Source organism: Typha angustifolia, chromosome 6 (assembly GCF_048772165.1).
Source record: "Typha angustifolia cultivar Huaian chromosome 6, ASM4877216v1, whole genome shotgun sequence".
In the NCBI taxonomy this organism is placed as follows: Eukaryota; Viridiplantae; Streptophyta; class Magnoliopsida; order Poales; family Typhaceae; genus Typha; species Typha angustifolia.
Window position 1 is genome coordinate 751,970 of NC_133244.1, and position 144,179 is coordinate 896,148.

The 144,179-nt window shown below is 34.8% G+C and overlaps 8 protein-coding genes across 29 annotated transcripts in view; 5 read left to right on the forward strand and 3 right to left on the reverse strand.

The window, feature by feature from the left end:
• Positions 1-4,798: 4,798 nt before the first annotated feature.
• On the forward strand, positions 4,799-45,037 carry LOC140760946 (protein MICRORCHIDIA 2-like). Of its 3 annotated transcripts, none has more exons than XM_073098061.1 (19): positions 4,799-5,245; positions 5,334-5,423; positions 6,164-6,198; positions 6,279-6,357; positions 6,444-6,533; positions 8,516-8,591; positions 17,842-17,920; positions 18,003-18,131; positions 20,123-20,221; positions 25,836-25,937; positions 26,020-26,169; positions 26,958-27,050; positions 31,549-31,600; positions 31,676-31,787; positions 37,364-37,569; positions 39,662-39,732; positions 42,575-42,660; positions 44,741-44,783; positions 44,897-45,037. In XM_073098061.1, exons 1-19 carry the CDS (start codon positions 5,044-5,046, stop codon positions 44,984-44,986), a joined length of 1,884 nt encoding a protein of 627 aa, XP_072954162.1. In that variant the 5' UTR covers positions 4,799-5,043; the 3' UTR covers positions 44,987-45,037. The 3 variants fall into 3 exon arrangements, with proteins under 3 accessions (XP_072954162.1, XP_072954161.1, XP_072954163.1); XM_073098060.1 differs by having other exon boundaries at positions 4,800-5,245; positions 39,650-39,732; XM_073098062.1 differs by having other exon boundaries at positions 4,800-5,214; positions 39,650-39,732.
• On the reverse strand, positions 32,615-57,506 carry LOC140760945 (putative pentatricopeptide repeat-containing protein At3g25970). Of its 16 annotated transcripts, none has more exons than XR_012104516.1 (7): positions 57,016-57,191; positions 54,363-56,686; positions 51,673-51,771; positions 50,618-50,968; positions 50,433-50,550; positions 46,755-46,958; positions 32,615-32,858 (listed from the first exon to the last, which is right to left on the reverse strand). XR_012104516.1 is itself a non-coding variant. In XM_073098059.1 (2 exons), the coding sequence occupies exon 2, from the start codon at positions 56,566-56,568 to the stop codon at positions 54,475-54,477; it is 2,094 nt and encodes a 697-aa protein (XP_072954160.1). In that variant the 5' UTR covers positions 56,569-56,686; positions 57,016-57,191; the 3' UTR covers positions 54,097-54,474. The 16 variants fall into 16 exon arrangements, 1 of the variants encoding a protein (XP_072954160.1); XR_012104523.1 differs by lacking the exon at positions 32,615-32,858 and adding an exon at positions 45,243-45,381 and having other exon boundaries at positions 50,433-50,525; XR_012104514.1 differs by lacking the exon at positions 32,615-32,858 and adding an exon at positions 45,243-45,381.
• Positions 57,507-62,091: 4,585 nt separating this feature from the next.
• LOC140760944 (pentatricopeptide repeat-containing protein MRL1, chloroplastic) lies at positions 62,092-79,976 on the reverse strand. 4 transcript variants are annotated; one of them, XM_073098055.1, is made up of 18 exons: positions 79,736-79,975; positions 79,401-79,629; positions 78,752-78,815; positions 78,500-78,644; positions 78,293-78,408; positions 72,006-72,134; positions 71,685-71,858; positions 71,415-71,579; positions 70,915-71,055; positions 70,610-70,709; positions 69,121-69,229; positions 68,960-69,051; positions 68,622-68,712; positions 67,538-67,769; positions 67,354-67,446; positions 66,409-66,457; positions 65,961-66,054; positions 62,092-62,760 (listed from the first exon to the last, which is right to left on the reverse strand). In XM_073098055.1, exons 1-18 carry the CDS (start codon positions 79,923-79,925, stop codon positions 62,520-62,522), a joined length of 2,454 nt encoding a protein of 817 aa, XP_072954156.1. In that variant the 5' UTR covers positions 79,926-79,975; the 3' UTR covers positions 62,092-62,519. The 4 variants fall into 4 exon arrangements, 3 of the variants coding, with proteins under 3 accessions (XP_072954156.1, XP_072954157.1, XP_072954158.1); XM_073098056.1 differs by lacking the exon at positions 62,092-62,760 and adding an exon at positions 63,028-63,475 and having other exon boundaries at positions 79,736-79,976; XR_012104510.1 differs by lacking the exon at positions 62,092-62,760 and having other exon boundaries at positions 65,964-66,054; positions 67,354-67,439; positions 79,736-79,976.
• Positions 79,977-88,128: 8,152 nt separating this feature from the next.
• LOC140761529 (cytosolic sulfotransferase 12-like) lies at positions 88,129-89,625 on the forward strand. The gene has a single exon (XM_073098890.1). The coding sequence runs from the start codon at positions 88,346-88,348 to the stop codon at positions 89,381-89,383; it is 1,038 nt and encodes a 345-aa protein (XP_072954991.1). The 5' UTR covers positions 88,129-88,345; the 3' UTR covers positions 89,384-89,625.
• A 941-nt stretch (positions 89,626-90,566) lies between these two features.
• LOC140761709 (uncharacterized) lies at positions 90,567-94,639 on the reverse strand. 2 transcript variants are annotated; one of them, XM_073099144.1, is made up of 3 exons: positions 94,497-94,639; positions 92,444-93,456; positions 90,567-90,967 (listed from the first exon to the last, which is right to left on the reverse strand). In XM_073099144.1, exons 2-3 carry the CDS (start codon positions 93,352-93,354, stop codon positions 90,793-90,795), a joined length of 1,086 nt encoding a protein of 361 aa, XP_072955245.1. In that variant the 5' UTR covers positions 93,355-93,456; positions 94,497-94,639; the 3' UTR covers positions 90,567-90,792. The 2 variants fall into 2 exon arrangements, with proteins under 2 accessions (XP_072955245.1, XP_072955246.1); XM_073099145.1 differs by lacking the exon at positions 94,497-94,639 and adding an exon at positions 94,189-94,490.
• A 4,641-nt stretch (positions 94,640-99,280) lies between these two features.
• Positions 99,281-106,678, forward strand: LOC140761188 (agglutinin alpha chain-like). The gene is made up of 3 exons (XM_073098409.1): positions 99,281-99,448; positions 106,162-106,356; positions 106,442-106,678. The coding sequence occupies exons 1-3, from the start codon at positions 99,281-99,283 to the stop codon at positions 106,676-106,678; spliced, it is 600 nt and encodes a 199-aa protein (XP_072954510.1).
• A 24,660-nt stretch (positions 106,679-131,338) lies between these two features.
• On the forward strand, positions 131,339-132,167 carry LOC140761464 (kunitz trypsin inhibitor 5-like). The gene has a single exon (XM_073098794.1). The coding sequence runs from the start codon at positions 131,360-131,362 to the stop codon at positions 131,969-131,971; it is 612 nt and encodes a 203-aa protein (XP_072954895.1). The 5' UTR covers positions 131,339-131,359; the 3' UTR covers positions 131,972-132,167.
• Positions 132,168-143,800: 11,633 nt separating this feature from the next.
• The window catches only part of LOC140760799 (uncharacterized), a 5,262-nt gene continuing 4,883 nt past the window's right edge, over positions 143,801-144,179 (forward strand). Inside the window, exon 1 of the mRNA XM_073097814.1 lies at positions 143,801-144,007. The gene's annotated coding sequence lies outside the window, so the exon portion shown is untranslated. The remainder of the gene's footprint in view (positions 144,008-144,179) is intronic.

Below are 144,179 nucleotides of genomic sequence, written 5' to 3' on the forward strand. Positions count from 1 at the left end.
GAAAATAAGAATTAAGTTATTGCAAATAATTACGCAAGAATATACGTACATAACCCTAATAATTACTATTACCTATCTAGGATTAAAATAGTAATTTATGTTGCAGGTATTTTGCTAAACATGATATAATTAGATTTATTTACTAACTATGATGTAATTAGATTTAATTCATATAAATTAAATACATTAGATTAACTAAACTAATTAAATAATTAATAACATAATCAAATATAATTTGAATAGTATCAATAATATGCACATATATATATATATAACTATGAATAGTGCTGGGCTCAGCCCAGCACCTTAACCTAGTAGGTGTTGGGCCGAGCCCAGCACCATGCGCAACAAGGGTGCTAGGTCGAGCCTAGCACCTTGCGCTGCAAGGGTGTTGGGCCAAGCCCAGCACCTCGTAGCAGTGCTACTCGAGAGAAGGAAAGAAGAAGAAGAAGAAAGAGAAAATGGGAAGAGGGTTGGGCCATAGGGGAGGGGTACGGTCGTTGGTGGCCACTCAGCTACCGGCCTCTCATCGGCGGCTCAAACCTCTGGCGGTCTTGAGAGGAGAGAGAGAGAGAGAGGCTCATCGGTGGATTAAAGGGCCGACGGCGGCTCTTCCCGGCAGTTGGTGACTGCTGGTGAACTAGAGGGAGAGAGAGCTAGAGAGAGAGAGATCAAGAGAATATGGGGAAGAAAGAGAGAAAAAAATATTAGAGAGAGAGAGAGAGAAGGTCATGCGGCAGCGGCGGAGTGGTCGGTGGGCCTGGTCCCACCTCCACGCATCGTCGCGACGTGTAGAAGCGTGGCTCGGTGAGGGGTGCCACAAACCACTGCCACGGCATGCAGGGCATGCTGGGAACGAGGTCGGCCACGCAGTGGCCGGTCGCATCGTGCCTAGCAAGTTTTAGTTTTTCTTTTAAATTTTGTTTAACCCTACTTGAGTTATTACACATAATTTTGTTTTATTTTATTTATCCTTCCCTTTTTTCCTTTTGACAAACCTCTCCCACATTTAATAACTTATTTTGATCTCAAATTTTTTTTCTTATTTTATTTATCTCTTTCTCCTTATAACAAACCTATTCTATTCTCCTTCCCAATTTCGTCGAATTTTTTCTCAGCACTCACCATGGCTGCATCGTCGCTCACCTTCTCGATGCTGACGGCCACCGTGACCCTCCTCTTATCATTATTCCATAAGTAACTCCCTCTTTGTCTCCTTTTCTCTCTTAATGTCTTACTCTCTCATTTCTCTTTATTCTTTCACTTCTTTTCTCCTCTCATATGTCCTTATTCTCCACCTATCTTCAACCTTCTCTAGATTAGGACGATGCCGATGAGAGCAAGCGACGGTAACCTCGCTCCTCTCCTTCCTCTTTTACTCCTATTTTCTTGGCTCATTTTTGGCTTGTGTAACACCCAAATATATATATATAAATCCCTGACTGACGCACGCGTCGAGCACGTCGTCAGACCCCGCCACCCTTCCCCCTTCCTCTCTTCTTCTTCTTCCTTTTCCCTTGCTGTGCACGCCACCTTCCCCACCTCCTTCACTATCTCCTTCTTCCTCTCATTGCAACCATCCCAACCCCCCCCCCCCCCCCCCCCCCCATTTTCTCCTCCACCTCACTACCTCTCTCCCTTTGTCGCGGGTTGACGATGTTGGAGCCGACGAAGTGCCGGAGCCGACGAAGCCCCAGAGCCGAGCGCGCGGATCACGATAAGCCTCAACCTCGTCGTTAAATCTTGATAGCTAGCTCCCCTCCCTCTCACGATCGTCCTCGGCGACCGACGACCCCACGTCCGGCCGCTGGTCCGAGGGCTCCGGTGGGAGAAGAGAAACCCTCCCTAGATGGGCTTCGGGCCCTTGATGAAGGGAGGAAGGACCCCCCATGGCCATAGGCCATGGAGCGCGGCCCGCTGCCGTCGGGCCCTCTTCCCCTCTTTCTTTTTCTTCCCCTCTTTCTTTTCTTTCCCCTTACCTACCCGTCGATCTCGTGGCCATGCCGCCGGCCTCGTGCTGCGCCGCCGGCCTCGTCGTTGCACCGCTGGCCTCGGGGCTACATCGCTGGCCCTGTGGGCCTTCCCTCCCCTCCCTCTGTCTCCTTCCCTTGGAAGGGAAGGGCGTGCGAGGGTGGGGGTGGTTTAAGCCCCCACCCACACCCTTGCTGGGCTGCGGCTTAGACTGCAGCCCACGAGACTTGTGGGCTATGGTCTGGACCGCGACCTATAAGGCTAAATGGGCTGTAGTCTAGACCGCAGCCCATGAGCCCATAAGGTAAATGGGCTGCGGTTCAGACTGTAGCCCATGAACCCGCAAGGCCTGTTGGCTGCAGTTCAGACCCCAGCCCATGGAGCCCGTGGGCTGTAGTCCAAATTGCAGCCCACGAACTATTTCCACCATACCTACTGAGTTGGGCTTGGGCCCAATCCAATACCTCTAGCCTAGCCCATTTGGAGCCATTTAGACCCTATAACCCCGTTTATCTATTTCCACTTGATTTAATTAACCTAACCCCCGTAATGACAATTTATTTTCTTGTGAATTTTAGGATAACATAGGACTCACCCTAGGAGACCCTTGATGTCTAAACATAAATTCTCTAATAAGATAATTAATTATATTAGTTTGCTAATCTTACGTATGGCTTTACTTGCGTGAATTAATAGGATTTACATCGCGTGAGGAGGATTTTGGGATTTCGGTGACGAGATTTAGTATACTGTGGAGACTCCCAGGCGACTAGAGTTTATACAAGTCTAGAATAATGTAGTTACAGTCAGTATACCTGTCATGACACTATAATCGGTATTAATACATGCATTTAGTGTACCATGTTATATATTTACATATGCAGTTATTGATAATTTGCTTATCATGATATTATGAGAATGTTAATGTAGCATAAGCATTAGTCTGATGATGCTCTACATATATCCTGTATATAGAATGTAACGATCATGACATGCTTTATACACTCATAGACACCGCACCACTTTCACCTATCATTAGTAGTCGGGTTTCGACTAGGTAGTACTCTTACTCATTTAGCCCAAGGTTAAAGATAGAGTGTATCTTATATGACTATACTATTAGCGGCCTACACCTGAAGTCGGGAGTCTGTGTGGCATTCAGGTAGTTATACTACATAGTCAGGACTAAATTATGATGATAGAAGAACATGATTGTGAGGCGGGGATATAACTCTAGCGGTACCCGACGACGTAGGGTTAGGGCGTCTGTTGATGAGCTGAGGGCTCCCGATTCTCTCGCTGAGGGCGGTGATGATTTAGAGAGAGTGAGATATGGGTTTATGACCGGGGTCCTTAGTTTGATGGCCACAAACAACCGGTCACATATAGTGTCGCCGTACATGTGTAGGTGGCATTACCATTAGATGTGTATATATCTCCCCTCGATGTATGAGATGATGGATGGTTACCCTGTGTGGTGAATAGCTTAGTCAGCTATGATAAACGTGATTAATGCCTTGGTAGGCACAAAATGACTAAATTACTCTTTTATTGCTATGCATAACATGAAAAAACGAAAGGCGTTTTCCCCCCTTCAGCGGCCCTTTACTTGGGTCTGTTGTTCGTTTTTTTGTTGGTTGGAATTTTCCAATTTAAGATATTTTTTTTATTTATGTTGATGTTTTTACAAAATTTAGCTTTAGACAATGATCCTATGAGAGGATCACTATGATTGAGATTTGTTTGAATAAGAGATTGTATCAAGCTTTATATCTGTGTGGACTTATCTTAATACGTTAGGAACTAGCATGTTCCAGGATAATGACCGGTAATCTTTATCGATTGCATTAATGTAGTAACTCATGGTAAGTCATTTCAACAAGCATATTGTTATTGCTATCAAATATAGGCATATAATGGATATATACATGTGATTTCATTATTTTAGATTGTATGGATCATACTCGCTAGACTGTAAGCTCACCACTTTTTGGTGGCATTATTTCAGAGCTAAGGGACGCAGGTGTGGGTAGCGAGGAGTAGATGTCTTTCTTTTTTTTTCAGTATGTATATTAGTTGTATTAAGCCCCTGCGAGGGCGTTATGATTGATGATGTATTTTGGACTTTAACATTGTATTTTGGATGTATATTTAGAAGGCTTGTGGTTTGTAAAACTTGTATCCGGACTCTTATGATTGAGTTTACTTATGGTGAAATTGTGTTGTTATGTGCCGGGTGAAATCCTTGTACTGACAGGTCATGCACCGCGTGGAGGATTTACCCACGCGGTTTACACGTGTATTTGGAGGTTTGGGTGCGTGTATTTGGAGGTTTGGGTGTTTCAGCTTGCTCGTTTAAGGCTCGAATTTATATGACTCAAGCTCGGCTTAAGATCAAGTGAACTGAACCTAAATAGACGATTTTGGCTCGAAATTAATTTTAAGCCGATCCTGGTGTAACTCCAAGCTCGCTCAAGCTCGGCTCTTCACACTCCCTACATATGTAATGATTTAGCCTAGTATTGCATATGTAACTCTGTCAAGCATTACATATATAAAATATACTAATTTATTTACCATCTATCCCATCAATATATTTTAAATCAAATTAAAAAGTGTTTTAATAATTTTTTATTATTTATCTCTATTTTATACATTAAATATAATTATTAAACTCTTAGTCCAATTCTTTTTATCTGCACTTTATATACTGGAATAACGATTTCGATTTGTTTTTGTTATTTCACCTCTCTTCAAGCTTCCAAAGTTATTTAATTTTAGTTAAAAAAGTTTGAATTGAGACGTAGTTTAATCAAAATTTAGCCTCTCTCGTCGTCTTCTGTTCGTTTTTCGCCGTAACCTCTTCCCTCTCCCTCTTCTTTTTCTTCTTTTCCTGCCATTAGAAGTTCACGCCCGTTGTTCTTCAAAACCCCCGACCTACTCAAAACCCCACGAAAACCCTAGCAATCGTCCCATATAGTCCTTTCTTCCCTTCCATTCAATATGGTTTCCTGCATTGCTTCTTGATCGAAGACTACAGTCGCTTCTCGACGCTTCCCGCTCCATGCCGTCATGCCGAGGTGCGATTCCCCCGGCAGCGAATGGGTTATCCTCGAAGCGGACGAGATAACCCGTCTATCGCCTGGTCGAGCCGAACCGCCGGCCATCTCCATGGGCGTAGAAGGGCAGCGGGAGCGCCACACCCTCGAGTGCCGCAGCTTCTGGAAAGCGGGATCGTACAAGGTTCCGACGTCTTCATCTTTCATCCTCCAAGGTTATTTTCCTCTCTTGTGCGAGGAAGAAGGTCAATTTCTTGGTTATTTTGATGAACTGAGATGTAGATTTTGTTTCTTTTTGTGCAGATGGGTTGGAGTCCTCTGATTTTGACCGAGCGCGCGTGCACCCCAAGTTCTTGCACACCAACGCTACCTCGCATAAGTGGGCTTTCGGAGGTTGGTCTCACTTCTGCCCTGGATTTTTCTCCTTCATAAATATAAATTTATGGGTATTTTCCATCGAACTGCGGTGCGTAAGATTGAAAGGGTGCAAATTTACTCATTTCTCCCAATCATATTGAGCTTTTATAATTGAGATACCATTATTCCAAGTGAAGTAACTCTGAATTGGAAACATAGAAAGATAAGCATGAGGGGAAAAAGTTGAAAAGAAATAATCTGCCACCAAGTTAAATGGCTTCTTTTGTGCTTGCCTTTACTTGAAGATTTGTATATCTAACTTTAAGTTTCCTTAAGTGATCTTGTGCCGGTGTTCGCACGCCCTTAATCTCATCCGGGCGGAGTTTTGAAACTACCATGCTGTATTTGAATTTTTCTCACTTTAAATTGATTTCTTTGCATGATCTGGTCTTCTATATGCTATGTGATTTGACCATACATTTGGATCTAATTTGTACAGCCCTAATACATTTGAGGTCCACAAATTTTAATTGCACTAACATTTCTTTTGAGAGTCATTGCACAAGATTGATTTAATTTCATAGGCTTAATTGCTCAGATCTAATTTATTTAATTTTTAATGAAAATGTAAGGCCTTGGAGTTACTAAATTTGTTATTTTCCCCTTTTTTTCTCTCATTTTTTAGATAATAAGCATATAGTCTAATGTGTTATGTATCTTTAAGACCATTTTGAGCATTACCAAAGCCTACTAAATTTGTTGTGTTCTTTATGCAGCTATAGCTGAGCTTCTTGACAATGCTGTTGATGAGGTTTGCTATCTTTAGGATCTGCATGCAGTACATACTGTTGTAAGCCATAATAATTTATATGTTGCTGTGTGGCCTTTCAGATTTGCAATGGTGCAACATTTGTTAAGGTGGATAAAACTATCAATATGAAAGATAATAGCCCTATGTTGCTTTTTCAAGGTACTTGCTTAATAGAATATGTTGCACATATATTTACCTGAATGAGTCACAGGTGGATTTAGTTTCTTAATCAAGGCACCTTGCAGATGATGGAGGAGGAATGGACCCTCTAGGTATTCGGCAATGCATGAGCCTAGGTTTCTCATCGAAGAAGTCAAAGACTACTATAGGACAATGTAAGCTATGAGTGCCAAGAAATTATCTTTTCCTTTTCTGATCTTGTTAGGACTTATAAAGATTTGGTCATAGTATGCATTTGATCTACATGGTTATTTTGATTTTATATGTGGAATAAACAGCTGTATTAACATCACAATTGTTTCCATCCTTAGAATTATGGAACCTTAATATGGACTGTCATGATGGTACCACCTTGACAAGCTATAGATATCCAATTGTCATTTTACTGGTGCTTTTCATATTTTCTGTGCACCAGATAATATGTTCAGATTAACTTACTTTTTTACCAAATTACTTTGGTTTGCTGTGAGTTGATGTGAACGGTTGCATGAAGACAATCTCAGTATATGTAATCCAAAGAGCAGAATGTTGCATTGTATTCTGCAAATGGGACCCAAAGGGTGGAGTGTCTCATTTTATTCGTGCAATTAAACCATTTTTGGTTACCAATTCTGCGTAAAATATTCTCAGGTAGAGGTATTTCATTAGGGGCAAGAGAACGGTGACAGGGAGATCATTAGAACTGTGGAGGGAAAGAAGAAACAAAGAAATATAGGAGGGGGCATAAGATGCTGGATTTACAGGGGGCGGTGGGAGGAGTAGATAGTATGCTGACATCCAAAATGACTGATTGTGGTGACAATGTGTCAGTGAGATATCGATGGATAGTGAAGGGCCTCAAGAATATGCACATGGAAATGTGGCTGCCCAGGGGAAGAACTTCTTTGAGGCACGTGAGATAGCTAAATTCAGGAAAAGATGGACTCGACGATCAAAACTTCTTCGTACAATGATATATATTATACAAGAGCCCAATTTTAAAAAAACATTTTTACTATCCACATGATCATGCTTGTTTATATATTTCTTGATCTCAAACATGCAGTTTATGCTGAGCGTGCTGGCAACAGTTTGTTGCTAGTAATGTTAGAACTTAAGAAGCTGTAAATTATGCTGTGTCACAAACACCAATTACCCTACCAATTACAAAACCACAAAAGCACTCTCTGTTTGAGAAATATTGGTTTGCGCAGTCATTAGAGGGATTATCATTATTTGTTAACTAGTGAAGTAGCGATTGTGCTTCCTAAAAACTTCAACACTTCAATTACTTCTATTTTTCAAGTGCTGTTGTCACTGCAGCCTGCAGATCTTTGTCTTTCATATATTTCTGCATAATACTTTCTTTACTATAAGCATATACACCTTGATGACAATCCAGTGAAGGAGTGATTTTTCTGTAAGTCACAGCTTGGTATACTATCTAGATATTAGACTGAGAAAGGTAGCTTTGCAATGTCGCACATTATTTTAAGAATCTAAGGAATATTTCACCTGAAAGCTTGAAATTTATGTTCATTACTATGCAGCGTCTAGGTTGAGTTTACAAAGGAGAAAAGGTTATTGTTGTCTCATGTCCTAATTCCATCTAAGACCCACTCCAGAAAAATCTCTTTGGTTGAAATTTTTAGTCCTTACTAATCAGGGTGGGCCATCAACTCTTCTTGCCTCCTAAAAGGCTATATGGTAGGATATGTGGACACGCCATAATTTGCTGTCAAATTTTGAACCATTTGGTTCTAATACCTACTGCGAAAAAGCCTGTTTGGTTGCATTTTGCAATCACTTGTTAAAAGCCATTACTTCCTCCTAAGGTGGATGGTAGGTTATAACTTATAAAGGCTTGATCCTTGGAATACCTAATCTTGAGAAGTTTTTCATTCTCTTTTCTTTCATCAATGCTGTTTTACTGCCATGAGTTATGATAATCCAGAGTCTTAATTGAAGGAACCTGCATATATGCTAAATTGAATTTGTATGGTTTATATGTATGCATGTTACGTTCATTTTGTAAAATACTGTATAACTTATTCTCTTACTCCCTAAAATATTTTCAACTGGATCATAAGCGCTTGATTTTATTTAATCTTCTCTTTATTCTTTTATGATTTATTTCTTATGTATGGTTGTTTTATAGATGGCAATGGGTTCAAGACAAGTACGATGAGATTAGGTGCTGATGCAATTGTTTTTAGTTGTGCAACTCGTGGAAGGTAAATTTATGTGTGAGAGTTTGTTTTGTCTATTCTGTTAAAATTATCATGGTTCTGGTATCACTTTATTATGAATGATGAAGGGTATCTTCAACTTAACAATGAAGATTTCCTAATGAAATTTTATTGAAATTTTATATAGCTTTTCCAGGGAAAGTATTAAATATATTGGTTTGTATTCTACCCATGTACAATGATTTGTTCTGCTTAGTTTAATACATATATATTATGATGGGCCAGAATGTGATAGGAACATGACCATAGTTTGTTTTGTCTATTCTGTCAAGTTCGTCGGTATTTAGACTGTTTTAATTTTACTCTGTTATGATCATGTTGTCCACTCTGCATAGTTGGCGTAGTGATAGTTAGCTAAAGGTAATTTTCCTCATTTTTGGCTAAAGGAGTTTTACCTATTCTATTTTGAAAATTTCCCCATTTTTCTAGTAACAACCCTTAGGGCTAGTTTGGTTGTGTGATAAGAAAAAATTAGGACAGGAATAAAACATGGCCTTATCACAGGATAAGGGATGGTGCTATCCTATTCTTTTTCTTTTGGTGTTTGTCGGAAAAGAAGGATAATCATAATGATGTATTGGATGAAAAGAAGGATAATCATAATGATGTATTGGATAAAAATAAGGGATAAAAATGATATTTGATTATAATAGTTAGGTAAATAATCAAATTAATTTTATTACCCTTTCTTTGGTTTAATGTAAATAGTTATTCGTAATTTCATTTTACAACTATTATACTGTCTCGTCATAGTTAATTTTGGAATTCCTACCCAAAAAATAATTTGACTGAATTCACCATAATTTACTTAATAGAAATACCATTACATCTGACATAACAGATGGAGCCCATATCAAAATATTTTTAGTACATATGTATTATAAAATATTACTATGTATATTATAGTTTATATCATTACAATATTCAGTATGGACCAACCCTCCAAAATGTAGCACAATACATCACCATAATAATACATAAATAAAATCCGAGGGGCAAAGTTGTCATTTGCCAACATGGGATAACTCACCTCTTTATCTCATTTTTCTTATTTCTAGTTGAGAGCTGAAAAGGAAATGTGATAAACCCTCTTTATCACAATTTTTGTATATCTCATCCATTTAACACCTGTTTAGCTTCAATTTTCTAGGTCCCCCAAACCATCCTTTATCGCAAGCAACCAAATGTAGAATATCACACACCCATTGGACATCATAATTGAATTTTGGGATCCTCGTCTACTTTCACTTTTATTTAAACTGCTTGTCCATGTTTTTCTTTCACTATTCTAGGTAAGTTTACTATTTGTGTCCTGTGAGCTATATTTGGGGAAGTCAGAGAAAGTCATACCACCTATATAATATATGGCTTGGCTTGGCTTGGCTTGCCTAGTTGTTAGGTACATAGGCTATGATGATATATTAATATTTAATGGATATAAAAATACTAGTGAAGTTTTCAAACTACTTTTCTACATTTATCCTTGGAATATGAGTCACTCTTTTACCCTCAGTTTTCAAACTAGTTCCGAAGAAAATTGCAACCATATGTCTTCCTCGTCAAATTTTAATTTTTATTTATTTTTACGATGGTTTTTAATTATAAGTGTTGATGTCCACTCCCAATGTTTGAGCACATTTATCAAAGCAAAGATTTGAGATTTGCTGAATTGCTTGTGTTTTGATAGAGATGAAACCAAAAAGAATGTGAAGAAGTAGAGAGAGAGGTGAACACCACTTACTGTGAGTTGAGGTGTGATATACAGTTCAGGGAGGACAAGGTTTCCCCTTGAACCGTGAAACTCCTAGTTCACCGAACAGATTAGGAAGCTTTTTGTGGCTTGCTTAATCCACTGACAGTGAGGAGTTGCGGCCAGTATTTGGTCTTCCCTTTTTGTCTTGTTGCCTTTCTATTGTTGTCTCCTCTACTACAACATGAAGCCCCAAGTCTAGTCCGATAGAAGGATTAGGATATTGTTACTTCTTCCTTTGTCCGACAACTGTGATTGGGTGCCATTGGTAGGTACAGGGAACCAGCCTTTCCCCTACCTCTTCCTAGCACTCTCTTTCCTTTTCTCTCTCTTCCTTTCATGGAACAACTATCGCATCGACAAGCTCTCGGATGAGAAGTTTGTTGGATCCAACTTAAATCCTCATTTCAAAGAGAAAATTTGTCTATAAGAGGGGAAATAATAATTTTGTATTCAATAAGCTAAGATGATTACTTTTCTCTCCCTTAAATGATAGGAATTGGCCATGCATGTACGTTAGTCTTGATTTCATAAATTAATATGCACCATGGATTGTCGTGTTAGTGTACACAGTTAGCACGGGTATTGATACATATGGAGAGTATTATACTCCTTCATGGCCACTCATTGATGTGTGGCACTAGAATTGAACATGTCTTACTCTAAACAAGCCTAATTTGGGGTTTCATACCTTTTAAAACCTCTTTACATTTTTGTGTTTAATCTATACAAGTAGTATTTTGAATTTTAGAAATTAAAAGAAATTTTTTATTTTTCCCTAGTTATTTGCCCTAATAAGAAGGATTCTAGAAAAATTTGGAAAAATGATGAGATTAGAATCTAATTGTATATGTTATACTAATATACATTGTTGAAGGACTATAATTTAGCCCTTCAAACCTAATTTAAGATCCTAGAAAGGTTTGGAGAATTTTTTCGACATGTCTTGACTATTAAATGTATCAACAACACTAGCTAGGCATGTAATGTGCTAGCATTATATACTATGCCGAGTCTAGGTCGGCACTTCCCATGCCCCTTTGGCATGTCAATCCTTATTGTGTACATTAGTCAGGAATAGGCCTTACATATAAGGTCTTGGTTCGATATGAGCTTACATGACCCACATAAGTTTATTTGATCTAGGTAAGTAATAATGTAATATACTTTTCTAGTCTTGGCACACTTGCTCTATGACTTTGGTTAAGGTCAAAGAAAGTTACTTCAGAGGTCAATTATACTTACTATCGGTTTATAAGAACTTTTTAATAATTGGATTACTGTAGTAACCTAACTGGCTAACTGTTTTTCAAAATTGTAATTTAGCTGTATAACTATTGGTTTTATATAGGGATAAACTTTTGAATTTTTAATGATGACTATGTTGGCTTATTGATTCTATAGTTGCATTAGAAAATACAAGGTTCCTACTATCGGGATCGGGATTGGTATCGGCCGTTCATATTGGATTGAACTATTTTTAAATTACATAAAATTCTAAATATTATTTAAAAATGCACAAAAATACATAAAAATTTAGAAAAAAATGACAAATATAAGAAAACAAAAGTTACTCATATATGAGGTCTAAAAACTTAAAAAATATATCAACTTACTCAAAATTTAAAACTTTGATAAATATCGAGTTAGTTCTTGTAAATTTCTATGGTTTTCATCATAAGTTTGTAAATAATGATGTCTGAGACCTAATGCTCTAAAAAGTGATTCTATCATATTAGTCATATTATATGGATCTTGTTGTGTGACTTGCGTCTGAGGAGTATAATAACTAATATTTAAATCTTGTGTTTGAGAATACTGAGGATACTGAGGATAATAACTAGTATATGGATTTGTGATGACTTCAAATAATAAATACTCGATGTATCATAATCATACGAAGCAATATTCTCATCACGACGTCGCTGATATGTATATACATCCTTAGTTTCTTTATGCCTATTTAACTTTTCTTAACAAACGTAGATGAGACGATTTCACCACTAGGAGTATCATCAGGATTATGACTAGTACTGGTGGTATACTATCTCTCGTAATTGAACGACTCGTACCAGCCTCTACCTTTGTCATGGTCTTCCCCAATATTTTATTTAACCATGGGTTATCTCTGCCATCTAATAACCTGTCATCTATTTCTCTAATTCATGGAGTCAAAAAATCTTTTTAATCAAAAACATGATTTAAATTAATCAGTTGTTCATTTTCTGTCTTTCTTCTGAAATTTCTCTCCCTCAATCTTATATTATAATGACAAAAAATTGATTTTTTCAATCTTTTCATTGTCAATCGATTGCGTATTTTTGTGTGGATTAAGAAGAAAGTAGTATAATTTCTTTCACACTGTGATGAAGACAGTTTGACTTAAAATCTTATTTGCTATTAACGTCAAATTTAGTGTCTCCTTCTATCCATAGATAGACAACTATTCAGCTGGAGTGTTATGTGTCACGACCCAAAATAGGAATCATGACTGGCCATGCATCTCAATATGCTTGAGATGCACGAAGCCTTATTAATACTCTCTACGTGTACGATGGCAAAATAAATAAATAAAATGAGAATGTGCTTTATTAAATTTTTAAAACTAATTGCAATAAAGATAAAACAATGTTAATGTTTTTGAGTCTCTAAACTAAATGAATAAAACTTCTAATCTAAAGCATAAAATCTAAAAAAGCGGAAAGGTAAATAGGTGAATCCTAAGTGGAGGTGGAGTCCGGGTACATCTCGCTCAGTCGCCCCGCTAACTATTACCTGAAATAAATAAACAAATATAAAAACAATAGAACCCATGAGCCAACAACTATAGTTCAGTGAGTGAAATCCACTCGAAAACCAAATAAATTTTAATTCATATTAATGCTGAATAAATTAAACTAAAAGCAACAATATCCATAACAATATGCAATAGACATGCTCTCTAAATAATAACAATGATAACAATAAAGAGATGTCACAACTTGTAACCTTGTACATTTTCAACATATTAACATCTTTTGATATTTATACTGTCATGTGTCTCAATGGGTCTAAACTCTGTGGATCCACATCAACTACAAGTCACCTCGAGATGACGCTCGGGACTTTTCTTCATAGCTGATCCGGTTAGGGTCATCAGAGGGTATCATTCTGTGATCAACACACTCTGTCTTTTCCTCTAACCGTTGAGAGAAGTTAGAGTCACCTAGGAAATTTTCTCATTCTTCCTAGGACTGTTCCCTAACCCCGCCAGAGTCACCTAAGAAAGTCACCGCAGTGATCTAATTTAGGACTTTCCCCTGGACTTCCAGATAGACTTGAGTCACCACGAAAAATCGCAAATGATTTATACCGGGATTGTTCTCTAAGTCGTACCAATACTAGTCTCATTTTTCTTTTCACAAATTTCACTATTTGCACGAAGTATGGTGATGCACTGAATATAATAATTAAATGCACACAGAAAATATAACAATTAAAATTTCGCACGTACGGATGAAATAAATAAATTTACACAGAAATTGCAACAATTAAATTTTTACACGTAAGGGTGAAATAAATAATTTGCACACAGAGAATTTACATGGTCTGACAAAGATACGAAATATAATAAAATAAATATGTGAGTGAACCCATTCACCTGAGTCTAGGCAAGACAACCGAAATCTCAAATCTCTAACTCACGTACTAGAAATCACCACCTTAAATAATAAATAATATTCAAAATTTTAATTTGAATAATATCAATATTTCTAAAATTTTAAAAAAACTAAAAGAAAAACTAAAATGGGTTTAACCCACCTATTGGATTGGGCTGGGCTGCTGCTGGCCTGGCCCAATCCAAAAAGAAATCAATTAAATCAGGTTGGGCCGAGGCCTAGCCAAATTAATTGAATTAGGCTCGAGCTAACCCGCAGCCCACCAAATAAGTGGTTCGGGTCGGGTCGGGTCGGGTCTTTGGATCCGGAATCCAATCCGAACCCGAACCCGAACCCGAACCCAAACTTTTAAAGAAAAGGGTTGGCTCGGGTTAAACCCGAGCCCCACCCAAACCTTTTTTCTTCTCACGACCAACGTGAGGAAGAGAAGGGTTTAGGGAGGGACTGACCGCCGGCGACCCTGCCGACGGCCCTGCCGGCGGTGATTCACGACCACCCTCAACCTCTCAGCTCTCTCTCTCTCTCTCTTCTCTCTCTCTCTCTCTCTCTCTCTCTTCATCGTCCTCACGAGGTGGAGGAAAACTCACCATCGACGGTTGACGCCGAGGTCGGCGTCGATTGGAGCCACGAGGGCTCCCTAGAAAACATCACCGACACTGGCTTGGAGCACGAAGCCTCCGGTGACGATGCGATTGCGACCCGAAGCCGCCGGCCGGCTTGATTTGCCGACGAGGCCGAATTCCACGAATTAGGTATTTCTAATCTATCTCTTTAAATTTAAATTAAACTAGAGGGACGAGAGAGGGCTCACCGGGGAGGAGTGTGGTGGTTCCAATTTCCTTCGGCGATGCTCCGACGATCCGATCCCACAACGACTACTCCGATGGTGAGAAAAGAAAGAAAACTATGGAGAAGGCTGGGAAGGGGGGGGGGGGGGTTTAGGAGAGAGAAGATTAGGGTTAAATTTATAGATTAGAAGAGGATCAAATCTAATCTTATTCGGATTAGATGAAATCCCCTCTTTTTCGCGCCCCGTCGCGTGCCGGAGAGGGAGAGGGGAGGGGCTGCACGTGCAGAGCATGTGCACCCTCCTCTCTCAACCCCCAAATAATTCTTTTTTCTGGTTCTGACATTATGAGATATAGTTGTAGTAATTTTAGCAGTTTTGAATTGCCCAGTCCTCAATTTATATCTCTCCATCTGAAATCAGAAATATATTATTGCATATTGATTGTATTGAAAGTTAAAACTTAAAACAAATAATAATAAAATTATTTACTTAAATCATAACTCACTTCTTTATCGGAAAGGATTTGTTTATAAATATCGGGTTCAAGCCTGATAATTACTTTTCTAACTCCTAATAAGACTTCACTATCATTATTGACATTTATAGAGAATTGAAATATTTGATTAAGAAAATACCCTATAGAAATTTAAAATTTATAAGCATTTAAATTTTTAAATATTCATAAATAAAAGTAAATTAAAATTTAAAACTTAAAAATATGCCTACCGGTAGCGTATATATCTCTATGTAGTTGTCTGTTCCATTTAGAATCAATCATCTTCCACCACTTCCTATAACTTTGGTCCACATATTTTTTGATCGATTTTTTTGCTATGTCAATTATCTCATATAAGAAACCCATCTCAAACTTGCCATCACTGTCTATAAGTCTTAATACTTTAACAAGAGGCTCAAATACTGCGGTCGCAATTATAATATCATCCTAAAATGCATTTTCAAAAATCATGTTTTTCAAAGTTTCACCTAAAGATTTATCTTTAGGTTTCATATTCTTAATTTTTATAGATCACTTCTGTGATGTGAACATCCATATAATATCATCATTGTAGCGCATGATGCTTTCTAAAGCTAAAAAATGAGTGATAAATCTAGTGACGTCGAGTCTGATGATCTCTCCATCACTAATCATCTACCTAAGTAAATTAAGAATCTAACCATGATTATATATAAAATTTGTCAACATTTGACCTTCATGTATATGATTATATCAATTTCAAGTTTTTTGGCAATATCCTCTAATATTAAACTAATACAATATGCAGCACATGACGTCCAATATAAATGAGGTTCTTTTATCATAAGTAAATTTTTAGCAGTTTTATAATTGACCTCATTATCAGTAATCACTTGGATTACTTGTTTTTCACCGATTTCTTATATCACCTCATCCATCAATTGATAAATATAATTTGCAGTTTTAAAATGAGCAGTAGCATTTACAGGCTTTAGAAATATTATCCCCATACTAGAGTACACTAAGAAATTAATTATACTTTTTTTGTTTTGTGTGCTCCACCCATCACATATCAGTGTACAATCAAATTCATCCCAGTACCATGTAAATATCTCGATGTAAGTACAAAGCTCATCTATCTCTGAGTCAAGATATTTAGTAGTAATATCATTTGAACCAGGAGGTGGAACACAAGGCTTTATTGATTGTATAGCATTCATCATAGTGTGATAATAATGACTATCAGTTTCATTGAAAGGAATATAGTTGTAATAGAAAATTTTTGAGATAGCCCTATCCATATGTTTCTTTGCATTTTTAATTTCTTAAAAAGCTATCTTGATGGAAGTCTATGTACAATCCCTTTTTTTCTGAAGATATGCATCCATTGGTCCAATATTTTCAGTCTTTGCTTTAACACCAGAAATCCTAAGGGTAAAACTACTGCCCTCATATTGTCTCTCTTCCTGATCTAGATCTTTGAAAGTTACCATCAGTGCTTCTTTTTATCTCTTCTCTTCTATGCATATTTTTGCTCTCTCTCATTGCTCCTCTCATCTGTCTTTTCTCCTCATTCTCCCCACTTTATTCACTGCTATTATCATCAATGTGTATAGGATTATGCATCAATTTTTCACGAACCATTGACTCTCTCTGTTGTGTAGATTGTTTATCCTCCGTTTTGCTAATTAGATGAGCCAACATCTGCTTTCTAATTTTCAAGGACACTTAAGTGCAAGCTGCTATATTTCTTTGCCTTCCAGCTAAATATTCTTTCAAACGGTTAACACCACCACTCATTTCTTTAACACACCAGTTGTACTTAGCACGTTTTTTATCTTGCTTAATAGTGCTGCAATATTGCCACCTAATATCAGTATCATATGACTTCTTTTTTTTGATATTTTAACTTTGTAACTAAAAGCCATAAACAAAAATTAAACTAAAATATAAAATAATTTAAAATTTACGAAAATAAAAGTATAAAACCCTAATTTTTTTTTCTTTACTTTCTTTTAGTTTTCACCCCTCTCAGCCTCTCGAGTTCTCAGCAATAGCAGGTGCTGTTGCTGCAAGTGCACAATAGCAGCAGTTGCTGCTACTAAGCAGCAGCAGCAGGTGCGCAATTAAAAAAAATGAGAAAGAAAGAAATTAGAAACTAAAAAAAAAACTCACCTGAGGTCGCTAGAGGTCGAGATTATCGGATCTTCATCGGAGAATGTTGTCGGAGGTCGAGATCACTGGAGATCTACTTAGTTGCCGGTGAGGAAAAGACTGGTGAGAAGAGAAGAAAGAAAAGAGAGAGAAAGAGAGAGAAAAGGGAGAAAGAGAGGCACGTGGGTCCCTTGGGCCCACCCGTTTCGGTTGATCCCATTCGGCATCGGCTGAAACTGGGAACCTTGAGAAAATATTTTTATTGTCTCTTTCTTTTGTTCTATTGGTCACATAATATATTTGTACTGAGTCTATATAATTAAAGTATGCTAGAATTTGCGGTCTACCTAATGCAATTTCAGCTTTTAATTATTATTAATTTGATGTTTTCTTTTTGTTCCTCCTAGCCATATGACGATGAGTGTAGGCCTGCTATCGTATACATTTCTGAGAAGAATGATGAAAGATGATATAATCGTTCCTATGGTAATATATCTTGTTCTAATGCCCATCTTTTATGCTATAGCTGTATTTGCCCTGTTGAAAGTATTCTGGGTCTCTATTGCAGCTGGATTTCCAAATTCAGGAAGGCCAAGTTGTACCTTTAGTCTACACTTCACTGGATGATTGGGATAATAGCTTGAAAATAATTCTTGATTGGTCTCCCTTCTCTTCCAAGAAGGAACTTCTGCAACAGGTTCTCAATTTTCTGTTCCAAGCTATTGTATCTTCAAGAGCTTTCCTGTAATCTTCTACCTGTGTGTCTGTAATCAGTCTCCTTCCTGTTTGTCCTTCTAGGTTTCTTAAGTTTAATCTGTTTATTTTCTTACTAATTTGGGGCATCTTGTCTGTTTCCAATATCTTTTGGTTAATAAATAAGATATTACTTTGAAGAATTGTGCTAACCTCTCCACTCGTCTGTCACCATTAGGTAGGAAGAAAAATGCAATAGTGAGTTCTTTTCAGATCTTTTACGGCTTGTTTGATTTAAGGCTAAGTTCCGAACTTAATTAGTTGATCTCATTTTTTAGTCTTGATTTTTTGTAGAGTGAACTTGGTTATGTATAAAAAAGATAAAATATATTTGGTTACTGAACCAAGTTAGGAGTCTTTGAACCAGTTTAGGGACCCTCCTTGAACTCAAACCAAATGGGCCATTAGGTGCTCAAGTAAATCTTAAAGAATAGAATCATAATGGTAATATTTTTCAAGGAACTTTCTAATTGTACTCTCTTGTGAATGAGTATTACTAGTCTACTAGACACTAAGAATATAATTTGTCTGTAGTAGAGAATATGTTTGAGAATATGAACCCTGGATACTGAGGCTGGCCAGCATGCTGATTGCCCCCACCGAGCGAGTGTCACTTGAAACTTGAAAGAGACCATATTTGGGCTCCGTTTCATCTCTTTTGCTGCCCCTTTGTTCTTTGGTCATATTTCTATGTAAAAAATGGTTTAAATTTTAGAAATTGAGGGGAAATTTGGAGATTTACATCTCGATAAGAAAGTCTACTAATTTTGTCTACTCATTTGATTGAAGTATTGAACTACTACATGGTTTGATGTAATTAGGGAATATCCATCTTGACAAGAAATTATCTATATGTTAAGACGTCTATGACAAGGGCTATATCTCAGTTGGTAGATAATCTTGTTTGCACGTGTGCTAATGCTTTTCAAGAGAGTGTCCAAATTTTCTTTTGGCCTGAATTAGGGAAATATGAAGATTTGGGGAAAATTCGACTTGGAGCAAAATTGTAGTTGGATCCAACTTCTCTCTATTGGTTGATCACTTGATCTTGAACCATACTTTGCAATTATTGATTGGCTTTTCAACTTTAAGAACAAAATTTGGGCTCTAATTTTAGATCAGGAAAAGGGGGATTATCTAGTTGTGTTCTAGTTTGTGCAGAATTCGAAAGGACCTACTTATGAGTTGTTCTCAGCTCAAAATTTGCTATTATTGGGTGAAACTCAAAGATGCAAAATGTCTTTTCCCCAAATATTTTTGCACATTAAAAATAAGTCCAAAACATTGGAGAAAGGGGTTAAATTCAGTTTAACTAGTGTAGGATCCTAGTAGATTTCCTATTTTTATTAAGAAATTGCATGTGTTGCACCAACATCTACTGCCGAAAGGCTTTACTTAAGAGACTGTTTCCTGGGTGTGCTGAGGCCACCCAATTGTGCCAGTGGCATGCCATATCATGCGAACATGTGCGTCTAGCACGACAATTCTTGCTACAAACCTTTTTTGTTCTTAGTCCTTGAAATTTAGTAAGCTGGACGTGGGGTACGGGGTACAGATGTCTAGGGCTAATAGTAGCACAACAAATGTGGGGATTTTCCTTATCATGATGATTAAGTGGGACAAAATGAGTAGAAATTTGCATCACCTGAAGTGTTTCATTGGACATTGGAGACTCTGTATTCAAATGTTTCAATTTATATTCAGCCATTTGGGAGTTGCTTTTTAACTTGTCATATATCTGTCGCTGGTTTTTAAGTTCCAGTGGATGTAATTGTGATCTTATTACTAGATAAGTAATTAATATCTGACAGATCATTTTTCTACTTCATTTCTAACTTCCCATGACTTTTGAAATTCTTTTCAGAAGGAATTTTTTGTAAGTTTCAGTTACATGCTGTTATACTATTCATTACTTTTTCCTTTGTGAGTTTTCAGTTTGAGGATGTTGGTTCTCATGGAACTAAAGTTTTCATATACAATTTGTGGATGAACGATGATGGCCTTCTTGAACTGGACCTTGATGATGATGATGAGGTAATTATAATTTACTGCTGATATGTCTTGCATTACATAGTTGTCTTTTTTCTTTTGATTTTTCAAAATTCCTCTTTGCTTTTAAGATATGCATACTATGCTACAATTTCACATGGTTTCCTTTTTTTGGGTAATTCACTTGGTTTGCTTGCTGAGTGAAAACACTCAGTAATTGACAAATATCAGTACTAATTATACACTTAAAGGTCCAAACATATGTCCTAGTGAAGGTCGATCTGATAGGGATCTAAGATAGCATGGAGCCTAGGTTTTCTCAACAAGTACCAGAACATAAGACACAATAATAAGTGAAATATATAGGTGCAAAGTTTTTGCCAGCAGTAGGGCTGACGGAGAATAAGAATTTTTGTCATCAATGTTTTAAAAAGCATGCCAGCTCGTGGGCACCATCGTGGGTGACATGTGTTCAAGGTGAGATTTAAAAAATATGATATAAAATTACTTTTGCTAGGCTATCCAACTTCTCCGTAGTCTTATGAAAAAGGCATAAAATTATGTAATGAAGTGAGTCTGTCACAATTTCAACCTAAAATGCAACATCGCTATAAAAGGATCAATATAAACTTCATGCAAATATGTCTATCATAACATAAAGGCATCAAACATCTTTTTCTCTGGGTAAATCCAAGGTTTGAAAAATCGGGATCGGAATCGGGATCGGCCTTCCGAAAAAACAATACGTATTGGCCGAATCGGCCATATCGGTTGTATCGGTTGTCTGGATTGGATTTGATCGGACTTTTTAATTATATAAAATTCTAAATATAATTTAAAAATGCAGGAAAACTTCTAAAAATTTAGAAATTTTTTTTAAAAAATTTAGAAAAAAGCTTACCAAAAATAAGAAAAGAAAAAAGAAAAACTATGGTGCAATAAAAATTGAAAAAAAAAAGAGATTAGAGAGAGCGTGAGTGAAAGAAAATCAAACAAAAAAAAAACCATGATGTAGTAAAGAAGAAGAAGAAAAAGAAGAAGAAAAAGAGAAGAAAAAGGGAGAAAGTAGAAGAAATTAAAAAAAATGAGAGAAATAAAAAAATTAATTAAAAAATTATATACTAGAGTTTGTCGGAGTTCACCGGAGTTCGTCGGAGTTCACCAGAATTCGTCGAAGTTCGCTAGAACTAGATTTCTCCGTAAGAGAAATAATGATTATATGTAAGAAGAGAAAAAAAAAGAAAGAAAGAGTAAAAGAAAGAAAGAGTAGAGAGAGTGAAAAGAAAGAGAGAGAGAGAAAGAGTTCGGATCAGGCCTGGATTGAGATCGGGTTCGACCGATCCCGATCCGGATCGGCCTATCCGTATCGAGATTGGCCGAAACGGTGAATTATGGCTAAATCCATTGCTTTTGCTTCTCCATCATGGCTAGAATGGGAATCATTTATCACCATATATGCATCCATGCTCTCATCATCTCAAACTCCACCTCCTCACTATCAACCAACCTTTCTCTTTTGGATTGCGTAGCGGATGATGATTCGTTATTGGCCTAGGCCTCCTTTTGTATCTCCTTGCTTGCTCATTAATCCTGGATGCATTCTCAACTTGAGACTATGTTAACCCTTCTCCAAGAAGGACTTCATCATCTTTATTTGTTATTGAATCACTTACTAACAATTCATTAGTTTTTCCTTTGTTCTTGTCCTTTGCAACAATAGGATCTCTAATTTTGTTCTCTTGCTTCTCTTTAAGCCTTACATTGATTTTCACAAGGACTAGATTATTCAATCTTCTTTGCCTCAATCTATTCCTTTTCTTTTTGTCTATCTATAGCAAAATGACAAGATATCAATTCTAATTAGCATATTGCATTCTTGGCTACTAAATGCTAAACATGGAGAATATAATTTATATTTTACCATTTTAAAAGTACTTTAGTTTCTTTCCCATCTAGAAGAGCTACAAGTCAAACTTAAAATCCTCATTGCCAAAATTCTAAGAGTTGGCGCATCAGTGCCATGCACACTCCACCAATCAGCTACATTTAGGAAAAAAAGAATATGATTGTAAAAGAGAGAAAGGGAGAGAGAGTTGAGATCAGACCTTGATTGGGATCGGGCCAGCGAACCATGGATTATTCATTCTTGCATAAATTTTATATAAACTAGATCACTCAACCTCTTCTTTGAATGAATTTAAAGTTAAAGACTAAATCAATTTGACATAAAATTCAAATATTAGAATTGACAACTCAATATATTATCCATTTAAATGGGCTCCAACATATCCTGAGGAGCTACATGTCAAATTAAGAATTTTCATCACCTATGTCTTTCTAGTAGGGGCATCGTCTATAGATACACTTAGTAACATATATAAGAGTAAAAACATATGCTTTGCTACATATATTAATTAATACCTTGATTGAATTTGTTATCATTAACAGTTTTTGACTATTTGCATATTGAAAATTCATCAGAAGCAAACATGATTCTTAACTTTTCTTTTTTCTCCAAAAGACTTGCAATGTATGAAAATAAGTATCAAATCTTGTAACTTCGGGTCGTGACTTCCCTCCGACATTCAGTTGAATACTTTATTCTTTCTTTCCTTAGATATTCTCTCTACCATTAAATCGATACAGCAGGAGACATAAGATGCCTAATATATGCAGAGATATTTTTTTCATTTAGTAACCTTGCAAGTGCAAAATTTTCATCATATCTTGGAAAATATTTTCCTATGATACCATCAACAACAATGTCATGAATATATTCATCTATAGGTGCTTTTTTAGAGGAATCAACTTAACCTAGAAAACTAATCCCAACTCACAACTGACACATACATTCATAATGCATATTTCTTTTCGATCTGTCCAAGAATCAATCAACATTGACAACCAATTTTCTTCCACATGACCCTATGGTTCTTTAAATTATCATTTATTTTAGTTACTCAGTTTTTTTCAAACCGAAAGATCAAAAGTAAGACAATCTATAAGCCTATAATTGTATGGGATAAAGGAGCAGACAATTAAAGGGTTCATTGACTCATGCAACTTATGCATAGATGCTGGCTTGTACCCCGAGTTGTATTGACCAACTGCTTCCAACAATATATGTAATACTTTATTAGTAATGACATTAAAGAGGATGCCACATTTGTAAATCTAATGAGTTAAGTAGTTGCTCACTTTATCTCTTTCTTCTTCTACTAAGGTATCATTTATGTTGGTCTACACCATCTTTCCTTACTCTTTAATTGCAATATCTAGATTAATAAAGGTGAATTTGTCTAAAGGACCTATAGTCCTTGGTTTTTTTTTTTACTTCCAACATTTAAATTTTTAAATCTACCCTCTCTCGAAATATGTTTAGTTCTCCCCTCAAGTATGATGCTTTTCTTGATTTCTCCTCTAATTGATAATCTTTTTTTGCCTCATTTGTAACTTTTGGATAAGACACAACATCGCTTCTAATATAAGCAATATGCTTCTTGAATCTACTAAATTCCTTTTTTGGTTACCTTCCCACAAAATCTACATTTCCACTTTGGATCAATCAATTAAGTAGACACAATAATTAAATGATAATGACCCAACTACATATGTTGTTTGAGAGGAATTAGTGACCATATCTGTATGTGAAATTAGGCAAAGCACAAAAAGTAATTTACATTTCAAATTCAAAATAGTTTACAAAACAATAATTACTTCCTCAAGAATTAATTCCTCTAGCGTAATCACAGGTTGACGTCACACAAAATCCAATAAATATGCAAGCTTTGCTATTCCAAGCATATGATGATTGAAGTCATCTATTGTTTCTCGTGTACACTCACAACAAGTATGACAGAGATTGGTAACTTAATTTAATGAAATGTAAGGAAAGTAGTTGCTGGGGTTCCTTCTCTAACACAATATCTCTATCCATATGCCACTAGTATTCTCAATTAGTGCTCGTGGTCCAAGCTTGAAAACCGTGGCTGACCACCCTTTGTGGCGAGTCGTATCTAAGGATTTCTATGTCAATTGGTATGGGGCATTGCAAGTGCAGTATCAACATGTGGCATGAGAAGTGCCGCATGGCACCCAATGGAAGGATCAACGCGAGATGAGGAATAGGGAAAGCGGGTCAAGAAAGAAATTAAAGGATCTACAAAGTAGATCTAACTTTAAGTAGCGGATATGAGAAAGAGGAGGGTGATGACAAAGAGGAGAGGGTTGTCTGCAAGGGCGGCATAATAAGTAGTCTCCCTCTCCTCTCTTCTCCTTTTCTTTCTCTCTCTCTCTCTCTCTCTCTTACATTGGGCCAGTAGTTGAGCCTCTATTATTGCGGTATGGTTGGCAAGTGCTGTAGCATAGTCGTGCGATGCCACAAGCGTGACAATCGTTGGCTGATTGTGTGGCTGCATCATGAGATGAAACCATCTTTTAGGATGATTGGTTCACTTGTTAGCCCTCCTAGTTATTGACCTGTTCCAGCATGGCTAGGTGATGGAGATCTTTTCCATTCAACAAAAAATGAAGATTTTTTCCATTCAACAAAAAATGAAACAGGTCGTGCTCGGCCTTATATTGTGTTCATTGGATTAAGCATGGAGGGAAGGGAAGAATCGGTGTGAGAATGAAAGATTTGAGAGAGAGATAGATTAAAGTATGCTTAGGCTGTATTGTATTATCAATGATGCATCAGTTGTCCTTGTTATTAACAAGGCTATTGATTTTATGTCATTTCACTTTCTCTCTTGAAGTGCTTAAAGACATTCGGAAGCAACGATGGCCGTGCCACCATCGGCATGGGGCATGACAGTGGCACACATTTATAATATATTTAATAAAACTTTTAGGATATTTAGAGATATTTTTGGCAACGATGGATGTGCTACCATTAAAGAAGATCATCGGAGTAGAAAGTTATTAAGAAAATAAAAAGAGAGATAGAATAAGAAGGGCTACAGTTGAAGGAGTTGAGAGAGAGAAGTGTTAAACACAATTGTGTTTAATATGAGGGTTTTAGAAATATTTAATGGATGGAAATAAAAAAAAGATAAAAAAAATAAAATTAGATGACAAACTATAATAATACATGATTTGATTGAAATTAGAGAATGACAAACAAAAATTAGGTATGAGTAGTCATTCCAATTTTAAAAAATAACAAATGAGTTGTCATTCTATGTTTGTTAAATAATAATTATAGAAATTAAAGAATAACAAATGATAAAGGTTAATTGATGATGATTGATAGAAATAAAAAAAAAGTGAAAAAAATGGGTTCCACTTGTCATATCATGTTTGTTAATAAAATTAGTAAAGTTCATTTGATAAAGATTGATATAAATAGGAAAATTTAAAAAAAAAATTGTTTCTACATTGGTGCATGATCGGCACGAGGTTGTGCTTGACGGCACACGGCCGTGCCAGACCGGCACGGATTGGCACGAGGGTGTGCCACTGGCACACCCTGTGCCAAGTGCCGTGTCTCTACTGGCAGGCCATCCATGTTCGGAAGTTTAAGCTACCATGCATATTTATATTTTGTTTTCTTATAAAAGATTAGTTGCATTCTGGCATAAGCCATATGTGAGCCAAGTATTTTAATGAGCCAAGTATTTTAATTTCAAAAATTTTCTTTTTTTTAACCAAACTGCAGGATATATTACTCAGAGATCAAGCCAATAGTGGAGGCTTCTCAAGGTTTCATAGAGAAATCGTGCAACATCATATCTCTTACAAGCTCAGATATTCGTTGCGAGTGGGTTTGATCTCTATTAGTATGTTAGTTATCTTGTTTGTATGTCCTTATTTCATTATTCAAGTTGATTGTATTTCTGCAGGCATATGCTTCCATTCTTTACCTTAGGAAGTTCTCAAACTTTGTGATTATATTAAGAGGAAAACCTGTTGAGCAGATAAACATTGCTGATGAGATGAAATTTAAGAAATTAGTGACCTACAAGCCTCAAGTTGGGGCTAACTCTGAAGTCGTAAGTTCATCTGTTCATGATTTATTCCGTCTGCTGTCTTCATTTGATAAACTACTTTCATTTTCAAGAGTATCTATTACTCAGAAAATTGATTATAGTTGGGTACAATGAGAAATCAGGTGTTTGTAAAATTTAGTGACATGTTTTGAAGTGGACACAATTTCTATAATTTGTTTGTATTCTTCTTGTTGATAAGATCGCTAATGATTATCTGATTTGAGTTGATTAGGGCAAGATTTTAATAATGAAAAGTAAATTTCTATTGATAATTTTATTGGCCTTGATATATGACATTGCATGAAAGAGATCCAGAAATATCTAGACATGCTTGAGATGAAATTTACTTGGCAGGGCTAATAGAAGGTAAGTCTTTTGTACTTCAAAGTGTTTTGGATGGTAGACAATTTAAATTTACTAAGTGAAGCAAGATGCTTCATGAGCCTTTCTGTGAATTCATGGTAAAATTAAGAAGGGTTATTTTGGTGTTAAGTATTTATGACTTGTAAATTCTACATTCCCTACTGTTCTTTTTGACGCTTATTGGCAATTAGGTGCCTTCTTTAATTACTTATGTTCTTTTCGTTACACGTTCTTTAAACCCGTTTTCTTAATTTTTTGCTGACTATTGGGCATTCATATATCATTCAACTTCTTTGCATATGCAATGAAATGAAATGTGCTCCCTTTGGCTAATTCTCTTCTTACTTGACATACACCTGAAATTTTTTTTTTCTCTATTTATTTATTCAGTTTGTATGGTACATTAACATGTAAATATGATGACGTAGGTCTCAGTCCGAACAACAATTGGCTTCGCAAAGGAGGCCCCTGTTTTGGGCATCTTTGGAATTAATGTCTATCATAAAAACCGTCTCATTATGGTGCGTCACACATCTTGAACCCTGTATCTAGTGAATTTCTTATTTCGTTCATAATTGTCATTAATTAGTAATCATTATTTATACACATTGTAGTTAAAAGTAATACCAGATCTCTGCTACTGAACTTGAACTGGTTAATTTATTATTATTTTTTTAATTTCTGGAGCATTTGTAATTAGTCATGTGACTTTATGATTTGTCACATTGAACTTGGAATAATTATTTCACAAAGCTGCAGATCCAATACCTCATCACTAATCACACAAAGAAATGTAGCATATGGGCAGAGACCCCAAACAACATTTTATAAAGTTTCTCATGTACAAAACTGAGTCCCTTTTACTGTAATGGTCTGGGGGTATATGGCCCAGAAAATTTCAAAATTATTTTGCTATTAGTTATGCAGTACAGTTAGAGGCTCTGTTGGAAAAGACTTTGATTCAGATGACACAGGGAAGAACTAATGAAAAGGAGCAAACACTAGTCAATCCTTTGAGAAAGACAAGAGAAAGAGAGCTTTTCACAAGTCATTGAATTCCTCTTGAATCTTACTGTACACTTGTAAGCATGAGAGGTGCACCGGATTGTATAAATGAAAATGGCTATGCCTAATTAATATTTATGGTTTTTGCTCCCTCTAAAGCCAAAATCATTAGGATCAAGGATTTAGTATCAGTTTTAGGATCGGGATCAGCCACTTGAAAAATGATGCATATTGGCTGTTTATTTAGGACAATTCAGATCAGAGGTTGACTAAATAGGCCATATCAGCCGATCCATTTCGGTGATTTGAACCAGGATCAGCTGAAACTTCAATCTATGATTAGGATTTTAAGACAATTTCTAGTGATTGTGAAAATCTGTTGGTCCTTTCATGGAGCCTTTCCAAGATTATATTCTTTGTACTTTGTAGGACTATGTTGGCCTCACAGTAAATATTTACATCCCATGACTTGAAACTGCACTTAGGTGTACATATGGCTAGCCTTAACCGCCATGCTAACTGACACTATTCATATTGGACAAGTGTTACACTTGAGGACATATGGCTTTCTTATAGAAAAGATTCTGAAATCATTAAGCTGTTACATGGAAAACTTAAAGCACAAATTAAAACTTGATAGTTATGACAACTGTTCAGAAGTTGAAATATTTGAACAATTTGGTTATTCAAGAGAAAGGTAAGTTGGTTGAAAAGGCAGATTTTAGAGATCTGGTGCTATTTTCTGAACCTTTGCTATGGATTTTCTTTTCTAACTTGCTTTTGTACAATTATCAATGTTCAAGAACTTGGAAATATTAAGTTTATATGGAGGTCTGCTGGATTATAACAATATGATGATAAATTTTTGGATTTTACTTTATTTGATTGAAAAGCACTTATTAACTCAAGAAGCAAGATAAGTCTAATTATTATTTTAGCAATGAAATACGGACACAAATACAAACACGGATATGGACACGGACAAGGACATGAACACAAGACAAGGCATGACATGATATAGACACGATGGCATGACAAATTTTGAAAAAATTGAACACGGATACGACGGAATAAATAAATAAGTAGATTTCAAATATATAATTATTGATATTTCTAAAGCAAAAGTTTGCAATCTAATAGAGTAACACATACATCAAGCTTTCAGAAGTATTTATGAGAATGTATTAATTTAGAGATAAGAAAAAATTGAAGGACAATCAAAACTCAAAAAGTGTACCAAATTATAAAAAGGCATCGAATTATCATTACATGCCGTAAAAGTGCAAAACATGTCTAAGTAATTGAGTTCTATAAAAGTTTAAAAATCAACAATCATTATAAAATAACGAGGCAACATAAGGTAGATCATTCATCTTCAGTTGATAGTGGATCCTTATTGCCTTAATCAATAAACATTAGTCTCCAAATCTGGTTCATTAATGGAGAGATCAACGAACTCTAATACTCTTGCACCATCAAAAGAATCATAAGAATCTCTCCTGATGTCTCAAATCTTGGTCACCTCTTTTAAATAATCTGAAGACCTCCTTGGTAGAAGACAAAGATTAGTATGCACATATACTAAATGTTTAGTTCTTTGTGGAGTTATCTTATTCATTTTCAATGCATGGATAAAAGAATGGGTGCTCTAGTTTTTCTCAAACCTAAGAAAGAGCAAAATTATTCAAGTAACCTAAGTGCTAAATTTTGAATAATATAACCAAAAACACCATAAGCAACGCATCAATTGAGATATAAAATGTTGATAGACTATTCTTCTCTTTTTGGGCAAGTGATTTGAAAAAATATCAGAGATTAAAGAAACAAACTCCTAGAATGTATGCAGTTGGTGAGAGAGAGTGGATGTGAAACAAAAGGAGGACAGTGAGTGTCGATTTTCAAAAAGAAGATATATTTTTGTCCAAGTATTTTCTTGTAACACAAGAATCAAATTGGTAAATCTAGCGAAGAGAGCAGTGTTAGTGGCTTAGCACATGCCAGTATGGAGGTGAGGTAAGAGAAGTGAGAGATGTTAGTTGTGGCATGATACTGAGGGTCTTCATCTGGCGGCAGACTTTGATAGGTCAAACTTGATACTGTAGGAGCCTCCCGGAAACTCTAATTTGGCTTTTGAAACCCCTACAACATGTTGGCTAACTGGCTGCGATGATGTTTTAGAAAGTGATCTTTGGTTACATATAATTTTGAGTCTGTCAGGTCAATTACCTGATACTGGTACTATACATGCATTCTGCAATCTGCAATCTGCATGACTACTAGAATGACACCACATAGTTTAGCTAGCTGCTTTTCATTCAGGTAGACAACAATTAAGGAATCCTATCTTACACATTATTATTTCATCTTTTGTTCTGAGTATCTATTGGCTTGAGAGATGTACAAACTCATTTAGAGATATCCATGGCTATGTTACATCATCATGACACAAACGAATTTCTGAGAATGAGGATAATCAAATGTGAGTAAGTTGCTCAAAGCCCTAAATTTGTCAAGTAACTCGACAAGTCAAACTGAAAGATTATATTTCTGTGTTATATGCACAACAATTTCTTGGCAAATAAGATGAATTTTTGTTTGAGTACACTGCCTCAAGTTTTTTGTTCGGCTGAAATTTTGGATCATCGTATAAATGAAATACAACACTCCGTATTTGAGGGGCAATGAATCTTTTATAGGAATTGGTAAGTCAGGGGGGTGCATGATAGATAACATGTTTTTAGTGCATCTAAAGAGAAAAATATACGCGAGGAGAAATATAATACAAAATCCAGGCTGTAAATGGTTGTTACAATTGAGGACTAATTGTTCTGCTACACTGAGCAAAATATCTTGTGTTGATACTTGATAGTTGACACCTTGCTGGCAAAAAGATATTGGTTATGCTGTACTTACCCCATGACAATGCTTTTGTTGCGTGTTGTATGTTGTTTGCCATGAGGCCATCCTTTCATTGCTATCTTACCTTGGGCTTCTGTAGTTGTTCCAACTCGTTGCTGCTAACTGTCTCCAAATGGGTGTTAAGAGGAAGAAGGGGAAACCCCTCCAGGTTTCTTCTTCACAGATTCTTTATATGGGCTTAAATACTGTGTTGTTTGTCGGGTTGGGCTTGGAAAAAACTCAACAGTCACAAATAAGCCCACATAACTGTAAGAGTATGTCTCTAGTCAGGTCTGTGTATGGTCGAACTTGACATGTAACCTAGCAGTTGTCTTCCCTTTCCTTTACCTTGCTTTAGACCTGACCCACTGTTTCAAAACATTGGCCTCCTCTTCTCTCTCCATCTTTGTTGCCTTAAGTACCTACTCTCTTTCATCTCTCCTTTCCTTCTTTGTTGCCTTGATGTAGTTGTGTTAGCATGACATGAGATGGCCAGATGTGCACTATACGAGTTTGACACATTTCCAAAGCTGTTGGATGTGTTAAAACCAAGGATGGTTATGCCATAGGCACGGCCCATACCGACCATTGGCTGACGCGGCATGACATATGCCGGCCGTGCGGCAAGAGAGGGAGAGTCCACTCACCTTCACTCCTCGACCTCATCGTAACACTGCTCGCCGCTGACCTCGTCATCATTGATGGCAAGCTCAACGACAAGATCGACTGCGAGCAGTGAAACAAACTCAACGACAAGATCTGACGGCGAGTGGATTGCTGCTTGGTTAGAACCACTAATCTTATGATTGTTGTCCTATTAAATTTCTCAATTCTTATTATAAAGGTGTGCATACTGAGTTACTGCTCCTTTCCGTCTTTCCATATTCTTCCATTATCTGATCAGTCCTATTATGGTGTATTATGCCTTAATATTTCTTTTTGACATAGTTTTTTTGTTTTATGCAAGTTTGAGTAAAGTTGCTTGACATATGTGCCTACAATTTATCTGTTTTCCATTCTCTTTCTTCTATTTGCTGTATGTTTAGCTGGTGGAACTTTACCGAATAGTTGGCATTTGACAAGTTATAACTTTAATTTTTCATTAAATTTCTCCAGCCCTTCTGGAAAGTGGTTCAGGAAGGTTCCAGCCGAGGGCGGAGTGTTCTGGGTATGCATTTCACATGCTGCCTCTTTGATTACTTCACAGGAGCTATTTAAGTGATACTGGTCATTTAAAATGCAGGAGTTCTTGAGGCAAATTTTATTGAGCCAGCTCATGACAAGCAGGACTTTGAAAGGACACCACTATTTATTCGGCTGGAAACAAAGCTTAGACAAATAATTCTTGACTACTGGTACATATCTCCAAACCTGTGCAATATTTCTTGCATAAAGAATAAAAATTTGTTGCATTGTTATTCAGCAAGATAGAGAAATTTGTCTCCAGTGGCAGAAATCTTTTTAATCATTCTTTTGTCTCTTTTATCTTCTGTATGTATTCCTCAATAAACATCTTTCATTTTGATTTTATGTGACAAATTATTGGTGTTGTGTTTTTGTTTGTTAGGTTCCAATTGATACTGATTTAATGCTATGTATGAATAGCTTCGTTAAACATGGTTAATATAGTTGTGAGTGTTGAGATTCAATGTCTCAAACATTATCTAATTTCTTTTATGGTAACATAGACTCAAGGTTCGAAAAATCGAGATCGGAATTGGCCTTCTGAAAAATCGATACGTATCGGCCAGATAGCAATGAAAGGATGGGTTAGGTTGGATTTAATCCATTGTGTTTAAAGGCGGCGACTATGGTGAGGGTGGCGAACCAGCCATTCGGCAATGCACCTAGGTGGCCTATAAATGGTGGTAGGTCGTCAGTTGTCCTTTTGACGAGTCACCTTATCATTTGGCGACTTGTCTTGTCCTTTTTGCGGCTTGCTTAGTTATTATAGTTGGTCGATTATGTAAAACCCACCTTTAAATACACGTGTTTATCACGTGGGTAGAACTCACGTGGTCTCCACGTGACCTAATGGTCAATATTTGTACATAATATATATGATAAACTCAACATCTTCACAAATAAAACAAACTAAATGGAGTTTAAATTACCGTAGGCCGCAACCAGTCCCAAAATACGTATCCATACACCTCATTAAGACAATGCCCACGCAGGGGGTTACATTTCATATAACTTATTTTACAACACAAACAAATAAAGAAAAGTATAATCAAATCTTCACTAGCTCCTTCACAAACTCGGGGTCATCTGCTTATTTGAAAAATCTTCACCAGCTCCTTCAAAACAATGCTCATGCAGGGGGTTACATTTCATATAACTTATTTTGCAATACTAAAACAAATAAAGAAAAGTATAATCAAATCTTCACTAGCTCCTTCAAAGACTCGGGATCATCTGCTGATCTGAAAAATATTTTCACCAAAAGGTGGTGAGCATAAAACCCAGCAAGTATACATCTCTATAGTCTAAAAATAGGATAATGAAGGATGGCACATAATACATATGCATGCCAATATAATTATAGTAATGCATCTATGCAACATATTCATATTAATAGCTCATATGTATTAAATAAAGAACACATGACATATATTATTTAAACTATCAAATCATTTATATCAAACTCACAAATCATTATACCAAGCTCACAAATCATTTATACCAAACTCACACTGAGCCATAGCCATAATTATTATAACATGCTTAAAGAGCTATCCACCACATAATAAATATAGGCTCACACATCATCTCAAACATCGAGGATGAGTAGACAATTAGCGGTAATACCATTCGTACATGCTTGGCAACGCTGCATATGACTGGTTGTCTGTAGCCACCAGACTAATGACCCTAGTCGTAGATTCATCATCATCATCGTCAACATCATCATCGCTCTAGTAAATCATCGCACAGAGCAGAATCATTGCATACAGTGAAAAAGAGTTCACAGCTCAATAGATGCCCTAATCCTGCATGTCGGGTATCGCTAGGTTTATGAACCGTACCTCTCAATCATAATTTCTGGTCACCTAGTGTCTAGTCTCAGTACTCTGCAGTGTTACGCATGCTTAAATCGGTGCACGCGGTGCCTGATAGTCTGCTTCTGACCTCACAACCTCAGGCATTGGTCGATATAAATATAGATAATAAATATACACTTTGCCTTCTAATCTTAGGCTGAGCGGGTAAACAGGCACCACCGAGACAAACTTAACTACAGGATGATACGTGCAAGTGGTGTAGTGATTAATATCATTAATCATAAGACATACACATTGAAGATATCATAATTAGAAATGCTCTAATAATCTATAAATAATTATTCTGAACAGTAAATAGATATTTATCTATGTATGATATGAATGCGATGAACTAATAAAATAAAACATTACTTCAATATTACACTATTCTTAGACTATAGAGAATTGACTTGTCTAAAATCGCTTCCAAATAAACTAACTCCAACTGTGCCATGGGATCATCTTCGCACGGTACTAAATCTTCGGCGATAATGAAAACAATAAAACATAAGTACACCTCCACTAATTAATTAACAATCCTACTAACAATCGATATTTGTATGGGTAGGTCCACCTAGGGCCTCCTTACATTTATTCATCAGGTAGAATTAGTATATTAATTATGACGATTTGACACACTACTAAGGTTTGTTAATGCGATTATCATCACATTTACCGTTTCACCCATTATTATCAATTTAAAGTAAAAGAATAGACCACATTCAATTAACTATATTGAATATAAAGGTACCTCTAATATAGTTACCAAACTCCAATTAGAAATAAATTCCAATTAAAAGCAGATTCATAGTGGTAATCTTATGGTAATGCCTGAATTATGAATATTGATTTATAGCAATTATTATGACTAACTAATTTGCCTTTGAAAGATGATTAATAATTAAGGCTTTAGTTGACAACGATAATTAAATACGATGGCTAAAATAAATTTAAATAATTAAAGGTGCTACTAATCTGCTTGGACTAGCTCAAGGACAAGCACAAATTCCCCAAGATTAGGCTTGAAGCCCTGAGGCAATTAGGCCTAAAAGCCTTTTGGGCTGGGCTGCAGCCCAACCCACCAAATCACCAGAGCTAGGCTAGGTCACACCCAGCCCAACTCACCACACTCCCCTCCCTTACCTCCAACCCAAACCAAATGAGGGAGAGGTTGCTGACGACAAGGGGGAGCACATTGGCAAATACCGAGGGAACCCGGAGGAAACCGGAAGAATAGGGAATCGACGACAAATCACTGATTGGCCAAGGTGATCGGCGGCGACGAGAGACCTCTCCATGGCCGGCGGCCATGGAGGTTGCCCTTACACCTCACTAAGCCACAAAGGCCTTGAAAGTCGATTGCCCAAGCTCCTATGGAAGGAGAGGGAACTACCAAGGCCGGAATGGGGAAGCACAAGGCCATTGGCCAGCCGATCACCCGATGGGGTCCGACGAAAAGGAAAAGATATTTCAGGCTAAATTAAATACAAAAATAACTTGGCAATATGGGAGAGGACTCACTGACGAGTATGTCTGTGGCGACGACAGGCTGCGGGGTGAGGGAGAAAGGAAAGAAAAGAAGAGGGGGGAAAGGAGGACGACGTGGGGAAAGAGTGGGGCACGTGCAATTTTTTTTTATAAATTTATTATTATTTGAAAAATGGTATGGGATGTTACAAATTAATAGGTAGAACTATCCAACGGATAGTGAGTTAGTGACTAACTTAAAAAAAACCCACTTTGCCCTAACCCAATTGAGCTCTCTTCCTCTTCCTCCTCTCTTGAGCGACAACAAGCAGTATTGGCAGAGGGAGTGGCGATGACAAGCGGCAGCAGTAGCAATGAACTTGAAAGACATCGCATTCACCGAGCTATCCAATTGTTGCCACCTCTTCTCCGCTGCCATCTTCAATAGCACTATTGCTTGCCCTTTCCTCTCCCCCATTTCTCTCTGTCATCACTTGCCCTTTTCTCTCCCCTATTCCTCTTTACCATTGATTTCTGCTCTACAAAACAAATGATTATTATGGCTTGGCTTGGCTTGAAGTGGTCGCACAATCACCACTTTCAATCTCTGATTTAAAAGTAAGGAAGAGAGCGAAGAGAGAGACTAGAGAGCAATATGTAGTGAGAGCAATAGGCAATGGTTTTCTTGCACTAGGAAGGGGAAGCGAAAGTGATTTCCTTGGGCTGGGAAGGAGAAGCAGTAGTGGTTTTCTTGAGTAAGAGGAAGGGCTGTAATTTTCTTGTAAGGGGGAATAGTAGTGGTTTCATAGACTGGGCTTAGGAGAGACGTGCTGTAGAGTGATGGATGTCAAGTGATTGATGGCAAAGTAGCTGTCCTGGGCACTAGCTTTATCCTAGTGCAGTTATTTCTAAGAGAAAACGTCCTCATCTTCTTCTTGAATCACTGAGCTTGCCATAAGTCTAGTTTTATTTGTGTCACTTTACCTCAATATAATTATATTTAAACAAAACCATTACTTTTTTCATCATCTTTGATTGATTTACAAATTGAATTAAAAAATACTCATTAAACACAAATTTGTAGATAATTGGATAAGCTTTCGTCTAAAATAATACTAAGTGAATTTCAGATGATAAAAATATGACAAATATATTGAACATATGCATGCTAATATTATATATTTATCATTTGAAATTTGATCAATATATTTTAGATGTGTAGAAAGCTTATCTAATTTCAATTATCTCCAACTTATTTCTAATGAATATTGTCAAGTAAGACTTATATATTAACCAATTATGATGAAAAAGGAAATAATTTTATTTTGAATATAATCATGAGCAAAGTGACACAAATAAAATCATAAAGGGATGAAGTGAACCTAGGCCTAATCACAGGAGGCTAAAATATAATTTCCTCTTTATATTTTAATTTAACAACATATGAAATTTCTCGAATTAACACTGATTAAGTTTGAGCCTATTATAAGTTCAACTACTTGGGCTAGCTTAAGCACTTAGTTAGAGCATACCGGGCCAAGGCTTAAAAATCCAATAGAATTGGTGGATATTACACCTAATATAACCAATAAACCTAAAACGTATCCTTCACATCCAATCCTATTCTATTGATGCTCCGGATATGTATTGGATATATATCCGAAGTGTATCCGTCCCGTATCCATATACGGTAGAGTTTCGGAGTATCCATCCCGTATCCATATACGGTAGAGTCATGAACACAGTTGAGAAATTTGTCTAGGGAGAGTGGAATGAGATGTCTCTTTTTAGTTTGATGTGTGTTGAACCATTTGAGAGGAGGGGTGGGGACTATGAAGGGTAAGGACATCCTTTCAGTAATACATACTATTTTATTGCCATTAGTACATAATATTGATATTGTATGCAATTGTCTAAAATTGTTGAACTAATGAATAATTTTTAGAAATAATCAGCTCTCTATATGTATTACTTGTTACAAATGATTAATACCGATCATGCTCTATTTTACTTGGCTATCAAAGCGATGCTAAACTCGGATTGATACAGTATTATATGCATTTGTGGAGCTCAAATATCAGCAGGAAATACAGTGTATTTGTTTGTGTAATTCATAAGTGTTCTTTTTGTTGATGTCTCCTATGACGTTGTGAGTTCACAATTATTTCATTAGATTACTATGAGCTATTAACTTGTCTTAATTCAGTTGCTTGAAGGATCATCAATAGCATCTTTTACATGCTTAAAATTTATTAATAAGTGTAGCAACCTCTAGTTCCTTGTTTATTTCATTTTAGATTTTGTTTGCTCAATGTAATAGTGGCTTGACAGTTATAGTTTGATATTTTTTAGTTCATGTTTTGCCTTTTCTGTGCACTTGAAGTTATATCAATTAATGACTAATTTGATATAATCTGCAGGAAAAATCATTGTCACTTAATTGGCTACCAGAATCCGGAGACAAAGAAGAAGGGATCTGATAAAGGTTCACACAAGTCTGGTGGGAAAGTGCAAGAAAAAATCCATTCTGGTGAACATGTTGTAGGGATTTCAGCAATTACGCCGCAAGGAATGTCAAGCTTGGAACCGGTAGTTGGAGTGGCAGCTAATAATCAGGACCAGCCAGGTGAGCATATCATAGAACTAGCATGATTTTTATTGTGTTTTGAACTTTTATCATCTGATTCATCAGAATATATTGAAGAACTCAACATGACAATTCTCCATACGAATCAATGATCTTCTGATTGATCCTTCCTCTACCCTAGGTTGTGACCTCAAAGGACTGCTTGACAGATTTTATATTCAGGAATTAACAGATGAGATATACATTTTGTATATAACAGCAATATCTTGATTTATATCGCTGACAGATGGCAAAATTTATAAAGCTTACTTGTTTACTTCTATGGAAATAGAATATGGGGTATAAATAGAAAAGACTTAGCCTTGCACTATCTTTTCTATTTCTAGTATGAGGTGGCTGCCATATATGACCAGCCAAGGAAAAATATGACAGATATGCAGAAATATGTTGCTCACTTGCGCAATAATTATTTGGACCCTGCAAATAGTAAAGAAGGCAGTACAATAGGCATCCATAATTGCATTAAATGATATGATTATCATGCCATCATTATTTGGAACCTTGATAATAGTATGATAAAATGCACACGTTAATTAGTCATACTTAAGTTTATTGCAGAAAAATGGTGGGTAAAGATGTACCAAGGGATGATGGCTGATTAAATCATGAAATTTAAGCTATGAGTTCAAAATTTATAGTCTATCACTACTGGTAGATTTCTGGATGGAAAGTCAGGCTGATTTGTGTTAAATATGTCTTCAGAAAGAAGAAGCAACTAGAAAGTAGTAACATTCTTCATGCAACTTTTTGAAATCTGGTTCTGTGCATAGTAACCTTTTACTAGTGGCTTCACTAAGGATTCTTGTCCAGGGCACAGGGAGTGCACGTATTGCCACATCCTGTACCGGCCTGTTTAATATCTAGCAGCATATTTTGACACCATAAGCATGAGAGTATCGTGATATCCCCCTGTATTGTTGCAAGTAATTCACTGGCATATTATGTGTCTGCTTGTGCTGACTGACAGGACAATCCATGGGTGTCGCCATCACCACCATGACACCACCAACAAAAACTTATATTGCAAATTTCCAATAAATGAAGCTGATCTCTGGTACTTGGTATATAAAGGCCATATATGCAACCTTTATGAGGTTCAACTGCATGAATGTTTTCATCAATGTAAATAATGATAACTTGGTTATGTAAAGATGATTCATATCACCATAACTTATGTGTTTAATTCAGCTTACACCCATCAACTGCAACAGCAGTTTTTTTTTTTTTTTTAATTTCACACCCTGCATTGTGTTTATTTTAGTTTACAACCTTGTCATTAATTTCTGTCCGACTGTTGTCTTTGTCACTAAAAATCTAATGACAAATATATGAGTGATTCAGGCTGTGTTTTTGGTGTTTTGTTCAAAATGCAGGCAGTTGAAAATAGTTAAAGAAACAAGTAAACCACAATAAACACCTAATAGAGGATGTGAGCTTATAAAATTCCTATTAACAAATTGATTGAGTACATGTTCACTAGAAAGATTGTTAATTTGCATTGCCTTATCTTCTATTGTTTGTAGCTTGCTCGCCTATCTGGCCATTATTAAATCTCATGTAATGTTCTATTTCACTTATATATTCTACTTAATTTTGAAGGCTGAGAAAAATGCACTTTTAATCTATATCACTTCTGGTAGTTGTCTAAATTTATAGAGGAATATATATTTTATCTCATATGGTTAGACCATATTCCTTTTTCAACTTTCATTTGTGACACATTTCTATCATGGTACTGACCTTTGTATAATTGGTTGGTATATATTGCTTTTGGAAACCTTTTTAATTTACAATATCCAGTTGGGAATAAGTCTTCTACTTTTCCCCAAGTCCCTCCAAATTTTCAATTCTAGAGATTATGATTACAAACATCCAAAATTAGTTATCTTTGGTGTGACAAAGTGACAGTTACACATAGGTTAAAACATACGGTTATCAAGTGTCACAAATGAAAGTTTAAGGATGCACCTTAATTTCAATTAAACCACAGTGTATAATTATTTTGCTCAAAAATTTATTTCCGAACTTGTTTTATATTGGACTAACTTTTTGTTTTAAGTTTTATGTGAAGGTTCTACTGCACTACCTTCTAGTCCTGCTCAAGGGCAAGAAACTACTATAGAACCATCTGATCTGAGAGAGGTGCATATCTTCTTTTAACTCACTTGTTTGATATATTCTTTTTACACCCAATAAGGTATGTATTCAATGTACTCTTGTCCAAATGAACTATGATACTAATCATCTGCTTCTTTCCTATTTTCATGCTCATATTTTCAAAAGTCCTTTATAACTTCATTTTACTTTCTAGAAGTGATTTATCATTTATTCTTTTACCACGTCCCTCACTTGGTTGATCTTACAAGGAACTGACCAAGTGATAAATGTGCTCCATTGTGCTGCTATACATAGTTTATAGTTCTTGGATAGTACTCATAAAATTATATTGCAGTGAATTTCATCTTTGTCCTTGCATGACATGAGTTTCTATTATGGTTTCAAGCTTTACTTGTTCTACAACAAAAGTAGCTTCTTGATCTTGTTAAAACACCACAATTTTCATGGAATGATTGAATAATACTCTCTCTCTCTCTCTCTCTCTCTCTCTCTCTCTCTCTCTCTCTCTCTCTCTCTCTCCTTTGTATCAAAGGTCCTCTTATTACACTTATGTTGCTTATGAGCATTTTAAATGCAAGTAATTTGGATGTTTTTGAAGAATTGATGCATGAAGAAAGATGACTTACGCAATATTTTTTATAGAAGATAATCTGCTGTTGCACTGATGCACTTTTATGCTTGAATTACCACTAAAGTTCCCCGGAGTAGAAAGATCTATTAACCTTGGTCGATTCCTATTTTTGATTTTTTTAGGGATTTTTACAAATTACACCTTATATTTTACCTGTATTATGATTCTCATTCCGTCTTTTAGGATTTTGTAACCTGACCTTTTCTTTTCCTCTATAATTCTCATTTAACACCTCGGGTTAATTTAGACGGTATTAGAAAAGTAATATTCCGTTATAATATACAAAATAATTTATAAACACCTAAATTACCTCTATCTTTTTCATTCTATTTCTCTCTTCCCAAAAAAGAATAAGAACAAGAAGAAGAAAATGAGGAGGGGGAGGGGGAAGATGAGGAAAGGTGGTGGCGACGACGACGATGACAATAGAGGTGGTAGGTGGGGAAGATGGTGGAGGGATAGAAAATGAGAGGGAATGGTGATAGTATTTTAGTAATTTGATCAATATTAATTAGTCAAAATAATATCAGGGTGTTAAATGAGAATTTTAGGAAAAAAGAAAGGGTCGGGTTATAAAAGCTTTAAAGATGGAGTGTGAATAACAAAATAGATAAAATGTAGGGTGTGATTTATAAAAATTCTTTTTTAAAAATCATATGGACCAGTATAACTTCTTATTCTTTGATACTTCTGGATTGGATTTTCATCTTTGACTTTTCTTATATTGTGCTCGATTAAACTTGAATCTTTGCTTGAACCATTATTTTTGTTAGCTCTGCTTTAAGTTTGTTGTTATCCTTTGAGATATTTTAACCTGCTTGTTTGTCATTAAGGACAAGGTTTAATGTTTTGAAATCTTTTCATAGTAAATGCAATTAACTTTCTTTTGCATTTTAGTCAAGCATTGACCTTTTCAGTAGCCAATGCTAATAGTTCTAATAGTTGTCTGGAAGCTCTAGCAAAGCTATCTATAATTTGTCATTTTTCCTATAACAAAGTGTTAAAGATAAAAATAAAATTTAGAAAGTAAGGAAAATATGTAAAAGGTGCCCTATAGCAAAGCTCTGACCAGCACGGGTCTGCTCTGAGGTGGATTTCACACATAATGGCAGTAGTTGGTGACAAAACTGGTGGTAATATGACTGTCAATGATAGTTTTTCAATGTATCCAAATATAGATGCCGTCGTTCTGGACATTAGACGTATCATGGTTCATAATAACTGATGACTTGTGTACTAGGCTGCCACCAAAAATAACTCCTGACATCATGATATACATATCTGCAAAAGCTGAAATAATATGTGAACCTCATGCTGACTATTGCTAAAAGTATGAAGTGTCCTTTAATGGTCACACTGCCTGTGGTGCAGTATGAGAGTCAGTTTGTCTCTCTCCTGTATATCCACTCCAGATCCTGCTTTGCAATATTTAACCTAAAAAGAACTCTAGAAGTTCGTCACTATCACCACTATCATCAGTGTATGATCTCTTACCCAGGCTCACCAATGAATGGTCCCACTCTATGTCCCTCTCATCATCCTCATGTATTTCAGCTTGTTTCCATACAATTTGTAGAAACAGGATGAAATTGTGGTTAAATGACCAGAAATGATATGAAACAATGCTGTATATGGTATATGAAATCAGGCTTGATATGTTTCTTCCCTTGTTTCAGACTGGTTCCACTGAAATCCTTAAAGCATAAGTTGGACACTTGGGTAGACAGTTATTAACAGAATTTTGGACAAAGTCCATATGATGGTCAAAACTTTTAAACGTGGATATAACAGTTACAATGAGATCAGCATATTGGCATCCAAATGCTGGAAAGTCCATGTAGCAAAAGCTCTGTCTGCCTTTATCACAATTAGTTTCTTTTGCAATTTTAAGGATTAACTGAAAATGCTTACTAGTCGGTTTAAGTAAACTATGTTTACAAGGGATAGAATCTCATGATTTGTACTGTGATTTTGACTTATTCCAGAGAGAAACTTTAGTTATCAGCACATCCATTTCTCTTTATAAGTCGATCATTTTCAACATACTGGATTTTTCTCTGCTTTGGGTGCAATTTCTCTTAATTTATTGTATAAGATCACTAACTTGAATGCGTTCTTTCTGGTGTATATCATTTTAACTTTCTGATTTATAAAGTTTTATATCAGCTGTCCATCTGTGGCCCCATAAGAATGTGCTGTGAATAATTCTTCTGCCTTATATATTTTGACTTCCAGGATGTGGAAGAAATTGGACCTGTGGATTCACTAGATTCCTCTTTGATGGAGAAGATGAGTGAAGAAAACATTCTACTTTTTACAAGGTAGATGTGCCTGTGATTCTGGAACTCACTTATTGATAGTGATTCAGTTTAAATGTTTGAACAACATAAATAATTTTGACTTTATAATTATCATTGCTATGGAGCCAAAATTTTTAGGTGTTTTAGATGATTACCTGGTGTAATACCTCTTAGCCAGCCTTGCTTTGCAGTCCATGTTCTCAATCAAGTTTATTGAGTCATTATGATGCAAACACTTTCAAACATCTATGAAGTTCATTTGCATCTTCCTCTCTTAAGAAATTGTTGGCGACATAAATCCTGTATCTTATGGGTTTTGACATACTATTCTTGCAATGTTTCATTTCACTGCCCCATAAATGAAGGAATTAATTACTTAAAATAAATTTATTGATCAAATTATTTAAATTAATTCATCTTTGTTTGTCTACTCATTTTAATCCTCTGATTTACACATTCTTATATATCAAAATTACCTTGGTTTTTACATCTCTTTTCTTTTGCCTCATTAAGTTTGCCTATATCATTTTTCACCTTTATTTGCTAACTCTTTAGACAAGTTATTAGCATCCTGGAATTTAGCCTCACCAATTTCTATGGGCTTCTATCTAGCTGCATTATTATTATTATTATTATTATTATTATTATTATTATTATTATTACTATTTTTTGGAAATCCTCACTGTTCATGTTTATGGTTATACTGTTATAGTATGCCATAAACTTTTGATCTACTTGTCATCATAACCACAGACTCATTTTCGATTATAATGTACTTGTTCTAAATACTTAAAGAATAACTTTACTTATTGCATGTGGGATATGCCTCTTCTTTCTTTGTGTTCCCATTTAATATAATCTATTTTTTAAGGTTCTGTAATTTTCTAAGTTTGACCATCTAGTTCCAGAGAGTTTTTGACGAATTAGGTCTGTTGCTTTCTAAGTTTGACTATTTAGTTTTGTAGAGTTTTTCTTTCTTTATCTCCTTTTATGTCTTTTTTTTGCTGCAGTAGATTTGAGCATCAAAGAATGAACCCAAATAGGTCACTCTCAAACTTATTTTCTTGAGTATTTTAAGTCCACGTAGGTGCCAAGTAGATTGTTGTTCGTTATGGTGGTTCAACTCATCTAAGTTGCTGACTACATGAGCTTCTTAGTACTCATACCTGGAGACCTAAACGTGTGAATCACTGATTATGTTAGCTGTTTTAGTCGTAAACATGTGAAACATCCCATTTTGCTAAGGTACCTAGAATTGCTGACTTAGTTGGTGACTTCATCAAATTAGATCACTACCTCAGACAATGGTTTTTGTGGGCTCATCCAAGATAATCCGCATCAGCTAAAAGAACATCTAAAAGATATTTACTTCTTTCTTGAACAAAATCTTGTGTAGTGCCCATCTCTCTTTTGGGTTAGTTATCTAAATTTCCTCATATTTGAATTTCCCATTCGTTGATTTTCTTTCACATTTATTTCTGAAGCCATGAAGTGAAATAATAGTCTAGTCCTTGTGTTATTCCCTTTAATTTATTCATTGTATGTTCTTCATAGTCTAGTCATCCAAATCTTTAGAACATAACCCAGTGGTCTAGTCAAATTGATAGAATTAAATAACAACTGTCTATGCCTTACTGGTGTGAATAATTTTAGCTAATCACTAATCACTCACATTGTTGCTTTAGTTTAGCAATAGTAGCCCAAGTTAACTTCTTGATTATTTTCTTTTCTAGGTGCATGCATGACTTTATTTTATATGTTAAATTTACTTTCTCAATTTACTTGCCCTGCTCTTTAACTTTTCATAACCATCCACAATACTCGCTTTCATGACTTTATTTTATATGGTAAGTTTATTTTCTCAATTTACTTGGTCCTCTGCTCTTTAACTTTTCATAACCATCTCACTTTTGTGATGACGATTATAAAGGACACTGTTCTACTGAAGCTATTCTTTCTTGACCCCAGTGCTATGCCAATTTAAAGACATGTTAATTCTTTCATATATATCAACTTTCGTTGGCTTGACATGTGAAACTTTTTCCAGTTAGGCATGACCGTATCTACCTACTCTGACTTTTAAATGCTGTTTTGTGCACAGGCGCGAAGAGCTCCAGCTCAGGAATGCACAATTAATACAGACGGTATGCATAAAATTTACACTCACACTTTTACTTTGTTTAATAGGACCAGTTATAGTTCTTAGCTATCATTGCTTGCAAATGTCTATTTCTAAAAGTAGTGCTTGTATGAGTAGATTGAAGAATTGGAACGTGATTTGGAGGAGACAAAAAGGAAATGTTCTCAGGTTGCTGCCGAACTGCAAATCCGAAGAAAGCTCAGGTGACTAAGTAAAGATGTTTCAACGCTGTATATGCCCCTCAAGTGCTTTCTAAGTTTCCACTCTGTATATTTATTGAAAAATTCAAATTTTTTGTAAATTTTGATATTCTCTTGTATATGATCAACTACTCCAAGGTAAAGGCATTGGGATGTCATCACCAGTAACTGTATCTAAGCTTAAATGCCAACAAGGAAGAAGCTCAGTTGTATGTCTTCTAGTCTTATTATTTCATCTCCACTTTCACCTATATGACCATAATGTTACAATCTTTCTGATCCATAAACTCTAGACTATCTGGACCTCTCCTATGACTCCAGCACCAGCTCCAGACTCTTACCAGTCTTCTCTGACAGTTCTCGTTTCATTGATTTTCTCCTCTCACGGGACTGTCTTCATTCCTGAGAGTTAGTTCCATAGAGAGTAAGTTTTTAGACAACAAATACACCTTTAATCTAGCATGTGGTCAATCTTTTTCATGGCAACATGGTATACATGGAGGGATTGACAGAAATATAGTATGCAATTTTTTTTCCCAAGAGAAAAATAGTGTGCAATTAATTTTATTCATATGGAATTTCCATTATAGGGGTAAAAACTATTTGGATAATATTTCTTGAAGTTAGGTTTTAGAAGTATTGGGGGCAATTTGCGGCAAAAAGCCCCTCTATTATTGTAATAGACTCCTCCATTATCGAATTGCAACTTTATTCCTTTTTTACTAATTTAGTTCTAATAAATCTCGAAAAGACTGCCTTGTCAACAGAATTAATACTCACTAAATTACCTCATTATTTTTGGCCTAACAAACTAAAAAAAAGACTTCCCAGTTCTTCTCTTTAGCATGATTTCCTGATTCCTACTTCTATCTTTTTCCTCTAATTCTTCAGCCATTTTCTTCCTCTCATCTTCTTCTCTCATTCTTTTTCCATCTTCTATTTCTATCAATAACAATTTAAAGTTTATTTCTCCTCTAAAATGCAATCTTAGAATATGGTTGCTTTATTCAATATCTCTTTTATCTTGTTAATTGTTTATCTTCCTCATTTTGTTCTTCGGTGATTGAAATATTCTGAATAAAGTTATACGCTAAGGATATTTTAGTAAATAATCATATCCTGCCATACGTTAAGGGTATATCAATGATAGTTGTACCCTATTATACGTTAAAAGTATAACCATTAGCCATCACTATACTTTGCCATACGTTAAGAGTATATCCAGTACCAGTCCGGATCAGATACCGTTCTAGCCATCACATCACATATACATATATTTTTATAATTTTTTATACATAATAGATCATATGCATATATCCAGTACTACAATAGGTCATGCAACTCAGGAATATATGTGGTAAAGAAGCCAAGAGAAAAATGATGCGATGCAGTCTCCAACTATATATCTAACATATGTATACTCCTAGTAGTCTATCACATGCATACTTATGCTACAGATTAACTGGAGATAAATTATAACACTATAGTCATATCTAATCATCTCAATATATCATCATTATACTTATCCAAGATCAGCCTAATTATATGCATGATAAAATATACTCGACTGTAATCATCTCTAGATAAAGTTATATGATCATTCTGGAGGTCAAAACATGCATATACATAATTATATAATTGATTCTAATTTGAAAAAGGTGTCTAGGAGATAAGACTACTCACAACAACTGAAATTATCAAACAACCACTCATTCACATTGCTACAACAAGGATTAGTCCTCAATAGCTAGGTCCATGAGGATAGTGTCCTGTACCTTAGCACCACAAATTGAGTTAATAGAGTTACTTCCGGCGAAAAGAGCGAATCGCCCCCACTTTTAAGATTTCAAAGAAGAAGGTGGAGTTTTATCCCGTGATAAGCCTCCACAGGATCCTTTAGCATTAATCTAGGCCCAAGTCCAGAGCAATGTAACCAAGGATAGGCAGATCCAAAGAGCCCAACCCAAGGATAGAGAAGCCTGCAATGAAGATAGAAAGGGAGTTTAAAATTAAATGCTGTGGTGGAGGGTTAACCTACGCCAAAATCGGATACAAGATAACTTGCAATTGTTGAGGCGGTTGGGAACCCGATACAACATATCATTATCTGCTAACATTAAATGCTAGTAGCTAAAGGGTCCATGGTTGATTTGGTCATTGAGAGAGGCAGAGGTCGGGAAACCATACTTTAAGCAATCTTTGGGAAGAATGAATGTGAGATCTCACTGATCTTGCAGCCTCTCCAGCTTCCATGTCTAAGCTCCTTGAGGATAGTGTCATGTATCTTAGCACCACAAATTGCTTCCCAAACAAGGTTAATAGTTAAAGTGAGCAGATTTGCATGGGCAGTAATAGGAAGCTCTGTGCACAGAGGTTAACGTGTAGGCGACCATCAAAGAGAAAGAGAAACAAGGTTAATAGTTAAAGTGAGCAGATTTGCATGGGCAGTAATAGGAAGCTCTGTGCACAGAGGTTAACGTGTAGGCGACCATCAAAGAAGATGGGGAAGGAGCTAGAGAGGAAGGTTGACTCTGGCTAGAGGGAAGAGAAAGAGGGTGTCAATGGGAATAAAGATTACCCTATAAGCTTGGATATAGGCTTTCCTCTTCTTTTTCTTCCCGGCATAGTTTTCAAGCAACCCATACCATCGTGACCAAGCTCTCAGAGTTTGTGGAGGGCTGAACCTCTAGCCACAACTTAGAATCTCGTAAGAATACAATATATGTCCTCATAAGAAATGATGGCCTTAAATTGCGTTATCTCGTTCCTCCAACAACAATTTGAGCTTGATCTACCAACTAGGGTTGAGAATGAAATTACCTCCCATTGCTGAAACCAAACATCTAAGGGAAGTTTCCCAAAAAAGCTCACGTGATGGGGAGGGAACAATGAATCTCCCTTCCCCAATTTTCTTCACCGACCACTTCCAGTGGGTTATGCCTAGGGGTGTAAATGAGCCGAGCCTGAGTGAGCCGGCTCAAGCTTAGGCTCAGGGTCGGCTCGAAATTACTTTCGAGCCTCATAATTTTGCTCAGGCTCGGTTCAACTCAACTCAAGCCGAGCTCGAGCTGAGCCAAACCGAGCCCGAGTCGAGCACGAGCAAAGCTCGGGCTTGATTAGAAAATGAGGCGATGGCGACGTGGGCGGTGGCGGCATGGACGGCAGCTTGCCGAATGAGTCGGAGATGGATGGAAGAGAGGAGGCGACGACGAGGAGATGGTGAATGAAGGAGGAGGAAGAAGCCGACGGAATGGACGAGGAGGAGGCCAACAAAGGAGGAGGAGGCCGACGGAGAGGAGGGCGTGGTGCCATGGTGGTGGCTTGCTGATGGAGGCTGACTAAGAGGGAGGAGGTGGCGGCGCGTGGGGTGAGGTTATGAGTGGTGATCGGGTGGATGAGGGTGAGGGTGAGGGTGAGGGTGAGGGTGAGGGTGAAGGTGAGGGTGGGGTGGGTGAGGGAGGGAATTGAGGATGGGGAAGTTGAATGGGTTACGGGTGAGGATGGGTTAGTGAGGGACACGTGACAATATTTCTTTATGCCACATGTCCTTAGTTATAGCTAGTTAGGTTATCGAGGTTATCGAGCCGAGTCTGAGCAAGCCGGCTCTAGCTCAGGCTTGGCTCGATATTAATTTCGAGCCTATTACGACGGCTCAGGCTCGACTCAGCTCTGACCGAGTCAAGCCGGACTCGAGCTTCACCCAAGCCAAGCCCGAGCCGCTCGTTAAGCCTAACGGCCCTAATTATGCCTGAATGTAAAGCACAAAAGAGTATTTAATACCACCCATCATTTCTAGCTTGTTAGCTAGAACCACCGTCGAACAAGAGATGGGTTCTAGCAAAGGTTCTCTAAATAACAAGAGGACTAGAGAGAAAGGTCGTGCACTCCTCCACCCTATAATGAACGTCCGACACCATTGAGAGAAGAGACTTGTAGGAGTAGTTTTTATGTTCAAGACGACTACACCAAAAGCAACAAAAGGTGTTACCAGAGGAGATAGTGGAGGAGAACTAATCAATTTTGGACGAGTGGTTGAACAAGGATCAAGATTACCAAAGCTAGAGGATATCTACACCATTACAAATCTCTTTCGTGTATCTTGTGATGGTTAGGTCTCCTTGAGGAACCTTTTTCTGTGTGTAAAAAACCACCTACCACCCATCATTATCTACAATAATGCGACTAGGCTTAGGTGGAGCTTTTTATGCATAAAACTACTCATTGGTGGCAGCTTGAGCTAGAAGGAATTGCCACCAATATTCCACAATGAACGCAACAAGAGGTTTGATCATGCCAATGTCACCATCAAGTTACCACATCGTGAGACATTATAAATTTTATGTTTCTTGTTTTGGAGGAAGGGTTATTATTGTACTTGCAGTATGAAATTTTAATATTAAAGTAATGTTCCAAGGTGCTTATGAGGCTAGTGAGAGTTATTCTAATTATTTGATGAGATTTGTTAACTACTAACCTAGTCAGCAAATCTCTAGTATTATATGTAGCATATTCTCAAAGTACATGCTCTAGTATCGAATTCTATAAGCAAAATACTAGAATTTAGCCATGTTCACTTTGTGGAATAAGACAAATACTAGTATATTTATTCTAATTTCTTATACTAGCATAAGAGAGCCTATTATCACGGAATTAATGCTCCAACTTTTTCGCAAGATGAGGTAAGTCTCGAAATAAAGGTAGTATAGATACAAGAAAAGAAAAATGAGCTTCAATAAGTTAGAAAAAGACAAGCTTTCTTTATGAAACCCTCACTTCTATTTTAGTTTACTAGATTCAAATCTCTTTACAAGTGCTTAGGTCTTTATATAGAGGTCATACGAAACTTAGCTACTAAGATTTTTAAATTTTCTTATCAAGTAGGAGGAACTAGCAAGGGGAGGGGAAAAAAACCTAGGTGGGGAAAAAATCCTAAAAACCTCCTTTTGAGATCTTTAGGTTTCTCATGATAATTTTATACCATCACAATTTTTCATCATTTCATACTAGTTGATGCTGACAACTTCTATAGTCCTGAGTGTTTACCTTTTACTATTTTCCCAAATCTTTCCTGCACACTGATGATCAAAATCAAATCCACATTAGCATTACTTTATCTTTCCATATTTCTCTAGTTTAGGCCAACATAATTATCAGCAACCTCACCAATACAACTCTTCAATTTTATCGCCACCTGATAAAGTTTCTCAGCCAAAAAGAGAAAATTATCTAATCAGTTCTAATTTCTTGAAAGTTAGGGGTTGTCTCATCAATTTTCATTTCTTGAAAGGTTTACAGTTTATCTTAGCCCAAGAAGAAAGATTAAGGATTATCTAATCATTTTCCATCCTTGAAAGAAGCAAATGATGCACGTATGGTTATATTGTACAAAATGAGAACTGTACTATATGGTAATCGGTCGAATTGTGGTAATTCATAGCTTTGGGACAACATACCTCAATAGTATGGATCTGTAATTTCCTTCCATCAACAATAATTGGACTTTTTTTGAAGGACAATTGGGATATTAGTCCCAGCGAAGCCACTTCCTGAGGACATTAACTGGAAGTTACCCTGGTACAGACCAAATATCAAGAGAGATGCATTTATGAATTTTGAGAGCAATTCAGTTGCTACCAACCTCAGGAATGGCAAAAGGGCGGGTATCATATTCCCCGAATTCATCCAGTAATGATCTCACATTTTAGCACCTCGAAACATCAACGCTGACTTCTAAATTCTCAATAAACTTACTTCTCAATGAGGAATCACAAGCAAACCTCAAGCATCCCAAAACTTGAGAGAACATATCAATAATTGGTCGTATACCAGCTGAAATTGCTTCACGGTAGACTCTGATTGTGGATGCTGTCCTGCCATATACTAGCAATTCAAAAATACAGCATTCAAGAATAATCTCACTGCAAGATCTTCCTCAAAGAATTACTACAGTGAGAACTGCAATCATGTAACAGCGTGAAGCAGTATGTACCTTGAGATAAAAATTAAGTATGATGTCATTGTAAGAACATTCAAAAGAAAAGGCCCTAAGACTTCACACTAGTTTATCCATATGAAGCCATATAAATCAAGAAATAATGACCTCTATCTTCCAAGAATAGCTCTATATAGAGAAAGATTTATATATGGAATACAGTATTCTCCGATGGTTTGAGCTTTCGGGCTCACCAGCTATTCAACATAGTATCTGAGCCTGGTTTCTAACTTGGCAGTCAGTGATTATAGATGAATGCTTCTAAAAGCTCTTACTGTGCAGCAGCTAAGGAAATATGAAGCAAATTGTAGTTCAAAGGAAAAATGAAGACTTGAAATACCATATTTAAAAAAAATTATAGGATTGAAGAAAAAAAAAAAAGAAATGTTGAAACAGTAGTTCTGCAAAAGTAGAGTAAAAACACTAGTGACTTAGACTAAGAAGTCAGCATACAAATGACCACAATGGCAGTAAAAAGGTTAACCATTCTTTGTCAAAACATTGAGACAATATATATTCCAGTCCAAAATATGTAATTGAGAATTTGAAGACAAAAAGGTTTTGACAGAAGAATGAATAGCATTTAGGTGATTTCAAAAGCTAAGATTATGACAGTTCTCAAGACTACTTAATTGATTTAAAGTCTTAAATTTGATTTTTTTTTTTTAAGAATGAGTATGATAATTAGGCAAATACCATACCATTTGTTATTGATCATTGGTTTTCCAGAGATGAAGGTCACAACTGTTTTACCAAGTGAACAATCCTTTGCAAAGCTTTTTCGGCACAACAGCACAACCCTACAGCAAAGGTAATTTCATTAAGATCACCTATTATTTTACATTAGAAAAAAGACAAAGATCAAGGACAGATTAGGATACTTCTAAGCTCATATACAGTACCGAACAAATGGTATCAAATTCTCTATGGGATTAGGCAAAACAAATCTGTCTCTAATTCACTGTAAAGCAAGTGCTGTATATTTATTTATTCTTTTCCTTTTTCTTACTGCAGTAAAAGAAACTAGTATATAAAAAGAAACAAATTACCTGTCAGAGAGCAACACATAATGAGAAATATCTGTACTTCTATTCCCATCTAAAGAAAGAGAGGAAAGTCTTACTAGAAGGATAGAGTCCCACCTTATCATTGTGAGTCTCTAGTAGGGCATCTGAATACAAGATTTGCTTAAGTAGGATAGTATTTTCTATATTCTAAAATAACCAAAACAGGTGGTTTTAGTCCTTTTGGAGTGTGGATCTGTTCCAAGCATGTCTATTTGGTCAGAATGGACGCCAGACACATTGTCGTATCTACATCATCGCATTAAGTATGTCACACAAGCAATGCAAACTGGAGAATAGAAGAGCCCCTCTTCATTAATATGAGAATGAACTGAGCCATCCATGTGACACACTTGATATGTTGATGCATATATGATCGTCTTCTTGGATTGAATCCCACCTCGCTTCTGTGGTTCCTTGTGCATCAATGAAAATAAATAAATCTATAGTTTTAGTGTGTAAGTTTCAATTTAATCCAATTGGTAATTTATGTCTAGCCCATGAATACCATGAGCTATAGATTACATTATCAATGTAGAGTTTGTACAGATTTCGGCATGCTAACACTACTAGTCAAAACATATCGAATATACATACCAAGCATACTTAAATATCTTATATATGCTGCTCAGAGATGAGTATCAGAAAGAAAGTAAAGGACTTCACATAAAACATCAATCTATGAAACAATAGAGACAAAACAATCTAAAGTGAAGTTGTATTTTGATTATTTTCTTTTACAATAGAAAACCACTAAGGTTAATCTCTATATAAGTTCATTTAAGATATCGATCATCATAAGTTCTTCATGCATATTGTTTATGACTTTGTGTTGATCCTTAGCGAAGCCACTTGTACTTATCTCATAAATACTTTTGTCATAATCTTGTTGTTAACTCACTAGTTACTCTAAGAGCTTAAGCTGTTAAAGAGAAATATTTCTTTAATTTTTAAGTTCTATTAACTTAGATATGTGAAGTTTGTTATATTTTATTGATCAAGTAGACTTGACTGGATTTGAACTCAGTAGTCCAGAGTCCGGACCTTCTGTTTCGATATCATGTAATATTTTAACTTGTCAATTACTCTAAAAACTTAAGCTATTAAAAAATAAAAGTTTTTATATTTCATATTCTAACACACATTTATTGCCATGCTTCTTTCAGATTTTTTTTCTGAACCTCAATGCAATACTTTAGTCCTAAATTAGTGTATCTTTCTATACACGAGAATATTAGTAAGAAAAGGAGCCCCTCAAAAAGTCAAGAGCTGCCTTAACACTAGATAGAGAGAGTTTCAGATCCTAACAATCAAGAGATACTCAAGGTAGGCCAATGGTCTTCAAACTTAACCATAACATTACAATCTTCTCTTAACTTTAATTAGAAATAGTTAAAACCATGCATTTTGTGTTAAATTGTCTGCAACTTACCAATAAAGTTTCTAAGCACAACAGTTTCTGCTAATAGACACTAGTTGCAGTTCAACTCAACAAAGGAACCTCCAGAATCTGTAGCGACTAATATAGTCTACTCAAAGAAGAAATATCAAAAACCTTTATTTTAGGTACTTGTTCATCTTTGGGGAACAAATAAGAGAACAGTCGTAAATGAAACATCACACCATAATAGCTAAAATAAACCTCTAAGATAAAGACTGCAGAGATAATTGGAAGCAACCATCCTCATACTGAAAATCATGACAAAAAGTTTACAGATGAGCAGGTAAAAGCTCAAAAAGCCAAAATAAACCTTTTAATATCAGCTACATCCTTAACTTGGAATGACATGGCAGTATCTAATAATATTATATGGCCTTATTAACAATTTGATTCAGAAAGAAGATTAGAGGCTACAAATCAAGTTTGTTGCTTAACTTACTTACAGTAGACATAACTAAAAGGAGGTGTTCAAATCATAAGGCATAGATCGGCTAACATCCAAATGCATGCTGATAAAAAAGAAAAAGAAAAAGAAAGATAGTTGATAACAAATATTTAAGAACCATTACAAATGTAAACAGAAAATAGTGAATTTGAAAGTTTGCTTTTGTTCATACTAGTTGGTCTGATTATCGTACTTCAAACATAGCATCAACTTGTCAACTTTTAGAGCAGGTTGATATCAGTGTAGTATAAAGTTTGCAATCAGGTTTTAGTGCAGCGTCCATCAGTAGTAGCATCACTTGAAATACCCCTAGGTGGAAATATAGCCTTTAGATATTTCAAAGGTAAACTAAGATGCCATTCTATCGAAAAATTAACTTAGAAATACAATATGTAAAAGCAATGGGGATTCTAGAGTTGTCAGTAGCATGTTAGTGACAACCTTTTGTAGTGGAAGGCTTTCTCCTAGAAATAGAACATAAAACCTGGATAAGAATAAAGCTTCCCTTGACCAGGTGATCTTTTCTTTTCCTTTTTGTGAATTTTATGAAAACTCATGCTAGATAACCAAACTCGTAGTCAAGCAATTCAGACTCAGAAGAAATCATCTCTTTGTCTTCAAAGAACACTCTTAACAACTCATAGATGTCCTCAGCTTGAGGGTGTGATCTATCTTCTGCATTAAATGAATGCACCTTGTTCCTGACCTCAATCCAACTCCAACCAGGAACCTTGCTCAATCCTCTGTTCCTCATCACCCTCTGCAAAGTTGCTCTATCATTCCACATCCCAAAACCTGAGTACATGTTGGAGAGAAGCACATAAGTGGAGTGATGTCCAGGCTCTGCTACTAGTAAATGCTTAGCTACATGGCTTGCCAGCTCCATGTTTCCATGGATCCTACAGGCACCTAGCAATGTCATCCACACCATGGCATCTGGTTCAAAGGGCATTGACTGCACAAGTTTTGTTGCTTCATCTAGTTGTCCAGCCCTACCAAAGAGATCGACCCCACATGCATAATGCTCCATCCGAAGTGGAATTCCATACCTTGATTCCATCGTTTTTAGAAACTTCGATCCTTCTTCTACTAAACCCATGTGACTACATGCAGAAATTAAACCCACAAAAGTAATGTGATCTGGTGGAACCTCCAATTCTTGCATCTCAGTGAAGAGATCAAGTGCTATCTGTGCTTGCCCATGTTGTGCATAACCGAAAATGATTGAATTCCATGTCACTGAGCTGCCTTTGTCTGCTTCATTGAAAGATCTTCTTGCATCATCAATGATGCCACATTTAGAATACATGAACACTAATGAGCTACCTACAAAATCATTTGAAGCAAAACCTGATTTGAGGACTAATCCGTGGAGTTGCTGACCCAATTGAAGAATAGCCAAATCTGAGCATGATCGAAGTACGGCAGAAAATGCATACTGGTCAATCTTAAGATGCACTGACTGCATTTCCCTAAAAAACTTCAATGCTTCCAGAAATAGCCCATTCTGAGAGAACCCGGTTAATATTGAGTTCCATGAGACACTGTCCTTAACATCCACCAAGTCGAAGCATTTGGTGGCATCCTCCATACCATTTTCGCCACACCTGATGTACATTGCAATTAGTGCATTACAAACTGGTGTTGCCCAATCCAATCCCCTCTTGATCACTAAACTATGCAAGACCTTTCCTTGGCCAAGATGATCAATTTCAGAGCAGGCACTAACCATACTGGTAAAAGTGTACATATCCATATCCATTCCAACCTCCTGCATCCTAACAAACAGCTCCAATGCATCATCAGTTCGCCTATGGCAAGCATATGCCGTGAGCATCGAGTTCCATGTGACCAACTCCCTAGCATCTTCCATCTCATCAAAAACCTTTCTCGAATCTGCAACAAACCCACACTGTGAATATGCTGTGATCGCTGCATTGCACACAATGGAATCCATCACCCAGCCATACTTCACAATCTTAGAGTGCAATTGGCACATCAAGCGATGACAATCCATTCCTTCGACCAAAGTCAACAAGCTAGCAAATGTAGCCTCATCAGGCATCAACCCTGCTTTTTCCATCTGATCAACCAACTTGAATGCAGTTTCAGCCCAACCCATTTCAGCACAGCCTGCAATAAGCGCATTCCACGAGACAGCATTTCGTTCAGGCATTTCCTCAAACATCAAGTTGGCGTCTCGAATCCTATGACATTTTGCATACATATCAACTAATGCACTCGCCGAGAAGACATTGTAATGGAACCCTGACTTTACTATTAATGAGTGTATCTGGATGCCCAGATTGATGCCTGCGACGCATGCAATGGACTTGAGGATGCTGCCCAAGGTGTAGTGGTCAAAAGAGATAGACTTGGCCATCATAGATTTGAAGAGGGCCCATGATGTCTCGTGGGCGTTGGAAGAGACATGGGCAGAGATGAGGGCGTTCCAGGACACGGTATCTCGCTGGGGGATTTCGTCGAATATCTTGCAGGCGTAAAATAGCCCATTGGATTTAGAGTAGGAAGTGAGGATGTTGTTCCAAGAGTAGGTGTCGATGGCGGATCCGGATTTTATCAAGCGAGCATGGGTTTTCCCAGCGGAGAGGAAGGTCCCAGTTGGGAGATGGAGAGGTGAGCGCATGCCCCTCAACAAATAGGATGCAGGACATGAGTTGTTTCTTTGATCCTCTTCAACAACAACACAATGCACCTAAGAGAAAAGTTTTTGGATATGCATTCTGTAAAAATCCTTCTCCAATCTGAAATAGCAGAACATATACTTAAATCAATAGGAACCATGAGGATGTTTTGTTATAGAAAACTAAAGCCTTAATCAAATGGGTGCATATATGCATATTGCAATGTGATATATACTAATGCTTGAAGAGCATAAAATAACCTCAATCACAGAAGGAACAAAAAAATTTAACATGAGAAGATATCTAGATTCTAGAGGCTTCTTTCTTTAGCTGACTTCAACTTATCTATCATGGTGAACAAATTTTGTCAAGCAGTTGGAGAAAATCTTAGATATAGGGCAAACAATGATCACAATGACATGCGTCTTTCTGGAATTATCATCTAATACCTTTTCAGCAATACTCAAGCCTCTTCGCACATTAAAGAGAAAGGCATTGTGACCCTTAACCTTAAGATAGTAAGTTCACATCAACTTATGCATGGCAGTGGACAGGAAGATCCAACAAAATTAAGTATACTAGGAGAGAGACCAGCAGAACGACGTAGGCTACAACGACTTCCTTCTCCTTGCAACTAGAGAAGCTTAAGTCACAAATTTTGCATGCTTAGACTTGTTGTTAGCAAGAAACAAACACATACATAAATTCCTAATATCTTATTCAAACCTATCAAACATGTATATGATTAAAAGTTCCCTTTTTGAAGAATTACTTTTTCTCGGGATGTACAATGGCTTGTCAATTCGACATGGTTATGGATAGCAAAATGTCTTTCCAAATTAGACTTTTTTGGAGTCAAAAAAGGGTTGCATGAAGGGAAACATCACCTTAGATGTAATTATAAGCTCTTCTTCTTCTTCTTCTTCTTACTAGGGTTTATGGTTTTAGGCCCTTTGGGTCCAAAGGGCATGAAGAATTAAAGAACATAGCGAGTGGGCAGGGGTGTTCGCGCTAAAGTCAATTTGATTACACGAATCTTGATGCAAATCCCAAGACACATTCATCTAATCAAATATTTAACAAATACAAAACCAAACATATCAATTAAGAAACTTGATAAACTGAGAATATCATGCTGATGAAGTTTTTTTCAACTGTGATTATTACTCTATTATTTTGTGGTTTTGTAAATTCATATTTTCTTTTTTGTTAAAAAAAATTTGATTAGTAGAATAGGAAACAAATTGAATAGTGGTCAACCCGCATCTAGAACCATACTTTCGCTTCGGATACTGATTCAAGTACAAATGTCAGACGGATAAAAAAATAATTTAGGACCACATTCTGACTAAACTAATAACGATATAAATATAATATGAGCTGGATTTTGAACGAATATGGATACATATCGAATACAGATCAGATTTTAAAGGAATCTGGATATCGATCGGATATGAACCATTAAATGAATTTGGATATAAATTAGATATTAATCGAAACGAAGGAGAAATGATATGCTCTAAAAAGATATTAATCGAAACCAAGAATGCATAGTAACTAGGAAAAGGAAGCAAAATAGAAAAGGTATTTTGTCATCGCATCAGGACCAAATTGCGAACTTTGAGTTTGCTTGTTAAGAATAATAAAGAATTGTTCTTTCTACAAATCACATATACTACAAACTAATTGTGGTCTTCACCAATTAAGCACTAAACCGAAAGACTCAACTCTGGAATTAGCAATCCAAGGCACAAAATTGTAGAAAGATCTCACCTATCTTTGGAAATTGTCATAACTCAGAACAATACAAAGCTGGCTATGGAAGAAGATGAACAATAGTTTTACAAATAAACCCCATATCAGTGGGCAAAGGTCTCTTTTTTTGCTTGTTAGTCCCGTATCATTAGAGTTCCTCTGGTATCAATTCTTAGTGAAAATATGTTGTGCACGTGGAGTCAGTTGGTGAGTGAGAGAGTCCGATCTTGAGCAATTGAGAGGAGAGAGAAATGAGGTCTGAGTATAAAATCAGATCTTCCCCAAATCCCTTGTAAGAAAATACTCTATCATTTTCCACCATTAATGGAATAGGCTTTCTCCTTTAGATGAGGAGAAGAGTTAACCCACCTTACCCTTGGCTAATTGCATCAATCTAGTGGGATTCATTGCGATTAGAGTTTTCTCGAGGTTTTCATAGCTGGAAACCTAACATTTGGTATCAGAGCAATTCTATTTTTCAGTGTGGGGAAGAAGCAAGGTCCATCCATGGCAAAAAGAAATGAACAGAAGATACAAGATCTGTCCAATAAACTCCAGAACCACACAGAAACCATGAAAGCCATAATGGAACAATTCCAAGCTCACATCTGCACACAAATGGAGGCTCTCTTCAAGGGTTTACATGAGCTATGCGTCCAAGAGCACGAGGTGGAAGAAGATGGGTTACCTAGGGCTCAGTCCTCCATAAACTTGAAGAATCGAGAAGGGCAACCACCATTAGGAGACAGTACCTCAAATTCTAAGGCCCGCTCTCGTCCCAACTAGATATCGAGAGGGATTAGGACTACTATCCAAGTCCCCAAGATCGAGCTACCCCGGTTTGATGGAGAAAATCTAAGAGCTTAGTGCAGACAATACCGTCAATTATTTCAATTCACTGCTATACCTAAAGAGTACAGCGTACTCTATACTTCGCTATTTTTGGAGAGCCAAGTAGAAACATGGTTTCAAGACTACCAGGAGTCAAAGGATCAAATCACTTGGGAGGAGTTTGAAGAGGATCTTTGCATATGGTTCGATGATTTAGGCTATGACAATATTATTGGAGAATTCAACAAGCTAAGACAAGAGTCTACTATAATAACTTATCAAGAACGGTTGAAGAACTCAAAGCACTAATGGTAGTTAAGAACAAATTCTTCACTGAGGAGTACTTCATCCAAAGCTTTATTAGAAGACTTCGAGAGGACATTAGACCTATGGTATGCATGTTTCATCCCCAAACTTTTCAGCACACTATTTTTATTGCTAAAATGTAGGAAAGTGTAGTGGATTCTACAACCAAAGCTAAAAAGGATCCCAGCTTGGTGTTTCACATATGCTCGGTCGTCTTCAAACCACCAACTAAACAGCTCAAGATCAAATTCAGTCAGTTATTCAACTGGTTATGCAGTACATAAGAGCCCCACAGTACTTTATTTTTCCTAATCTACCTTGATAACACCAGTGCTCGACAAGTTCAGTTTAGCAAACTAGCAAAGGACAGCTCAGGCAGCACTTAATATACCTCATATTCCAAGCTAACACCTGCAGAAATAAAGGCTAGAAGAGATAAAGGGTTGTGTTATAACTGTGACGAAGTTTACCGAAGAGGTCACCGTTGTGTTAAACAACAGTTATACATGATGAACTTGGATGAAGATGAGCTGGATGAGTAGGTCAACCCTGAAACTATCATTCCGAAAACTACAAAACAAACTAAATTGGAGTTGGGTATATCCTTGCATGCCTTGGAAGGGTTAGCATCGCCAAATACCATAAGAATTCCTGGGTTTCTAAATAAGAGGGAGCTATGTGTATTGGTGGATAGCGAGAGCACCCATAGTTTCATTGATCCTCATACAGTCCAGGAAGGAAAATTTAATTCTGAACCAACTACACCCCTCTATGTCACTATGGCCATGGGCAGCGACTAGTAAGCTCCTCAAAATTCACCAATCTAATATGGACAATGTAAGGGCATAAATTTCAAGCCGATATGAGGACTCTTCAATTTGGGGGTTGTGATATGTTATTCGGAGTGGATTAGATGAAAAGATATAGACCTTTAATTTTTTATTTTGACAAACTCAAGCTATCATTCACTAAAGAAGGGCAAGAAGTTATATTGACCGGTAGTGAAGTGAAATATTCTTATCAAGTAGTGTCTGGATCTTCCATTCATAAGATAATTAAGAAGTGGTATTGTGTCTATATAGTACAATTGTTCTCTCTTAGTATCACAAGCATGCAACCACTCACCTCGACGGACTCCTACAACCCCTACCAATTTCCACAAAATTATGGACTGATATTACTATGGATTTTATTGAAGGGCTCCCAAAATCAAAAGGAAAGGAAGTCATATGGATGGTGGTAGACCAATTAAGTAAATATGCACACTTTATTGCGTTATCCCACCCTTTCACAGTGCCACAGGTGGCAAATCTCTTCCTTAATCATATTTACAAATTTCAAGGGCTGTCGACGACCATAATCAATGACCGTGGCTCCATCTTCCTTCGCGAGTTTTAGAAGGAACTGTTTAAACGCCTTGGAACCTCACTTCATTTCAGTTCAACATATCATTCGTAGTCCAATGGTTAGACCGAATGAGTGAATACTTATTTAGAGTCCTATCTTCATTGCATGTCCAACTTCAAACCTAAGAAATGGGCTAATTGGTTGCCATTAGCTGAGTGGTGGTATAACAAAAACTTTCATAGCAGCCTTGATATCACTCCCTTCCAAGCCAATCTATGGGTATGCTCTTCCGCAATTAGCATTAGCCTTAGATGCAATATCGACAGTAGCTTCAGTAGAGTCCTACATCCAAGAGAGACAAAGGATGATTCATATTCTCCGAGCTAATTTGTCCAAGACTCAAACCCGTACAAAACAATTTGCTGACTGACACAAGACCGAGCAACAATATGAGGTGGGGATTAGGTTTACGTGAAATTACTTTATTTTTAATAATTTTTGATGTTTTTCTTTACATTGCTAAATTTACATACTTTACAATTACAATTTACATAGAAACAACTAATAGTCATGTAGAGTTATGTTTTTTGTTGTTTTGCTAATTATAAGTATCTTATCACTATCTCTGATAAATCTCTTACTTTATTAATTAAAGAGCAATTAGATAAACTTATATTGAAAAAAAATCGAGAATGATTAGGGGACGGAATAAAAAGAAGATACAATAGCAAAAAAAAAAAAAAAAGGAAATAGAAAAAAAAATTCTATTAACAACTTTTGTATATATAAATAACAACTTTCATTAACTTTTAACAATTATTGATGTTTTTCTGTATATTATAGAATTTATATATTTTATCATTATAATTTATATGTAAATAAATAATAATCATTTAAAGTCATATCTTTTGTTATTTAACTAACCCTAATTATATCCTCACTATCTCCAAATACTCTTTTATTTTATTAATTAAAAAGCTATTATAGAAACTTGTAGAAAAAAGAGAATAATCGAGAGATAAAAAGAAGCAAAAAAAGAAGAAGAATAAACTATAACAAAAAAGAAAAATTTTAAGGAAAAGAAAAAATTACATTAACAACATCCACAAAAGTCAATGAAAGTTAATATAATTTTTTTCTTTTTATTCTACTTTTTTTTTCTATTATTATTTATTTTTCTTCTATCTCTTAATCTTTTCTTTTTCATACAAGTCTTTATAATCTTTTTAATTAATAAAATAAAATATTAATAAATTATTATTTTTTATAGTAGAAGATAAAGTAAATGAGTGCAGAGCCGATTCTCTCTCTTATAGTATCTCGTCAATATTTAATAAGGTACTAAATGAAGAAAGAGCGAAGTTGGAAAAAAAAAAAACTCACATACAAATGAAACCGAAAATTACCCTGACTCACAAAATTAAAAACCAAGTGGGTTTTCTGGTGGAGATAACCCATTTTTCTTTTCGAGAAAGGAAAATAATTATTACAACTTTGACCCATTGGACAGTAAAGAGAGCTGCAGTGGAAATTTGATGCCACTAGAATCAGCAATTTTGCTTTGCTATTCCTAAATGCAGAGGAGCAAGATGACCAACAACCAAACTTCGATGCCGTGTAGATCAAGTCCTCACTTTGAAGTTGATATCGGTGCTGCTTATTCTTGCTTAAGGATGAACGATCAGTAGTATGAGGTGCACTTAATCTAACTTCTCTAATCAATAGAGAGATTCTTGCTGCTGCGGATGCTGCGCTGCTGATCAGAAATCCCTTTGGCCAGTCGTGACGGTAATGGGATCATTTCTACTGCTTTTCCGGCGACTGATGAACCATCGATTTTTGGCTTAAACCACCTTCTTAGAGCAAGACCACTAATTCTTATTTTTCCATATGACTCGTCTCCTTGGTAGTAAATCCCCAATCTCCTTAAGAGTGAGCCTACTCCTTGACCAATCCTACATCAATTTAAGCAAAAGTCAGTTTAAACAAGATAACTGTCCTCCCTGTAATCTGATTGAAGCTAGTGATATCAAATATAAGAACCGAAAAAGTAATGCATCCATTGAAAAAGAAACTGAGACCATGACCTTACCTCCAGTTATTTGAATATCTTCCTACATCAACATATCATGTTGATTCACATTTTCAAGAGAGTGAAAATATTACGTGATATATGCAGATAACTTAGTATTTGCTGTTGCAGCAGGGTTTGAAGCAGTAAGTTTGATGATGAAAAAGGTATAACAAGCCATGGAAAATTTTCCTAGACATAACCATACCGAATCACCAAACGACAGGTAGATTGTTCAATACACTCTCAACAACACGTGATTGATTATATATGCAAACAAGCACGTCCATGGTATCACGACCCAAAATAGGAATCATGATCGGCCATGTATCTCAATATGCTTGAGATGCACGAAGCCTTATTAATACTCTCTAATATATAAATAAAATGAGAACATGTTTTATTAAATTTTATAACTAATTGCAATAAAAATAAAATTTAAAAGAAAACACAATGTTAATGTTTTTGAGTCTCTAAACTAAATAAATAAAACATCTAATCTAAAGCATAAAATCAAAAGAGCGGAAAGGTAAATAGGTGAATCCTAAGTGGGGGTGGAGTCCGGGTACATCTCGCTCAGTCGCCCCGCTGACTATTACCTGAAATAAATAAACAAATACAAAAACAATAGAACCCATGAGCCAACAACTATAGCTCAGTGAGTGGAATCCACTCGAAAACCGAATAAATTTTAATTCATATTAATGCTGAATAAATTAAACTAAAAACAACAATATCCATCACAATATGCAATAGGCATGCTCTCTAAATAATAACAATGATAACAATAGAGAGATGTCACAACTTGTAACCTTGCGCGTTTTCAACATATTAACATCTTTTTGATATTTATACTGTCATATGTCTCAATGGGTCTAAACCATGTGGATCCACATCAACTAGAAGTCACCTCGAGATGACGCTCGGGACTTTTCTTCATAGCTGATCCGGTTAGGGTCATCAGAGGGTATCACCCCGTGATTAACACACTCTGTCTTTTCCTCTAACCGTTGAGAGAAGTTAGAGTCACCTAGGAAATTTTCTCATTCATCCTAGGACTGTTCCCTAACCCCGCCAGAGTTACCTAAGAAAGTCACTGCAGTGATCTAATTTAGGACTTTCTCCTGAACTTCCAGATAGACTTGAGTCACCACGGAAAATCACAAACGATTTATACCGGGACTGTTCTCTAAGTCGTATCAATACTAGTCTCATTTTTCTTTTCACAAATTTTAATATTTGCACGAAGTATGGTGATGCACTGAATATAATAATTAAATGCACACAGAAAATAAAATAATTTAATTTTTACACATAAGGGTGAAATAAATAATTTGCACACAGAAAATTTACATGGTTTGACAAAAATACGAAATACAATAAAATAAACATGTGAGTGAACCCACTCACCTGAGTCTAGGCAAAATAACCGAAATCTCAAATCTCTAGCTCACGTACTAAAAATCACCACCTTAAATAATAAATAATAATCAAAATTTTAATTTGAATAATAACACTATTTTTAAAATTTTTAAAAAAACTACAAATTACTAAAATGGGTTTTAAATTCACCCATTGGATTGGGCTGGGCTAATGCTGGCCCGGCCTATTCTAGAAAATGAGCCAATTGGGCTGGGCCAAGGCCCAGCCAAAATAATGGATTGGGCTATGGGTCAACCCGCAACCCATCCCAAAACTAACTAGTTCGGGTCGGGTCTGTGGATTCGAAATCCAAACCCGATCCGAACCCAAACTTAATTAAAATGGGGTTGGCTCGGGTTAAACCCGAGCCCAGCCAACCCCCCCGTTTTTTTTTTCCTTTCTTGCGACTGACGCGAGAAGAGGACTGAGGGAGAGGGTGACCGCCGGCGACCCCTTCACGATCACTTTCAACCTCTCCTCTCCCTCTCTCTCACACTCTTTCTCTGTCGTCCTCACGAGGTGGAGGAGGACCCACCACTGACGACCGACGTCGGGGCCAACGTCGACTGGAGCCACGAGGGCTCATCCAGAAGACATCCATGACACAAGGCTGACGACTTGGAGATCTCGAGCACGAGCAGCAGCAGCCCGAAGCTGCCGGCCGACGAGAGTTGCCGGCGAAGCCGAAATCCCCAATTTAGGTAATTTCGCTAAACTCTATTAAACTTTAATTAAAATTTATGGGTGGGAGAAGGCTTACCAACGAGTCGCGTGATGGTCTCTGATGGCTCCGGCGGCGCTCCGGCGGGTAGATCCCACAGCGGCGACTCCGATGGTGAGGAAGAAGGAAGCGAAAGAGGAGAGGAAGAAGAGAGAAAAGAGGGTTAAGATGGTTAAGCAAAGATTAGGGTTTTAATTTATAGATTAGAAGAGAAATCTAGACCTAATCCGATCCGGATTAGACGTGATTTCTCTCTCTCTGCACCTCGATGCGTGCTGGAGAGGGAGAGGGGAGGGGCTGCATGTGCAGAGCACGTGCACCCTCCTCTCTCAACCCCTTTTTTTATTTTTTATTTTATTTTTTTTATTTTCTGGTTCTGACACATGGTCTACAAGTTGCCACTGCTCATGTTTATATGATCATAACCTCAACCAATACGTGGAATGAGGAAACATTGAAACTCATGATCTAGAGGTCGCAGTTCAATAGAGAAAGAGTTTCACAAACTGATGAGTCACTAAAAGTCGGTTCCAACACTTCTGATCCACAATAAAATGCAAATTAGGAAGCAAATATCAACGGTTTTATGGTAGCGGCAGATGAAGTCCAAATATTCAAGATTATAGTGCTCAGGATACTCAGCAAAGAGATATTCTATCACTATTCTGTCACACTCATTATAGGAGTGTATAATGCATGTATTAAACAAGAGAAATATAGAAAGCTGAGTTTGCTGATAAATCCAATCCATTAATATGACAAACCAAATATGTTCAAGATTCCATATAATTGATTAACCTAACTTTGTGGAATGGCATATTCTTACAAGTGCATGCGATTATTTTTTTCCACAGAGTACAAAATAACTATAAAAAGGAATCACTTGTGTTAAAAACTTGGGTTAATAAAGTTTTTGAATAGGGAAATATTGTTATCTTTACCTTCCAGCAAGGTTAATTGTTTTCTGTCCTTCAGCAGATTCAATTTGTGTTTTTCCTGTGGGTAATAAAATGGTTACACTTGGTAACCTTGCTCCTGCACAAAATGAAGGAATACTTAGAAAAAGAATTGCAGCATCCAAGTATACTTCCTAGATTCTCTCGAAACTGTAACAGTCTGTCAAACTTCTTTTTGATTATGTAGTGTAGAGTAATAGAGGTGTATTTCCTAAAAGTAACTTTCATACCTTTTATTGTCTTAGATTTACCTGTGATTGAATGTCAGTGTGACTATATTCATTTGTAGTTTTTTTTAATTTCATTTATTTGCCATTTGCCAATCTATTTTGTTGAACATTTGAAATGTGTCAAGTGATATTGATATACATAAGAACTTCTGTACAAAGGTCTACATAACAAAAAAATTTAATTATTAGAAGACATGATTTACCTGCAGCTAAGCGATACTTCAGACCTTTCAATGTTGTAAGGATGTAAACCTGCCAAATCTCAAAATCTAAACCAATTACTGTGCTCTTTGGAATGAAAAAATTCCACAAACAGAAACAAGAAATTCCACCCTTCTTAGACCAGTAACCATTATCTACAGGTATTTTCAACTGATAACGTTGTTGCACTAATACAAAACTTTGTGCTTTTTATGTCAAGGTCACCGGTGACAGGAGCAGTAGTGTTGCTAATGATAACAACAACAACAACAACAACAATATAATAATGAGAAAGTCCATATAGCTCGTAAATAGGTGTATTAATATGTAATTTCTTCAATTACGAACTGAACCAATTTATGCAACTCTAATGTTGTTTCATTACAGGTATACTTCAAGATAATTTCTCTTTACTTTTTCATTTTTCCAGAAAGATTCTAAAACTTCCTTCAGTGAGATCTTCAAGTTTCTCGCAATAATTTTTTATCATCACAATTTTTTATCATTTTATCTTAGTTGATGCTGACAACTTCTATAGTCCTGAGTGTTTACCTTCTGCTATTTTCCCAAATCTTTCCTTCACACTGATGATCGAAATCAATTTCATATTAGTATTACTTTCTCTTCCATATTTATCTAGTTTAGGACAACTTAATTATCAGCAACCTCAACAATACTAACTTTTCAATTTTATTGCATCCTGATGAAATTTCTCGACCAAAAAGAAAAAGTTATCTAATGATCTAATCAGTTTTAATTTCTTGAAACTTGAAAGGTTATGGGTTATCTCATCAATTTTTATTCCTTGACACAATTGGACTGATCTACTCATTTTTCATCCTTGAAAGAAGTAAATGATGCATGGATGCTTATATTGTACAAAATGAGAACTGTACTATATGATGATCAGTCCAATTGTGGTAATTCATAGTTTTGGGACAACATACCTCAATAGTATGGATCTGTAATTTCCTTCCATCAACAATAATTGGACTATCTTTGAAGGACAATTGGGGTATTACTCCCAGTGAAGCTGCTTCCTGAGGACATTAACAGTCAAGTCACTCTGGTACACCAAATATCAAAAGAGATGCATTTATGAATTTTAAGAGCAATTCAGTTGCCACCTACCTCAAGAATGGAAAAAGAGCGGGTATCATATTCCCCAAAACCATCCAGTAATGAGCTAACATTTGAGCAACTCGAAACATCAATGCTGACTTCTAAATTCTCAATAAACTTACTTCTCAATGAGGAATCACGAGGAAATCTCAAGCATCCTAAAACTTGAGAAATCATATCAATAGTTGGTCGTATACCAGCTGAAATTGCTTCATGGTAGACTCTGATTGCTGATGTTGTCCTGCCATATACTAGCAATTAGAAATATATTGCATTCAAGAATAATCTCACTGCAAGATCTTCCTCAAAGAATTACTATAGTGGGAACTGCAATCATGTAACAACGCGAAGCAGTATGTACTTAGAGATAATATTAAGCATGATGTCATTGTAAGAACTTTCAAAAGAAAAGGCCCTAAAACTTCACACTAGATTATCTGTATGAAACCATATAAATCAAGAGATAATAATCTCCATCTTCTAAGAATAGCTCTATATAAAGAAAGAAATTGATAGCTTTAAGATTTAGTTATTTTCAGAATATATAAAATACAGTGTTCTCCAGTAGTTTGAGCGTTTGGGCTCACCAGTTATTCAATATAGTATCTGAGCCTGATTTCAAACTTGGAAATCAGTGATTATAGATGAAATGCTACTCAAAAGCTCTTACAGTGCAGCAGCTAAGAAAATATGAAGCACATTGTAGTTCAGAGGAAAAATGAAGACTTGAAATACCATATGTAAAACAAAATCATAGGATTGAAAAACAAAATGTTGAAACAGTGGTTCTGGAAAAGTAAAGTGAATCAATGACCACTAGTGACTTAGACTGAGAAGTCAGCATACAAATGACTGGTATGGCGACAAAAAGGTTAATCATTCTTTGTCAAAACATTGAGAAAAAATATATATCCCATTCCAAAATATGTAATTGAGAATTTGGAGAAAAAAAGTCTAGGCAGAAGAATGAATAGCATTTGGGTAATTTCAAAAGCTGACATTATGATGATTCTCAAGACTAGTTATTTGATTTAAAGTATTAAACTTTGATTTTCTTTTCAGAATGAGTATGATAATTAGACAAATACCATACCATTTATTATTGATCATTGGTTTTCCAGAGACAAAGGTCACAGCTGTTTTACCAAGTGAACAATCCTTCTCAAAGCTTTTTAGGCACAAACCTACAGCAAAGGTAATTTCATTAAGATCGCCTATTATTTTACATCAGAAAAAAAAAGATAGAAGATAGATTAGGAGACTTCTAAGCTCATATACACTACTGAATAAATGGTATACAAATTCGCTATGAAATTAGGCAAAACAAATCTGTCTCTCATTCACTGTAAAGCAAGTGGCAGTATATTTTATTTTTTTCCTTTTTCTTATTGCAATAAAAGAAACTAGTATATAAAATAGAAACAAACTCACCAGTCAAACAGCAACACATAATGAGACTAAGACGAATACCATCCATTTTGGCTTCTTCAAATAGTTTAAAACCCAGTTCTGCTTCATCTTTCCTATAAATGCAGATTAAACAATCAGCAAATAAATGAATAACTCAAAAATAAGAAGTTCAAAATTATTACTTTTCACATGCTACAATAAGGACTGCATAAGTGATGTCATTTGGCTGCACTCCTAATTTCCTGGTTTCATTAAGAACCTCAACAGACCTCATAACAAGGCCATCATCACCTGCAGTTTAACAGAACTGATCTTTAGTACTTCAACAAAAAAACTACTGACTCTCTGAAATCGACTCTAAATGTATTCATCCTGAAATATTCAAAATATAATGGCAATATGCAGCACAACATGGTAGAAGGAGACTAAATTTATGTTCTTAATTCTAGTGATAGGAAAACTCCTTAGTGGAGTGCATAAAATTAACTACATACATTGCTTCCTTACTAATGACTACTTGCTCTCATGATCCAAGCAGATGCACCCTTGCTACGACCAACTTGTTCAGATGATCCACGTCAATCAAGCACGGCTCATACCAAGAGAGGGCAGAACACATGGCACAAAAGTAGATCCAGTTCCAACAACTAAACCCCTACTCTATTGAGTAGCAACCTCCTTGTGTGACAAGAAGGGCCTACTTTTGTGGGTTTACCTCGAGGGGGAAAAAAAGAAGGCAACAAGAAGATGGACATTTAGCAAGAGTCAGATAGGCGGCAAGTCACCTCTCAGAGGATAGCACACTGATACTGCTTTTGTCAATCCTATCAAAATCAGGTCTCCGCGAGAAGATCAAACTTCTGACAATTGCTTTAGTGTATTGCTGTAAGTTTTCTTTGTAATATCCAGACCGGTGCTTTTTGAAGCTACATACTAAGTGCATTGGAAGTAAAAAGAACAGAGGAAAGAAGAAATTAATGTTTATCTTCAATTCCTCATAATAAATTATTCTTTACTCTAACAACCTACATCCTATCTCTTTCGATATGCTTGCACCTCATCTGTGACCTATCTTTCAAACCCTTTGTCTTTTCCATTCTACTTAGACAAGTATTTGTATTATGAATAGAGGAGGACATAAATTATTTGAAAAATATTTAAACTAGCTTTGCAACTTCTGTATCTGTTCAATAAATTTTCTATTTAGAAGTAAAAATAGTACCTCCTATCCAGAAGTTGATTACTTGGTCTAATGCCTAGATTTCACATACTACAACAATGGGCATGACCATGTTAATACAAGAAATAAAATCACCCAAAAAGAAGGAAATAATATGACTTGGTTAAAAGATCAGATATCTACTTAGAGACTCAATAAAAAATATGTGTAGACTGATAGTGCCAGCTAGAAAATAATATCATGTTAATTCACTAGCTACACTACATTAGAAGCTTAAGTTATTAGGAAATGGTAGCTTTTAATAATTTTATCACTTCCGCATTGCTTCTTAGCTGAACACATTTTGAGAGGTTCGGGAAGTGAACTTGACTTAAACAGGTTGAAGGTTTTTTTAATTTAATTGACAAGGTAGGCTTGGTAGGAGTCATAATCATAACATAGCATAAGAAATACATGAACATCAATTAACCAGTAGTGGAGGAAATACATACATAACGAGGTGATCAAAGCATTCAGCGTTGAAACTGTTGGACGTAACTTGCTTGATTTAATCAGATCATACAGCTCCAGCGCCTTTTTCCAGTTTCTTGCCTAACATCAGGAGCTTGTTATTTTACAGTCATGAGCTAATGTAGCACCTAAGAAATTCAGGTTAGGACTACAGCAAAATGCAAGCATAAGGTCTATGATAAGCAAAACAAATATCATCTGGCATTTGAAGAGTTTAAGGCGACATATACTACCAACTCATATGACTTAGTATGTCTACCATTCAAGTACTAATTCAAGTACTAACGTTGCAGCAAGCTCCCATTAAGGAACTATATGATATATTTCCAACTCGTATTCCTTTGATTCTTGCTTCCTTTATGATTTCAAAGGCAGCATCAACCTTCCCAGCATGCCCAGCCACATCCACTATGGTGCTAAGAAAAATCTGCGTAGAAATGGAAGCGAGGAAATTAAAGGGCATTTTGAGGTCCCAAAAGAGATTACTGAAAGAAAAGATGATAATAAACAAGTTTAGTTAATGGTCCAAGAAATAGCTTCTTGAAACAACGTCCATCATTCTGGTAAAAACTACAATGTGAGTAAACACATAATAAACATTTGGCCAAAAGGTAATTTCACCAACTAATATTAAGGAAGAGAAAATATTATATAATAATATTATTGCTGTAATCGAAATTATGAGACTAAAATAAGATTATTTATTGCGATAACAAGGGATGACAGCTCAAATTTTTTAAAGAAGAATAAATAAAATTATATTAGGTAGAGCAGGGAGTAGAATACCTCGTCAGGTGTCACCCCATTCCTTTTCATATCATCATATATTTTAAGCGCAAATTCTAGATCACCAGTCTGGCTACAACTCCTGACAGCGATCGTATAAACTTCTGAGGTGCCCTTTATGTTATAGTCATGAAGCATTTTATACACTTCACGAGCACGATCAGCCTAAAGGTGGAACAATAATTTGTATTATTGGATTTTAGAATAGCAAAAACCATATCTAATAGAAGAAAGTTAAGCTCAAGAATCGTTTTCAAGACTGATAGATACCTGACCAGCCTGGATACAGGTCTTTATTAAAGCTCCAACAGTTACATGATCAGGATCTATCGGTGTAGGCTCTGCCATCATCTCTGATAAAACATCAAAAGCACGATCAACTGCCCCTGATTCACCACATGCAGTGATCAAGGCATTGAAAACAACTCGATCAGGCTGCACTTTCTACTGCAAATAGGACCTCATTAAGTTGTAAAACCTTATGTAAAGAAACCAATGCTTGTGATGCCATCTGTACTATCAGTACCTTCCACGGACAAAGTAGAACTACAATATAAGATGCATATATCAGAAACATACTTGCAACTATACCTTGGATCTCATAATTCCGTAGGCACCAAATGCTTTTGCCACTTGACCAGCTCTGGCACAACCATCAATAAGTGCGCCATATGTATTGACATTTGGTTCTATGCCAGCATTGACCATCTCATGGAAAACCTATAGGACAAAATGCATCCATAAATGAAATGTCCAATATTATGATTACTACATGAACATGCATATCTGAAATCAATGACCATGGCACCACTGTGTATGGTAAATGAGCAAACATCCTATATTAATCCAAAGAATAAAATATAAATACAGATTTTCTACAAGATTAAAGTCCTAGGAATGGATGGTTGTACCATTACTGGCACAACACTTGGCATGGGGTGTGCTAGTGCCGACTGACACGCTTGCCGTGCCGAACCGTGTCGGTCCAGCACGACCTCGTGTCGATCTGGCACGACTTCGTGCCGGTCATTGTGCCATGTGGTGTCATCTTTTTTAAAATTTTCTTATTTTTATTAATCATTATCAAATTAACTAATCAATTGATTATTTAGAAGGCTTAGATAAAATTGATAATAACGAGACTAGAAATAACAATGATGATAATGACAGTGATAATAACGAAACTTAATCTAATGTAGTGATGATGGAGATGAGACATACATTCCTGTTACACAACCATCTCACAGGTATTGTTTTTAAAAAGGACTTGAGTCTATAAGTAGCAAAACATCAAAAGAGGTTCACCCACACAATAATATAAGTTCATCATAATTACCATCATATCAATCGTACCCACTATAGTTAGAATACCCTTATTATACTCTACATCCACAATCTACAATCTGCATATGTTTATAGTATATTTGTGGCTATCCGGTGACGTTCATTTCTATGCATGTTCAATATTCATATTATATCATAGGAGAATTATAAAATTTATATTTATATGAATACTATGTGAGACGTTACAACGAACAATACTATCAGCGAATAAGTTTTGAAAAATATCGACAGTATTTAATGCAACATTCTCGCGTTATTCTTGTGCCGACAAATGAAGTCTTTGATCCTCCTTGTCATTTTACGTTCAACTAAATACTAATTTTAATTTTCATACTATTATCAATTAATATTATGTCGTCAAATATATTATGAAGTATTCAATTATATTATAGTGTTTAATCATTAATATTAGTTTTAATAAAATATCTTCAATCATAGTATGTATTGAATAATATTTATATTTAATTGTTACTTTATCTTTAAGGATAATGGTAACCCTATTATTAACTAGTTCATTTTTATTTATTAATTTATTATTAATTTTATAGTAATAGAACTACATGTCCTACCGCGATAGAATTTATAACTTGCTATAATCTTGCCTAGTAGGCAAAGATTTACCTCTGATCCTACTCACATTTGATCTAGTACTCAGGTAGTTTGGCCAAATAGTATGTCAAGAAATATTGAACAAAGATGTGGGCGGAGGTTTCCAAGGAATACAAATAACCTTAGTTTTTTTTTCTAAAATATGTCATTTACAAAAATAATCTAAAAATAAAGCATTATAATGTTGATTTTAAACTTTTAATACATATATTTAAACTAAAAACTAAAAATTGATATATCAAAGACCCAAAAACATCTTTAAATATCCTAAAAAACTTATTAAAATTATTATAAATGCGTGCCAATGGCACGTAGGGGTGTGCCATTAGCGTGGTGGGGCATGCTCATCATTGGTCCTAGAATTCTTTTAAATTCATTTTCTGGTGTGATGGACTGCAAGCAGATTTGATTGCCATTAAATTTTCTTTTCAGCACCTACTTATTAATCAGAAATGTAGATAGGAGATGTAAGGGAAAAGTTTCCAGATCCTGCAGTAACAGCCATATTTTCTGATTGTCACTCTCATTTTATGAAATCAAATCACTGGAATACAATAACAGACAAAGTTTAAAATTTTAAATGGGAAAGTATGCAGGCATTTCTGTACCTGTTGACATCATGGTAAGTCTGTAGGTACAAGAGACTAGCATCATTTATTTGCACAAATATAGGATGAGATGATTAAACATTTTGCTCTTATGAATGGAAGCCACTTTTGGAGATAATGAGTATTGACTTTGCTATGACGGTACAAATACCAAACTTATATATCTAAAACATCTGAGGTAACAAAAATTGCAATCTGTTGGTACCACAAGTAGCAGAACAATGTTAACTATGTTGAGAACTATCAGACAAGTGTACCTAACCAATCTGAAAAGAATCTGGAAACTTTCTAGTCATTTGTGCTCAATCATAGGTCCTACGTTGGGAAGTATGTTACAAGCAAGGATTGAGGGGAGGAGGGTTACAGTTGGGGAGCACTTATTAGTGTTCGATGCATCCGGGAATGGATGCTTAACATTTTAAAGAAGCAGGGATTAACCATTGGGGAAGGAAAATAGAAAGGTAACTTGGGCGTTATAAAATTAGGTCAGCCCATATCATAATCTTGAAAACAAAGAGCCTGATGTTGCTACAAAAGCTGTTGGGCTTCTTGATGCAAACAGCCCCATGACATGTGACGCGGACAATCACCAATTACGTGGAAGCATAAGGCATTTCAGCATGGCACAAATGGGCATGTCCAACGTCCAAACTGCAACCATGTGAGATCGGCCACATTGATCTCTTTCCTCCATTCAACTAGTAAATAATGTTGGATCCATTTTAATTTTCTTGACAAATGCTTTATTCAGGTTATCAAGCTAACTAATAAAACCCTCTCTTCCTACTTACCTGCTACAAAACTATAATCGACTAAACTATCACATATAAATTTGTCATCAACTATCCTTATAGCTGCCAAACTATATTATATGCCACTATCAAGCACAATAAATAACATCCTTGGAAATCTACCAGACAGAACCCATAAAACATCATGATGTATCAACATTTAACTATCTCATGTCAAAGGCAGCTAGGAATTTGAGCAAGGTACAAAGGGATGGAGAAGCACAATGAAAATAACCAGTATGTCCATCTTCTTAGTTTTTATTTAATTGTTTAGATATAATTTGGAAAGTCCAAGTGTCTCGTGTATGTCTAAAATGTAAATATAAGAAAAAAGAGACAAATATGCCAGTGTCATTACTTTCCTTTAAAGATAACTCCTATGTTATTATTATTATTTTCCTTTAATCTTTATAGATTAACTTGGAAGCTCAAAATATCTGTACTTCTATTCCCATCTAGAGAAAGAGAGGAAAGACTCACTAGAAAGACAGTGCCCCACCTTATCGTGCGAGTCTCTAGTAGGGCCTGAATACAAGATTTGCTTAAGTAGGAGTATATTTTCTATATTCTAAAATAACCAGAACAGGCATTTTTGCTCCTATTGGAGTGTGGATTCATTCCAAGCATGTCTATTTGGTCAGAACGGACTCCAGATATATTGTCATATCTACATCAATGCATTAAGTATGTCACACAAATGATGCAAACTGGCGAATAGAACCCCTCTTCATTAATATGAGAACAAACTGAGTCATCCATGTGACGCGCTTGATATGTTGAAGCATATCTGATGGTCCTCTTGGATCAAATCCCACCTCACTTCTATAGTTCCTTGTGCATCAATGAGAAAATACTCCATAGCTTTATTGGTGTAAGTTTCAATTTAATCCAATTGGTAATTTATGTCTAGCCCGTGAATGCCATGAGATATAGATTACATTATCAATGCAGAGTTTGTAGAGATTTTGGCATGCTAACACTACTAGTCAAAACATATGGAGTATACATACCTAACATACTTAAGTGGCAGAAAGAAAGTAAAGGACTTGACATATAACATCAATCTATGAAACAGTGGAGACAAAACAATCTAAAGTGGAATTGTATTTGATTATTTTCTTTTACAATAGAAGACCACTAAAGTGAATCTCCATATAAGATCATTTAAGAAGTTGATCATCTATAAGTTCTTTATGCATATTGTTTATGACTTTATGTTGATCCTTAGCAAAGCCACTTATACATTATCTCATGAATGCTTGTGTCATAGTTTTATTGTCAACTCACTGACAACTCTAAAAGCTTAAGTTATTAGGAAAAAAAAAGTTTCCTTTATCTTTTATGTTGTATTGCCACTTATAAGCATGAGACATTTTAGAAAGGCCCAGCTTGACTTAAATATGTGGAAGCTTTTATATTTAATTGATCAAGTAGACTTAACAGGATCCCCTGTTTCGATATCATGTAACATGTTAACTCGCCAGTTACTCTAAAGGCTTAAGCCATTAACAAAAATTTTATCTTTTCATATTTTAACACACATTTATTCCCATGCTTCTTTTCAGATATATTTCTTCAGAACCTTAATGCAATACTTTAGTCCTAAACTAATGTGTCTTATATACATGAGAACGTCAGTAAGAAAAAGGAGCTGCTCAAAAAGTTAAGAGCTACTTTAACACTAGATAAAGAAAGTTTAAGATCCTAACAAACAAGAGATACTCGAGGTAGACCAATGGTCTTCAAACTTAATCCACAAAATTACAATCTTCTCTTAGCTATAACTAGAAATGTTAAAACTAAAGTTCCGAAACTCGGTATAGAGTTTGCCCATCCGGAAAAACAATACATATTGACGGTATTGGCCGTATAAGTCGCCTATATCTAATCAGACTATTTTTAATTATATAAAATTATATATACTATTAAGAAATATAGAAAAATTTCTAAAACTTTCAAAAATGACAATAAAATAAGAAAATAATAATTATTCACATAGAAAGCCTAAAAACTAAAGAAAATATTAACTTACTCAAAACTTTGAGTAAGCCTAAAATTCCCTCTCTTTCTCTCTCTTCCTCCCTCTCTCTATTACTATTGCAATGAATTTATTCTAGTTTTTTCATTTCTTCCCTTCTCTTTCCCTCTCTCTTTCTCTATCCCTGTTAATCCCTCTCTCTCTTCCTCCCACTAACTCACTCTCCACTCTCTCTCTAGCCTTTCTATCTCACTATCTCTGTTACTGCTGCAGTTAGAGAGAGAGAGAGAGAAAAAGAGAGAAAGAAAGAGAGCGGAAGAGAGAAGGAGAGAGTAGAGAGGGGCTCACCAGAGGTCGAATAGAGAGTAGAGAAAGGCAAAGAGAGATGGGGAGTCGAAAGAGAGAGAAAAGAAAGGAAAACAAAAAACAAAAAAATAAATACTTACCCGAGGTCGCAAGAGGTTAAACTCGCCAGAACTTAGTTGGAAGATGTTAACCAACATCGAGGCTGCCAGCATTTGTGTCCAGTGGCCGCCGGAGTAGATGGGAGAGAACAGAGAGAGAGAGAGAGAGAGAGAGAGAGAGAGAGAGAGAGAGAGGGAGAGAGAGGGGGGAAGAGAGGCTCGGGGACATCATAGTTGATGTCCCCGAGTGGAATACAGTTTGGATCCTTCTTGGATCTGACCTGTATAATTGGATAAGATCTGGGATCGGCTGAAATGGCTGATCCCGACCCGATACTAATCAGGTGTTGGCCGATTCGGCCGATATCAGGATGAAACCAGTTGCATGGACTGAGATTAGCTATAGCTGATCCCACTCTGTTTTAACTGATCCGACTCAGGATCGGCCGAAACTTGGACCATAAAACCATACATTTTGCATTATATTGCCTACAATTTAATAAGGTTTCTACTAGCACAACAGTTTTTGCTAACAGACACTAGTTGCAACTCAACAAAGGAACCTCCAGAATCTGTAGAGATTAATTAGTCTACTCAAATAAGAAACATTAAAAAAAACTATATTTAGGTACTTCTTTCATCTTTGGAGAACAAATAAGAGAACAGTCGTAAATGAAACATGATGCCATAATAGACAAAATAAACCTCTTAGATAAAGATTGCAAAGATAATTGGAAACAACAATCCTCATACTGAGAATCATGACAAAAAGTTTACAGAGGAGAAGGTAAAAGCTCAAAAAAGTGAAAATTAACCTTTTAATATCAGCTATATCCTTAACTTGGAATGGCATGGCGGTATCTAATTATATTATATGGCCTCATAGACAATTTGGTTCAGAAAGAACATTAGATGCCACAAATCAAGTGTTGCTCAAATTACTTACAGTAGACATAACTAAAAGGAGATGCCCAAATAATAAGGCCTAGATCAACCAACATCATAATGCATGCTGATAAAAAAAAAGAAAAGGAAAAAGAACATTATTCGATAAAAAAATATTTAAGAACCATTACAAATGTAAACAGAATATAATGAATCTGAAAGTTTGATTTGTTCATGCTAGTTGGTTAGATTATCGTACTTCAAACATAGCATCAACTTTTCCACTTTTAGCGCAGGTTGATATCAATGTAGTATAAAGTTTGCAATCAGGTTTTAGTCCAGCCTCCTTCAGTAGTAGCATCACTTGAAATGCCCCTAGGTAGAAATATAGCCTTTAGATATTTAAAAGGTAAACTAAGATTCTATTCTAGAGGTAAGCGTAGAATTCCACGAAAACCTGAATTACCATTAAAATCTTGTGAACTTGCACATACAGACAATAGCATATTGAAGGTGCTCATTTTGGGATTCTTAATTAATCTGCTAAACCGAATTGCCTCTTTTACAGTCTTCTGACTCTTGCAAGCATTCAAAAAACTTGTATGATGTACCTGGAAAAGTTAGTAACGTCAACAGTTGGCAGAAAATGAACAGGCAAGAACTTTAAAAAAGCACATGTAATGCAGAAAAAGTAGGAGCTATAAGTATGTATATTTACCTTTTCCATATCCAAAAATCCTTTCTGCTCCATGCTTTCGAGCAAATCTACACAATCTTTCAACCTGATGTGTGGACGAGTAAAAGTAGTTGAATATGAGTAAGGAAACATGGATGCAAGGAATATCAGCTAGGTAGTAAGGTATAATCCCTTGCCATGGAATCGAACTAGCTCCACTGAGTGGACCTCGTTTCAGCTTCAGAGCATGGGAGAGTGAGCTTGAGCTTAGCTTGAGCCTACTTTGAGAGTTACTTGCTCAAGCTCAGCAAGCCCTTATATCGAGCCATCTTGGCAAAGGAAGATTTAATTGGCTGGAGGCTTGTAAAGGAAAAAAGGCAGCAAAAACAATAATAAAATTGGATTCAAAAGAGGCTTTCTACTAGCTAAAATTACCAATTAACATGTGAAACATATGAGACACAGTCGCACAATCATATACATCCTTCTTAATGCGTATGAGCTAATTCAAACCATGACCGAGCAAGAGAAGCTTAGCACAAGCTAGGGTCTGAGTTGATCACAACCCATTTGACACTCGCATCCACAAATTAGTAACTCGACTGAGCAAATTTGCCACCAACTAGATGTCGCTCTTTATGTAAATCAAAACTAGAGAAGCATTGAATTGGTATTGGATTGTAAATAATACCTCGCATCTCTCAGCAAGCGGCTGTAGGCTCTTAGATACGCTGATGAATCGTCTAGATCTTTTACAACAAGCCCATTTAGTTGATGGAATCTTGAAAGATTTCCGTTGTCATTACTGTGAAAGAGATTTCCTGCATCCTCCGCAAATCCACGGCCCTTGTCTAATTTCTTCTCTTTACTTATGGGACCTTCTCTAAAGCATGCAGGAGGAGTTTGGTCTTCCGAATAAGCTGAAAAAAAAAATTGTAATTAATGAATTCAGAACAAAGAAATAGGTGGGAAAAAGTAATTTATTCATAATCAAATAAAGTTCATTGTATGCTTTCGAAACTTAACTTGCTGTAAATAGAGAGCCTTTCGCATCGGAATCTTCAGCTTTGAATGCACTTCTTGATTGGGACGAAGATCGCTTGCCCGGCTGGTGCCGGAATCCAAAAATTTCTCTTCGGATGGAGGTGGAGAGAGGGAGGTGATGAGGAGCGGAGGAAATTAGGGCCAGGGTTTTGGCGGAGAAGCTCGCATCCATAGGAGAGGAGATGAGAGGATGAGAAGCGGAGAGGAGATTGGGAGCGGGAGGAGGGAGGTATAGACGGAGGATAATTGGATAAACCAATGCTGCCGTTGTTGCTGACGTGTCTCCTCAGATATTCCAAAAAAACGGTTTTCTTTTCATTTATTATTTTTGTTTTTATTATTATATTTCATTTATTTATTAATTAATTAATTTTTTTTAAAGAAAAAGGGTGAATAGAGTAAAATTAATGCTTGCACCACTACTGGAACATTGCAATTAAATAAAAATATATATATATGATTAGAGTAATTATCTTTAAATGAATAGAAAATAAGAATATCACTAACTTTGAATTTTATTATATTATTTTCAACTAAAAAAATATTAGATTAAGACTAACTTATAATATTTTTTATAAGGAGTATACTACTATACTATCAATCCTCTTAAAATAAAAATATTATACTCTAACAAAGTTAGGTTTTTGCTAGCTATTTTGTTATAATCTATAAAAATATAAAATTTTAAATGTAAATAATAAGTCTCCGTTCTTTTAAAATAATATAAATTTATTGAAGAGGTTTTAGGTGGGATTTCAACAACTTTCATGTATAAGAGAATTTTATATCTTAAAAACACATAATAACATGTTTTTATTCATATATAATGATAGAGCCATAAGCCTACTACCTTAAATGTCCTACATTCGATGAAGATACTGCTTTCAGTTTTATAAATTAAGACTAAGAACAATTTTGAAGTCTCTAATTATTTCCATGGTCAAAACTCTTATTTATTAATTATAAGATTTATCGACATGTAGTGCTCAATAAAGAGAACTATAAATTGTGAGAGATAGACAAATAATATGAAAATGTATGTTTCTCTTTATGCTTCTTTTAGATAAAATAACTAATAAGATAAGATAATATATTACTTACCACAATAGCACATGATTAAATTACAATCAATCAGTTATTATTTTTAAGAATTATATTAAAAGTAGTTTAAAAGTATTCATATCATAAATATAATCTATATTTTTTTAGTTTATGATATATAAATCAATAAATATAAAAGATTGAACAACTAATGAATTGTAATAATAGATATATATTAGCTGATGAACTAGTTGGTATATGTTTTAGAAATAATGAGAAATATTTATTTAAGACATCAATACAATTACGCTAATAAAATATTTAATTTCCTCATGAAGAAATGGATTAACATGGTAAATATCAAATCCAAAATAATTTAAAATAAAAATTAAAAAATAAAATAGAATCAAATTAAATTGTTGTTTATAGAAATAAAAATATTCTAGAGTATGAGGCTCCCACCAATGTGTGGTCTATAAAAAGTAAAATATATGCAACACTATCTAATTATTTGAGAGATCATTTCATTATTTTTTTCTACAGTAACTTAGTTGTAGGAAGATAATTTTCACTAAATAATGATATAAGATATTATTAGCACAATATGTATATATGATGATAAGATATATTACATTATTTAATTAGCACTCTAAGTTTTCTAATTAGTGTCAAAGATTTGTTCGGACAGTATGTTAGATATATACCAACACATTAATCGTACACATTCAATAGACTCTAATCATATTCATTCAAATCGTATAACTCTTTTATACTATCTTTTGAGAATAATTGAAGTCATTAAATACATGCGATCAATGCATTCAAACATATTTAGTGAGTGTCTGAATTAACCCATATAGATAGGCATATAGCCCTAGATTATTAAATGTGTTTTACCTATTAGCTCTTAGAAAATATTATCTAAAGAAAACTATCGAGTTAGCTATTATTTGGTTTACACAAAAGTATATAATTAAATGGTACAAGAGTACAGATAAAATTCTATTGAATAGATTGAGTTTAGATCAAATCTTTTTGCAACAAAAACTCAAGCAATTCAACAATTTGATATTAAGGATATTATGGTTAATTTATTTAGTTCCAAAATGGGATAATGAGGGTTAAGTTATTCTAAGCTAATCGCAAGGGATAATATATCTCTTAGAATCTCATCTTCCAATTTTAGTCCATTGTTTAGTATATTTAAAACTATAAATATAATAGCTAAATAAAATAGCATTATCATATTGGATAAAAAAAAATTGAAATGTTAAAATGTTTGATTTTATTCAAAGTGATAATTTTAAAAAAAATTATGTTAACTTTACTAACGACGATTAGATCAACGTGAGCAGTGCTTTTCTTAACAAGTTAAGTGGGAAGACATAGATCAAGTAACAAAATAAATATTATTATATTTTTTTATATATCCACTATCAAAATTTATATAATAGTATTATTATCATATATAAAAATATTTTTATCTATGAAAATCATTGATGTTTTCTAAATGATATTTAGGAGTTAAAATACAAATTTAGATAATAAAAATATATCAATTTTTCAGCTACCATTACTATGTGGGGACGCGGGCTGATATTTGAGTACCCATTAAATAGATGTCTATACAATAATTATGCACATTCAATGATTCTAATTATATTAAAAAATTAATACAAAAATTTATAAGATTTGAGTGAGCATGACTAAAGTCATTAGATGTGTACGATTGATGTGTTAGTATTCTTCTAACAATATATCCATATAATTTATATAAGATCAGTTTGCGTTGAATTTCAACTTAATAAAATGTCCATACTATGAACAAGAATATGTAAGACATTCTTAATAGAAAAGACATATGATTATACATTGGTTGGTGTTCAACCTTTAGGTTATTAAGGAAAAAAATTTCTATAAATAAGTCACACATATATCACATCTATATAACAAAAGAATTTTATTTCTAAAATTAGTAACAATATATTCATTAAATATTTATACTACTAAATATCAAACACACATGAAGTCTTTACATATCATGAATATTAAGATAAACGATTATTCACATATTGACCATTTTAATATGTCTTATTAAGAATGACGTTCTTATTTTTGTTTATATCATGGATATCTTATTAGGTTAAGATTTGATGTAGGCCAATCTTATGTAGGTTGGTTTGAGTAGGTCATTCAATATGTAACAACGCATTAATCGTGCACATCTAACTATTTTTATCATGCCCAAGTCAAATTCTATACCCTTTTTATACTTTTTTTAATACAATAGAAATAATTGAATGCACACGATTAATATATTGGCATACATTTAATGAATGCCTAAATCGACCCACATAAATAAGTCTATAACCCAACATCATAACTACGGTCTACCTATATCTTTTAGAAAATATTATTGAAATAATATATTTTATTTTTACATGATTTACATACATAAAATTAAGGACCGTAGTTATGATGTATGTAAATCCTTAGGTATAATAACTATTTTATATAATAACTATTTTATTTTTAGTAAGTATATATTCTTAGCTTTATATGCATCTTTATTAAATTATAGTTTCAACTCAAGTGAAATATTATTACAAATTTAACTTAACTTACTTAAGCTTGGCGATACACTATCTTATTCTTTGATATTTAAGATCCTATATATCATAAGATTGAATAATAACTTAATTCTAAACAGAGGGCATAGTACTCTCAAATTATTTGGTGCAATTTATTATTATAAAAAAAATAGTGTCATGCTCATATGAGGGTTTGAACACCCAACCTCTTGGTTGGCAATATAAGACTTCAATAAATTTATGTTAATAATTGGGTCTATCAACACTAATATGAGTGAGATTAAGTATCTAGCATTTTAATTTCTTTATATCTTACATATTATTATTGCTGAAATATAATATCGAAGCACATTAAAGACTAATTTCATGAGATAGTCTTAATTAAATAATATATTAAGATAATAAAAAAGTTATCATTAAGGATTAGTAAATCAAATGATTTATTTATTCATGAGAGTACCACTCATGAGAATATAGAATTTTTCTGTGAACAAATCAGCCTAGATCTGATTCGTAACATTTATTGATGATATGTATACTTGTATAATCATTTCTAAGTACACCTTTAGTAATGCTCTATTCAAATAATATTTTTATAAACTTGGTCGATTTGTTAAGAATATATTTTATTAATATTACTTTTAACTTGTTTCCAATATACTCATTTTTTTATCTTATTGATCTATCTCATAACCATGTAAAATAAAAACTTTTATTATATAAATACATGACTATCATGCAAAAGAAAAAAGAATATTTATCCATACTTAGTCATCAATCTAATTATATATCCAATATCCTAGTTAAATTTGTTCTCTTGTTGAACTTCAAATATTATATAAGTGGATGTCAGCCATATGAGCTGGTGGTTCGAGGAGGTAGATGGTGACTATGGTTTACAAGTAGATTTAGAGTTGTTAGATGAAATAAACTCAATATCAAGTTAATCTCTATATAAGAAAATTAAAAACCACAAACTCACTTATAATCTGCATATTGATAACAAAGTTTCTATCATTACAAAATTTGTTATCAACGTGAGTATGTAAGATGTTTTCTCTTATTTTTTATTTACTTTCGTTATTTTATTTTATTTATTAAATAATGGCTCTTCAAAAAAATATTTTAAATTTCAAATCCAACAATATATATATATATAACATGGTGTTATTTTATTGCTCATTTTAATATTTAAACGACTAAGCTCTAACTCTAACTAATGGTGAGATTTGCTAATTGGCAGAAGTTATAAACCAATGGTTCCAACGATAAACTTGATACTCTATATTTAACCATCAACCATCTCCACAAATCTTGCTTGTATTAGGATTTAATAAACGCCAATATAACTCTTAGGAAGAAAAAGAGGGTATATACAACCTTGCATTCTTCTTTTTCTTATGCTATTTTGCCTAAACAAATAGTTAATACGGAAGAGAAAAAGTATCATCGACTCTCTGCTACAGAAAAACACTTAAATGCATAGAAAAAAGTCGATATTGTAAGAATATAGACATCACCGATATCGTCCCATAACCTTATTTAAGAATAACATTTTTTCAATATATAGTGAATTCTCATTATATGCATTCTTCTAAATTTAACTACTAAAATTTAGGTAGGTATTTTATTCTTACTCTGCTTTCACTTGTTGGATGACATCAATCAAATGTAGTTATAAGTTGTATGTAGACAATTAGCTATGTTTTGTTCAAAAAATTTAAATGTAAAATGATAAATGACAAAAATTAAATAGTAAATGCATAATAAGAAATTTACTAAACTAAAGTTCATTCCATGATCCTAAATAAGTTATAACTACTCTTATTTATAGGAGTAAAATCATAATAGTTAGATTTAATTTGCCCTACTATTTGGATTATCCGTTTAATTTAAATTTAAAAGCAACAAGCAAAATTAATTAATTAGACTCAATTTAATTTACTCGCCCCTCATGGTTGGATCATATCAATAAATATATTCAGTAGGTTTGCAAAGAGATTACTAATAATGACATGATCCACGTATTTGCTAGTGAAATGTGAAAATATTAAGAATAGTTGAGAGATACACAACCCAGATCAGAATATCTATATAAAAGTTCTAGTGTATAGGTGATGACATGTTTATGCAGTAATTTTAATCATTTACATTTGAGAAAAGTAGACGATTAGTTCACTTTTAAAAAGTATCAAACTAAATATGCAACAATGATATCACTATTCACGGATACTAAATTACAAAAAAAATCATAATGGTAGCTTAAATATATTTGCTCAATATAAAAGTAAGAACAAAAATATATATTTTTTCTAAATAGTAATGATATGTTCACTAAATATCTGAAGTAGAGAAAGTTTTTTAAAAGTCTGCTACAAAATCTCAAACTCACTCTATTCTTCACACATTGGCAACCTTAAAATTATCTATTAAGTTTGGTTGCAATCTTACTTTCTAAAAATTCTCTTAATTACACCATTCAAGTACATTAATTTTATTATTATTTTTCTTTATAATTTTGTTTGCGCTTATCATTTCTCTCACCAATAATAGAATGCAAAATATACTTATCATTGTTGGACACGAGAAACAACATAAGTGAGTTAATCAGTTATTTATTTAGTTATAGTGACGCAAATAAATCTAGGAGTAAACTTGACTTGATTAAGAGGTTAGGTGAAGATTTTTAGTTATTTTCTATAAAACGATTGTTGAAGTAGGTACCCAAAATATCTCATTTAATTTTGTAGTTATATATATTTAATTTTAAATTAAAGACCATGTAATTAAAAGTATATGTTGTGAAAGAAATTATTTTTCATATTTTTATTATTTCTACGAGTTATATTTCAAACAATATGAAACTTTTGAGAAATTAAAATAGAATTTGATGCTATATTTTTATTGCATTATTTACCGTGTTTATTTGATAAAGTTTTGGTTAAATATAATAAAGTATATTTATGGAGAAGGAGATTGCATATTATATGTCCATCATATGTTACAAACTATGTTTGAAATATGAGACTTGAGAGAAAAATATGATTAGTGCTATATTATCATTACATTATTAACTTTATTTGATAAACTATGTCTAGATTAAAGAAAAATGATTGTGTAAAGATTGTTTATATCTAAGGTTCTAGGAATATATCAAATAATATATATTTATATGATTCCTATTCTTACCTAATTCTGGAATTGTGGTGAATTAATAAACCTCAGTCTACCTATGCAATTTTGGCCATGATAAATGTGAGTTCTTTAGAGCCTTATAATTGTCCATGAGATGACATTTAAGTATGACTATATTCGATACCACAAATCATCCCCGTATTTTGCCATGGGTTCGGTTCTCGAAGTTCTATTAGAGCTCTATTCAATCTACTCATGTCTAGATCGATCAGTTTTGGATCAAATAGGAAGAAAGTTAATCTTCCATCTTTTACCGAACATCGAATATCAGACTAGATTATAGGGGTTATAGATGATCATCATTGAGTTGTTGATCAAAATAGATTTAATTTTTAATTTATTTATCAAAATAGATAACACCCAAACTTGAATATCAAAATATGTCTATTTTATTATAGCCCTAAGTAAATCGCTTGAGATAAAACTTCATATCTCTTAGCCTAGGAAGGTCTTTACTTAGAAAAATGTTTAACAATTAAGCGTTTTAGTTAGAGCAAATATTTTGGCATTTAAGTTTATGTGCTATCTATTTTAATAAATAAAATTTAAAATATAGCTAGTTTGGTCAAAAACTCATTATTACTGGACATCTAACTATGTTGCTGGAGTTATAGGTCACTATAATATTTATGACCCGAAAATAATAAGTTTTTTTTTTCTTGCAATTGTAATTGAAACCATTAGGAATTGATTCTATTAAAAAAATTAAAGCTTTACATTAATACTTGTGAAAAGTTGTAATATATTAAAAAATTAAAGCTTTATGTTGAAATTAAAAGAAGTATTTATTCCAAAATGGATAATATTAACATAAGATATTCTATTATTTAGTTGAATACTAGTATAAAAAGTAATAATTATATTTGATATAACATAAATTGATATTAAAATAATAAAGAATAATAAATTTGTATTGAGAATAGATAATATTTTAAACTAAATGATTAAATACTCTTGATTGAATGCAAATTTGTAACAGTAATTATGTGTCATCTAATCTAGGACAAAACAGTAATATTAAATTATTATTAAAATAAATTTTAAAAGTTGTACATAATAAGATAAGAAAAAATGATGTATACTAACATAAGTTAAGTTATTATTTAGTTACTATACTAGAATAATGAAGCTTATTTCATAAGAAAACTATTGTTATTCTACAATTAAATGGGGAGACAAATGTACCCTCGGTATAAAGTTTTGTAAATCTTTGAGTTACACTTAAAAGTTGTTACATATATAAGTTATTAGTAGTCCAATTAACTCCATGTATATATATATATATATATATATATTGGTCTGGTATTGAAGAGCCGGATAAAGGATGCTAAGCCTCATGCATGGCTATCTTATTGTGTGTTCCTTTTCCTTGTAAGCTACGCTTCACGCATTCCATGCATGCATGCATACTACGTCAATTCAACTCACAAATGATGTCTTCGAGTCATGCAAACTCGACCTCCAAATGGTTATTATCTATAACTCAGTACTCTAAAGTCCAAACTCAAATCCATTGAAACCCATTAATTAATTAAACCAAGGTGTATATATGAGCAATTAAGAAACAAATTCCTTCGATCGTACTTTTTGATCAACGTCGGATATATAAGATAAGATATAGTCTACTATGCCAAATTTTTTCAAGGCCATTAGCTTCAACGATTTGTCACCATTCAATCTTCCGAGCTAGAATCCTCACCTCCAACTATATATACACATACTCCTATTAACCTTCACATCCACTTATCGCTCTCTATCTGCATACATGGCCATCTTATCTCCCCTCTCCCTATGTTTCCAAGAAGAGGATGACAAGAACGAGAAGTCCACCGCCGGTGACGGCGTCGGTGATGACGTCGACTATCTCATCTCCACCCTGCCGACCAACAACCAAGGCCTGTATAAATACCAAGGCTTCTGGATCCCCCACCCCGGCGCTCTCCTCGGCATACTCGGCACCCACCGCCACTTCAAAGCCCTCCCCGGCGACGTCCTCCTCGCCACCATCCCCAAAGTCGGCACGACGTGGCTCAAAGCCCTCGCCTTCGCCGCCCGTAACCGCCGCAACCGTCCCTTCTCCTTGTCCCACCTCACCTCCTTCAACCCGCACGAGTGCGTTCCCTTCCTCGAGTACCAGCTCTACGTCGACCCCGACCGCCTCCCGAACCTCGCCGCCCTCCCCTCGCCCCGCCTCCTCGCCACCCATCTCCCGTTCTGCCTCCTCCCCCCCTCCGTCCTCGAAGAGCCCGAGTGCAAGATCGTGTACCTGTGCCGGAACCCCAGGGACACGTTCGTCTCCATGTGGTACTTCTTCCAAGACCTCATGCCGAAGGGCATGACTTTCGAGATGTTCTTCGAGGCGTTTCTTAGTGGGGAAATCCCGATCGGGCCCTTCTGGGACCACGTTCTCGGGTATTGGCGTGCAAACTCGGTTAACAAACAGAAGGTGATGTTCATGAGATTCGAGGAGTTGAAGAAGGACCCAAAAGGGGAGATGAGGAGGCTGGCGGAGTTCATGGGGTGCGGGTTCTCGCAAGAGGAAGAGGAGGAGGAGAAGGTGGTGGAGGAGTTGGTGGAGATGTGTAGCTTGAGAGGGTTGAGGAAGTTGGAGGTGAATAAGAGTGGGACGATGGGGATGGGGACGATCGGGATCAAGAAACGGAGCTTTTTCCGGCGAGGGGAGGTGGGGGACTGGGCCGACCATCTCAGCAAGGAGATGGTGGAGAGGTTGGATAAGGTGGTGGAGGAGAAGTTGCAAGGCTCAGGGTTATCCTTCGACCAGTACTATGGACTACCTAATTGATTTCGTTAACCAATTATATTATAAGATTTCTATTGGACATCGATCTAGGAACTGCTATGTTTGTACTTACGTAGTTCCCCCACTTGTTATTAAAAAAACCTTACTATGTATGGAAATGAATACTGCCTATAAATGGTAATTGTCAGATTCTCTGACGACAGCTTTAATAATGTGAAACTTATAATGAGGTGCAAACGAAGAACGAAGGGGCTTCACAATATGTACACTCTGTTATAACAATATATATATATGGTAAATAGTTCGATGTAATTTTAAAAATTATAATCTTAATTCAACGACAATAATAACCAATTTTTATACTCGGTACCGATTCCAAAACCACATTATATATAAAAAAAATATATTAATTAAAAAGATTTAATTATGGGTATACCATTAGATCTTCATCAGACTGATTGATAAATAATTAACTTTATGGAAAAAGTACCCCACATGTTTTTTTCTTCCCTTAAAATTTCTCTCTTAAATATAATTATGCATTAATTATAGGAGATATCATTTAATTTTAAATAATTTAAATTTGATTATTTGGAGATAGACTTTAATTTAAATATAATTCTCTATCTCTATCTATTAAAATTTAATTTAAATCAATCTTAAACTAATGGGAGATATATGTAAATAATAAAAAATAATCAAAAAGATAAAATGTAATTAAATTTTCATCAAGTTAATTATAAAAGACATCAATACCCTTATTTTGATATATATACATTACTCTCAATTAATAATATATATGTCTTTTACTTAATAAAATATTAAGATAATATAATTGTTAAAAAATAATGTGTAAGATTATATATCTAAAAAAAATTTACCTACTGAACCGGTAATATCTTTCACTCCTATTATACCCTTAAAGATTTTAACCGTTAGATCTTCATCAAATTGATCGATAAAGAATTAACTCTATTGCACCGAAAAACCCTATATATATATTGATTATAAAAAATTATATGCACTTAGATTTTAATGTTAAATTGAAAAAAAAAAATCAAATATAGCTAAATTGCATAAGCTCATGCAAATGACCCATAGGTGATACTTCCCCCAAATACAGAAAACAGAGAAATTTGTGGGGTTTGAAAGACATTTGGATTTTATGAAAGTGTCTTACTTGAACTCCCTTATTGAGACAAAGGGGTAAAAATTAAAAACCATATTATAACTTAGCAGTTGTTGCTAATTCAAATACTAGTAGGATGTTACTAAAAATTTACAGTTGACAGCAGATATAGTAGATTAGTAGGTAATTGGCAAAGAAAAAAAAAGTGTTATGAATAAACATACAGTTTTAACACAACCATGGGCAATTGGGCAGGCATCAACTCTGAAATGGAACATACTGATGACAAACCATAGGAAGATATGCCAACACAATGAACAATCTACATGCCAGATTTGCTCAATGCTATGAACTTTAACTGCTCATTCATGGCCAGCAATTGTGCCTCTTTCTGATCTAATAGAGCTCTTACCCTGATGTTTTCATCCACTAGCTTCTGGACTTCGGCCTCCTTCTGGGCTTTCTCGTCCTCGAGCCGAGAAGTCTTGGAAACCAACCTACACAAGTAAAGAGCAATTAAAAACCAACGATATATTCAACGGTTACCTACAAAATTACAAAGTTTCTTCAGAATATTTATCCACACAAAGACAGAGGAAAGAGGAGAGGAGAGAAAGAAGAGAGGTTCCCTATAATATATCACTCTCCAGTATTACAAACATTAAACACATAGAGTAGACATGTAGAATATACAACTTTTAGTACCATTTTGTAGATAACAAGTACATTAAATATCATCTATGGTGTTATTTGAACAAATTTCAGAAGACCACAGAGTTCAATTTAAAGTTGGTGGAAAGATGGGGTTCCAACCACAACATTTTATTGATTTATCAATGGATAGCTAGTTGATATCCTCATCCTAGCTCATGTTGGAAATGTAGGAGAAAAAGGGAAACACTAAGGCTACCCAAATGGCCAGGCTGCAAGTGCTGCAATAGATGGTTGGCATGGGGACTAAAAACTGCAATATGACGGTACCCTGCCCCCTCGTATTATCACTGACCTTACTTTGGCATGGCTCATGCATCCAGCACAACTTGGCATAGTCAGCATGCCAGTCCTTGATTAGTACAAACTAAAATCCAAACCATTTTAGCCACCCAGTCATTTAGATCAGATAGCAAGGAATCCACCGGTATACTTGCAGAGGTTCAAGCAAGTCTACTGCAAACTAGGGAGAAAAATAATCCTAATCAAGTAACTAACAGATCATGCAGAAACTCAATATGAGCTTACATATGATAGTTCTATAGCACGGCCCGTATAATGGAATGGAAGAAAGAAAAACAAAGGGTAATAGAACAGATTTACTAGAAACTGAAGGGCAGTCAAGCAGATTTACTAGCTCATTAACACATTTGCAAGTGAGACAACTTGGAACATAAAAAAGTGGCATTTCTTGACTGGCACTAGATTTGCTTCAATTGGTCATAGAATTTTGACAGAGTTAGACATGAAGTTGTCGCAGATAGTTGACCATGTTTCACCTAAAGCAACAAATAAAAAGAAAAAAAGGAAAAAAATCCTCAGGTTCACATAGCACAGGGAAAAAGTGAAGAAAAAAAATTTTGTATTAAGATATACAAGATAGAGAATTATGATTGCTTCCTACATGGCTAATTTTAGAGCTGCAGATAACGGGAAACATAAGATCAAACATGTTCATTGAACACAATATATAACACTAGAGCTTATATATGATCACTCAGCATGCTGAAAGAAATAACAGCATTAAAATGGGTTAAATATGTCAATTAAATAGCCATACAACTATAAACAATTTATGAAAAGTAAGACCACTTCTTCAAACTAAATAACGCACAAGCTGCTACTTAGTTGATATTGCAAAAGAAAGTTGTAGAAAGCAAGTTGGAAATGTTTCAAGGCAGACTAGAGTCCAAGAAGAAAGGTGTATGTTCATAAAGTCAATAATAGCAATAAGAGCAAAGTTTCAAATTAGAAATCTGTACCTTTCAAAAATCTTTTGCAGTGTCTGAAATTGCTCCTCAGATGAAATGATAGTTTCTCTTGCACTGATAAGAGTGCTAATGCAGGATCTCAGTGCCTCAAAATCTTGCTTTATGCGGAAAAGTTCTTGTTCATTTTCAGCAGCTTGTTCTCTATGTCTAGATGCTTCCCGGACCAAATCTTCCACCTTCTGCCGCATTTCACTTAATATATCATTTGCTCCCGCTGCAAAATTTTCCATATCTTCTAGCTTTGCAGACATGTTCTCAATTTCGAGTGTCTTCCTTCTGATTTCTTCCGTGCCTAAATTGACTTTCTCTTTCTCAATTGCAGATTCATTTTCTGCCATTATAATCTTCTTAACGAGAAATTCCATAACACTAACAACCATTTGCACTGACTTGAGTAGGACACTCATAAATTCTCCATCTTTTGCATCAATAGATTTAGGATCGATACCGCTTGCTTCTATCATTTCTTCCTCAGAAATTTCAAATGCAAAAAGGTCAATATCATTAGACCAATCAGACAAGGGTATTCCATGCCTGTCAACAAATCCTACTCCTTGTTGATGCTTAATCCCATGTGAAGCACGAGCCAAATCTGGATCAGCCAAAGTTCTCGCCTTCTTTTTCAGGTAGGTCAGTAAGGTACTGGTGGTTTTGACTCTCTGCCAAAGAAGTTCCAACTCTTTTCTCGTATTATCCTCAGAATGCTGGATACTAGACTTAACCTCCATAAGTTTTTCCTGCAATGTTCTGATCTGAAATTTGTGGCATTCCAGTTCATGCCTCCAAGTTATATTTGATGGTTCAGCGAGGATATTATCCTCTGAATACTGGATATGAGTATTAACCTCTATAAGCTGCTCTTGTGAGGTTGATGATTCTTCCTTTCTGAACTTATCCTCCATAACTTGTTGGTGCTGTTATAATATAGACACCCCAAACTTTATAATAGAAAGCACTGGAGGGAAGAGTAATTATATTCTGCTTAAACCTTTCTAGTGCACTTCCTGAAAATAGATAACAAATTAACAACAATTTATAGCTTATTTAAGGAACATCCTTTTCCTTGCGTAAAATAAAGAAGTATCAGATGTGTAGAATATAAAATATGTTGGCATAGATAGTACGAAAGACAACTTTGTATTTTAACACTAAGAATAAGAGAGAATGTGCTAGACATATGGACAGGGATGAAAGAATCAGGAAACAAAACCAGATGTCAAGATGGAAGGAGATTACAGATCCAAAGAATAAGATGAATAGTGACTGGAAGGACCTTAACTAAAGTATGAAGTCTCCAACAAGCACCCTTCCCCAGAGAAAACCAGAATAAATAACGATGGAAAAGGATAAAATATACAAGATAGCAATATTTTCTTCAATCTGCTGAGTTACCAACCATCTCATTTTCCTGCTGCGAAAAATTTTAGCAACTGATTAGCCCAATTTTGTATCTATATGATGGTTGATACAGAATTTAGGATCCTAATCTTGAAAGAACTCCAGAGTCCTCTGGTTTCATCTGCAGATGGTCATTTCGTCTATTATCAAGAAAAAGATCAGTTAAAGATAGCGACTTTCTAACAAAAGCACCTTGGGAACAGCAATATTGCAAGATCAACGGACAATTAGATAAACCAAAGCATGCGAAAATGAGCAAGCATATACAGATTCACTTATAACATATAGCCAACAATAAAATTTGAACCCTGGCTTTCAACCATTCTTTCTTGCCCAACCTTTTAACTTGACATCAGCAATCTGAATCACCACGATTATCAAACCCGCCAATTCTTCTTTTTCTCTTGATCACTTGAATAGAAAGTAGTGGAATAAAACAATCAAGTTACGCCATTTTCTTACATTATTCTATAACTGGAGGGAATTGAGGAGGTTTACTCCGCTCAAAGAAATCAATCGATGATATCAACAGCACATTGCATATTTGCAATTAAATGAGAATCCCAAAGCCCATCGATTTGAAAACCCTAACCCCAATTTCTCAGATTGAAGGAGATCGAAGCAGGTGGGATCGCAAAAGTCGTACCTTTTTGATATCTCGAATGGAAGCTTTGATCGATCTCTTAGCCTTTTTAGATTTTTATTTTTTCCTCTCTCTCCCCCATAGATTTTTCGGAGGATACAATCGAGAGGGTTAGATCGTATTGGTTTTCTCACGCGTTGTTGAGATTTCGCCCGCAAATTGTAAGATATTGACTCGTTTTAATTATATATATATATATAGACTTGGCACTCTAATAAGCTCTGATCCCTATCACGCCGTCTGATATCTGATCAACGACTGGCCATTAGGACACCTGTCAACTTAAAATTAAAATTAGAAAAAAAAATCATGGCTCTTTCTTTTACACAATTACTATTAAAATTTTGCATCGAGAGTGAACTAATATAATTATAAACTTAGTCACACTTATCGGGAAGCTAACTGTTGTGACAAATTAAGTAACACTCGCAAGTACATGAATCTATAGACTAGATTTGCAAGCAAGGTATCGATCCCACGATGTCTTGTTTGAAAATTTGAAGTGTTTGAAAATCTTAAAAATAATTTTAACCTAGTTGAAAAATAAATTTAGGAGATTTATGGGAAAAGAAAAACTTTTTGCATATTTCTTTTAATTAAGTGAGAGAAATAAGGTTTTATAACTTACTTGTAGATAACACATTTCTATTAGATAACATAAATCTCTTTTTTTTTTTACAATTCATCAAGAAATTAAACTATGACTTGAAAGATGAGAAGTAGATTCAGTTGGTTAGTAGTGATTATGCCTAATTCTGGTTTGAGCCAAATTTGACCATTTTTAGTGATTAAATGAGATTCAATTAATCAAAGATTTACATATAACTAAAATATATTAATTAGTTAAAATAAAATATTAATATTTAATAATTTAGGCATAACAAATATTACAATTATGAATTTAACACTAACCATATTGCAGATTGGCTTGCTAATCACAATAAGAGCTTAGGCTTCGAATATACTTGGGGGATATCTACTAGAACTTAGTCATATTTTGGTCTCCGATACTTTATGAGACTTTTGTAATAGTTCAGTTAATCTATAAAATCTCTTTTCTTTTAATTTTTTTTAATATACATGAGAAAGGAGAATATATATATATATATATATATTTTTTTTTTTTTTGTGAGGAGATAGATGTAATTATGGAGAGATGAAATATAGATTACTTGTTCAACAAAACTATAAATATCACTATATTTTTTTCTTCTAAATATCAAAATAGTTATTGAAAATTTGAAACCTCAAAAGAAAATAAAATTATTGGGCTCTTCCAAAAATGACCATTATGATATTCATAATAATATATTTGTGCGTATGATGCGATTCGAACTAGATCGGATCATCAAAAGATATTGGGCTCAATGGATTGAATCTAATTATCTTATTTGGTTATTTTGTTAAGTTAGAGCTTTAATATGTTAGTATTTTATTTAATCAACTAAATCCATAAACAATTTTGGAAACATATTCGCATAATATTTTACAAATGTCGAAATAATATTAAACTAGCTAGATAAGATTGCCGATCTTTAAATCTACAACTTTGGCAACTTTGGCATTCACAACTTCTCTAGATCGGGAATCTATCTTCGACAAAACGAAGGGTTAATTCGAGAAGATAAAGAAGACTAGTTTAATTAAATTTATTTTAGACTTTTTAATTTAATCTCTATAAATAGGGAATTATGGCTTGAAAGATTAATTGGCTTTTGCCTAAACATCTCTCTTAATTAGGCCACCAACCTCTACATTTCCCTCCTCCTCTTTTACCAACCAACGCCACCTCTTCAGTTGGCACGGTCTCGTCTAGCTTGAGCTTCTAATCTCCTTCTACCGCCGATCCCCCTAGTTCCGTAGAGTAGATCTACTTCTCCTCCTTCGTCTCTTTATCTTAACCGTTTCTATCTCCCGTATAGTTTTTATCTTTACCCACTATCACAGTTGTAGGCTAATTATAGCCTTTAACCATCTATTATATCTGCATCCGTAAGCCACTACCACCATCATCTATTACCGAGCTACCTCCATCAACTACTCGACCTTCACTCCATCATCACCTCCGTCCTATATCTAGGAATCCGTACCTCCACCCACAGATCTCAAATCCCGTATAGACCTAAATCTCAACCACTGCGAATCGGATTAAGCCGGTTTGTAATAGTGTATGGCTTATTGCTACTATGATGTCCAATTATTTAAATATTCATAAACTTTTTATATGGATGTACTTATATTTATTTTATTTTATTAGTAATTGTGTCATTCGCTGAGCATTAGACTTATTCACATTTAACATTTGTTATTTATTAACTATCATCATGGTTGGAGCTCTATAGCAATTCACGAAGTAATGTGTTAGACCAACTTCATTTCTTTTAATGTAATATTTTATAAAGGGTTATGTTCTTTCTATATCTTACTTTTCAGTATGTACTCTTATATTCAAAGACTCCACTTACTTTTATACTATATATGAACTTGTTATAGCTAGCCTACGGGCACTTCTTTATTGGCGATCATATAGTGCTAGCCCTTTCAGTCTTCACGTGAACTCATACGAGGGCAACCTCACGTATGTCCATATCGGGGGCACACGGCGAGCCGGGGATGCTACAACCTATGTGAATAACCTCTGAGGCATACTGTATATCAACTACAACACACTCGGGTAACTCATAAACTCCACCAAATCAGCTATCTTCTTCAGCCGAGGCACTCAGGATACTACTTGGCAATGTGTAATTACCTTGGTGACTCCTTATTGTTCTCCAAATCTAAGACCAATGTCAATTCCTTTGTGTCGGATAAGATCAAGGCTAAACTCACGACGGTATGGAAAGTTGGCATCCTAATGCTCATCTAAGCATGACAATCTCATCTTTTCTTTTAGAAGGAGTCTATATTTTAGAGAGGTACGAGTATGTATGTGTATCTCTAAACAAACTAAAACTAGAGGGCATTTTTAGACAAACTAATGAAATATTCTTCCATTAATAAGAACCTTTCTGCTGGCTGTTGTTTATCTGGGATGTTCTCTAAGAATAATGTTCGGATCATAAGACTCGATTGATAAATATTAAAAATAAATAAGACGGGTTTGAAATGTAAGCTTTTCTAAAAATTATTTTGCTTTCTTCAACGAATTGATGAATGATGATATTGCTTCAAATCTGAATTTCTTTTCTCAAATCACTTTTCTCAAGGCAAAGACATAGAATTCAGCAATTCATATTCTTGCAGAACTGAGTGATAAAAATATTCAACAAACCTCCTAATAGTCAAGAATTATTGTCAACGAAATCCGACCATTACTTAAGTTTTATAACAAAACTCAATTGAGCTAAACTTTACAAAACAATCACTGATCTGCAGATTTCAGTTTAATAACTTCAGATTTCAGCAAGATGAAGTTTCAGATTTCCAGCAATTAACAATTTCATCAATAACAATTTAGAATTTCAGAAATTCAGCTAGTAGACTTCAAATTGTTGAAACATTAAACTACCCCATTTGATTAGTCAATTTGATTGATCGGCTAACGGTGAACTTAAAAGAATAATTGGTGCTTTAGTTTTGAGATGACACTTAGTCTTCTTTATATCTTGGAATTATAGCAATCCTTGGGTTATCTAGAAGTTGGAAAACATAGAATTATATAACTAAGAGTCATATAAATCACTATATATATATATGATCTTATCTTATGGAATGACATCCAAATAAAGTAAGAAAAAACTCAAAGTTTTATCCACTTCATCTTGTCTAAGTATCAAGAGAACAATATTCTTGTTTTAGTTTTCTACCACCATCACCTATAATATAGTAGTATTAGAGCTAGTTTTCTTTTTTTTTTGAAATATCATGGTTTTGAATAGTTTTTTGCAAGTCCAACTTCCTCGCTTCACCGAAAAGAATTACAACTAATGGAGTATCCAAATGAAGGTTCTCTATGAATCCCAAGATCTATAAGATATCGTAGAGAATGGCTATGAGCCGAAGAAAATAACAACATTTACATCACAACAACTTAATGAGCTGAAAGAGACTCGTAAGATAGATAAGAAAGCACTGTTTTTTTTTTTTTCATTTATCAAGCGGTTGACGAGATAATACTTGAATGGATCTCGATCGTGTCGACGATGAAAGAAGTGTGAGATATATTCAAAGTGTCCTACAAAGGAAAAAAAGAAGACGAAGATGGTACGAGTTCAAATTCTTCAAAGTAAATTTAATACTACTCTTCACACGAAGGATTCAAGGTAATCTCTATCATTAATCAATTAAGAACTAGGACCATTTGACTGTTATATGAATTGTTGTGAAAATGTTGGATAACTAATTAAGAAAAATCAAATGAAAGAAAATTTACCACAAATATATTGTATTCGATTCGAATCGGAGATCTTTGGATTAAGGTTAAACTCTTTTGGCCCCTTCATAAGTCTTCCCTATGTAGTTCTCCAGAGGAAAATATTTTGTATACCAATCAGAGATTTTCTGATATATATATATATATATATATATGATCCCCATATAAGTCTTCGCTCTGTCAAAAAAATTCAATGCGTACTTGCCACGTTTAGCTGCTCAACATGGTTCCTTGGCACTCCATGAAGATGTAATTCTCTAAGCAATATATTGCCCAACTTGTACATATGATATCTCGATCCTATCTTCTCAACTTTGCGTCTCCAACCTCTAGCTCGATCGCAATGGTGAGTTCTAATTCTCAGTACCATCTTTGATCATTAATATTGAGTGGTTATGTATATATACAGGCGATGTCCAAGATGGGTCCTAGCGGCGGATCCGCAGGCAGTGCAAGGCAAATGAACGTTGGCGTAGTTAATCGTATAAAAGCTATTGATGCTATTCGCATTATGTTTGAACGCAATGGGCAGCCTGAAAGGACTCCAATGTGGGGAGGAAGTGGTGGTGGATTCAACGAGGTAGATTAATCTCGGCCGGAGGAACATCTTGTTGTGCCAAATACCCAAATGGGTGAGGGAAGCGGAAGCAAAACCTTTCACCCTCAAATAAATTCAAACGGAATAGCAATAATTTGGGGCAAATCAAATATTAGCAAAATTAATATCAATATCAATATGAGAACTCTAAATACAAGATGCTAGTTGTAGAGAACTTCAAATACCCAAGGTAATCACAAATATGAACACGAAATCAATGCAAACCATAAAGAGAAAGGAGGGAGAGACACGATTTATGTGGTTCGGCGATGTGCCTACGTCCACGAGCAGAGCAATCTTCAATCCACTGTGCAAATTTTAAAATACAAAGAGTTTACAACTCTAATATCTCTCTAAACAATGGTGGCTCTCCCCTATAAGTTTTTCTCTCTTGCAAAATGTCCACAACAAACCCTAAAACCTAACATTTCTATTTATAGGGCCGATTCACATTGGGTTTTTCTGCGTCGCGTTCGAATACCCCCCAATATCAAAGCAGCAGAACCCAAGGAGCGTTCGAATGCCCACGGGGCGCGTTCGAATGAGCCCAGTGCAAATGCAGACTGGCGTTCGAACGCCAAAGCCATGTTCGAATGCCTGTAGAAAAAGCTGTTCTCAAGTTGGCTTACGTTCGAATGTGGCTGGGCCGTTCGAACGCCTGCATCACCTAGTCTCTGTCTGGGAATTGTGTTTGAACGCCCCTAGGGCCCGTTCGAACACACTGGTACATCAAGCATATAAAATGCTGAAATTTGAATTTGAGCTAAAGATCAACATATCTTATATTCGTAGATGGTTATTATGGAAAATTTGAGGATTGGTTAGTGATAAGATCACTTACTTTTGTCAGCAATCGTGAGACTTGTGGTCCTTATGGCTGCCAAGAAGGAACTCCGTTTTCCCTTCCTGCTGATAATGGCCAAATTATTGGCTTTCACGTACGATACGGAAAATATCTCGATGCAATTGGCACCTTCGTGAGGCGACCCTAGTGGTCAGGTGAATTGTCTTTTGTTGTGTTTCGCTCTCCTTTTGGTGATTGGGTGCATGTTTAATCTTATTTCGTCTTGTTTTTGGCTTGGCCACAGAGTTCACTGGTCATCTCTCTCGTCTCTCTTTATGTTTCTTCTCTAAGGTTCTATAGCAGTGATTTAGGGTGTTGCAGGTCATTAGAGTCTGGTTTTCCCTTGTCTTGATGGAGTTGCAGAATACCAATGCCTTCTTTTAAATCTCTCGGTTGTGCTTCTCGTAGTGGTGTCATTGATTGCCAAGAAGGAGGCCTAGTTGCCCTTCTCCTCCATTGCTTTATTTTCATCAGTACTTATGTCTGTTATTATTTACTTGACACTATACTCTTTGTTGTTCGGTTTGTGTTTCAGCTAAGTATAAGGCTTCTACTTATGGTTGTCGCCTTCCTCTTTCTTTCTTATATATCAAATTTTAACTTGATTAAAGCAAATAAATTAAGACTGTCTCTCAGAAAACTCTAAATTAACGATTGTTCAATTCATATATATATATAAATAATAATCAGAATAGAGCTTTGTGTCATCAATTATTGCTCTTATTAGACATTTATTTGGACCTTAATTGGATTAAACAATGGAGAATATTAAACTTTCATATCCTTGCCGGGCTTTTCATATTATTGCCTTCTCTTACAGGATATATATATATATAATCTAAAAATTAGGTTTTAGTATTATGGATCCTTTGAAGTATTCTCTGCAAGAGCTAAGATTAGTTTACGTGCAACATCGTGGCATCCACTTCAGTTAGGTATCAAGACATGCTCTCTTAACCTTTAATTGAAAGAAAATAAGGAGAATGTTAGTGTGATTTTATGTAATATAAGTTTGTGAACACAAAACTATGGAAGAAGTATATAAGTGAAGAAAATTGAAAATAATCAATTTCAAATAAAAACTCAAATTTAGCCTTTGCTATAGTAAAACCAGTATATGATATGGTATTGATTCAAGCCGAATTCAAACAATTTGAATTGCACAACATAGGTTTTTTTCCTATAATACCAGGAACATAACTTCAGTGTGAATCGAACTCAAATTAGTTCGAATCAATTGCACAAAATAACTAATGAAAGACTAAAGCATATCTAAACTTACTATTTCTTTCTGTAGACTCTGTGAATACGAAACAAAATATTTGTCTCCTCTAATCTAGAGCTTTAGAGGAAGTGATCTAACTCGAGAGAGCTTTCTGTAAATCATCTTCATCACGAAGCATATTTCCTATCAATTGCAAGGAGAGTGATAGATATATTGTGTGTACTCTCGGAATCGATAGGGATGTGCACACAATATTTTCAAACGAGTCCGTCTACTTGTAATGTTTTCGGCGCGGAAGTACCTGAATATGTATGCATCGATATGTCAGCTTCAATATCTTCCTTCGTGCCCTCCTCCACGGCTTCCTCATGGACCTCCTCTGAACACTCTATCACCAACAACCTCATCATCCTCCTCGAGACAGTCGATGAAACACTCATCGTATCGAAAGCAAAGGCTCTTCGCTCTTCCATCTAGGCAGGTGTGAGATTTCGAACGGGGGTCTTGTGTCTCCTCTAACATCGAAAAAGGTCTCAAAGGTGGTTGTAGTCTAGTACTAGCAGCCGTTGTTTTTGAACCCACAGAATTTCCAGCCAATGTTTTAGGCGCAAACCACCCTTCTTGGTTGCCCCAACTTGTTTTCGTTGCCATCTTGAGAGCCTTGTGCTTTTACTCCATCCTCACGACCTTCTCAAAGGCCTCCTCAAGAGTAGTAGGATAAAGACCACGAACATCTGCCTATATCTTTTCTTGTAGCGCTGAAATGAATATGCTCATCAATGTCGGTTCGGGCCAATGTGGCTCGCAATGACTACTAACTCTTTCAAAGTCTACTTGGTGCTCCAACACAATCATCCTCTGAACCATCTTGCTTAATGTGGCAGCAAAATCTTCATATGTCGCTATGCCAAATTTGCGTGTAATCCTCTTACAAAAGTCAGCCTAACTGATAAATCCTCCATCACGAATAGCTGATTTATACCAATGCAATGCCGTTCTTTGTAGGTGAAAGCTTGCCATCTGGACCTTTGAGTCTTCTGCTGTCCCTTGAAAATCAAAGTATTGTTTCACTTGAAACACCAAATCTGTCGGATCACTGCTTTGAAATTTTGGGAAGTCCAAGCATACGGTTCTCCCTCGAATAACATTGTCGGGTCGTGAAAAATCCATGGTTTAGGTCTGAACCTTTGTGCTTGTTGATCTCCTTCTCTAAATCCTCGAGCACGTCCATCATCATCTCCGAAAGGATCAACATCATTATCTAAGTGCCAATCCTCTTCGTCGACGAAGCGCACCGATGCCGCACTCCTCTTGGGTTCCACCACCACCGGTCTTGGATTGATATAATAATTTTTTTCTAAATTATATTATTGTTGAGATAATTTTTATATGTACTAATAACATCAAAAATATAATATTAATAAACTAATATTTCATCAAATTAAATATTAATTCATAGATAAAATAATATATTTACTATTTAAACTATGCATTAATTTAATTAAAATTTTCTTTCTTTAAAATGATAACATTAGAAATTTTGGAAAAAAATAATATAATATTATTATTAATCTCTAATTTAGCTAAAATAAAATATGAAAGTGTAAATATTTTATTATTATTAATAATCTTCTTTTTGAATGATTATTAAAAATATATGTTCCATCTAAAATATAATTTTATTATTTTCGACTACAAAACATAATAATATTTAAAATATTATAAAATATAATAATATTTACAATATTATAATAATAAAATATTATTTTCAACTATAAAATATTAGGATTAAATGTAAAAAAGATAAAAATTAATAAACCATTATTTTTAATATTAACTATTATTTTATAATATTAAATTATATTCAAATTATATTGCATTACATATTTATCTTTATAATATTGCATTGCATATGTATCTCCCTAATATTCCATTACGTTACATATCTATTTTCTAGCATTGTATTGCATTGCATATTTATTTCTCTAGAATTGCATTGCATATTAATGATATTATTAAATATTATTTTAATTTTTTATACTTAAATATTAAATATAAACACTATGAAATTCTTAATAATATAGTATGTAATTTTTTCTAACTTATATGGTTGTTAAAATAATTTTTATATGTACTAATAACATTAAAAATATAATATTAATAAACTACTATTTTATTGAATTAAATATTAACTCATAGATAAAATAATATACTTACTACTTAAACTACATATTAACCGGATTAAATCTTTTTTAAATAATGAAATTATAAATTTAGGAAAAAATTAATATAATATTATTAATAATCTCATGTTTTAAGCTAAAACAAAATATATGAAAGTGTAAATATTTTTAATATTATTAATAATCTAATTTTGCAAAGATTATTTATACATGTAAAATAAAATTTTATTATTTTTGGCTATGAAATATAATAATATTTAAAATATTATTAATAATAAAATATTATTTTTGTCTATAAAATATATAAAAAAAAATATAAATATCAATAAGCTAATATTTTATAAAATTAAAATATATTTATATTGCATTACATTGTTAATTTTTACCATTGCATATCTATCTCTCTAATATTGCATTCTATTGCATTGCATATCTATTTCCCTAGATTGCATATATAATGACTTAGCCTAGCATTGCATACATAACTTCAAGGATTATATACGTAAGTCTAAGCATTACATACATAAAAATATATTAATTTATTTGCCATCTATTCTATCAATATACTTTAAATCAAATTAAAGGGTATTTTAGTAATTTTTTTTCTTTATCTTCACTTTATATCACATCAAACATAATTATTATATATTTATTCTAGAATATAAGTAAACATATGAATAGCTATTCCTAGAATAAAATCATCATTTTAGAAATAACAAATTAGGTTTTGCTATTTGTATTCCTCCCTATTCTAAATGTAAAAAAGGAGTTAACGGGGCTCGTAGTACTAAATACAATATTAGTAGGATCAAGATATATATGTATTTGCTTTAAATCTATTTTTTTTTGCAAAAAAAAAAAGAAAAAAACATTGACTTGACAAAATGATATGCAATACAATCCTCAAATCAATTTTCTCAAGTCAGAATTCAGCATTTTATTATCTTGCAAAACTGAGTGATACAAATATTCAATAAACCTCCAAACAGTCAAGAAATATTTTTGATGAAATCCTACTATTACTCAACTTTCCAAATAAAATCTCAATTGAGCTCTACTTCACAAAACAATCACTGATCTGCAGATTTGAGATAATGCAAATCATCCTACATAACTTCATATTTCACCACGATTAACTTTCATATTTTCAGTAATTAATATTTTCATCAATACAACTTTCAGAATTTTAGAAATTTAGCATGTAGACTTCAAATTGTTGTAATATTAAGCTACCCTATTTGACTGGTCAATTAAATTAATCGGCTAGTGCAGAATTCAAAAATAATTGATATTTTAATTTAGAGGTGACATGTGTGTGTGTGTGATCTTATTTTATAGAATGGTATGCAAGTGAAGTAAGAAAACTTAAGTTTTTATCCACTTTTCTTGAAATACCATGGTTTCCAATAATTTTTTGCAACTCCAACTTTCTTGTTTCACCGGAAAGAATTATAATTTAATGGAGTATCTAAAAGAAGGTTCTCTATGAATCCCAAGATCTATGGGATATCGTGGAGAATGACTATGTTCAGCCGGTGAACGTGACGATACTCACACTACAACAACTTAATGAGTTGAAGAGGACTTGTGAAAAAAATATTGTTCTTCATTTATCAAGCAAGGGACGAGACAATCTTTAAACGAATATTGACCGGGCCGACGGTAAAAAAAAGCATGGGATACACTCAAAGTATATTACAAAAAAGAGGAGAATGTGAAGATGATATGGCATCAAAACTCTTCAAAGTAAGTTTAATACTATTCGCTTGAAAAATTACAAAATAGTTAATGACTAGTTTAACTGGGTAATTTCTATCATTTAATCAATAGAGGACTAAAAGAGCCATTTGACTTTTATATGGATTGTTGTGAAGATGTTGGATAACTAAATTTAGATATGTTTCAACAAAGAAATAACAAATGAAAGAAAATGTACCAAGAACATATTGTATACCAATTGGAGATTATTTGATCAAGGCCAAACTCTTCTGGACCCCTTCATGAGTCTTCCCTGTATAATTTTTCCATAGGATTTTCACAATAATATTCTATATCATCTTTTATTCTCCTAAAACAGCTTGTCACCCAGACTTTGCTTTAGGAAATACCCACAGAATATATTGTACATCAATCAGATATTATTGATCCCTTACAAGTCTTCGCTGATCTGTCAAAAAAATTCAATGCGTACTTGAAACGCTTAGCTGCTCAACATAGATGATAGATCCTCGCCCAACTTGTACATATGATACAACAAAAACCACCTTCCTCTCTCTCTATATATATCCACCCACTACCGGCGATCTTTCGACAGTCTAAGAATCCCAATCACATCTTCTCTAATTTGCACCTCCAACCTCTAGCTCAATCGCAATGGTGACTTCTAATCCTCAGTACCCTCTTTGATCATTAATAAATATTGAGTGCTTATGTATATATACAGGCGATATCCAAGATGGGTCCTAGCGGCGGATCCGGAGGCGGTGCAAGGGAAATGAACGTTGACGGAGTTAGTCGCATAAACAAGTTGATAGTCCGCCATGGAGGAGCTATTGATGCTATTCGCATTATGTTTGAACGCAATGGCCAGCCTGAATGGACTCCAATGTGGGGAGGAAGTGGAGGTGGATTCACTGAGGTAATCACCAGTACTGGATATATTATATATACGTCTAACTTTTCAATCACTAAGGTGCATGGGAATTCCTTCTTTCTGCATGCAGATTAATCTCGGGCCAGATGAACATCTAATATCCGTAGAGGGCCATTATGGCAAATTTCAGGATTGGTTACTCATAAGATCACTTACTTTTGTCAGCAATCGTCACACTTATGGTCCATATGGACGCCAAGAAGGAACTTCGTTTTCTCTTCCTGCTGACAATGGTCAAATCGTTGGCTTTCACGTACGATCTGGAAAATATATCGATGCAATTGGCACCTACGTGAGGCGGCCCTAGTGGTGTTGTGAACAGTACGTACGTGTCTCTTGCTGTGGTTGTGGTCCTCTTTTCACAGGTTGTGGTTGTGTCGATTGTTGTGGCTTCCTCTCATAATGGTGGCTGGGTGTTTGTTTATCTTACTTTTGTTTGTCTTATTTTGTACTATTCTTGGCTTCGCCGTAGAGATTGCCGGTCATCTTCCTCGTCTCTGTTTATGTTTCTTCTCTAAGATTTGTTAAAGCCTTAGAATGTAGACTGTTGTGCGGAATAGGGTAGCGGAAGTGAATCCCCAATCAAAAACTAATAATCTTAACAAAATAGTAATGGACAAATGCAATCCAAATAGAGAAAATCACAAGTATGATGCCAAAAATAGAGAAATTCCAAAGATTAATCTAATTGCAAATGCAAGTAATCACAAAGAAAATAAAGAGAAATGCAAGATGTTACGTAGTTCAGCGATGTATCAACATCTACGGGCAGTGCAAATCTTTAATCTACTATTTGAATCCAAGTACAAAGAATTTGCCAAACTCCAAACACTCTGAGTACAATAGTGGTTTTCTTTTTCAAATATTTCGAATGGTTATTATGTCATAAAACATCAATTAGGTATTTATAGGAATAACTTAGAAAATAAAATTACGAGCTATTCAAATGGATGGACAGCGTTCGAATTCTCATGCAGTGTTGTAAGCACGTTTTGTAAACTGTTTGAATAGGTGCGCGTTAGAACGTCAATGCACCATTGGAAACACATTTGAACGCGTTTCGAACACGTGACCTTCTAAACTCTCGGTTATTCGAACGTCCAAACATTATTCCAACGCCTCCATTTTGTTCGAGCAGATGAACATTGTTTAAACACCGACACACAAAACTAGAACAAAAGCAAATTACAACAAACGTTGTTTGAACGCTATTAACCTGTTCAAACGATTTTCTTGATTTCGAACCAATTTTCAACGCAGACTCCTTTTCACTTGCATTTTTCTTTCAAATCTCTAACTGTGCTTCTCCTCCACTGCTTTATTTGTATGAGGGCGCATTTTCGTCGTTATTTACTCGATATTATACATATTTAGGGTTGTCACCGTTTCTCCTGTTTCTTTTTAATATATCAAGTTGTAACCATTTGCTTAAAACTAAATAAATTATCCAATTTTCTCTCAAATAGTCTAAATTAACCAATTGTTCAACTAATGTATGCAAAATAAAGTTTACCGATTGGTAGATCTAGAGTAGAGTTTTGTTTGATCAATTATTAGTATGTAGTGCAATTATTGCTCTTATTAGACATCAATTTGGCCCCCGTATTATACAATGGAGAATGTCAGACTTTGAGTGCTGTAAGTAATTAACAAAGTGAAAATAAAATAACGATACCGGTGAGCATCCTTTCACATTATTGCCTTCTCTCATTGGGTGTTGCAAATGAAATATTCTTTGCAATAGCTAAGATAGGTTTACATAAAGTATCGTGACATCCACTTCAATTAAGTAGATATTATCTTAATCTTTAATAGAAGAAGATGAGATAAAAAAAAATTAATACAATTTTATGTAATGATAAGCTGTGAACACAAAACACATAGAAAAATAATGTAACACATAAAAATAATATATGAACAAGTTACACTATTTGTACGAGAAGTATATGTGCGAATGAAATTGGAAACATAATCAATTCAAATAAAAATCAGCATTTGTTACGATGTCAATTTGAACTGATTTTAAACTGTCTGAACTGCGATATACTTTTTTGCTGCGGATATTTAGGGGACATAAGTTCAATGTTGATCAAACACAAATTAGTTCCAACTTATCGCACCTGACAGCTAAGGAAAGCCTGAAATATATCCAAACTTGGTGTTCCTTTAGTGAATTCTCCTACTACGGAAGCGTGATTTAGATGCTTTGAGGAAGTGACCCAAACTTTGTAAATCATTTCCACCATAAAACATATTTCTTATTAATTGTGAGGAGAGTTGTAAACATATGTTCGAGTGCTTGAACTTCAATAGAAGATGATCTAAAAGCATCGGAAGAGCCAAATCGACGTTGTCTACATCTCGACACCTACATTGACACTAGAAGCAAGAGTGAGTTTGATCCATGGCAGAGTTAAGAATAAAGAATGAACAAATATACTTTAACTAAGTAGTTTGTTAGGTTTTTAATTGTTGGCAATTATGTACAAAATATTCTAAGTATATCTTTTATATGTATATGAGCTTTACACAAGACTAGAAAATATCCGGTTTGAAGAATTGCAAAATTATTGGAGTAAAGTTGATGAGATCAAGTCATGCCGTTCGAACGCACCCGGGCCGCGTTCGAATGCACCAACGAAATTTGAAAATCTTAGACTTTCGTGAGTACGGATAAGATTTGGATTTGACTCTATTTTATACTTTCGTGAGTACGGATAAGACTTGGATTTGACTCTATCTTGGAGATCATATATAAAGATTGTGATGCCCTATCTCTAGAAGAGTTGAAGAAGCATTATTGAAGGAGATTTTTTGAGGCTACATCGATTCTTCAACTAACAAGGTCCTTCGCATCTACAAATCTTAACTTTTCGTCTTAAGGGCTATCTAGACGAAAGATCAATCTCGATGGCTACTGAGGTTGGACTTCAATCACGAGAAGCAGTGAATCGTGGGTTCTAACGAGCAAGACTAAGAGGAACAAAGTCGTTTGGATCGACGGGTTGTTTTGTGAGTCAGTCTTGTAACTGCTAATATTCTAGTGATTGATTTTGATTCGAGTTTGGATCCGTGGTTTTTTTCCCGTTTGGGTTTTTCATGTTAAAATTTTGGTGTTATCTCTACTTTCGTTTTTAATAATTCTTCCGACTTTTACTTAAGCGAACAAGAAATATCATTGCCTAGAGGTTAGATACATACGTGTGTCTAGGGGTTTTTTTTCATAGTTCATCAAAAATGAAAAGTTTAAGTAAGAAAAAGATTTCAATTACTACCGTCCAAAGTATGGTAAAGGTGATTCTTTAGATTCTTGTATCTATGATCCAACAAGTTAATCAGATTCATGATTTTTTCCCTCTCTTCGTTGAATTAAGAAAGTTTTTCAACAGTTAAAAAAAATTATATCACATTGTTTGCAATGTTTTTACTTTCTTATACCTTTTCCGTTTTATGTTTTCTACTCTTACTTTGGCTTTCCCTTTCGACTTAAGTCTAGTTTATTTTTATATTTTAAATAGTACTTAATTTTCCTAATCCTACTAATCCTAGAGAAGGATTCAAGTTTCTTCTCTTACTTGATTTCGATTTTTAGAAAATAATTTGAAATCAATTTTATAAACCTAATAGGATTAAGTTTTCCTAGTTTTTAACTTCGGCTTCAAATTTTGAATTTTTATATCTATCTTATCCTATTTGGATAAGGATTCCTATATCTATAATTGGCACATACCCTTCCTAACAACTATTTAAAAAGTTATTAATACTCACTAATGCAACCACAAAATGAAATCAGAAGTTCAATTTTTGAGACAAATGATGAACCTTTTTTTTTATCATAGTAAATGAGAAATACATATATATATTATTTTATCATTAAACATAAGATAAAAATAGAGAAATAAACTGATTGAACTAATAATAATAGTAATTTCTTTTGGATTAACACAATTCACCTGCAATCTAGCCCTTTCAGGCAGATTTTCTTGTAAATAAATAAGTCAGTTTTGTTAGTTGTTTCTTAATGATTAGATATCATAAATTACTAATTTTACACAAAAAGTGATAGCCATTAAGAATATAATCTGAAAATTACTTAGCACTATTATTTGATCTAATAGTAAGCCATACAATTTCTTCTAGGATATCTACAGTTCCTGCTGGTCGTAATTGACTGACCTAGCAAATTTTAAATGGTAATAGTGTTAGTCCATTGAGATAGAATTCCAAAACAAATTTAAATGCAATCAACAATATACTATAGATGTTGCATACATGATTTCTAAATCAATCATGAAAAGTCTCATTGTGAATACACTCAATTTCTCTTTCTTGTCTTCACTGATGCTCTCTTTAAAATGTCTACCAGCTTCCTACAAATTATTATTGTAATAATTTTCTTTTATCAAATTATAAATAGATTAAACTAGAAAACTAGAATGTAAGAGTAGATAAGGCTGAATTCTCCTCAATCATTTCCCCATTTTCCTACTTGAAAAATCCCTCGATACACGTATGTATCTAACCTCTAGGTAATGATATTTCTCGTTCGCTTAAGTAAAAGTCAGAAGAAATATTAAAAACGAAAGCAGAGATGAACGCCAAGATTTTAACGTGGAAAAACCAAACGGAAAAAAAACCACGGATCCAAACTCGGATCAAAACCAATCACTATGATAGTAGCAGTTACAAGACTGACTCACAAAACAACCCGTCGATCCAAACGACTTTGTTTCTCTCAGTCTTGATCGCTAGAACCCACGATTCACTGCTTCTTGTGATTGAAGTCCAATCTCAGTAGCCCTCGAGATTGATCTTTCGTCTAGATAGCCCTTAAGACGGAAGATTAAGATTTGTAGATGCGAAGGGCCTTGTTTGTTGAAGAACCGATGTAGCCTCCGAAAAGTCTCCTTGAATAATCTTCTTCAACTCCCCTAGGTTAGGACAACACTGTCCTTATATATGATCTCCAAGATAGAGCCAAATCCAAGTCATAATCGTACTCATGAAAATCCAATAAATTGCAAACTTCATAGGTGCGTTCGAACGCGGCCCGAGTGCGTTCGAACGGCCTAACTTAATCTCAGCTACGTTCGAATGGGCCCAAGTGCGTTCGAACGCGACAGCTTGAATTCTTCAGGTTGCGTTCGAACGCGTTTGTGAACGCTGCTCTCGGTTTGTGTGAACACAGTACCCGCGTTCGAACGCGCTTGTGAACGCGGCTCTCTGTTTGTGTGAACGCAGTGCCCGCGTTCGAACGCGCTTGTGAACGCGGCTCTCTATCTGTGTGAACGCAGATTTCGCGTTCGAACGCGTTTCTGAACGCGGTGAGAACGCGACGGCTTTTCTCCAATGATCTTGCAATTCTTCACACCAGTGATAGTCTAGACTTGTGTAAAGCTCATATACATGAAAAAATACACTTAGAATATTTTGTACAAAATTGCCAACAAATAAAAAATCTAACAATCTCCCCCTTTGGCAATTTGTGACAAAACACCTAGGTTACAAGATATTACAATGACTTCAAACTGAGCAATCAACAAGTCTAGAATATTTTGCACATCAATCCCTGCAAGGAAACATATACCAATCCAAGATCAAGTGAAAATAACTTAAAATAAAAAAATCAAAACACAAGTTATCACAAGAGCAAAAATTTAAACAGACAAAGATTAAACACACGTTATCACAATTACTTCAAGTTAAGTTCAAATGCCAACGACACTAAGACAAAGCAAAGTTCAACCATTAAGTAAACTCCACTAAACTCCCCCTATGCCCATACTCCCCCTACACACCTAGACACCTAAACACTGAGACACTCTCCCCCTTTTTGGCACAAATGCCAAAGACTAGGAACTCGGAGGAAACTGACGATGAAGAATCGTCAACACGGAATCAAGTACAGTTCCCTGACGGACTTGCTCAGTACGTAGATCATGCACCGCGGAATGGAGATCCTGCACTTGAGTACTAAGTTGATCGAACCGGTCCGAGTACTGTGGTAACTCCCCCTCAGTGGGAGATGAGTCATCGGCAGAGCTATCATCAGAACTGTCGAGATGTGATGACCGACCAGCGGCGGAAGAGGATGGTTTGAGAGGAGACGTCTGGTAGTGAGCTTGACTCTGCTTCAGAGTAATCCGATCCAATGGTTTCTACGAAGTAAGAGAAGGTTCCAAAGCATCTACTCGCACCCCACTCTGAGTGCACAAATTGGTAAGAAAAATGCCAAAAGGTAATCCCTCACGAGGTGCTTCTTTCTGTGCAACTGAGAGAATCGAATCATAGATCACTGCAGCTAAGTCAATAGAGACTCCCGATAACATGGCATGAAGAAGGAACGCACGATCCAGACTAATGCTGGAATGTCGAGTCTTGGGGGTGACATTGTACAGACAAAAGAGGTGAAGCATGTGAGCCACAGATGTCAGCCTTGCATGCGGCATCATGTTACCTTTCCAACGTTCCCCTTTGATCAGCACTGTACCGGCATAGTCATTTATATCAGGGAGTGGAGCAGACGTCGGATACTGAAACTCACCATCAGGCAGACTCAGTTCAGCACGAATAACATCGGAATCCAGGTATATAGATACACCACGAACAGTAGAACGTATACAGTGATCGAAAATCGTGGCATTACTAAAGAATTCACGAACAACTTCCACATAAGCAGTCCTGCTCATCCGACACACTGATAACCATCCTCGTTCAGTAAAGATCTGTTCAATCCCCAACTCAAAAAAATCAAATATAACCACGGGTCTTTCACAGATAATAGGACGGGTGCCAAAATTATGCTTGTAACGACCCGCAGCCGTTGTTGAAGAAAACTTGGGAGCCGAGGATGGCGAGGAAGGCGGCCTTGGTTTCTTGGTCACCGTCGTTTTCTTAGGCATTCTTGAAAAGAAAACACGTTTCAATATTCAATACATGCCGAAAGCAACCAAAAAATAGCAAGAAATCTAAAAAAAAAATGGTAGAAACCATGAAGCCCCAAAAGGAAAAACATCTTGCACTTGAAAAACGCTAAGATATCACGTTCAATCTCACAAGAACCATCAAGAGTTTAACATTAACGTGATCAAAAGTTGAGAACGCACAAATCACTCAAGATCAAGCATGTTTATTGAAAAAAAAATTAAGAAAATAATGGATGATCATACCTTGCAAATGTGGGGAGAAACTCAAAATTTTGGTTGAAAGACACTAGATCCGGAGGAGATCTACCCCCAAAAAAGGATTTGAAGTGAAAAATTCGATAAAAAACACCAAGATCTTGAAGATTTGAGAAGGGGAAAATGAAAAGTTTTTAGGGTTTGGAGAATGGAAGATGAAACCCTTGGGTTCGGACGCAATATTTAAAGAACCCACGCGTGCGTTCGAACGCACCAGTCCGCGTGTTGGAACGCGCCGCGTTCGAACTCAAGAATTCTCGTTTGAACGCCTTTTTTTTTATAACTAAAAACAAGTTAAAAATCTTTTTGGAGATGCACTTCTAGAATTCCAAAATATATTCAAGACATAGAATATGACAAGCAAATGAAATAAGTCATACAAGATCAATCAAATCATCAAAAGCATATTATAATCAATTCGAATGCATCACTCAAAATTACATTAATCTTGATTGATCATAACGATATGCATATGCAAGATGAGCATAGATAACATGAACCAATCTTCTTAAACAAACTTTACTATATAAACAATGATGCAACACAATAGTCAAACCGACTTAGTATATAAATTTTGCACTTTTCGACTTATTCTCCATAATACAGCAGGAATTTTTCCTGTATTTTTTTTATTGAAACATATATGTGCAATGATGGCTTTCACACATGAGTAGGTAGCCTTTTTCTTGTAGTACAAATCAAACGATGTGCAAGAAGAAATTCACATATATCATTTTTTTTAAATTTGCAAATAATGTACTGAGTCAAACTGGACTCGAAACAAGACGGCTTTCACACTAACTCATTGTAGCCCTTTTCATTGATCTTTTATAAAAATGTATTTGATAACTAAGCATGAGGTCAAACTGTGCAAATCAAAGTTAATAGAGAGCTATTGAAAAAAATATTCATCATATCATGCTCACACAAGAATACACATATGTTATGAGGCATTAAAAATTTATTATTATAGAAGTCGAGGGAGTGACAAAATCAAAATTGAAACAATATACTACAAGATGACAAAATTGACTATAATAACTCATAATCAAAAGAAAAAATCATATTTTTATGTCAAGAGTATATTATTGAATCTAGGAGTGCATCAATTTTTTTTTAATGACAAAAACTCTCGACAAAACTGAAACTAAAACCAAAGAAAATTTCAGAGTAAAAGAAAACCTAAAAAAAAAACAAAACGAAAGAAACTCGCAAACTAAAAAGAACACAAATCCCAATAAAATCAGTCCAAAGCACAAATCCTTAAAGAAGTACGAAGATACTCAAATATCTGTAAATCCAAAGGTTTTGTAAACAAGTCACCCAACTGTTTCTCCGTCTCAACATGTTCTAGTGCTATTGTTTTGTCTTCAACTAACTCGCGTATAAAATGATGTCGGATATCAATATGTTTTGTACGCGAGTGTTGAACATGATTTTTTGATATATTAATAGCACTCATGTTGTCACAATAAAGCATCATAGTATCTTGTTCAATGCCATAATCCTTGACCATCTGTTTCATCCATAGTAACTGTAAACAACAACTTCCTACTGTAATGTACTCGGCCTCCGCAGTAGATAAAGATATCGAGTTTTGTTTCTTACTGTGCCAAGCAACCAGATTGTTTCCAACATAAAAACATCCACCTGAAGTACTTTTTCTATCATCACATGAACCTGCACAATCAGAATCCGTGTATGCCGATATGATAGCACCCGAGTCATAAGTAAACCAGATACCTAAATCAACTGTGCTACTGACATATTTTATGATACGTTTCACAGCAAACAAATGTGAATCCTTGGGTTCAGACTGAAACCTAGCACACACACCGATACTAAATGCAATGTCAGGTCTACTAGCCGTTAAGTACAAAAGGCTACCGATCATGCTCCTATACACTGTCTGATCAACACTTTTTCCTGACATGTCCTTACCTAGTTTGGTAGTTGTACTCATAGGAGTTCTAGCATGTTTTGCATTTTCTAAACCAAATTTAGTCACAAGATCCTTAGCATACTTGGTTTGAGCGATAAAAATCCCTCTCTCCAATTGAGTAATTTGAAGCCCTAAAAAGAACTTTAACTCACCCATCATACTCATCTCAAAATGACTGTGCATGAGATCAGCAAACTCCTTAGCTAATAATTGACTCGTCGCCCCGAAGACAATGTCATCCACATATATTTGTGCCACAACTAAACTCTTGTTTTCACGTCTAATGAATAATGTTTTGTCCACTCCCCCTCGAGTGAACCCCGCATCCACTAAAAAGGTGGTTAACTTCTCATACCAAGCTCTTGGAGCTTGTTTTAGCCCGTAAAGAGCCTTTTTCAATTTAAAAACATGAGAAGAAAATTTTTGATCTTCGAAACCCTTAGGTTGTTCCACATAAACATCTTCATTCAGGATACCATTTAAGAAAACACTTTTAACATCCATTTGAAACAATTTAAATTTTAAATGACAAGCAATGGCAAACAGTATACGAATAGACTCTAATCTAGCAACAGGAGCAAATATCTCATCAAAATCTATACCCCCAACCTGAGTGTATCCCTGTACTACTAGTCTGGCTTTATTTCGAACTATATTGCCATGTTCATCACTTTTATTTTTGTAAATCCATTTTGTTTCAATAACGTTCACATTCTTAGGTCTAGGAACTAAATACCAAACATCATTCCTAGAAAATTGCTCTAATTCCTCATGCATAGTATTTACCCAAGAATCGTCTAACAATGCTTCCTTCACATTTTTAGGTTCAAAAGAAGATGTATAACAAGTAAATGATACCTCACTTTGGATTTGTCGTCTTGTCTTAACTGGTCCATTCACGTCTCCGATCACTTGTGACAGTGGATGATTTGATTTCACTCTAGCAGATGGTTTCGGTACGTTGCAGTCATTTTTGTTCATTTCAACTTTGTCCTCGTCCTGATTCTCAATTTCCAGATCAAGCTCCTTTCCTATTTCTTCGTAATATGTATCTACAGAAACAGAAATAGAAGTAGCTTTAGTTAAGTCAGTCGAGGATTCATCTATCATAATATTAGCAGATTCCATAACAGTAGAAGTTTCAAGGTTAAATACTCTGTAGGCTCTACTATTATTCGAGTACCCCAAGAAGATGCCTTCGCTACTTCTAGTGTCAAATTTAGTCAAATATTCTCGATCACGCAAGATATAACATTTACTACCAAAAACTCAAAAATATTTAACACTAGGTTTCTTACCTTTCCAGATTTCATAAGCAGTCATATTTGTACCTGGTCTTAGATAAACACGATTTATTACATGTACCGCTGTATTGACCGCCTCTGCCCAAAACCTTTGAGTAACCTTTTTAGCATGAAGCATAACCCTAGCCATTTTCTACACAACTCGATTTTTTATTTCAACAATCCCGTTCTGTTGTGGAGTTATAGGAGCTGAAAACTCATGTTGAATAACAAGAGAATCGCAAAATATAGAAAAATTTTCATTTTCAAATTCTCTACCATGATCAGAACGAATCCTAACTAGGGTTGTAGATTTTTCATTCTGCAATTTTAAGCATAGTGATTTAAAAACTTCAAAGGTCTCAGACTTCTCACGTAGAAAGGCAACCCAGGTATATCTGGAGTAATCATCGACCATTAAGAATATATAGCGTTTACCTCCAAGACTTTCAGTTTTTGTTGGACCCATCAAGTCCATGTGAACTAATTGTAGCACACGGTCAGTGGTAGCTGTATTTACCTTCTTGTGTGAGATACGAATTTGTTTTCCAATTTGACACGAACCGCACACTCTTTTTGACATTTCTTTTATCTTAGGTATTCCTCTTACCACTTCATGTTTGGACAGAGTAAATAATTCCTTGTGATTCACATGTCCAAGACGTTGATGCCAAAGATCTGCAATGTCAAAAGACACACTATTACATTTCAGTTTATGTGAAGTTCCAACGACATAGCAATTATCAAATGTTCTAGATCCATAATATATAACATTACCATCATGATCTAGAACAGTACAATCATTTTTGGAGAATTTTACCTCATAATCTTCATCACAAAATTGACTGATACTTAGTAGATTTGCTTTCAAGCCCTTAACATAAAGAACATTTTCGAGACTAGGAATCCCTAGAGTACTTACCTTTTCTTTACCTATTACCTTTGATGAATTACCATCTCCGAATGTCACAACTCCCCCTTCATGTTTTTCAAGATTAGAAAATAACGACTTGTCACCCGACATATGTCTTGAACAGCCACTGTCTAAATACCATAAATCAGAATTTAAAGCTTTCAAGGCTGTATGCACAACATAACATTTCAAATCACTTTTCTTGACCCATATGGTTTTTGTTTTCATCCCATAAATGAAAGCAGTTCTAGGTTTTTGCAAAAATTTACAATGAGGTCGAATATGCCCTAGAATGCTGCAATGATAGCATGTCGGAACAAATCCTTTTCTACTCACCTTTTGTCGAGGAGTGTGACTAAAGTTTACCTTTGGTGCCGTCAAAGATTCACCAGTTTGTAGATTCAACTTCAATTTTGAAGAATTCATTCAGGATTGCTTTGAAAATACGATTGATGGCTTTAGGTATTCTTACTTTTGTATACCTGCAGAAACAAAAACAGTTTTATTATTATTTGAATTACCAGTATATCCAACACCATACCTGTCTTTTCCAGAGATCTGAGCTTTTAGAATCTCGTCCAGTTTGTTCTTCCCTTTTAGAAATGTAACTTCCTTATGCAATCGCTCTAGTTCAATTTCATCAGCCTTCATTTTATTTTTCGCATTGTCAAGTTGTTCAGAAAGGTCTTTGACACGTTCAAGCTCTAATTTGTACTTCTCCTCAAATTAAATTCTTTCTGGTTCAATTTCCTTGAGTCGTTGAAGTAGTCTAAGATTGCTTTTCTTGAGTTTAAACGACTCCAAGTACAAGTCATATGCCTTTTGAATTTCAGATTCATCTTCCTCAGCTGGTAGCATATCAAGATTATCTGTACTATCAGTATCATCAACAGAGTCAGTATTAAGCAGAGAAGAGGCAAAGGCTACAAAGTTTTCTTCGTCTTTTTCAGAATCATCATTAGATTCATCTGAATCATCCCAAGTAACTTTCATAGCTTTGCCCTTTCTCTTAAAACGATTAGGGCATTCTTGAGCGATGTGTCCAAAACCAGAACATTCAAAACATTGAACTTTATTTTCAGAATTCTTATTTTTCTGTTTGACATTGTTGTTGCTACCACCTGTATTCGAAGTCACAGTATTCTTCTTTTTCACAAAAGTTTTGTTTTTTTCAAACTTTTCAGTATTAAACTTGTTTGGCTTCCGAAAGAATTTATTGAACTTTTTGACAAACATAGCCAACATCTCAACATCTAAATCACCTTCATCTTCAGACTCCTCTAAATTTTGTTCAACAGTGGATAGAGCTATCCCTTTGGACTTCCTCGGTTTTGAAAGACTGGACTCAAATGTTTGTAGATTTCCTACCAATTGTTCAACTTTCATAGAGTCAATGTCCTTACTTTCCTCAATAGCTGTAACTTTCGCCTGAAACCTTTCTGGAAGAGACCTAAGGATTTTACGGACAATTCTATTTTCAAGAATTTTCTCTCCTAGGTTGAAACTGGAGTTGACTATATCACTTAACTTTGCATAGAACTCATCAAATGTTTCATTCTCCTCCATACGTAGGGTTTCAAAATTAGTAGTCAACCTCTGAAGTTTCGAAAGTTTTACAGCCATAGTACCTTCATGAGTTGTTTCTAAGATCATCTAGGCTTGTTTTGCTATTTCACAAGTAGATATTCTTCTAAATTCTTCCGAGGAAACACAACTAAAAATTGTATTTATTACTTTGCTATTCCAGCCAACTTTTTCATAATCTGTTTTATCCCATGACTCAATCGGTTTCTCAACTAACTCATCATTCACCATATACATTGGTGGACTCCAACCGTTCATAATGGCCATCCAAACTCTCTCATCTATAGACTTCAAATAAGCTCTCATCTTAGCTTTCCAATATCCATAATTTGATCCATCTAGAATAGGAGGTCTAATAGATGAGGGTCCATCTCTATGAAAATCCATGCCTATTTGATCTCTCTTAAAGGGTGAGAGAACCCGCTCTGATACCAATTGAAAAATTCCTAGACACACGTATGTATCTAACCTCTAGGCAATGATATTTCTCGTTCGCTTAAGTAAAAGTCAGAAGAAATATTAAAAACGAAAGGAGAGATGAACGCCAAGATTTTAACGTGGAAAACCCAAACGGGAAAAAAACCACGGATCCAAACTCGGATCAAAACCAATCACTATGATAGTAGCAGTTACAAGACTGACTCACAAAACAATCCGTCGATCCAAACGACTTTGTTCCTCTCAGTCTTGATCGCTAGAACCCACGATTCACTGCTTCTTGTGATTGAAGTCCAATCTCAGTAGCCCTCGAGATTGATCTTTCGTCTAGATAGCCCTTAAGACGAAAGATTAAGATTTGTAGATGCGAAGGGCCTTGTTTGTTGAAGAACCGATGTAGCCTCCAAAAAGTCTCCTTGAATAATCTTCTTCAACTCCCCTAGGTTAGGGCAACACTATCCTTATATATGATCTCCAAGATAGAGCCAAATCCAAGTCATAATTGTACTCACGAAAATCCAATAAATTGCAAACTTCATAGGTGCGTTCGAACGCGGCCCGAGTGCGTTCGAACGGCCTAACTTAATCTCAGGTGCGTTCGAACGGGCCCAAGTGCGTTCGAACGGGCCCAAGTGCGTTCGAACGGGCCCAAGTGCGTTCGAACGCGACAGCTTGAATTCTTTAGGTTGCGTTCGAACGCGTTTGTGAACGCTGCTCTCGGTCTGTGTGAACGTAGTACCCGCGTTCGAACGCGCTTGTGAACGCGGCTCTCTGTCTGTGTGAACGCAGTGCCCGCGTTCGAACGCGCTTGTGAACGCGGCTCTCTGTCTGTGTGAACGCAGATTTCGCGTTCGAATGCGTTTGTGAACGCGGTGAGAACGCGACGGCTTTTCTCCAATGATCTTGCAATTCTTCACACCAGTGATATTCTAGACTTGTGTAAAGCTCATATACATGAAAAAATACACTTAGAATATTTTGTGTAAAATTGCCAACAAATAAAAAACCTAACACTACTAATTTGATGACCAATTCATGTGAAATAAGAGGCTTCGTCTTGTTGTACATCCATACAACCCTAATAGTTTCGAGTATTCTCATTGAACTCTTTGTCTCAACTCTATGGAGGTAACATGAGTAAAATGTGAAAGCCTCTTCAGCTAAATAACCTTCTGCAACACAACTTTCTAGGCAAATTCTATGTCGAACGTAACTTTTAAGTGTAAATAAATAGTTAAAGTATAACAAATGTCTTAATTTCATCCAAACACTTATTAAAATATGATAAAATATTAAAAAGTATCAAAATGTACCTTTCAATGAGATACATCTAACGATAGTGAACTGGTTTAGCAATCTTAGCCTCAGCTGCAAGATGAATTACTATGTGTATCATGCTATAAAAAATTGATGGTGAAAATATGTTTTTCCTATTGGCACAATATGATAACTTTAGTGCACAACCCATATTCGGATCCATATTTTTAGTTCGGATACGGATTCGGATACGGATATTGGACGGATAGTAAAATTTAAAACCATATCCTAACTAAACGGATACGGATAATTTTCGGATAAATGATCGGATCTTAAACAAATATTGATTGAATATAAAATAATTATAATATTTTATTTAAATATAATTAATATAAAATTATTAAGAATTGTACAACAAATAATTTTTGTATATCAAATATATAAAATTAGAGAAATTAATCTCTATAAATAATATATAAGGTATTATTAGTAATAATATTAATATTTACTATTTAAATAAGTAAACTAAAAACTCTAAATTATTTTAAAAAAATATGCGAGTAAATGGATATCCGATATCAAATCCGAAAAATATATCCGACCCGTATTTGGAATCCGTATCTGAATTTTTTTTTTTCAAAAATTCTATCCGTATCCGAATCCGTATCCGAATCGAATAGAAACTCGTTCGGTCTAAATTAATCCGACCGTATTCACCCCTATGCAGCATAGCTCCTTTGAAGAAATAGCTCACCTCAATTATGACAAAGAGTAGTTGTTGCAAGATGACATGACTATCATGACTATCCAGGCCAAACAATTTGCACTTTTCAAGGTTCATACATTGTGAAATGTTTACAATATATCCATCTAACATTCTTACTTCTTTTGAGATCTTTTCCTTCTTCTTATTCAACAATACAAAGTTTTTATATCCAACTATTCTAGGATGAAGAGAACGTCTTAAATTCATCTCATGCAGATTCAGATCAAGATGAGACTTCATATTGTCTTTTATTTTTCCTTCAGTATAAAGCACATTGTCACGTATATTCTTTTTAATATACGTACATCAAAATTATGACATAATAGAAGGGTTTCTAATAAATCAATTGAAAAAAATACACTTTTTTTTTTCTTCTTCCATTTATGATGATTTGAGTTATTTTCATTAGATCTCATTCTTTTAGAAATCCAGCCACAATTTTGCTTCACCAATATAATACCCATATCTTTTATTTGTTTTAATATATCCAACCTAGAAAGGATAATTAGTTCATTTTTGTATTCAATTTTGCCATTAGAAGATACTCAATCATGATGAAATTTATGACCATGCTCTAGAAATCCTCGATGTTGCAAAACTTTTGTTAACGTATTAAGTTTGCATTAAATATTATTAATTATCTATATTAGTGTTGCACAGATTCAAACTGTTCGATTGCTGAACTCATCATAAGTATCAATGCCATCTAACCATAGTTCTTTCCACTCTTTAATCAAAAGTTTAAGAAACACATTAATATTGTTACCTGGTGCAATAGACCCTCAACAGGTAAGGACAACATAAAGTATGACTGTTTTATACACATACATGAAAATATATGCTAAGAAAGCTGGTCAAGTACTATTAGAAATACCCATTGTTCTAAATGGATTGAAATACTATTATATACTCTACTGTTATTCGATTGTGCAAATAACAATTTTTGTAGTTCTTACATGGGCATGGAATTTATTATTATTATTATTTTAAAGGCATGTGAATTTTATAAGATAGTTTGTCCCTTCAATGTATTCATCATCTATTCTATATTATTTTATAATAAAATATTTTGAATATCATAAGAATTAAAATGTAATATTTAAGTTCTGATACCTTAAATTTTCAATCCAACTCTTTTTAATAAGAGGCCACCAATGATGTAATTGGCATTGACTCTTGTCTAATGGTTTTTAAGGTTCTCACAATTTATATCACATATATAATCCTATTACAAACAGGATTATGTAAGACAAATATGGATATAGAACCCAAACATATAGTTAGGGCCAACATTGGAAATAAATTATGAATTCTAACCATTTTTATGAATGCTGCGTTAGGTCTACGTTATCTTACCCTTTTCTATCTATCTTAAACACCCGAAAGGGTATTGCTAGTTTAACTTGCTTGAACCGCTTTCCTAATACTAGCTATCACTATGCCACGGTATCATCCACATAGGTATGGACTCCACCATAATAAGGAAAGTAATAAAAAACATAAGCATAAATATCTCCCACTAACTCTACTGATGTTCACTATAGGCTTGGGTAGGTCTATCTATAAAGTCTCATATTTATTAATTAGGTTGAGCTTGCATATACTAATGCCTAACATTTTATTCAAAGTTATTTAAAATAATTTACCTCAAATTTTCATTTCACTAATTATTATTGTTTGGGTAAATCACATAGGCAACATTGGGTTAATCTGCTTCGTTAAATAAGATAATTTGCTTAGACTAATTTCCCTATAGTAATCTATATTAATTCTCAGGTAGGAGCAGTTGATACGGATACAACTAGATCACTGACTCATTTGCTAATTTTTTAATTTAACCAAAGTTAAAATCAACCATGCTAAATGCTACTTGGAACTAAATCCCTATTTAGAGCAATTATTGAAATTAACAAACCACTCTTTATGGATAAATAATTTTAAGGCTCAAGTTTACAAGAATAAAATAATAAGATGACTAGCATAAATTTAAAAGATTAAAATGCAATTAATCGGCTTGGCCAGCTCAAGGCCAAGCACAAACCCACAAAATCTCAAGGGAACTAGGCCTAAAGGCCTTATGGACTAGGCCGCAGCCCAAACCCAACACAACTTGGGCTGGTCTGCCAATGGCCCAAACCCACCACATGGGTTTGGCTACCTGCAGCCCAAATCCAATATAAACCTAGGTTGGGTTGCATGCAGCCCAACCACACCCCAAACTCGGGCTGGGTCGCACCCAGCCCAGCCTGACTCGACAATTGAGCCTCGAGCTAGGCCACACCCAGCTCGACCTGGAACTTGGGCTAGCTACACCTAACCCGAGCCCAAGACAATCCCATCTCCCTCCTTCCTTACCTCGATTGAAAGGAGGAAAGAAGGAAGGGTGGTTGTAGGAGGTCACCACCGCCGATAGCCATGGCCGATAGCCCGGCCGATGCCCCCCTCCCCTCCCAATGGAGGAAGGGAGCTATAGTGCCTACTCGATCGATGTGGAAGATGGGGACCACCCACTGATGGGCAAGAACCCAATCAGTGGAAGGGAGGTGTGATACACTTAGTTATGATCTTTTCTTATTACATTAGGAGTTTATTTTCATTAAAATAAAATTCATATAGGTCGCATTCGAACGTAGGAGGGGTCGCGTTCGAACGCCCTTGTAAATACCTGCATTAGGTTTGTAAATATAGAGAATACATATTGTGCATTCGAACGCCTGTATCGCGTTCGCACATCCAGAGATGGAGCTTTTTGAGTGCGTTTGAACGCGATCGGACGCGTTCGAACGCGATTGACAGGAATCCTCTAGAATTAGAGTTTCATATTATTTTAGGACTTGTTGTCTAGCCTCTATAAATATGTGGATGGTAGCCAACTTTATTATGCTATTAGATTATTGATTTCTTGTCTCCTATCTTCTCTCTAGGCTTCTCTCTCCTCCCTCTTCACCATCCTTCCACTCTACAGTTGGCAAGGTTTCTTCTAACTTCTAATCTCTCTCGATTGTCGAGCTACCCCTCTTCTTTGGGATCTCAACCACTTCGTTCCCTTCATCTACTTCTCTTAACCACATCCAAAAATCCACCCTCATCTCCATACCTATCCATAACCCTAACATCCACTCCACCCATCACCACCACCATCACCCACATTCTTTCATATTTTTGTCCTTGTTATAGTTCGAATCTACGAAGGGCATAAATACAAAAGTTGTTGATGAAGAAGTTATGGATCTAACTTAATTGATTTCATAATTTTCTGACTACTAAAGAATATCCGATGAATATTTTCTAATATTATACAGACTGCTTCCTACAATAAATTCAGATCTTAAGGAATTATTTCGTAGTCGATCTTTTGATACAAGAACTCATTAATCTGGTATCAGAGCAGGTGAACCTCAGACCTCCATTAATTGTTAAAACACGGAAGATGACATCAACAAGGAGACTTATGGAGAGCACTTTGACAAGGGAAGACTTAATCCACGATGACCCTAACCATGAGGCCAATTCCTTTGGAGCGACTACGACAAGACCGAGTCAACAAACATCCATGGTTTCAAATATGGATGAACTTAAGGGCATGTTCCAAACATTGTTACATAAAGTTGACAACATACAAAAGGATCACAATGAATTCAAGGAATATGTCGTGAATCGATTGGGTTCATCATCTCCTCGACGACAAACTGAGTTTCAAGGACCAGCGGTGGGACCTCATTGAACCGATACCCCACAGGTCCAGGTGCGTCATATGAGTGTCAATGATCCCTTCCTACCTATGCGTTCACATCATCTCCCACCTCCGTTATAAAACCCAAGACCAGCGGTGGTGGAACCCAAGAGGCATGCGGCATCGGTGCGCTCTGTCAATGAGGAGGATTGACACTATGAGAATGAGGTTGATTCCTATGGAGATGGTGATGGACGTGCTCGAGGATTTAGAGAAGGTGATTAACATGCACAAAGGTTTAGACTTGAACTAAAGATCTTTTGCGAACCTGACAACGCTATTCGGGAGAGAATAACATGCTTGGACTTTCTTAAATTCCAAGGCGGTGATCCAACGAATTGGGTATTTCAAGTTGAATAATATTTTGATTGTCAAGGTACAACGGAAGATACAAAAGTCCAGATGGCAAGCTTTCACTTTCAAGGAACAGCATTGCATTGGTTTAGATCGGTTATTCGTGGTGATGGATTTACCGGATGGGCTGATTTTTGTAGGAGGATTACATGCAGATTTGGGACAGCGGCATATGAAGATTTTGCTACCATATTAAGCAAGATGGTCCAGAGGACAACCGTATTAGAGTACTAAGCGGAGTTTGAAAGAGTTAGTAGTCGTTGTGAGCCACCGTGGCCCGAACGATGTCCAAGACATTGATGCCAAATATCTGCAATGTCAAAAGAGCACTGTTACATTTCAGATTATATGAAGTTTCAACAACATAACAATTATCAGATATTCTAGATCCATAACATATAACATTACCATCATGATCTAGAATAGTATAATTATTTTTAAAGAATTTTACCTCATAATCTTCATCTCAAAATTGACTGATGCTCAATAAATTTGTTTTCAAGTCTTTAACATAAAAAACATTTTCAAGAATAGGAACACCTGGAGTACTTACCTTTCCCTTACCTATTACCTTAGATGAATTACCATCTCCAAATGTCACAATGCCCCTTCATGTTCTTCGACATTAGAAAATAAGGATTTGTCATCTGACATATGTCTTAAACAGCCACTGTCTAAATACCACAAGTCAGAATTTAAAGCTTTCAAGGCAGTATGCACAACATAACATTTCAAATCACTTTTCTTAATCCATATGGCCTTTGTTTTCACCCCATAAATGAAGGCACTCCTAGGTTTTTGTAAAAATTTGCAATAAAATCGAATATGCCCTAGAATGCCACAATGAAAGCATGTCGGAACAAACCCTTTTTTACTCACCTTTTGTTGAAGAGTGTGTCTAAAGTTTACCTTTGACGCCGTTGAAGATTTACTAGTTTATTGATTCGACTTCAGTTTAAAGACATTCATCTAGGATTGCTTTGTAAATATGGTTGATGATCTCAAGTTTTCTTCCTTTTGTAGACCTGTAGAAACAAAGACAATCTTTTTATTATTTGAATTACCAATGTATCCAACTCTATACTTGTCTTTTCCAGAGATCTGAGCATTTAAAATCTCATCAAGTTTGTTCTTCCCTTTTAGAAATGTCACTTCCTTTTGCAAACGCTCGTAGTTCAATTTTATCAGACTTCATCTTATCTTTTGCTTCATCAAGTTGTTGAGTAAGGTTTTTGACACGCTCAAGTTTCAATTTGTACTTCTCCTCAAATTAATTTCTTTCTAGTTCAATTATCTTGAGTCACTGAAGTAGTCTAAGATTGCTTTTCTTGAGTTTGAACGAGTCCAGATACAAATCATTATATGTCTTTTATATTTTTGATTCTTCTTCTTCAAGTGGTAACACTTCCTGTTCATCTGTTCTATTAAAATCAATAATAGAGTCGGTATTTAAAAAAGAGAAGACGAAAGCTACAAAGTTCTCTTGGTCTTTCTCAGAATCATCATCAGATTCATCTGAGTCATCCCAAGTGACTTTCATAGCTTTACCCTTCCTCTTAAGACGATTAGGGCATTCCTGTGTAATGTGTCCAAAACAAAAACATTCAAAATATCAAACTTTATTATCAGAATTCTTATTTTTTTTGTTTCACATTGTTGTTATCACCCCAGAATTCGAACTTACAGGATTTTTCTTTTTCACAAAGGTTTTGTTTTTCTCAAGTTTTTTAGCATTTAACTTGTTTGGCTTTCGAAAAAATTTATTAAACTTTTTAATAAACAAAGCCAACATCTCAATATCTAAATCACCTTCATCATCAGACTCCTCTAAATTTTGTTCAACAGTGGTTAGGACTATACCTTTTGGCTTCCCAGGTTTTGAAAGATTGGACTCAAACGTTTGTAGATTTCCTACCAATTATTCAACCGTCATAGAATTAATGTCCTTACTTTCCTCAATAGCCATAACTTTCGCTTAAAACCTTTTTGGGAGAGACCTAAGGATCTTACGAACAATTCTGTTTTCAAGAATTTTTTCTCCTAAGTTGAAACTGGAGTTGACTATATCACTCAACTTTGCATAAAACTCATCAAAGGTCTCATTCTCCTTTATATGGAGAGTTTCAAAACTAGTCGTCAACCTTTGAAATTTTAAAAGTTTTACAGCTATAGTTCCTTCGTGAGTAGTTTCTAAGATCGTTCAAGCTTCTTTTGCTATCTCACAAATAGAAATTCTTCTAAATTCTTTCGAGAAAACACAACTAAAAATTGCATTTATTGTCTTGCTATTCCATCCAACTATTTCATAATCTACCCTATCTCACAATTCAATCGTTTTCTCAACAAGCTTATCATTCACCATGTATATCAGTGTACTCCAACCGTACATACTCATTCATCTATAGACTTCAAGTAAGCTCTCATCCTAGATTTCCAATATCCATAATTTGATCCATCTAGAATAGGAGGTCTAATAAACGATTGTTCATCTCTATAAAAATACATGCCTAGCTGATCTCTCTCTAAGGGTAAGAGAACCTGCTCTGATACCAATTGAAAAACACCTAGACACATGTATGTATCTAAACCCTAGGCAATAATATCGCTCATTTGCTTAAGTAAAAAACGGAAGAAATATTAAAAAACAAAAGCAAAGACAAATGCCAAGATTTTAACGTGGAAAAACCCAAACGAGAAAAAACCACGGATCCAAACTCGGATCAAAACCAATCACTAGAATAATGGCAGTTACAAGACTAACTCACAAAACAACTCATCGATTCCCATAACTTTGTTCCTCTCAATCTTGCTTGCTAGAACTCACGATTCACCACTTCACGTGATTGATATCCAACCTCAGTAGCCTTTAAGATTAATCTTTCGTCTAGATAGCCCTTAAGACGAAAGTTTAATGCCTTGTAAAAGAGTCGGACCTTGTTGGTTGAAGAAATGATGTAGCCTCAAGAATTCTCTTTCAATTGCCTTCACCAACCACCTTAGAGTTAGGGCATCACAATACTTATATATATAGCCAAGATAGAGCCAAATCCAAGTCATATTCATAATCACAAAAGTCTAAAATTTGCATATTACGTAGTTGCAATCGAACGTGGCCCAAGTGCGGTCGAACGGCCTGACTTGTTCTCAGGTGCGTTCTAACGAGCCCAAGCGCGTTGGAACGCGGTGGCTTGATTTTCACAAGTTGCGCTCGAACGCGCAAAAACACTTTTCTGTATGTGTGAACGTGTTGTACTTGCGTTCGAACGGCCTGAACGCATTCTCTTTATATATGTGAACTCTTGAGAGCGCGTTCGAACACGGTGTGAACGCAAAAACCTTTTTCCTTTGATCTTGCAATTCTTCAATCTAAATACTTTCTAGACTAATATAAATACTCATGTACATGTATAAAAACACTTAGCATATTCTGTACACTAAAAACCTAACATAGTGATCGAAGGTTAGGATGAATCCTAGCTACATACTGAGAGGAATAGAAGATGAGGAAAAAGATGTCGGCCTTTAGGAACAAGGTTGGTGCAGCTGATGAGGGAGATTATGGGCTAGATGATACCGTTCTAATATGATATGCGATGTTGGTTAGTAAAATGATGTGATTCGGACCCCCACCAAGTCATCTCGAACATGGATACACCCTATGGGAGTCTACTTTTATTGTTGTTTTAGTTGTTTCCTTCAGAAAATAAGGATTCTGTGTGTTACGTTCAAACGCTAGAGGGTCGCGTTCGAATGCCCCTTGAGAACGTTTGTAGGTGTTCGTATCGATAGAGAATATAATTTGTGCGTTTGAATGCATTTGACTCCGTTCGAATTCCCACGTGCGAACGCCTACATAAGTTCGCACGATAGAGAACGCGAATTGCGCGTTCGAACGCGATCAATCCCGTTTGAACGTGATCGACGAGAATTCATTATTTCTAGGATTATTATTTGTCATTTTGGCTTGTGAGGTTAGCATCTTAAGATGTGGATGGTAACCTAAATGATTATTATGAATGAATGTTGATTTCTATCCTTTTCCTTCCTCTGTACCCTAATCTTCTTTCCTCTTCATTTAAGCCCTAGCCGTGCGCCATTCTCAACGCCGGTGATCTTCTAATCTCCCTCATCTGTTGAGTACTCCCTCCTTCTTGGGATCTCGACCACTTCTCCCCCCTCTTTCTTATCACCTCAATACCATGATCCATCCATCCTATCACCATTATCATCCCTCACCCTATCATCACTATCACCCGTCACCTTCACTTTCACCCTCACTTTTGCGTATTTTTTCATTCTAATTATAGTCAGAATCTACAAGGGGCATAAATATCAAAAACGTAGATCAGAAAGTTACAGATCGACCACCCCTAGTTTCATAATTTTCGGTCTATGGTAGAATATTTCTTGATTATTTTCCTCCGACTATGTGGGCTGCTTTCCTGTATCCGATCTTGATTGGGTATCGGATGCTCGGTCCATAACATAAAGAGGGAGGAGGGCGATTGAGGTTGGTGGCCAAGTTGAGAGGGGAGATACTAGGATGCAAGATAAAAGCCAATTAATCTTTCATTCATGCATGCCTCAGATATAAGTCATAAGGCATTATTTATAGAGATTAAATCTAAACAGTCTTAAAGAACATAACTAAACTATTTTTTCTTATCTATCTCATATTAGTCATTCGTTTCACCGTAGATAGATTCCGAACTTGGAGAAGTTATGAAAAACAAAGTTATAGATCTTGAGGTTGGCGATCTTATCCAACTGGCTTGGTATTATTCGGACGTTTGTGGAATATCTTATGAATATTTTTTCGAAACTGCACAGAATTGAATTTAGTTAATTAAAAAAAATAATAACCTACTAAGAATCTAACTAAACAAAATAAGTAGATAAAATAACTAGACTCAATTTATTAAATCTAATATCCCTTTAATATGATTTCGACTAACCCAGTTCGCATTATTTCGAATGCTGCTTCTTGTATGCTCCTGACGAGATTTGCTTTTCGCCGTTCGAGTATACTTTCTTATTCCTTGTGCTTTTATAGTTTGTATTTGTTCAATGTCTAATACATCCTCTTCAGAGTAGACCGTCGTCGGCTAGTCTTTGTCTTCCTCCTCGGACATCTGTCCAGAAGGATCCTCTTCTTCCCATTTTGTAATTGATTCATATGCAATTATATATTCCGCTTTGCAACAAAGACTCACAGAACGAAGCGGTAGATAACAAACTTGGAAATGGGAAAAATCTCCTCTTTAGTAGCACCAAATGCCAGTCAACTGGAGTACAAAAAAAGTCAAACTCTTATTTGAAAATTGAACTCACCTACCCACCCAATCTAGAATTTATGATAGCTTGTCTCCACGTGAAATCTTATCTTCTAATCCATATAAAAGTCATCACGTTCACATCTCAAGCCTTGAATCACGAGTCAAACTTATCCACCGTCTTAATCCTCTCCCTCCCCCTATATATATATACACACACTCAAACTACTCTCTCTTGCATATGTACAATACTAGACAGCACCCATGAAGCACCTCATTCTAGTCTCCTTTCTTCTCACCACCTCGTTACTACTCCCTTCAGACGCAGCAAGTAACGCCGCAGTTTTCGACGTCGACGGACATGAGGTCCGCCCTGGCGTCGAGTACTACATCCTACCGGTGGTCCGCGGCCGGGGCGGCGGTCTAACTCTCGGGAGCCACAGTAACACGACCACTTGCCCACTCTATGTCGGCCAAGAATCCTCGGAGGTCAACCGTGGCTTTCGTGTAACGTTTACACCAGTAGATCCCAATGGCAAGATTGTTCAGCTCTCGACGGACCTCAACGTGCGGTTCTCCGCGGCGACCATCTGCGTGCAGTCGACAGTGTGGAGGCTGGGGGACGTCGAAGGTGTCAGCGGCCGGCGGTACGTGACAGCCGGCGGCGTCGAGGGGAATCCAGGGGTAGGAACGGTGAGCGATTGGTTTAAGATTGAGAGGTTTAGGGGGTTTAAGGATTACAAGCTTGTGTTCTGTCCCAGTGTGTGCGAGTTCTGTAAGGTGGTATGTGGTGATATCGGGGTGTTCGTCGACGGCGGGAAGAGATGGTTGGGTTTGGGTGGGATGCCGTTGCCGGTTATGTTCAAACGCAAGTAATTTTAAAAAGAGTGTAATAATTAAAGTGAAAATAGCTTTAAAGATTAATTTCAACCCAGTGAAGCCGGATAGAATGAGAACTTTAAATAAATATATATTTGTTTTTAATCCATAACACTTTTTACCTCTCCAAAAAAACCCCTTGGGAATGGACTTGATTGTGATTGAGATCACTGATAACAATCTTCATTTTGAATAATAGTACATTGGGAAAGGAAACTCAGAGAAAGGTTTGAGAGAAGTTTGCCCATAAAACTTTATCTAACATTTGTCTTGCTTTTTGAGATGCAAGATTAATATTAATTAAAAACTTTTATATTCAATGCTAGAAATATTTTCCACCTTGTCATGGTTCTCTATAATTGTTCTATTATTTCTCGACCCAATTGTTTGCTCAAGTACTAAATCTTTCATGTGAATTTATTGCCATTTTATTTACACTGCTAGTAAGAACAATTACCAAGTTATCATTTCTAAGATTGAATTAATTCAAATTTATAGGTGACTGTTAAAGTTTTGGGATTAGAAATTTAGAATAAAACGACCTAAGTCGTCGTCATTTTGGTGCCTTGGGCCTACCAATATGCACTAATGGGCCTGGGGCCTTAGTAAATGATCCAATTTCTCACTGTTAATTTGCAAAACCAATATATATTATATATATACCTGGACTATTGTATTATTTCACACTCCTTAAAGGATTATTTTACCAACTTTTTTTTTTCTTTCTTCTAAAATAAGGTAAAATATATAAGAGACATTTTAAAAGTTTTTAATAATTAAGGGGATTAATATGTGATGAGAAATAAATATGGGGCCTATGTGAAAATGCTGTGATAGTTTGGAAGTTCAAAGTGTAAATATTTATGAGTTTCAATTTTAAATTTTTTTTTATTTTTTCCAAATTAAAAGTTATTTATTAGCTATATTAAATGCTACTTACATCCAATTTCTCATACAGTTGTTCTACAATAATTAAAAAATATATATTTCCTTTACTTCCTCTACTCAAGGAAATTTTTTTTTGTTATTTCTTGTTGATTTTCTTCATTAATTCTACTTCATTTTTCTTTATCCATCTTCCTATTTTAGTTTAATGAGCACACCAAGGAAAACATTCTCTTGATCACATATCAAAAAATAAAGACAGCATAAAATAAAATGTTAGAACAGGTTTTTAAATGATAAACATTAATCCACTAATGGGTTCATCAAGCCATAATAAACCATTCGCTTACAAAAATATGATTTGCAAACAAAAAAATATAAATAATCAAAGAATGATCTCTTGTTAGGATATAGATGTCCGCTCGTAACCCTAAAGCTAACGGTTTGTCGAAACTGGAAAATATCTTAAAATCTTTAGTGAGCATTTAACAAGATTCTTTGATTTCCTCTGGCTTCTCATTCTACTATCAGCATCTAAAGTGTTTTATACTTTTCTCGCTTAAGAACCTTAATCTCAGCATCATGTTCTATTTTTTTTTGTTAAAATTCTAGTTAATTAGAATGCAAATTCTACAATTAGATAGTGTAAGTTTATAAACTATTATGTAACAAGCTAGTCATGCAACATTATACTTACCTCACATTCATTATGAATGAAACAATCACACAAATTAGATGATTCACAAGATGTATCAAGTAAATATTATTCAACTAATTAGCATCAAGTCATTGAACAATGTGAACATGCAAGAGAAATGTTAGTCTGCCATAAGATAATCATAGGTTTGTTGATTAGTTTAGATAGCATTAGTTGGACAAGGACTTCACGAATCCGTTTCCAAAAATTCTAGATATAAATAAGACCTTGACACATAACAATAATTTATTATTTTATTCACTTGTACCGATTTTTAGGCTAAGATAAGGTCTTTATAAAGTAGAAATTTATTTTTGTGATAGGATTATTCAATGACCACAATATTTCACTTTGAAAGGTAGCAATAACTCATTACTTTATTCAATTGTACCAATTTTCAACAATACATGACAATTTTATATTTTAGGTTGATTTGAGACTTTTTAGATTAAATAAAATTAGAGGTAATCATCGAGGATGCCGTGTCGACCAGGCTCAACCCTCTATTTGCCCGTCAGTGTTTGAATTACTTGGATCAAGTTAAAATATTCTAACTTATTATTGCCCACTAGCACGTTAGGGTTTTGGCTCGAGCTTAAGCTCGAGGGAGCATAATGAATGAAGTTTTATTTTCAAAAAAGTTTCTATAGAATTTACATTATTGGTATTAACCATCTTGGTTTAATTTATGTCCCACCAAGATGTGTAATTCCAGGGCAAATAATGAAAAGTACTTTATTTTAGAAAGGCGAGCTAACAATGACCCTCTAAATTTTTATTTTTTTGATATATAATGACCGGGTTAAGTAAAGTATTTTTAATAATTTAGGAGGTTATTATGTACCAAAAAAAATTAATAAATTATTATAAAAAAGAGTGATAGTTTAGGAGTGAAAAGTAAATTATCCGCTAAACTTAATCAACTCTAGATTCAACTAACTAGTTTTTTATTTCCCCTGTCTTCTCATTCTACACTATCAATATCCGATAGTCATTTTATAATTTCCTCAATTGAAAACCTTGATCCAGACATCCATATTTTTTATTATTTTTTCTTTAATTCTATTTAATCATGACACAAATTATACACTGCATTGTATGAGTATGTTAAATTATTCTATAAAAAAAACACTAATCATGTAACAATATTATACTTCCTCCATTACATAGACTACTTGATAACAATATTAAATTAAATCTTGAAATCAAACTTAGATTATGCAAATTGTAATTAAATTTGTTAATATGAAACAGACTTTGACTTAAAAAAGAAATTTGTGGATGGTTGTTATATTCACAGATCAACCAACTTCCCAACTATCTCTACTGCTTCTAAGTCTAATCTACTTTAGGAGAACAACTAAAAGCCCTTTTGTTCTCTCTTGAAAACATAAAATAAAGTAAAAAAATACAACTACAAACCTTTTTGTTGTTATGATATTTGCATAGTTAATATGTTTGGAAACTAGTGTTGGATAAAATTATTCAAGGAGGTGAGGATTGTTTCATCCAACTATGCTTTAATGATCTTTGTTGTTAAACCCCCCAGCTATCTTCCTCAACCACTAACAAACCACTATGCTCCATTTCACTTTATTTTAGTGTTCTTCTCACCTACCAACTAATTAAATTTAAGCACATTATAAGAGTTGTTTAACATATAGAAAGTGCATCATAGATCTGAAGTCAGAGAGGGCTTATTAGATGATGACAAAACTAGTTTATGTTAGAATATAATACGAAAAAATTACTATTCTCTGACAGTTTAAACTTTTACAGCAGTTAGTAGTTAACATGCTATCAAAGTCTATATTTTCTGAAAATATAAAATTTTATATATTTAAATTAAATTCATCATTTGGATTCATCAAAATGTCTCAGTTTAGAAGTGAGAGAGAATGCTATAATATAAAATATAAAAATTAGTATTTTTTGACGGCATAAACTTTTAGAGCGGTTAGTAAATTAATAGTTTAATTATTCAATTAATTTGCATGTTTACTACTCAGTCAGCCATATTACATTCTTAATGGACATGAATAATCTTTATATTATCAACAAATACAAGAAAATTTTCATATTTTAGTATATATTTTAGGCAGAACCTAAAAAATTACAGTTGCTCAAAAGTTAGTTTTTAGGTTTCTTTTATTCTTTCAAATAAACAATAAAATTTTAGGAAAGTTACAAACAACACCTTACATTTTAATCAATCACAGTATAAAAAATCCCTTTATTTCTTTGAGAAACATCCTGACTTAAGTTTAAGTTAACATAAATAAATAATAAGAAAAAGCTTCATTTGTACTATAGTCAATCAAAATATAGGGTATTATTTTTTATTTTATTTGAATTTAGGAAGGTGTATTAATTTATCTAAGAAAACATATGTACAAATATTCTCAATATATTATAATTTGACCCAAAAAAAAAGTCCTTTAATTTACTTTTGCAAATGTAGCTGTAGCTGAGAAAAAGAGAATTCCATTTATTAAGAAAAATAAAGGAAGAATATACTAAACCAGTTGCTATCATTTGCCTCTTTTTTAAACTATAGTTTTGAATTTATGAATCAATCTCTATCAAAATATATAAATTAATGACCATGCCTTCTTTTTCTTTCTTTAATTATTTTTTTCTTAGGAGATTCTCATTATTTGGTCCACCATTAGAATTGATCCTTACGTTTTCTTTTAGAATAGTTCCACTTGAGACTCTCTCTCAATTTTTTTATTACCCTCATATTTTATACTAAAAAAAAATTATATATATCTCCTTGAACTATAAAAAAAGAAGAAGGGTAATTATACATACCTCGAAACTAAAGAAAATGATAAGGAGATGTATATGGTGCAAAAATTAATGATAGCTCTAAGTGGAATTATTCATTTTATTTTTATCATATTGGGGCTTATTTTATATAATATAAAAGAAGGAGATTTCGGAGATATAGATTTACAAATCAAGTTACAAACTAGATGAATTATTTTTTAATAAAAATAAAATTGTGTGGTTTAAATATTGTGCTAAAAGTGAGAACAATAGGATATATAATTAGAATGGATATAACCATGACATACGCGTTCGATGGTGTGCCTTAATTGACATGAGAGCACCCACATGAAATCTCAACTCGATTGATATAATATTAATTATGTCTAATTTCACTTAAATTCTTCTGAATTATTATTGTTTTCCACATAAATCTTATGAACTTATTTTTACCACGTACACCTCTAAACTATTTTTATTTTTTAAATTTAGAGGTCTGTATAGTTAAATTTTTTTCTTAGTTTAATAGAGTATATGTGGATATTTTTCTTAAATTTAAAAGGGTATACATGAGTAATAAAAAAAATCTAGAAATTATATGTAATAAGTAAATATTTATAGTTCAGAGAGTTTAAGTAAACTTATCTATATTTGTTACCTTTTCTACTAAAAGTTTTAAAGTATTAATCAAAATATTCTAATGATTTGAGAATCTCAAATGATTCATAATGGCTCTCTAAAATCAATTACTTTTTAAGTTATATTACTACATAAATAATCGTCTTAAAAAATAATAAAATATCTTTACTTACCTCTAAAGTTTTATAATATTCTATAAAATTCACCCAAATTTATGGACAAGTATGAAGTAATACATGTTAAATTCAAATTCTAATTTTATCCTTTTAATAAGTTTAGAAATAGATTTACTACTTTCTATCCGAGTAGGTTGATAAGTATGGCAAAAATAGTAAAATTTCTCATTAGGTAAAAAGAAAATAGTAGATTGGTCGAAGAAATTAACCGAATCTTGAGATAGATTTGGTGGCATGTCCATGTCCGTAGAAAGTGATAGCAACAGACAAGATCCAGTGTCCGTACAGAGAGATTCCTTTCCGTACTCCCCCCTGGGCCCCACCGCTAGATCCTTCAATCCGACGGCTGCGAGCTCCTCGGAGATCTTTGTCATAGAAATAATAACTATTCTTATGTTAATTTATATTCTAAATAATAATATAATAATTAATTTTAATATAATAAAAAAATATTTTATTTTTAATAAAATTATTATAAATACCTATTGATTTGATATAAAGTAAATTGATGAGATAGATATTAAGGATAAATTAGTAATTAAATTAGTAAGTAGTATAAGATATAGTTTTGATAGTGTTTGTAAAGTTATTATAATATTTACTTATTATTGTAAAATAAGGAGTTGTATCTTGAATAAGAAAAAAGTTATTTTCGTAATGAACGGGTTTTTTTTAGTAAGTAATCCAGTTGCATTTGTCGGATTCAAGTCGAATCATAAATGAGTTGTCGGGTGACATAAATTATTTAAATTATAAATAATTTTTTTAGATTATAAACAAAGTTTTTCATGTTATAAACAAGTTACTTGAGTCATAAATGATTATCGTGTCATTAACAAGTTAATAATATAATAATTAATTTTAATATAATAAAATTATTATAAATACATATTGATTTGATTTGATATAAAGTAAATGGATGGGATAGATATTAAGAATAAATTAGTAATTAAGTTAGTATGTTATATAAGGATATAGTTTTGATAGTGTTCGTAAAGTTATTATAATGTTTAGTTATTATTCTAAAATAAAGAGTTATATTTTTAAATAAAAAAAGTTATTCTTACAGTAAACAGGGTTTTTGGAAGATAATTCAGTTGCATTTGTCGGATTCAAGACGAATTATAAATGAGTTATTGGGTGACATAAATTATTTAAATTATAAATAATTTTTTTAGATTATAAACAAAGTTTTTTTGTGTTATAGATAAGTTATTTGGGTCATAAATAGATCATCGTGTTATTAATAAGTTAATGTGTCATAAAAAAGTTAAACAAATTAAGATAATGAACACAGACATAACTTTTTGCGACCTGAATTCAATTAGACTAAATCCATACCCGTTTATATATAAAGACCATCACGTTTGAAAAGAATATTCTAAACAATGGTGATGCTAATGTTTGGTTGACTATTGCTTATCAATAACATTGGGGATTTTGTTTGGTTTTGGATTACATACTGCCATTGTTCCATGGAGAGTAAGTAGAGATCTAGGTGTAATTAACTTAAGAATAAATAAATAAATAAAGTTATGTCAGATCTTTACTCCTTAAGTCAAGTCCATATTGAAAACAAGGAAATAAGAGATTTTTAAGACATAATTATGTGGATTAATGTTTTATAACAATAGAAGGGCCTTGGCTCCACTAGTTAATATTTTACATGTAAGCCAACCTAGCATTGCTGCTTTCTATTTGTTTGTTTACATTGATAAGGTGGTAATTAGTAGGAGTAAATATATATTAGTCAAATTTTATGCGCAGAGCATTATGTATATTATAAGATTTTATGTAATCGGTAATATATCTCAAAACATAATAAATATATAAAAATGTCTTGAATTCTTGTATGAGTATATGCACAAGTTTTATGAATGTTTATGCACAAAAAAGATATTAAGAGAGACGAGTTTCCAAACTATAGTTCTAATCACTCAAAAGTGGTTCTAATTATAAAATTTGAGACTTTTTAAGTGCGAGAAGTTAGGAGAGTGGTTCCAACTGGTTTGAGAAAGAAGATCAATGAAGAGCTATTTGATGCTCGAATGTGCCCTAAGCTTTCGAACACACCTATAGAGATATGGCATTATGGATTGTTTTGAAAGGTTATTTGAATCTTTTATGACAAAGGTATATAAGTGAATTTTAACCAAATCCTAGGATATCTCTCCTATCATCTTTTAAGAGAATTTTAGAGATCATCATCCTGACTTTAGCTGGCTCCATGAAGAATATGATGACTAATTTTTAAAGATAATTTCCTTTTCACCTCTTGAACTATCACTCATTTTCACAATAATCTCTTGAACTTTTTCTTTTGTACACACTGACCCTCTGAATTATCAAAAATATCTCAGCCCCCTGATGTCATTGACAGAATTAATAAATTGATTACCCCTCCACTTATAATGATGGACTAAATAAGTGGCTTAATTAATATTAATTTTTTTTTTAAAAACAATTCCTTCATTGCCCTTTGCCCTAATCCCCTTTTTAAACGCATTCCTATCCTCTCCGAGCATATCCCATCCCGTCGACGTCCTAGGGGAGAAAGGCATGACGCACAACAAGGGGTAGCTAGCTGCGGCCTGTCAACAAAGAGAGGGCTTATGACGAATGAGGTCCAGCGGGTGTTGTGGGCCTTGTCGTGCAAGAACTCAAAGTAAACGTGAATGAGGTCAACAAGGAAGCTGCTGTCGGTTGCCTCAAGGCTGGTAGAGATGGAGGAGGTGATTTTGCGGCTGATGACGAAGGTGAGAAGGAGGTGACGAGGAGACACTCGGTAGCCTTCTTCTTATTGTTTTCTCGGCAAAGGGTGCATTGTCATTGTTGCTCATCCCTCATCCCTTCTCTGCCTGCTCATGTGGGAGCTAGCGAGGTTGGTGGAAATGAGACCTAGAGGTTGACAGTGACAAATATGGAGCAGGCCTTGCCTCTTTTGTCGCTAGCCCAAGGGAGCAAGGTGTGATGCACGATATGGGGCTATCGGCCACAGCCTAGTAGTAGATGAGGTTGGTAAAGGGTGGGGGGCTTGCGGTGTATGACGTCAAGCTTGATAAGGAAGACAAGTGGCCCTAGGGTGGTAATGTTGGCCTTTATGGCCTTACCTGCGATGGCCATTGGGTCTTAGAGTAGTGGGCAAATCTATCTCGCCTTAATCGACTACAGTCGTCGGAGGCGACGACATAGCTGTCGAAACTACGCCGATCTAAGACCCAACTTCGGCGAGGTTCTCGACGCAGTTGAAGTCAAAGAGGATGCAAATCTTGCTCAGGATCTCGGAGCTATGGAAGATGAGCACGTCGCTCCCAACTAATGGTGGGCTGTAGAGGAGGTGATGGTGGTCAACGCCATAGAGGAGGTGACTATGGTAATGGGTTGTGAAGGAGGCGATGACAGTGTTGGGCTATGGAGGTGGGTTAGGTAAGAATATGACTACAGTTATGGAGGGAGAGGATGAGGAAGGGTATTTTCATCCACCTAAATTTTCTTATGACTTGCATGTGACTTGTGCACATGTATATGGGGTAAAATTTTCATATATTTATCACATGATTACCATGTGATATCTTTTGGACGGAAATGGGTAACGGAACCTTAATGGAATAGGTCAAATGAGATATTTCTGATAGTTTAAGGGTTCATTATGTATAAAAAAAATTTAGGGGGTTATTATAAAAACGAGTGATAGTTCAGGAGGTGAAAAGAACATTATTCATAGTTTTTATACGCATCTCATCTACATCAAATCTCAAAGAATTTATTGGCAAGAACTATAGAGACAAAACCTTAAACCTCAAGAGTTACCGAGATTACGAACCATTCACATAAATCAGTACATCACAAGTTCGAGTTAACAAGGCTTTCATATATAGAGTTATGGGGTGACCTACAAGTCAGTTCTTGTTAGGGATCCAAGATTAGGTCCCTAATTTTCTACCCAAATTTTTCTATATAAAATTTAGCGCATCAGAGATTATTCCTAGGGATTTAAAATTAATTTTCCTGTATATGATAGATATATACATATGAGAAGATGTTCATCAACCAATATCCATACAAATACGAACTTTCGTGCTAAGATGAATAAGAAAAGAAAATTAAAAATAAAAATAAAAAACCCTAAAAAACACAAGGCAGAACCGGACGATATTCTCGTCACCCCTTTTATCCTAAATGAAACTCGATCGCACGACACCGATAGCAGAAGACAATGTAGAATTACTACTAGCTATCTACGTACCCATATGGATGGATTACTTATCCGGGCCCCTTATCCACTTCGTTATCCGGAGTTCCTTAATAAAAGTTCACCGGAAAAATAGATACTTTTGACTGCTAATTAAATACCTAAATTGCATCCAAATCATACATGCATGTTTATATATATATACATACCTGGAGAATGGATGGATTAATTATTAGTAGCCAATTAGTGCTGGGAATGTTGACGTTGCAGTCACTGCTACGTGTGGTGGTCCACCACGTACTATTACCACATGTACGTACCTCATTCGTCCTTTACTCAAACATATATTTTAATAATGCCAAGAAGGCGTCCACGTTTTGTCTTCTATCTTTTAAGCACCTTTGTACTCTCTACACCCTAAAAAAAATAAAAAAGAAAATTACTTTTCCACCCCTTAAATTATTATTATATTTTTTTTAGTACTTAATAATCTCCTTTAACTATCAAAAATATCCTACTCTCTTAATAATCGATATAAATTAAATAAAAAAAATGATCAAATTAGCCCTCTATTTTAATCAATATAAAATTCTCTCTTGAGTTGCGTGTAATTTACCCATGTATACTTTTAGGTTAATAAGAAACATAACATGAGGAACGAGTGATGTATATAATTCAAGGGGTAAAAAGAAAATTATCCTTAAAGATAAAAGAAATAAATGGATCACTTTATTTTTACCATTTTCTACTAAGTCGAGCTTTTGACTAAACTAGCCCTCGCAAACCTATTTTTTTAAGCTTTAGTTCAAAACTTAAATATGAGATTAAATGAGATAAAATTAGGTGATTAGAACAGCAATTTCCAAAGTCAACTACTTATATATGTAAATCGAAAAATCACTAATAAAATTACTAACTCTAAGAGAAAACACTTTTTAATAAATTTAATAATAGTCAACAAATTTTTAATAAAAAAAAATGGCTGAATTAAAATAGTCAAAAACTAAAATAGGTCTACAGTTTTTAATTTATTAAAAAGTTTATTTTTCATATATGCCCCTCTAAAATCTAAATATGATATTAGTATGTATACCCTTCAAAAACCTTATTTGTTGGGTAGATACTACTTAGAGTTAACTAACTATTAAAATTTAAATAATTTAGATATAAAAAAAAATGAAACTATATTTATTCTGATTTTTATAAATTTTTCTTAGTTAAATTTTTTTGTCTTTTTAATTAATTATCAAGCCCTTTTAAAAAATAAGTGAATTTTTATAATTTTTAGAGTAATATTTCAAGATGAGTAATAACTATATTTCTTAAATGAACACGTAATTAAGATATGATTTTGTACATGTCCTGTGATTTAATGTACTTAAACTAACTATTAGTAAAAAACCTATATACTAATTAAAATGGCCAAATAATGGAAGAAATACAATTGCATTGCTTTTATAGATATATTTTTAGATTTTAAATTTATTAGAACTATAAATATTAATTAAAATACCGGTCTAATTTGGTAAACTAATACCCTAATGTCCCGATCTCTAATTAGGTCAACGTCTGATTCAGTTCAGATAAGTATGGTGTTTGTAATTACGATTTTCTCCTATATATATTTTTATAAAATAAAAAATATTAATAATTTTACTTAAAGTCTCCGAACTATCACTATTTTTTACGTACGCTATCTGAATTTTTTTATTACCCATAAACACTCCCATAAACTAAGAAAAGAAATATATATATATATATATATTGGCCTCTAATGTCGAAGGAGCAATTTTATAATTGTGGTGATTAATTTCTTTTTTTATTTATTCAGTTTCTAAGAAAATAAAAGATGGTGTTACTTAGTGTTTGAATCCTATTCATCACTACAATTCTGGGTACTATGCTGGGTGTACAGTCAGCATAGCTCGCGAAACTGGTTCTTAACGTTTCTAACGGCTGTCCGATAGCGACTCCCCAGAAAATTACTCGACAATAAATAAAAAGTATTTTTTAGAAAGGAAAAGGTAAGAAGAAAGCAATTAAATGATACAGGTTAATTACCTCTCAATTATCATTCTTTTTTCATTTTGACCCCTTAAAAAACTAGTAAATATATATACACCATCTAAATTATCTAATTAAGCCCTTCCATTAATTAGATATAATTAATTAGATGGATAAAAATATACTTTTCTCTCTTATGTTATAAGTGACCTTTGAAGGAATTAGAGAAGATCAATTTAGAGAAAGATACCATCAAAAGAAAATTAAGAATACTTTTATTTATTTATTAATTTTGTCAAATTTTTATTTTTATCAATATTTCTAATAAAATATTTACGGAGGTGGTTTAATGATATAGTTAGATAATTGAGGGGTTAAAAAGGTAATTAACCCTTAAATAAAGCAAATAAAATAAATGGGAAAAGAAAATAAAAGGAATTCAAATCTATAGACTGCTTCAGTGGTTAGAGGAGAGAGGAAGGGGAGTGGGCCGAGAGAGAGAGAGAGAGAGAGAGAGAGTTCAGCTCACCTCATTCTCTCCCATTTCGCACGTTTCTAAGAGGATTCTTGATCTCTTCTTACATTTTTTAATCTCTTCTCCACCCTTCTCTCGATCGATCGATCGACCGACCGACCGAGCCATCTCTGTGACGAGAAATCTTCAAAAGGTTATGTCTGTTTCCGGATCAAGAAAATCTTCTTTTCGTTTTTTATCAAATTATCCGATATTGTTTTGTTTTGCTCTTAGTTATGAGTTTGGTTGAAGAATTCGTCTTATTGGGCACTGAACGGATTCTTGATCTGTTTCTAGCTCTCTCAATCTCGTGTGAAATTTCTAAA

Excerpts from the sequence above, each read along its gene's own strand:
- LOC140761529 (XM_073098890.1), top strand. The coding sequence starts at position 88,346 with ATGGCCATCTTATCTCCCCTCTCCCTATGTTTCCAAGAAGAGGATGAC.
- LOC140761464 (XM_073098794.1), top strand. The coding sequence starts at position 131,360 with ATGAAGCACCTCATTCTAGTCTCCTTTCTTCTCACCACCTCGTTACTA.
- LOC140760945 (XM_073098059.1), bottom strand. The coding sequence starts at position 56,568 with ATGCGCTCACCTCTCCATCTCCCAACTGGGACCTTCCTCTCCGCTGGG.
- LOC140761188 (XM_073098409.1), top strand. The coding sequence starts at position 99,281 with ATGTCCAAGATGGGTCCTAGCGGCGGATCCGCAGGCAGTGCAAGGCAA. Across the intron at positions 99,449-106,161 it reads GTGGTGGTGGATTCAACGAG|GCGATATCCAAGATGGGTCC; the intron begins GTAGATTAATCT and ends GTATATATACAG. Across the intron at positions 106,357-106,441 it reads GTGGAGGTGGATTCACTGAG|ATTAATCTCGGGCCAGATGA; the intron begins GTAATCACCAGT and ends TTCTGCATGCAG.
- LOC140761709 (XM_073099144.1), bottom strand. The coding sequence starts at position 93,354 with ATGGAGGATAAGTTCAGAAAGGAAGAATCATCAACCTCACAAGAGCAG. Across the intron at positions 90,968-92,443 it reads CTGCAAAAGATTTTTGAAAG|GTTGGTTTCCAAGACTTCTC; the intron begins GTACAGATTTCT and ends TTACTTGTGTAG.
- LOC140760944 (XM_073098055.1), bottom strand. The coding sequence starts at position 79,925 with ATGGATGCGAGCTTCTCCGCCAAAACCCTGGCCCTAATTTCCTCCGCT. Across the intron at positions 78,645-78,751 it reads GATTTTTGGATATGGAAAAG|GTACATCATACAAGTTTTTT; the intron begins GTAAATATACAT and ends TAACTTTTCCAG. Across the intron at positions 72,135-78,292 it reads AAGTTGATGCTATGTTTGAA|GTTTTCCATGAGATGGTCAA; the intron begins GTACGATAATCT and ends TTTGTCCTATAG.
- LOC140760946 (XM_073098060.1), top strand. The coding sequence starts at position 5,044 with ATGCCGAGGTGCGATTCCCCCGGCAGCGAATGGGTTATCCTCGAAGCG. Across the intron at positions 8,592-17,841 it reads AGTTGTGCAACTCGTGGAAG|CCATATGACGATGAGTGTAG; the intron begins GTAAATTTATGT and ends TGTTCCTCCTAG. Across the intron at positions 31,788-37,363 it reads CAAATAATTCTTGACTACTG|GAAAAATCATTGTCACTTAA; the intron begins GTACATATCTCC and ends TATAATCTGCAG.